The following is a 141,902-nucleotide window of genomic DNA, read 5'->3' as shown; positions in this document are numbered from 1 at the left end:
ATTTTTTTTTACGTTTTCCCATTTCATTGGAGGACAAGCAGCATAAGAAATTGAAAGATTGCAGTGCTGTCTCTGTCCAACAGAGGGAGCCAGAGGAGCCCAGGGGGTGGCTGAGGTCATTGCAGTGCCCCAATGAATGTGTTGCTCAGACCCAGTGCATTATGGGAAAATTTTTAAAGAGTTGTTTTTTAAACTTGTATTGGTACATGTATGTATATTTGTCAAGTATACCTTTTGACTGTTAAGTTGCTGTGTGATGAGTTTAGTGTTCTTCATAAGATACCACTGTGAGTTAGATTGTGTATTGTTATACTGTTATATATAATGACCTGCTGTAATTGTGTGTAATTACTGCACCCAGTAAGTAAAAACGGAAAAAATATTAAATTTATTGTCAGGCAAAAATTTGCAGAACATTGTGGGTTTCAGCGTTTTGCATTCTTCTGCATTTTTTGCCTTTACAGTATAAGCATACTGAACAGTATCTCATACTGGGTGTGCTGCTGATACTCTAGAGACTTACATGTTGAGTGAAAGTAGCATTGCATTCTTGGTGCTGTGGTCATGACTCATCAGGTAAAAAAACCTTTTAGAGGTGCTGATCAGTTTGTGGCCAACAATGAACACACACAACAATCAGTTTTACTGCAGTTTGGAAACAAAAACTCAAGCTTTCTCAGACTGAATTTAGGGTTTGTGTCCTTGTCTGAAGCTTTAATAAAAATAGGTCATCAGTGCCTTCATCTATGTCTGCCTCCTCCTGCCTCAGTGCAGTCCTAAAAGATGGGATGACTCAGGAGGACTCATTCTCTTGATGCTGGCCTCTGTAGATTTTTCCTGCCTCCCATGTTGCACTCTCCCTTTAATCTGCTTCCATGGAGCTGTCTCATCTCAACACCTCCTTACCTGCCTACTCTTTCTGACTGTAGACATTTGAAAGCCTCACAATGAGCCTTATAGGCAACAATTGAAGCTTTATGCTCCATGGGACTTTTACAGAGCCTGAGTGAAGAATGAATAATGGTTGCTAAGTAGCTTTTAGACATAGCACATATTGTAGCAAGTTGTAAAGGAACAATGACTACACTGATGCTTTAGAGACCCCGGCAGGTCAAACGGGTTCAAAAACATGTTATGATCTCCCAGTGGAGACCAACAAAAGCATGCCAATGGTGTTGTCCTTCAAATGTTCAGTTTTACACACCATAATTGCACCACAATGCCCACACTGAAGGTGTTTCCTGTGCCAGTTACTCTCACGGTGTTCACTTCATTAAAGGTCCCACAAAATCTGGGCATGATAGTGGAATTTTGAAATTTTCAACATGCTTCATCATGCTAGGTTGGCCTATTTGCTGAAGAAAAACATAATTATCACATTTACAGCTCCCATGTCTGCAGCTAATTGACGGATATCTGGCAGAGCTTTATTTTAAGATGTGTAGTGAAGCCTCTTTTTTTAAATTATAAAGTTCTGTGAAATGGTTGGCTGGTCAGAACAATATAATGTCTATATGGAAGGAGGTTTTTCTTCATGGCAAAGCGTGACCTTTGCACTACTTCTTCTCTCGAAAGTTTAGCTAAAAATTGAGGCTCTTTAGGCCACACAGTCAGGAGATCGGGAAGACCTGGGTTCAATTCTCCGTTTGGACATCTCTGTGTGGAGTTTGCATGTTCTTCATGTTTTTCATGTTAGCTTAATTATTGACTCCAAATTGTCCATAGGTATGAATGTGAGTGTGAATGGTTGTTTGTCTATATGTGCCCTGTGATTGGCTGGCCACCAGTCCAGGGTGTACCCTGCCTCTTGCCCGAAGACAGCCAGGATAGGCTCCAGCATACCCCCAACACCCTAGTGAGGATAAGCGGCATAGAAAATGGATGGATGCATGGATGGACCTTTAACCCATGCAGATGGCAAAGCACATGGAAACAATGCTAGAATTCGACTTTTCACATGCCAGTGCAAGTATGTTCCCTGCACGTTCTCACCATTTTAATCTTCCACATTTCCGCCTCATTGCTGGAAGACAGGAATGTCTCACCTCCACCTCTTACAAGGTCAGCGCCTCGTCATCGTTGCACTTCCTTGTCAATGCAAACTCACTGCAAGGAGTCTAAGAAAGCAGTCAAAGCCATACAACACAACTAAATTCATATACCAAAGTACAATATCCCATCATGTGTGCTGCTGTGCTTGTTTAGGTATTATCTGTTGCATGTGTTTGCCCTACAAATGTGGCGCTGTCATGACTCAGAGTCTGGATTCTTCTCCTCTTTTTCACTTCTTCCATTCATGTTTGACCTACTAAAGAAACCACACTCTCATCTACCAACTAAGCACTTGAAGTTTCCCAAAGTAAGAATAGACTCAATTTGTGCCATGGTAGTTTCTGCATCTTTTTACTGAATTGTTAACTGTGAATTACTTGGATGAAGAACAGACACAAAACAACTTGTAAGCAATAATAGAATTAGAATAGAATTGAATAATAATTATAGAATAATCAACCATATTCAGCCATGAAACAGCAATTATTTATTAATTAATATTTGAAAAACTGCGATAGTGTGAGGGCGACGACTGTATTAGGATTCGACAGACAGGAGGCAACCATTTGCGAGGGAGAATAGGTTAATCGTGATTCAAACTGCAGAACAATAAGCAAAAACAATAAAAATAACAATCGCGCAGTGCCATATTTGTTTACATTTTGTGGTTAGCATGCATTCTACATCCTGATTCATGAAAATTAACAGAATAGTTAGTCGTAGAATAATTTTATTTCCATAAGGTTTTGCAGAACGAACAACCCAAATGCTGATCAAAATAATACAGTCCAGTACTTCTTGTCTTCACACTTTGCAACTAATTAAGAACATTTTGAGGCTGTCAAGCAGGACCTCATGCAGGTCAGATACCACAGACTCCAAATAGGGTGGGAGGCACATGTGTTCATGTCCGATGCGAGCGTGTTTATGCATTGCAGGGCTTGATACTGTATGTGTTTCACAGCCAGTATTTTAGCAGGAAACATATGTTTTCAGCTGACAGGGGAGGGACAGAGAGGGGGGACAGCTAATCCCCACAGCTGCACAAAAGGAAAACAAAAAGGACTATACACACGCTCCGTCCGTCCGTGGGGTTCAGTTTGGGGGTTAAAAGTGTTTGGGTTCAATTGGTTTGTTTGACACAACAACTCAGATGTGACCCTCTTTTAATGGTGAGTGTGTGAATGCTTTAATAGCTCTTGAAGTGTTGGTTCCTATGTGTGTTTGTGGATTCAGTGATGTGAAAACACCTCTGTTTTCTGTGGGCTCAGTCAACCAGAATAGGTGAGTCAGTAGACAGCACAGAATGAAAACTTTCCCAAGATTAGAGGATCAGACATGTATGTTTGGGTACTATACACTTTGAAAAAAAGCCGCTTTAAATTTAGTGCTTTCATGCCCATGACACCTTACAAATTGCACCCAAAAAAGGTAAGTTTTGACTGCAGGGACTTTTAGAGGACCTATTTATTGTGTGATGGGCTGCAGGAACTATTGCCTAAATATAATTTCAGGGTGGTTTATTTACTCTTAAAAGAGTCCCTGTTCATAAGTAACCTTGGTCTAAAGTGTGGAAATGTCTAATAGGATGACTACTCATTGCAATTTTGTATTTTTATGACATTCAGGACAAAAAAGTTGACCACACGTGAATAGACAATGAGCCAAATGCTTGGCTAGACAATTTTGACACCAAAAAATGACCCAAAAATGAACAATGACACCCAAAAAAATAATAGTAAACTGCAGTTTGAAATGAAAGTGTTTATTTAAAGACTGTATTATTATTATTATGATTATAATGGAAGCTCCACAGTTTCATGTGACCAATCACAGCGGAGTGGCCATGCCGGGAAAGCGGGGTGTGGGTGGAATTAATTAAAACAGATAGTTTTGGCGAAAATACAGCTGGAATAGGTGCAGATTCTGGAAGATCTAGAAAGTTTTCTGTGCGGGTTATTGTGTGTACCTACTCTATGAGTCCACTTTACTCCCACTTAAAATTAAAAGGACGTGTTTGCATTCTTACAAGTTCATACAGTATATAAATAAGAAGGTTAGTTCTAACTGAATAATGTGTGTCGCATCATTCAGGCTACTTTTGTTTCCTCAGTCTCAGCATGCAACCCTCACTCCTCATGTGACTCACGTTTACTCACACTGAACTTGAGATTTAGCAGCTGCTCTCATCTGCACTCCTTCTCCACATGCAGCTTGACAAAACGTTTACACACACACACACACATAATCAGCAAAACGTGGAACACAAGAGGAAAACCACTCTGTTATCTTTTCATTGAGCAATAAAAAGCAAATAGGAGTTGACATTTTCTTCTTCCAGGTTTCCCTTTCTGCTTTCCTCTTGATGCATTATTGTTAGATTACAGACTGAATTTTGCAGAAATGCTCAACTTGATGGCTGTTTTATACAAAAGGTTTCCTGTTTACTCCCACAGCTCCCATGAATTATGACAAAACATCATTGAATGAGAATGGAAGAAAGTTGGGCAATGAATAAGATAGGGGAGTACATGATTAATTGAAGGATGATAAGCTGGAGCACAAAACTCATCATCTAATTGAGTGTTATCACTTCTTGTGTGACTCAAGCAATTGACAAAACTTCAATAGATGACAATTTCCGCCATGTATGCCCACACTCGTCCCACCCTTTCCTTCCAGCGACCTCGCTTACAGGCGCTGGAGCTATGCAGGAAGGAAGCAACAAAAGAAACATAAAATTGTAGATAGAATTATGCGATGTGACCAGTATGTATTATTTTCCTGCAATTGTTAGGTCACTGATGATGTGAAGTGGTTCAACAAGGACGCTCAGCTCTATTAGTCAGCTTCCTGGTTGATTTGATTGGACTGTACGCTTACAACCTCTTGTGTATTTCCACTGTATGTAAAATAATTGTAAATATTCCTACTTCCATGTGATTTTTTACATTTCTGAAATAATATTAATGTCATTGTGATGAAAAACTTACTCAAATAAGCATCATAGTCAAATGTAAACAATGTTATTTTATTAGTTTATTTATTTTCACTGGAAATGTTCAAAAATAACAGAATGTAAAAAACACAAAACAGTAAACAATTTCGAAGCCTTTTATTTTTAACTGAAACAATTATTTTTTTTCAAAATCTATCTATAATCTATTACAAGAAGTGGATAATTTCCTTTGGCAGTTAAGACTTTATCATTTGAATGTAATAATAATTAAATTTAAAATCTACTTAATGTGATCTAATGTAAATTCATTTTTCCACTTGCAGAAAACTGAATAGCTTCAAACTACATCAGCCATGAGCAGAACACTGCTATTACTCCTGTCTGCTCTCTGCTACACCCTAGCGGACAATGTAAGTATTACACTTCCTGTTTGCCCATTAAACAAGTGAAACGTGATCATGTCCACACTTGTTAAAACTAAAGTGTTGTAAATATCATATACTATATGTAAGGCTTGTGGAAAGTCTTTAGCCTCAGAGCAAACGTTTAGTTAGCTTAGTAAATTATGTAAATGTCAACAAAAGAATAACAAGAAGAAGGTGGTAAGATAGCTTAATGGCAGAGCTTTAACCCCCATTATCCAGAAGGACAACCAACATTTTGGCTGTTTTTGTAGGTGGAGCTGTTCCGTTCCAAGAGAGGAACTCGTTTTTACCGAGGTGAGCCTAAGCGGCAGCCAGCTAGACGGACTCTTTTCATTGTTCATGTCCAGAAGTCTTCACCTTCCTTTGACACATCCTGTGAGCCCCACCACTCTTTTTGTTTGTCTTTCCTTACAATAACACCATCGTAACCAAACATCAAATTCTTTTGTTCCTCTCCATTTTTTTACACGTAACGATCACTACTGTTGACTCTTTGAATCTGTCCTCCATTTTGATTGGTTCATTGTTTGTGTGTGTGTGTGTGTGTGTGTGTGTGTGTGTGTCTTCTCAGCACGTTGTGTGGATAGTCAGACGTCAGCCGTGCGTAGTTTTGGGGACACTTGGCTGCGATGGAGGGGACAGCGTGTGGAGTATTGCCATTGTTCTTTAAGAGGACGAGAACTTTGTCACTTTGTGCCTGTCATCAGTGAGTGAGACATACAGTACAATCACTAGTCTGCTTTCATATCCTATTTAACTCATTCAATCCCGGCCATTTTCCAGAGCAACCAGTCTAGGGCTGAGATTAACAATTATTTTAATAATTAATTAGTCGATTAATTAGTCGATTATTTTTTTTGATTAATCAATGAATCTGAATTTTGTTTTTAAATAGAATAGAAATAGAATATTTGAAGTGACAGAGCACATAAGTGCAAAAACACAGAAATATTATCTTAATATAATGTTAAATAATAACAAATCTTAATGTTTGTCAAGTAGCTTCAGTAAAACAAGAAATGTACACAAATGTCTGTCAATCTTTTCCAAAGTTAAAGCTGATAGTGTGAATATGTTGTTTTGGCTAAGACACAAAAAGTAATAGGTCTGCTTTCATGGATGACTAAGGAAATTCAAAAATATTTAAATTTGAGAGGCTGAAATCTGAGAATATTTACATTTTTAAATCAAAAAGTGATTAATTGATTACCAAAATACTTGTCGATTAATTGGGTATTTCTTTAACCATCGATTAATTTATTAATTGTTGCAGCTCTGAACCAGACCAACGCGACAATTTTGATATTATCAAACATATTAAGTATACAGACAATTCAAAATGAATTCAAACATTCAAATAAATCATAGAGGGCTCAAACTTAACTAGACCTTCAAGCAGATGGTGAGGGTCTGTAAATTTCTGACTGGAAATGTGTCATCGCTGGCATCATAATCTTTGACACTTTCAAAGCATCAAGCTAAAGTTCAAAGGTCAGGGTCACAGCAAGGCCAAACGTATGAATTGTAAAAATCATAAATTTTTCCTCAGCTTGTTCAGGTATGTACTGTATATCCTAACAGACATGGCGTGTCAGCTGGTTGCTTTTTAGCTTGCTTGTTTGCTTGGCCTTTCTATTTCACTGTAATTTCTCCTCCCTTGTCATGGTGATTTTTTTGTTAGCCTGCCTCACCATTAGCGACTGTCGGCTTTCTTCGATGTAGTTTATTGAGCTCTGACCCTCTCCCTCCCAATTGACGAATTTGGTGACTTATGGTCTCCACTCTCTCAGATAAATTATAACCGCATTGCAGTTAGCCAAGTTATGAGCTCAGGCTGCAGGCGCTGAGCCCACCGCTGGTGTTATCCTCAGCTAGACCTCTTAGAATAATAAATCAAATACCTGACTCGTCGCTGCACAAATCCGTTTTTCCTCAACAGTTCTATTAAGTGATGATAGACTAAGCATTGCTGTAGCGCATTACTATAGCACACACACACACACACAAACACACACCAGTGACGGAAAAAAACTTCATTTTGTCTTCTTGTCTTAAATGATTTCCTCAAACAGATCATGAAAAATAAGTGTTGAGCTGTTCTAGGGCATCTTATGTTCATGTCCATGCAGTATATTATATTGCGCCCACAACTCATGGACTGGTAGTGCTCCCTGGATCTCCACCAGTTTTGTTAGAAGCCCTTTTTAACCCTCTTGGGCCAATGCAATATCTTGTTTGAACCAAAACCAGCTAGCAAGGCACATCATTTATTGCATTGTTTATTTATGTAAACATCAATGTGAAATACCTACACTATATATATTAAATGGATTCTTCCTGTCTCCTGCAGATTGCTACACATCTCATTGTTACAATGGAGGGACGTGCAAGGAGGCCGTGTACTCGTCAGACTACATTTGCCAGTGCCCACCAGGCTTCAGTGGCGCTCAGTGTGAGATCAGTAAGTGCACATGTTCAAACATCATGTGTTTTAGTTAATTTTTATCGGGCTCCAAACTCACCCAAGCATGTCTTGCCTTGATGTGGGCACTGGGTCACAGTCATGCTGGAACAGAAAAGGGTCTTCCCCAAACAGTACCCGCAAAATTGGAAGCATACAATTGTCTAAAAGGTGCAAAAACACTCTAATATATGAATGTTTTTATTTCTGAAGAGTGCTTTCTAAGACTATTGGACACCACACCCTCTCTGTGAATAATTGCGCAAACATCAGCCAGCCAGTGATGACCATTATGGAGACCAGACTCAATAAATCTGATTGCTTTTTAAGTGTAGCATTGAAACCAATTGGAAAAAGAAAAAAAATAATTGCAATGAGGACTCCAGTTATGCATTTAACAACCTTAATAACTACAAGAATTAAACTTCCAATTCTGTTTTATACTTGAAATACACACATGCACAATAAAATCTTTGGCATGCACTAAGGAAGCCATTTCAGCGTGATAACATTGTTACAGACTGTGAAGAAGTGTTCTGGAAACAGGAAATTTGGCCAGAATGAATGAATTACTGTGGATAAGTTATTTTTTTTAACACAAAATGAATGAGGTACTATCTCAGCACTGTGTAATTATTTCTCTTATCTTTTCTTTCCAATAGACAACAGAGAGAACTGTGTTGCTGGGCGAGGGGATGCGTACCGTGGCACTTGGAGTATAAGCAAGTCAGGAGCAGAGTGCATCAACTGGAACGCCACATCCCTGAGAGGGAAGAGGTTCACTGCCAAAAAAGTGGACGCCAGCGGTCTTGGACTAGGCAATCACAACTACTGCAGGTCTGTGGCCCATTGGGAGAAAATACAGATTCAAATTGTGTCCAGTTTAAAGTTGCATTCTGTTTCCATGCAATTTCATTTTATTAGTTAACCAATTAAAAAGGGCATAAAACAGTAGGGCTCGCTTCATTTTGTTGTGCTCAGAGCAACCATCTGCTTTTTGCATTAACATTCTGAAATGAAATCATGTTTTGGAGGCAAAACAGGGTCAATATTATCAGATCTGTCACGCTGGAGGTAGCACAGATGAGGATGCTGAGGTTCTCATTGGGAGTGACCAGGATGGATAGGATCAGGAAGGAGTACATCAGAGGGACATTACATGTTAGAGCCCTTGGAGATAAAGTCAGAGAGGCCAGACTGAGATGGTTGGGACATGTCCAGAGGAGAGAGAGTGAATATATTTGTAGAAGGATGCTGCGTTTAGAGTTGCCAGGTAGGAGGTGTAGAGGAAGACCAAAGAGGAGGTTTATGGATGTAGTGAAGGAGGACATAGTTGAGGTGAGAGAGACAGATGCAGAAGACAGGGTTGGATGGAAGCGATTGATTTGCTTTGGCGAACTCTGAAGGGGAAAGCCAAAAGAGAAAGAAGAAGATTATCAGATCTGTCATGCATTGTAATAATTTTGGCCACCACTGTATTTGAAGATATTATTAAAAAAAAGACACAAACAAATAATTTATTTTTTATGTATTGTTTTAATAGAAAACACTAATTTAGCTGGGTTTAATACTCCAGCTGGATCTCTCTATATCATACTAAATCTTTTTCCTTTCACACACTGCCACGTAGCGGTGTCACAAGACACTCAGTTCACAGCCCAAAAAGATACTCTACGTATACGAGATTGGGTCTGTGAGACAAGAAAATACAATAAAAAAAAATATGTCACTATATTGCAAACTACTCATTTAATTTCTACTACGTTACACTCTTCTGCACTCTGTGTGTATGCAACCGGCGGCGCCCCCACCCACCGAGACAAAGAAACTTGGTGACTGACAAAAGGGCATGCTGTTGTTCTATGGAACAAACACACCAATATGCTGAAACCAACGTAATATACTTGGGGAAACGATGCACCGTCTACACCGTATATGTCTGTCATGTCTTTGCTATACCACAAATGTTGGCCACAGAACAAATGAACAGATGATTTTTTTTCTTTCAGGAACCCTGACAATGACAGCGCCCCCTGGTGCTACACATATAAAGGCACTCAAATTGCCTGGGAGTTCTGTTCTGTGCCCAAATGTCCAGAAGGTAAAACGACATATACTTACTTGCTGAAATTGTAATACTTAGACATTTTCAAAGAGGTAAATATAATAATGAATTGATTTTAACATTTGCTGTGTGATCTGTATCAGATAAGTATGAAGAGTGCATGAGGGGCGTCGGTCTGACCTACAGAGGCACGGCATCCGTCACTAAAAGTGGCTCCCGCTGTCTCCCGTGGGACTCTCCATCTGTCATGCACAAGTACAACAATGCTTGGAGGTCCGACGCCCTTGAGGTGGGGCTTGGAAGCCACAGCTACTGCAGGTATGCACCTAATGAAATACAATCACATGAAACACAAGTCACCTCTCTAATGCATTCATCTTTCTCCCAATAGGAATCCTGATGGTGATGAAGGTCCATGGTGTCACACCTACAAGAACATTCAGCTAACCTGGGAGCTCTGTGACATACCCAAATGTTGTGAGTTAACTGTGTTGACCCTTCTCTTATTCTACACTGTGATTCTAGAGTCAATAAGTCAATTTCCAACCATGCTGCTCACCTCTTTCAGCAAGTCGCCCACCCACAATCAACCCTCTGGGACCTCGAGCCCCCACAAGCAACAATGACAACAGAGGTATGACATCATCATGACATCATCACATCTCCAATCAGTTTGTGAGTGTTGTTGAAGCATTATGTCATCTTGTCTCCTAATAGCAACGTGCGGCCAGCGTTTAGACAATAGCCTCACCCAGCCCACCTTCCGTATGTTTGGGGGCCGAGAGAGCGACATCAGAGAGCAGCCCTGGCAGGCTGGCATTAACGTTTACCAGTCTCGCGCACGCCAATACTTCCACCTCTGCGGAGGGGTTCTCATCGAATCCTGCTGGGTCCTGTCGGCTGCACACTGCTTTGAGACAGCGTAAGAATGATCACAGTTGCACGTAGACGCACAAGCCATTTAAAACGTGGCAACCATATGGCACGCATTAAATCACCTGCTGTTTCTGTGTTGTTCAGGCATAAACCATCAAAGTTGGAGGTGATTCTGGGGAGGACATTCCGCAAACAGAATTCAAGCAGTGAGCAGATTTTTAAAGTTGAAAAGTACTGGGTCCATGAGAAATTTGACAGTGAGACGTTGGATAATGACATAGGTGGGTGCATTTTGCCTTATTCTATTTCAGTTTGCCTTCTTCACTCTGACCTCTTTCAACATTGGGCCTGTTGATGATGATTTAACCTTATTAAATTTGTACAAACGGGTCACCATTGTGTTAAAATGGTAATGTCACCTCTAGATGGCGGTATTATAGTAAACTTATATACAGCCAGGCTGCATGGCAACCGAGTGGTTAGCATGCAGGCCTCACAGCTTGGAGACCCGAGTTCAATTCCACCCTCGGCCATCTCTGTGTGGAGTTTGCATGTTCTCTCCGTGCATGCGTGGGTTTTCTCCTCCCACATTCCAAAAACATGCTAGGTTAATTGGCGACTCCAAATTGTCCACAGGTATGAATGTGAGTATGAATGGTTGTTTGGCTGGCTGGCGACCAGTCCATGGTGTACCCCGCCTCTCGCCCGAAGACAGCTGGGATAGGCTCCAGCACCCCCCACGACCCCCGTGAGGATAAGCAAATGCAATAATGAACATTGACAATTGCCGCAGTGTAAAACATGCCACTTGTATGAACTGTAACTTTTTAAAGACAATCCCAAACAGTGGACCACCACCCCTGACTTTCTTTCTTACAATCTCTTCCAGTTCTGTTGAAGCTGAAATCAGACATTGGCGTTTGTGCCGTAAACTCTCCAGAGGTTCTTCCTGCGTGTCTTCCTGATGCTGGCTTGGTGCTTCCTGATTGGACCGAGTGTGAAATCTCAGGCTATGGAAAAGACACAGAGTGTATGCAACACCTCTCTCCCTGTATATTGTGACTTGATGTACAGGAACCTATTATGCTTTTTCTACTTTCCTGACCTATAAATGCTACCTATTGTGTTCTCGTGTTAAACGATGCCACAGCATCAGATAATGAGGTTTTTGCATTTGAAAGTGAGCCCTGAAATAAGTTTTCGATGGCTCCACACACCCGGTTTTACACTGAGTTCCAATGACATCAATGTGATCTGGACTTCCTTATATGGACAGCAGATTGCCTGCACTCAAGAAATGCTGACCTATGTTTCCGGAAGTCCTCAGGAGTGCTTGGGAGTGAGACCAATCACATCAGAGTAGGCGTACCTAGAGGACGGCCAGGGGTGGAGTAAATTAAACAGACCGTTTGGGTCAGAAACAGGAAGTCCATGGAATCACTGCAGCAAAAGGTTATTGTGTGTTAGCTTCCCTATAGGAGTCCAAAACTCAGTACAAAACGCTGAAAATGAACATACTAGGTCCCTTTTACATAGCATAGTTCTCAAATGATAGAGATGATGATAATAATAATCAACTTGCCCTGTCTTCTTCACAGTTTCTCCTTATTACTCTGAGCGTGTCAAGAGAGGTTTTGTTCGCCTGTGGCCCAGAGAACGCTGCATCCCTGATGTGCTGTCAGGACGTACGGTGACTGCTAACATGCTTTGTGCGGGCGACACCAGAGGACTGGATGATGCCTGCAAGGTGAGACTCCCTTGTAATACTTAGAGCGGTACTTAAAGTAATCCAAAGTGTATCTCAGTATGATGTAGTACACCGCTGCAAACACCATGATAAACACTGTTACAAGCAAGTTGATGTACTGTATATACAGTCGTCCCTCATTTATTGTGGTTAATTGGTTTCAGACCTGACTGAAAAATGAATTTAAAAAGAAGTAGGGGACCTTATTCATATATGGAATTGATACATTTTCATGGTTAGTGCATAGAAAACTTCTAAATATGTTTTTTAACACTATTAGTATATACCCAATATAGTAGACATGTTAGCATTGGGAGAGTTCCTTGTCTTGTTTGTTTTTTTACAAGACTTCTTGGAGTGGCTAATGTAGCATTACTGACACCTAGTGACCAGTGTATAATACATATCAACGTGTCTTTCAATGCATTTTCTGAATGTCTTCTTATTGTATTGTAATTCATTTAGTATGCTTTTAGTATTTGCATGCATATTGTTTGATAAATAATAAAAAACCGTGATGGAGTGAAGCCATAAAACTGGAAGCGCGAGGCAGTGATGGACGACAGTAACAGAAACAACTTTGTAACCAACTGTACGGTCACCTGCAAGACTGGACGAAAGCTCTCATTACCTTGTGCGGAACTACCTAATGTTGTTAATGTGCAAGTCATGCATGCATTAGTTCAGCTGTGCTCATTCACAACTACTTTTGCGTAACTCTCACCCTCCCCAGGGAGACTCTGGTGGTCCACTCGTCTGCCGCAACAACAACAAGATGACTCTCATGGGTGTAATCAGCTGGGGTGACGGCTGCGGACAGAGAGATAAACCTGGCGTCTACACCCGCGTCACCCGCTACATCGACTGGATTCAAAATAAAATCAAGGCCAACGCGGTCTGATAAACAGATGTACGTTTATGATGCATCTAAATCAAACTGGTGGATGTTTGACAACAGCAATACCACTTTTTTTAGAGGGCTGACGGGACCAAGATTTGTGAGGTTAGAACAGAAAGCTTCATTGTGAATGGACAGAATACTGTATGTCCTAACTCTGACATGTTCAGTTGTCTTTTGTCACCCTCCTGCCTTACCTCTGTGGGGGAGTTTCTGACATTAGGCTGACGGCACTTACAGTACAGACTTATACGGAAATAATCCAAATCACAAAACTACTCTGCTGGTTCAGATGTTGCTAGTTTTTAGTTGAGGGTTGACAATTTTGTCCTCTCTTTTTCTCCAAAACACTCCTCCAGACCCCTGGGTTGAACCCAGAATGTACAACAGGCGCCATGTATTATGTCTGTAAATTGCCTTTTATATTTGAATTATCTGCTTTTTGTTTTTGCTGCACAGCTTATCTCTTAAATATAAATAATTTGTATTTAGAACTTTTTGTACTAATTTAATATTTATGTGTATTTTATAGAGACTTACATGTATTGTAAATAGTTTGTCACATAATCTCATCTGGTAAAATACAATAAATAATATTTGGAGTAAAATTTTGTTTTCAATTTATTTATGTGTTTATGCTCACACACACACACGCTTAGACTATAATATATCCATCCATTTTCTATATAGCTTATCCTCATTAGGGTCCTGTGGGTGTGCTGGAGCTTATCCCAGCTGACTTCAGGCGAGAAGTGGGGTACACCCTGGACTGGTCGCCAGCCAATCACAGGGCCCACATTCATACCTATGGACAATTTGGAGTCGCCAATTAACCGAGCATGTTTTTGGAATGTGGGAGGAAACCGGAGTATCCGGAGAACATACAAACTCCACACAGACATGCCCAAGCAGAGATTCGAACCCAGGTCCCCCCGATCTCCTGCCTGTGGGGCCTACATGCTAACCACTCAAGCACCATGCGGGCAACTATAATATAATCAAATTAAATTAATCTGAAATCAAAGCTTCATTAATGTATAACTTCTTGCTGTATTAGAGGCTGCTGATAAAGAGACTGCAGGTAGAGGAAATGCAAATGGGACCGCAGTCCTGAACTGTGTCATGTTTCTCTCTCTATATAGCGTGTGCACTTAATCCTTAAACCATTTGCAGCCTGGACACCAAACAAAGACACTTGATTCCTCATCACTTGAGAGACCCAAATTGAAGCCAAATCATGAAAACGGTAATGTATATTTTTGGTCTGGATTTATAACTCTTTAGCTGAAAGTGAACAGGAGTCATGTAGTCACAGTGGGATTAAATCCATTTTAGTGTACCTCATCCAATATTGCTTCACGTACAGTCATCACAAAGTGTTTCCTTTTCAGCAGTTTATTTTTCTGCTTGTCGAGTTTACCTATTTGCTTCTCAACATATGTGAAATTGGGAATAAAATCTGAATTATGCTCCCTAATTTATGAAAAAAGGTGCAGGGCAATCATTTTCTTGAATACAGAGTTTACAACCAACATTTCTAAATAATGTTTTAACATCCTTAACTGTAAACACTACAATAGTCACTATAAAGCATACCGTTCTTGTATGCAAAGACAATCATTTGAATAAAGCAGATTTTCCCTTAATTTCCTTTTCCTCCTTTCATAGTAGAGACAATGTTGTGTGTGTCGTTGTGTTTCAGTGAACCTCATGAATATTCCAAAATTAAACCAGACATTTCATTTTATGTGCAAAACAAAGAACAATAATGAGTATAATCCACAAGATGTGAAAAAGTGAGTTGACCTTTCCTCCATTAAAAAAAAAAGTTTCTTCCTGGTGTTGTCGTCACTTACAGGAGACACAAAGAGCAGCATTGTCAATGCAACCTTGACAAAAAAGTACTTCTGCCTACTTTTACCTCTCTTTGCCTATCATTTATCAACAGCGTGTGACATGGTGTTTGTGTGTGTGTGTGTGTGTTTCACATTCTCTCATCTTCTATAATCATTTACTCTAGCTTCAGAACAAGACACACCTCAGGAGTTGTGTGGGAAAACTAATACTGGACTGCTATTCAGCTGCCTACTATATCATTATGACACAATGTAATAAAAAACATACTATAACAATATCATGTTATGATGGAGCCTATCCCAGCTGACTTCGAGCCATATAATATTTTACAATGAAAAGGGTGCTCATCGTAATGCAAAATGTCGACAACAATACATCAATTGTCTGTCCATATAGCCTCACCATTTTTTTTATAGGGAACTAATTGAAATGCTTGTTATAATAATATTTGTTTATCAAATTTGAGACTGCTATGAAGTGTCACACAACCGGAGTGAAAAGAGTGGTAAGAGTGTTCAAAATTGGGTGCACTGGGAGGTGAATCATGCAGGCACTATTTTACCTAGGAAGTTCGGCGGTAGCAATTGTTTGATGTCATGCAGACAGCTGAGGGGATCATATGTTCTTGTCACTCAACATGACTGGTAGATAGAGCTGTGCATCATCAACATAAAAATGGAAATGGAGATTGTGCCTGGAGGTAACTGGTTCTAATGGGAACATGTTGAGTGAAAATTGGATAGGGCCAAGGATTGAATCCTGCAGCATGCCAGAGGAGAGGGGAGCGACTGAAGAAAAATTATGGATCATTCCTGAGATATGCTATGACCTCCATAAACTCCATAACCTCCTTCATTATCCTTGCAGGGTCAGTGTCTAAGTGGCGGTGGTGGGATTTTAAGTTTAACTGTTGGGTTGATTTGTTAAGAAATTAGCTCAAAGTTCTCGAAAGTGTGTTTTATGGGGGATGCACTGCCTGACGGTCGAGACTTTATCCATAAAAACACTGTTGAAATGTATTACGTGTGTTCGAATACATCTTTAAAAGCAGAATTGATAGTGTTAACAGAATAACATACTAAAACCTTCTTTTTTTCTTTACTAAACAGAGCTTCTTTGGCAAACTGAAGAAGATGTAAGTCTACAAACTTGAAACAAAACACAATACAATACTTTTCTTGTGTGATGATGCTTTCAGATCCTCTTGCTTTCTTTTCCCACAGCGGCTCTCCTCCAGCGCCACCTAGAAGGACAGGTGATGTTATTATTGTTCATATTATAGTTCAAAAATATACTGCTTTATTTACAGCAGTATACTTATTTATGTAAGTGCATCTTTGCGTCTCTACCAGGCCACAGCAACGACTTTGGTTGGAAACCACATGCGTTTGTAAGTTTGTACATGCAATTAATTACATAATACATAATTCATGTGTTTGATGCAAGATTTTTAAGGGAGCAGGTCAAAGTTCAATGGAACAACACCAAAAATGAGTTTTTAACAAACAAACCGCATCGAGTGATACCTCAAATTAAAGCTCCTAATGAGGGATTCCTTGATACGTGGTTATTTTAGGCTTTAGAATATTTTTACATATTGAAGCAATCACCAAAAACAGTCCAGGGTGTACCCCGCCTCTTGTCCGAAGACAGCTGGGATAGGCTCCAGCACACCCAACGACCCTTGTGAGGATAAGCGGTAGAAAATGAATGAATGAATGTTAGTTGGCTTGAAGTTTTCTAAGTGGTGGTTCTGACAAAGCGTGTGCGACAATGAGTGCTCCTCCGCAGGCAGGTGAGGTTGGAGGAACACTTTTCAATTAGCTCTCCAAAGACTTTATTTATTATCAACTCCTATATCCACTATAGTTAGGAAGCACTTTGGGCGTGTGACCAATCACAGTGGAGTGGGCATGCCCAGAGGCAGGCTGTGGGTGGAATAAATTAAAACAGGCCATTTTGGCAAGAAGCACAAATCCAAGGAAATACAGCTGGAATAGGTGCAGATTCTGGAAGATCTAGAAACTTTTCAGTGCTGGTTATTGTGTGTAGCTGCTCTATAGGACTCCACAAATCAATACAAAGGGTAAAAAAATGAGCATCCCCTTCCCCGTTCCCCTTTAAGAAAAGACGACATGCATCAAAGACATTGCATTCACACTATGATGTATGATGAATTTAATGTGTACACATTTACGAGCCATATTATGTGTTCAATAGCAGGAGGAGGAAGAGGAGGGGGACATGTATGAAGCCCCTCCTTGCGAGCGTCCAGCTGTCAACGTCCCGCAGAGACACGTGGAAGAAAATGTTTACATGGGTACGAAGGATCCTACGCACGCTCACAGATATCGACATGAACTGTTGATGCGTTTGATTTTGCAGAGAGAGCAACCAGAGTTTCCGTTCCTCAAAGAACGGCTGTACCACCATCAAGGCTTGGTGTCAAACCTCAGGTAAATACAACACATCGTCCTGGATGTCTGTTGGGAACTCAATTTGCAATGCCTTTTGTATCCTAGAAGCCTCAGCAACATCCCAAAGAGTCCTGGTTTGATTCCAACACCAAGAAACGTGAGTTAGTACGCAGTCTGCATGGAAGCAATTTATGTTATAAATGCATGAATTTGTTGCATCATCTCGCTCCTTCTTATCTTGCTGATCAGCACCTGAGGTAGACAGGAATGAGAAGCCTGGCAGGAAAAAGCTGATGCCTCCTCCAGCAGTGCGACATGCTCCAACTCCCTTTCTTACATCTAACATGGAGGAAGGTGCACTTGTTTATTACATCATACACATACACAGGAGTGTCCAAAGTATTGGTCAAAGACATTCATTCATTTTCTACTGTTTATCCTCACGAGTCAAGGGGGGTGCTGGAACCTATCCAAGCTGACTTCGGGCGAGAGCAGGGGGACACCCTGGACTGGTCGCCAGCCAATCACAGGGCACATACAGACAAACAACCATTCACACTCACATTCATACCTATGGATAATTTGGAGTTGCCAATTAACATAGTATGTTTTTGGAATGTGGGAACATGGGGAGAACATGCAAACTCCACACAGAGATGGCCAAGGGGGAATTGAACTCGGGTCTCCTAGCTGCGAGGCCTGCAAGCTAACCACTCATCCAATGTGAAGCCACTGGTCAAATACACATTCTAAAAATACAATTTAACAACAAAATCGAGTTGTGGTGGTATCCCACCATGGGACCCTTTGTCCCATCTGAGACTATGGCTCCAAGAAGCACTCTGTCTCTGCACTTGTCCAATGTTATAGATGCCATACATCACATACAACAACATAACATTAAGGAGTGGACCAGGAGGACACAAAAAAGTCAATTTAGCATAACTCTACTCATTTAAGAGGTCTGTCCCAATACCTATATCTATATAATGCCCTCATAAAGACATTTTTCATACACTCCATGAAGGAGTTAGAGTAGCAGACATTATTACTGAACCATGCAATGATGGCGCCACCTTGTGTCACTGTGCAGCACCCGGCCTTGACTATAAAGCTACAGTGCCCCATAATTGCATAAATAATAATAACAAAATATCACTGTCTGCAAAGGGTGATGGATGTTTTTCTGTATTTCAGATGTTTATCTAGATCCAAACGAAGAACAGGTAATTTCAATTCATTTTATAGTTATTGTTAGTTCTTGATTTCACACCCAGGAAGAACATATAACAATTATAAGTACGTTTAACTCTTCTACATCTACTGTTTACTATCGTGCCATTCCCTGTCCTCACACTGTGTTCTCATGTTCCAGGGGGATAATGACGACCTCCATTTAGAACCAGCAGCTGGTGGGGGTGCATACTGTAAATGTGGACATGATTATGCTGATGCAATGTTTGCATAGTTAACATGAACAGTGCTCCAGATAAAATATCTTTTTATTTTATTCCTTCCTCATGTCCTCTTCAGCTTGCCCTCCAGTTCTCCAAGGCCCGATAAGAATGTCTTCATCTACCAAGACACCACTCACACCTTCACCCATGTATGTACCCCCCTACCAGGTACACTCACTGGCCACAACATTAGGTATGCCTGTAAAATCCAATACAGGAATTTTGCCTTTATAAGCAAAAGCAGCTTCAGTTCAACAGTATCCTTCATTCAATCATTTTCTACTGCTTATACTCATGAGGGTAGCAGGGGTGCTGGAGCCTATCCCAGCTGTCTTCGGGCTAAAGGTGGGATACACCCTGGACTGGTCTCCAGCCAATCACAGGGCACATATAGACAAACAACCATTCACACTCACATTCATACCTATGGACAATTTGGAGCCGCCAATTTACTTAGCATTTTTTTAGAATGTGGGAGGAAACCGTCGAAAACCCATGCAGAGATGGCCGAGGGTGCAATTGAACTTGAGTCTCCTAGCTGCGTGGCTTGGATACTAACCACTCGGCCTTCAACAGTATCTTTATTATCAAATGTTGTGACTGTTGCATGTTTTCAGATGAAGTATTTTACATCCCCTGTACATGTAACTTTAACATACTGTGACTTTGCAGAATGAAGCCTCCGGTTCCAAGAGCAAAGTCAGTAAGTGTTTACGTCCATGTTCTCTCTCTTTCAACGTGAGGACTTCATTTATTCATTCCCATTCATTGGTTAAAGTCTACACAATATTACATTAATTAGATCTTTTTCAGAATTCCTTCCTGCCCTCCTTGATAGAGGCGAAGACAGGTAGAAGCAACGTTCCTCATGATAACACATTTATACCATTTACATACTGTTAATTAATATCATATTTGCACATTTCAGCTCCCATCTTTGAAGCAAGACCTGCCGCCTTTTCCTCCAAACCACCCCCATCTAAACCAGCTTTTAAGCCCCCTTTGCCAGCAATGCTCAGGTAGGAGACTCGTTAAAGAGTTGATACATTTCTGTTTTATTGGCTTCCTTTTGCATGCTTCATAAGAGTATTCATGCTACATATGGTGTTTGATTATTAACATTCCTGTCCGCATTTCAGCCCTGCAAATCCTTATGTGACGAATATAAAGCATGCAAGTAAGTACATTTATTGTATTGTATTTGTAACTTTGATTGTAATTTGCTGTTTTCAAGAACAAATTCCACCTTTTTAATAATAAGGGGAGAATTGCCCACATGGAGTTCCCCGATGCTGGTTGACTAGTTGCTAGTTGACAACCAAAGATATAAGAACACCACCATTGTATGTCACCAAAGATGGCTTAAAGAACAGACTGAAAATTTAAAAAATATATATTTTTCACAATTAAACTGCATCAAAATTGTCGGGGTGAATCAGACGACTGCCACGCATGGCTTTCACTCTTAGACACGTACATGTCCGTCGTATGTGCTCACATACAAACACAGTCTCAGAGAAGGGACCAACAGTCATTCTGTTCTATACATTCAATGATGGCTAATGTTAGGAGTTAAACTTTGCCAAATCACTGTCATAGCTGACAACAAACATAAGTAATGTGTGTGTGCACGTTCAGAAGTTAGTGCCCTTTCGGTTTTCGATTGCAAACAGTCTTTTTAATAATGAATATTTTCCATAAAAAACATATAAATAATAATACACATATTTTTTACTCTCTCTATTGAGACTCTGGTGGAGGCAGAATAACCAAAGAGTCAGAGAGTCAGGTAAAAAAGAGTAAAGAAAATAATAATTGATGTTTCCAATCGGAGACATTGATAATTATGTTTATATTACACAATAGGACCCAGAATGGTTTGCTGGAGAATGTAACAGGAAGACAGCAGAAGATCTCCTACTGAGAGTCAATACGGTAAGACCTTCTATGACAAGTTTAAAGAGCTGGCAACACAAGTGAGTACACCTCACAGTGATCATGCCCACATTGTGACCAAAGTCCATTTTGTGTGAGTGTTACTGTCATTTTTTTTTTTTTAGCACTGCCTTAAAGGGGATCTATTATGCTCATTTTTATTGCCCTTTGTATTGAATTGTGGACTCCTATAGAGCAGCTACACACAATAACCAGCACAGAAAAGTTTCTAGATCTTCCAGAATCTGCACCTATTCCAGCTGTATTTCCTTGGATTTGAGCTTCCTGCCAAAACGGTCTGTTATAATTTGTTCCACCCACTGCCCAACTCAGGGCACGCCCAAAGTGCTTCCCAACTACAAACAAACCCCACTTTCTAATATAGTGGGTATAGGAATTGATAATAAATGAATAAAGTCCTCGCCTGCCTGAGGAGGAGCACTCATTGTAGCACACACTTTGTCAGAAGCAGCGCTGTTTTGGTGGAGCTCAGGAGAACCGGGATGTGTGAAATGGCGTTGATAACAAAAACAATAACACCAATAACTAACGTCTGCCTGAGTTTGCCCCGTAAACAGAGAAGCAGAACTAGAGGTAGGGCAGAGAGTGTATCACACCTTCAGCCAAGCCTAAAAGGAAGCCTGCCCCTCTGTGACATCACAAAGAAACAGTTTTACAAAGCCCTCTGAAATTGAGTGTTTTGAGCCATCCCAAACTTCTTTCAGGGCTCACTTTCAAATGCAAAAACCTCTTTATCTGAAACTTTGGCATTGTTTAACATGAGCATACAACATTCTAGCTACATTTATAGGTCAGAAAAGTAGAAAAAGCATAATAGGTCCCCTTTAATCCTCTTGGACATTCACCAGAGCTGCACAAGTTGTTAATGGAATCCACAGAATGTCACAGTACATGTTGACATTCTCTCAATGAACTGCAGCTCCCAGTGCTGATGACATGCATCCTCGGACAGTGATGGTATGACACCATCATGCTTGACTGTTGGCGGGACATTTATCTCAGTAGTCCCTTGTGTTATTTAGACAATAAAGGCTGTTTGTTGAGTCGTTTTCAGTGGATAGTAAATCTATACCACTATACAAGCTGTACACTGACTGTATTCATATTTAATACCTTGAGAGTATGAGAGGGGTGATCTTGTGATTAGTCGTCCTATACTCAATGTCCATGTTGTAGGACGGTACTTTTCTCATCCGACACAGCTCGGCCCAGAACGCCCGCCAACCTTTCACCCTGGCTGTGCTCTACCAGCAGAAGGTCTATAATATTCCCATCCGTTTCCTGGAGGACATGCAAGGTTTTGCCCTGGGAAAAGAGGGCAAGAAAAGCGAAGAGGTACGCTCGCTTGAACAGAAATAAGTTACGGAGAGCCTGTGGAATAATTCTGCCTAAAGAAAGCACTCTAGCAGAGATGAAATCAGCTTCTTCCCTCTTACAGGTTTTCAACAGCCTGGCTGAGATGGTGATGCACCACAAGACGTGCCAGCTTTATCTCATAGACAGCAAGAGCCAAGCCAAGCACACTGTCTATTTAACTCAACCGGCACACCCTTAGAGCATCTCAGTGGGGTGACCTGATATCAGATCAGAGACATAAGCCTGCACTCACAGGCCATATCATTAGGTACACGTGCACAATACAATCAAATTGAATATATAGTGTATTTTGACTTTGGTACTGTTGCATCTCTTGCATTATGAATCTTATGAATAACGGTAATTGCACATATTGTGTAACTAACTTGTGACAAACTATCATGCAGTGAATTTCTTCACCGTTGCAAACAATAAAAATAGTAATTTAATAAAAAATAATAAAAATTGTTATTCTACTGTACATGTTTCTGCAGAAACAATCCTTTCGTTGACCCTTTGTATCCAACAATACAATTTTTCTTCAGTAAAGACATCCTGGTCTTCATTACATTTAATCCTGAGTGAGATGAGTCACTTTGGGTAAATAAATAGTTGGCAAATCCTGATGTAAAAACAGATGTAAATCAAAGAGGGAAAGTTTAGACAGCCAGGAGGTCAGGAAGTGAGGTTGTAAATAAACACACAAGCAGATAAGTCAGCTTTGTTAGATCCAGTCACACACTGAAGGAGCTACTGGCGCGTTATGTTCCACTCTGTTTAGTGGAATAGCACAGCTCAATGTCTCTTCAAGAGTGTGTTGTGTACCTACTGCAAAAGCTGGTATAAATGACCACTTAAATGACTTCCTGGAAACACTGCTATTTGGCAGGCTGGTGTGAGGAATTCTGCTGAGATGACGCACTGTACTGTATATTCCCCGGAACGAAGCACAATAACATCCTGCATATCACCATTGATAAAATATACACTGTACATAGCAGGTAAGTCAACATAGAAAAATGATTGTTTGTTGCAGTTTGAGTTTTTAAACCTAGTAAACACATCTACTTCCACACTTAATTAATTCCTGTCTCACACACAGCGTAGTTTCCAGTAGAAGAACTTGAAACTTCATTATGCTGCTCTGGTGCCTCACACACAGTGGCCTCTTTGATCAAATCTGCTCTGTTTACATCCTGTGGGCCATTCTGACTCCATTTCAGCCTCCTGTGTTAACATGTTGCTCAGACCAGACAGCTAATTGCAGCTAAATTGTGTTGATTTTCATTCCTTTTTTTAACCTGCCGGAGCCTATCACAGGTCTATCTCGAACTGATCACTTGTCAATCGCAGGCTCTTTCTTTATGAACCCCCCCCCCCCCCCCCAACTCTAAAGTATCAAACATAGCATGCAACTACAATACTGTTAAACCATTTTAAATACGTTTGAGAGGTTCCAATGTGTCGGCTGGGATAGGCTCCAGCTACCCTTATCGGAACAAATGACTTAAAAACAAATGGATGGATGTCATTTATTACAAAACCACCAAATATAAATAACATTTACATTGCATTTAATCACAAATTGCAAATTAGAGCAACAAAATTGCTCAATGTTATTATTCAGTGGATTCTTGTTGCTAGGCAGAAATCACAGGTCACAGTCATTTGTGCCCCATAGGCCAATTAAAAATGATAAGTAGCCTACAAACCACGCCCAGACAGTGAAAGGAACAGGAAGTGTTTTAACTGACAAGCTTTACAAGAATTAATCTAAAAACGTCACTATAAAGCTTATAAACCAATAATACTATCGACTTTGAGACAGGTCTATTTTATATATTAAAAAATCGATAGATATGCCATATTGTCATACAACTGTCTTTAGTCTTTAGTGTGTGTAATGCTCACAGTTAGTAAGAAGGAGGGGGCATTGTGGCGGAGGGGTACACACCGCGCATCTGACCTTCTTGCGTTGACAGCCGTGTGAAAACCCCCAACCCCAAAACTTTTGACACTGTCTCTTTGTGAGTTTCATTTTAGGACAGTATCCAACTGTATATTTTATTCCAATGTAACACAACAGCAAGCTGTTCACACACGCACAAGCACGACTGCCGGGTGCGCTTATGTGGACTAGTTTTCTCAGCGGAGGTGCTTATTGTGCCTCCTGACTGACGTAGGGGTCTGTGAATGGGATCAGCAGTAGCGGTGTTAGAGAGTGTGTGACTCCTACCACTCCTCTCTCTTACTTCCTCCAACATCATCTTATTCCGCTTTTGGGGACGTTTTCTTAGCGGCCACTAACAAGTGCACCTCCAATTTCTCCTTGTTGCCCCCCCTTTCCCCTTTCCTTCCTAGTAGAGGACCCTTGTAGCAGAGAAACGTCCAGAATGGCTCAGATACTGCCCATACGATTCCAGGAACATCTGCAGGTAAGGAGAAAAGCTTCATGAAATGTGTCTCTCACTCATTTTTTGCTGCAGTTCTTCGCCCTTGTGTCCGCACACAGACGGCACATGGCGCATTTAAATGGGAATGTGAAAAGAGAGCTGCGGGCTGTTGCTCAATATAGCCACAGGCCTGCTTTAGCCAAGGATGACTTGGAGAAATTGAACACTATGCAGATCCACATCGTCTTTTTTTTTTACCTGCTTCAGGTGGTGGTAATGGTAGAAATACACCACTGCCATTTGCACTGCAGGCGTCACTGCAGTCACTTGCTGTGTTTTGACACTTGCCGGTCCTGGCTCAGCTGTTCGTCTTCTCGTTGAGACATGAAGGGTCCTCAACGGCTTCCATGTTGTTGCCATGTCCTGTAGCATGCTTATGAGCTTGCAACCGCTGCTACCCACATATGGATTTTGGAATAAACAATGTTTTGTATCTCAAGGAGATGTGTTATGTCCATCCATCCTCTTGTCCTAATAAGATGACCTGCAGCCAATCTCAGCTGACTTTGGGTGAGAGGCGGGATACCCTGGATTGGTCACCCAGAGAAACCTATGCACACTTACATTTATCAGTGAAATCAGTTCCTTCTCCCCACTTAGCGCCACCATATTTAAATAGTTGTGCCTGAGTTGGGATATAGAAAAAGAAAAGAATATGCAGCCCCCTGAATTGCAAGGCATATTTTATTTAATATCCTTGTCCTTTCGAAGATAATCCCTATGCCCCATGTTGCCAGGGAAAGAGCACAGTGAAAGTGGCTGTTGCATTAGAATACATAAAATAAACAAATTCCCCCCTGGCTGTAATGAGGAAGAAAGCTGCATTTATTGCAGTTAATTGGTTCCAGAGCCACCTGTGATAAGTGAATTTCTGCAAAATAGCATCCAATTTTAATAAATGGAATGTTTTCATAGTTAGAGCATAGAAACTTTGTTTCTCTCTGACCTTCTGAAAACTGTTTTTAACATTATTAGAGCCCTGTAGACATGAAATAACATCACTATAGTCACCTTTACACTCGTGTTACCCAATATAGTAGATATAATAATAGAAAATAAGCCAACTTAAATCATATAAGGTAGACTCACATGTTAGCATCAACAGCGTCATCTTTTATCTTTTATAGTCTCGTCAGAGCAATGTTACTGATACCTAGAGACCAGTGTAGAATACTACTCTATTTCTTAACCACTGTTCGTGGTTATGAAGAGACTAACGGTGCGCTTCAATGGCTTTATTAACAAGCAGCATGTGTCAAACATACATTTGGCTTGCACTATATTGCTGTCTTGGGTGTATGTCCCACATACACTCACTCCCCCGCAGTCTAGAATATGGTGAATAATGACTCATCCTGCTCGTTCACTTTTTTCCCTGCACACGTCTGCAGAATTGCGCTCGTGGTTTTCTTGCAACTTTGTACTCTGGATCATTTAGCGCTGCAACCTGAAGATATAACATAACTGCATAACTGTTCGTCTAGTTAGTGATGTCTACTCAGTTTACTTGTGGTACAACGTAATCATAGGTGGTACCAACCAGTTCTTGGATAATAGAGTGGTCTCCTTTGATAAACAGATAAAAAGACAAAGATCTTTTATCATGAAAGGACGTTTAAAGAACTTAGAGAGAATACGTTTTTTTTCGGTTGAGCACGTTACACGTGTTACACGTTCAAATCTGTCAGTAATGCCACAGCAGTGAAGTTTCAAGGTTATGTGCTTCTTTTTTTATCATCATAGGACTGGGAGTGTTTAGCATTTTCATTCTTCACAAATTGTGATTGGTTAATGAATTGCCATCTGTCGCTTTAATACAGGAACTAGAATGAGCACAGATCATAGTAAGGCCGAAGAATCCTTGAATCAGTTCCAAATCGTACATTCATTCATTCATTCATTTTATACCGCTTATCCTCACAAGGGTCGCGGGGGTGCTGGAGCCTATCCCAGCTGTCTTCGGCCGAGAGGCGGGGTACACCCTGGACTGGTCGCCATCCAATCACAGGGCACATATAGACAAACAACCATTCACACTCACATTCATACTTATAGAGTCGCCAATTAACCTAGCATGTTTTTGGAATGTGGGAGGAAGCCGGAGTACCCGGACAAAACCCATGCATGCACAGGGAGAACATGCAAACTCCACACAGAGATGGCCGAGGGTGGAACTGAACTCGGGTCTCCTAGCTGTGAGGCCTGCACACTAACCAAAAAAGTGTAATTTCGAGCCACCCAGGGATAGCACCTTTCCATAATGCCACAACAGTCAAAAAAAGACATGGTGTTCTCCGCTTGGACCTCTTATGAAACAAAGTGCCACTTGAACAGTGTGGGATTTAAAAGAAGAAAGAGATAGTTATTTAGCTGCCCTCTGTGGAGGAACTATTTCCACCATGACGTCCCATAGCAAGTCCCCCTCTGCTTGGTGTTTTGTTGCCAAAAACTTGGTGACGTATCCCCCTACCACCTCCCCTCGTCTCTTGCTCGTTGTTATGGTAACAGCAGGCAGTGAAATGGCCTTTCACAAGAAGAAGCACAGAGCCCCTCTCACTCCCGCCCCCTTCCTCTGGCCAGCAGCCCCACTTTTGCCAGCCAAAGATCCTTTATCCACCAAAGTATGACTACTTGCAGGCTAGTAGGCTCCTTCCGCAGTGATGCTTGTTGATGGAGGCTGTGTGCTGGTCTGGGTTATGAGTTCAAAAGTGCACAGTGTTGGGCTTGGGAGGGTAAATCAGCTCCAAGAAATCCCTCTGTGGCACAGTCATGCACCCCTGTGAACAAAGTTGGCTCCAGCAGAGTAAAAAATGCTTGGAATCTCAAAATGGGGGACTTTGGGCCTCAAGTTGTTTAGCATTTTTTGTGGTCTGGTATTTACAGCCGTCTGGGTCGTAGTGCTGAGGTGAAACGTGGACCCTGACTTCTTTCCACCAAAAAGACCCTAATGCTAGTGTCGTGTGACTAATGTGCATATTGTTTTTTTTTGCATATTCTTGCATATTGGGTTAGGGATGAGTGAAGTTAACATCACCTCTTGGCTAAAGATCAGTAGTGAGTTGGTGCTGTCCTGGGAACCACTTACGTATGAGAGCCAGGAGGTGGAGCTTGGTGAACTAAAAGCAAAGAACTGGTGCTGGCTTCAAACTAGCCAGCTTCGTGGACAACTGGTGAGTGAGGTACTCACTGGTGCCTTTTAGACTGTCTTGGAAGTGAAATGTGACTAGACATGTTCTTCAAGTACACAAAGTTGTGAGGTGTGAAGTTCCTCTCCAGCATCACCCTTTAGTTTCGCAGTAGCTTGCAGCTGAATGTATGTGACATCACTTTCCCCCATCAAACACCAGATAGCATCAGTGGACAGTCTTGTAAAATTCCCTCCAGCTCCAAACCATCAGTGTCAAGTTGAGCGCCAAGTTAACCTGCAGCTTTTGCGGCGGCATTAGCACAGATGAAACAGTGCCACTGTGTCAAACCAGCGGATGTGCTGTACAAGACAAGGTCAGCAAATTGCATCAGGGTTCTCCTCCTCAGGATGTTGAGGAAATGTTGATTTCATCACGTTCGTGACTAACAGGATACTCTGGGATGTTTAGGGAGCATCTGTGCTCAGTCACCTAACTCAATCACAAATGCCCAGAAAGTCATTCATAAATTTTGATTCATTAGGACTCCCGGTGTTGTCAGTGCCCCTTTCAGACACAGATTTATAACATATTATTTAGAGAATATTTTCATACACACCCGATCTTGCAGGAAACATCTGATTCAAAATCAATTGTACTGCAGGGTGACCACTGCAATGCAAATCTAATTGGAGTTTGGTAATGGTATAGTAAATTTCACACATGTTTCACAAGTTGCATTCAGGAACATCATTTGGTTACTACACTTGTACAATTCAACATACCTGGAAATTAGTAGAGAGAAGCCTATCTTATTTAATCCTACCCCTTCTCCATGTCTCAGGGATTACTGTTCCCTTTTTGGGTTTAACATGTACACATACTACATTTATATTATAGTCTTTTACCTCATAAATGCTTGTTCCGGTACTTCAACTGACTCATATCGGTGCATTGTTCGAGTGCCGTACTCAATTGGTTCCATAATTTTGCTAATATAGAGTCAATGTTTTTAGAGCTCTCACAGTTGAATTTCAGCTGTGTTCAATCTGCCTGTGCTCCAAAGCTTCCACAGAGCATCCACCCAGTCTGTGACTCACCAGATCCCATCAACGTTGTATCATGCCTTTTTGTGATTCTCGTTTAATGTGTTTGGGATCGTTTAACAGCAGCTGCTAGAAAAGGGAAGGTCCAACATGTGTGTGCATGTGTGAGGGTGTATCACTCTACGTGGTTTCTGGGTCACGTGCCACTGGAGGTTATAGCTGAGGTGTGATTTTTGGTTTGGAATGGTCTGTTCAAAGAGGATGTGGAGGATTGTGGGGGGTGTTTCTTGTGGTGAGTCACTCACTCCACCCGAAACCATTGGTTACCAAAGACCCGTTCTTACTGGAATTTAGCACACCAGCTTCCTTTTCTTCTCTTCGGTGCCCTCTCGGTAGGATACTGTGCTGTATCTTGAGGCTCCTCATACTCTTCTTGTCATCCGTTATCTTTATTGCCTCTCTCCACCACCCACAAATCGTTCTGGCACTCCAAAAGCGATGCAGCATATGGCTGTAATCCTCCCTCAGGTCTTGTCCTTGGCTTTTGAAGGAGCCTATTGCTTGTACTCCCCATGTTGCACAATGAACTAGGCCTCAGTACTATGATGGGTATTTGTCTTATTGTATGTTAAAGGTGCTATCCTGCTTTGTCTTCAAACTACACTTTTTTTTTCCAACAACAAAAAAAATCTAAGAACCCACCACCGGATAGCAGAAGTGATTTCACTTACTACTGTCTGGTATTCATATAGTAAATGTCCATGGTACTTTCACATACATACTGTACAACAGCAATCCTTTTACACATTGTATAGCTTCAGAATTATGGAAAGTCTCTGTGACAGCAGCCTTTTTTCAAAGAAAGAAAGGCTTTCAGAAGGTTTGAAATTAATTTATGTATTTCTACGTGAATCAGCTATTTTCCATTGTTTTCAAAATACTTCCAGAGATTTACAACTGTATGGAAAGAAACATACTATTGTAAACTGTGTGCCTATTTTCCCCTGGCTTTCATGTTTGTCTGAACACCAATACATCTTTTAGGAACATAAGGCCCTATGAAACGCGTTTAATTGTTTTCAAAATTAGTTTTTTTTCTGCAGCTGAAGGTGGCGTTACTTGGTGTAGTAGTCAGCGTATGCTAGCATGAACAACAGTTTCTAAGGCGAACGCCTCAGCCACATTGTGGGAATATTTCTGTTTTAAACACAATGAACAAGTTGAGCACAGATGAACACAGACGACTAACACAGTTAAAAAATACAGATGGAGGTGACTCTGTCTCCGGCGCTTTCGTTCTGACAGTCAACTATCGAAGTGCAAAATTTCATGCCAGGCCTAATTGAAGGTGTATGCTGTCTTTGCTATTTTGGAAAAATCGGTCCAAAAATGGAATTGGCAGGTCAGTCTTTTTGGGGTTGTTGCCATTTGTTGGTTTGCTACAAGGCCTTAGTGGTCTCTGGCTAGTATTACTTTGATTAATGTTCGTTTTGATATCCATTCATCCATCCATCTATTTTCTATGCCGCTTATCCTCATTGGGGTTGCTAATGAGTTCTTGTATTATCTAATATTAAAATTATTCATTCATTAATAAACAAAGTGTGCAAATTACACAAAGAATGTGTGACAACATGGTCATCACCCCATCAAGACTAAGCACAATGATGAGTTCAGGTACCAGAATGACGAAATTATGTTTTCCAACTCTAGCTGCAGAACCTGGGCGTGAACCCAGCCAACATCGGGTTCAGCTATCTGACCATGGAGTCGGACAAGTTCATCTGCATCAGAGAGAAAGTGGGTGAGCAGAACCAGGTGGTGATTGTGGACATGTCCGACCCCACAAACCCCATCAGGAGACCCATCTCTGCTGACAGCGCCATCATGAACCCCACTAGCAAGGTCATTGCCTTGAAAGGTGAGCGTCATATTTAGTCTGCTGCACTGCTGCGATGGAAGTTGTGGCTTTATACCAAGAACAATATTTATGTTTTTATATTCAGAATCACGGTGTCTGCATGTTATTCATGTAGCTTTAGCCTGAATAGATGAATCCACTGGGAATGTTGTGGGAATATCACGTTCAAGTAGTGACTAATGTTCTAATGTCATTAGTGTCAAAAACTAAATCAAGATTGACGCTGAGTGCACTCAGTTCGACTGCCTGAATGTACAAAAGTATTCGTGCAAATTGATTTTGTGCCACACAGAGCGAAAACACACGCATTAATCAGGAAGATTCGCCAATAATGCTCCTTTTCTTATTTACCCTCTCCCTCTCATCTGTTTTGGTCTGGTCTATCTCATCTTGACTGACTTTTTTTCTGCTTTCTCTCCCCGGCTTTCTGTCATTTCCCAGACGGTGAGTTGCTATCTCTATGTCTATGTCTGCCCGCCTGACGCTCTGTTGTGATGATACAGTAAACTTAACGCTCACATAAAAGCTTCCAAAATACCTTTCTCAAGTTCACAGAGCTATTTTGGCGTCCAATCAATCAAAAGGCAGACAACTGTTTAGGAAAAACACACACACGCAAACACACTGGATGCACTCTGCCTCAACATAACCTGTTGGCACTAGAGAACTAACGTGTGTTAGCATGACCTGATGTGTGCTGCTAGAGTGAATGTCTGGTATGCGTTATCAGAGATTATACACCCAGAAGAATGAGCACACTGTCACACTGTTCTCCAGCAATCACCTGAGTCATAACCTGACCTCACCTGCATGGTGGGTAATGCTAGTTGATGCTAGTAATGCTCGAAACATCACTTTGAAAACCCTGTTTACACCAATGTCCAGCGGTTGGAGTTAAATGTATGAATTGTATATATTGTGTAATGTAACCGTTGATTTTTTTTGAAAATTAAAGGCTTTTAAGTCCGCCTTATGGTGTGGAAAATTCGGTAAATTATTATTTATTGATGAGTGAATTTATTAATCGTTCCTTTTGAAATGATTAATTTCAAATTAATTATTAATTAATTATTATTAATTATATTAATAATGAGATGAATTTTTTAACCCCTGACCACTACCATTGTTGTATTGGTCATTTGAGACTGAATCAACAGTGCCGTTGCAGCCAAAATCCACAAAATCCTACCTAAAATGTTCCCTACTTGCAAAAGAGTCAGCTCATCAAGCTCTGAGAGACAAAGAAAAAGGACCATTTCATTTCACAATGAATTGAATAGCTGTCTGCTTTGCCTGCTTATTGACCGGATCTCTTACTGCGCCACCCCACAGCCGCTAAGACTCTGCAGATCTTTAACATCGAGATGAAGAGCAAGATGAAGGCTCATGCGATGACAGAGGAGGTCACGTTCTGGAAGTGGATATCGGTAAACACCGTCGCCTTGGTGACGGATGCAGCTGTTTATCATTGGAGCATGGAGGGAGATTCCCAGCCGAGCAAAGTATTCGATCGGCACGCCAGTCTGGCAGGATGTCAGATCATTAACTACAGAACTGACGAACAACAGAAGTGGCTGCTGCTGATAGGGATTTCTGCACAGGTAACCGTGCACTTATTCACAAAAATGTCCTGTAGAACAAGTGGAATGTTTGCCCAATCCGGGATTCCTTATCTGCATTCTGATAGTGTCCATTCTTCGTTATTTGGGTAGATATTCATTCAGGAAGTCTCAAGGGATGTAAATACTGAATAAACAATGAAACTGGATGTCTAGCAGATGATATTTTATTGGTTACTGTTTCAAAGAGCAGGAAGAGGAGATTCTGCAATTTACTGTAGATTATCTGATGTTTCTGTCTGCTTGTCCTTGCAGCAAAATCGCGTGGTCGGGGCAATGCAGCTGTATTCTGTTGAGAGAAAAGTGTCTCAGCCAATAGAAGGTCACGCTGCTGCATTTGGGGAGTTCAAAGTGGAGGGCAACGGCAAACCCTCCACCCTTTTCTGTTTTGCTGTGCGCTCCCAAGCTGGGGGGAAGGTTAGGCTCTTTGAATATTGCAATAAGTCCATAACAAACAATTGTTTTATTATTAACATTTCTACCACTATTTGTATGACTGTGCATTTTCTTTACTGTGGTTTTAATGTGTTGAAAATTCATCCAGCTGCACATCATTGAAGTGGGTCAACCAGCTGCAGGAAACCAGCCATTTGCTAAGAAAGCAGTGGATGTGTTTTTCCCCCCTGAGGCCCAGACAGACTTTCCTGTAGCTATGCAGGTACATAGTCAAAGTCTACGCTAATGCAGCTTTTCCACTGCATAGTGCCACTGCGGCTTAGCTCTACTGTTGTTTATTTGAGAGGACACTGTGGGCAGCAAGAAAATGGAGAGCTGCAGCAAAGTGGAGACAATGGAATCTAATATTACCAGCAGTTTTCCATGCTTAAAACTACTACTTGCGACTAGACAAAGTACCTGGTAGTACTGGCATCAATCTTGAGTAGAGCTGTACCATGTACCATGCAGTGGAAAAGGGAGTTTGGGTCACTTTCAGTATTGAGTGGTTTACCTGTTTCCTCTCAGATTGGAAGTAAACACGGTGTGATATATCTAATCACCAAGTATGGGTACATTCACCTGTACGACCTGGAGTCAGGAGTATGCATCTACATGAATAGAATCAGCGCTGAGACAATCTTTGTCACATCCCCTCATGAAGCCAACTCTGGAATTATTGGTGTCAACAAGAAGGGACAAGTGAGGGACTATATCATTGTCATGATGCAATTTATTATCTCAAAAACACATTTAATTATCCTTCTTAGACCTATAGTATTTATCCTATGCCTGTATAGGTCTTGTCGGTATGTGTTGAAGAAGAAAACATCGTCAACTATGCCACCAACGTCCTCCAGAATCCTGACCTGGCGTTACGGATGGCCGTGAGATCCAACCTTGCTGGCGCTGAGGAGCTATTCGCCAGGAAGTTCAACACAATGTTTGCCCAAGGAAGTTATTCAGAGGCAGCAAAGGTGGCTGCATCGGCACCCAAGGTTGGTCTAAGTGCGCCTCCAAATTAATCTTTATCGAGATTATTTCCTCGATTTTAGGATTTTTTTTATGATGCAAACACAGAAAAGTACTACTGATGGAAAAGGGGAAACGTGTCATGATGACCATAGAGTTGTAAATGGAACTTGTAGTAGTGTTAGTGTAGTGAAGAGACTTGCTTTCCAATCACACGTCGGCTCCGTGGGGTAGTTAGTCCCTCATTTTCATTGTGAGTATGAAAGTTATTTTTTTCCGGTTTTAATATATTTAAATTACTTTTAAATGATTGGTCTTTGGACTTGATCAACTGTTTTTTCTTTCTTCCATCTTTTCACAATGTTTCTTATTCGAGTCCAATTCTTCTACGCCTCACTCAGGGTGTTTTGCGGACAGCAGAGACCATCCGTAAATTCCAGAGTGTGCCAGCCCAACCAGGTCAGGCATCTCCACTGTTGCAGTACTTTGGCATATTGTTAGACCAGGGTCAGTTAAACAAATTCGAGTCCTTGGAGCTTTGCAGGCCTGTCCTGCAGCAAGGACGCAAGCAACTCCTGGAGAAGTGGCTGAAAGAGGACAAGGTAAGACTGGACGTACAGGTCCTTATTAGGGGTGTCACGAGACACACAAGATTGTTTTTACAAGACAAGATTTTTCTTAAAGTACAATGAAAAAAATCTAACAAATATATAACAATATAATGCAATTTACTCATGTAATTTTTATTACGGTGTCTGTATGCTACCGGCCCTGCCTCCACCCACAGCGACAAAATGACACAAAAAGGGCTCACTCTATTCAATCTAGGGTGCTGAAACCATTGCCTTCCTGTTTGGACACGAGGAAATGACATGCATGCACATGGCAATATATTGAGGGCGGCAAAATTTTCAGTTATTGTGTAAATCTATAATGAATGAATAATAATTATTAATAGTTTATTATCGTCCCAGGCCGAGTGACCTCAAAACATTTATTTATATATATATATTACAAGAAATCTTGTCACGCAAGATATTGTGACATCCCTAGTCCTCATTTTTCAACATTACGTATATTCATCTTATAACATTTTTCTTTTTAAGCAACATTTTTTGTTAATTGTGTGTTGCAGTTGGAGTGTTCAGAGGAGTTGGGAGATCTGGTGAAAGCGTCTGACCCCACCCTTGCTCTTAGTGTGTACCTCAGAGCCAACGTCCCCAACAAGGTCATTCAATGCTTTGCTGAGACCGGCCAGTTCCAGAAGATAGTACTGTATGCCAAAAAGGTAACTGCCTCACTGCTACCAATGCATGCTGAGTGTACACTCAGTCACAATGTAATGTAATACAAGTGGGCATATCTGCATGTTATGACTTGTAAAATTCCCTCAACCCAACCTGCTTCACTTCCATAGGTTGGCTACACTCCTGATTGGGTGTTTTTGCTGAGGAATGTGATGCGTGTCAATTCAGACCAGGGACTGCAATTTGCCCAGATGCTGGTCCAGGATGAAGAGCCACTGGCCAATATCAACCAGGTAAAGCTGTCATCTCCTCACTCATACAAATACCCCTTCGCACTGAGCACATCTGCACGTTGCGCGCAAACAAATAACACAGCCAATATGGGAACCTCTATCTGTTGTTATTCCAGATGTGGCAGCAATGCCAGGAATTCACTGAGTCCTCCTTTTTCAAGCCACACCACATCTTTGCTTAGTTCCAGATACTCTCAGTTAATTGGTTTCTTGTGCGAAGCAAGTCCCCAACCCAATTTCATGTCGGTAGACTTACTTTGGTATCTGGAAAGTTTTCAAGACGTTAAAGTTTAACAGGGCAAGTGGTTAGCACGCAGGCTTCACAGCTAGGAGACCCGACTTCAATTCCGCCCTCTGTGTGGCGTTTGCATGTTCTCCCTGTGCATGTGTGGGTTTTCTCCGGGTACTCCGGTTTCCTCCCACATTCCAAAAACATGCTAGGTTAATTGGCGACTCCAAATTGTCCATAGGTATGAATGTGAGTGTGAATGGTTGTTTGTCTATATGTGCTCTATGATTGGCTGGCGACCAGTCCAGGGTATACCCCACCTCTCGCCCGAAGACAGCTGGGATAGGCTGCAGTATCCCCTGTGACCCTCGTGAGGATAAGCGGTAGAAAATGAATGAATGAAATTTCACACTCAAGATCAATTTCTCCTGCCTTGCACACACAATTGGGCTAATATTTCACTTTGCTGGGCTCTGCAGATGCCAATGTTACGACTCTGATGCAGACATTTTTGGTCACAATGTAATTATATTTGGAGGTATTATTTATATTTTTTAGTTTGGATCTCATTTGTTTCTGTAGGTGAATTACTGCCACCTATTGGACTTTAGTGGAATATCTCCATGTACAGTGTGAGCACATATCAAATGTATGCTTTGACTAACTTGTTCAGTGTGTTGACTACTTCTCAGTAGGTCATTCTCATAGATAGTAACTAACTGTGCCTTTTCTGTACTGTTGCTTGTAGATTGTGGATGTGTTCATGGAAGGAAACCTGGTCCAGCAGTGCACCTCTTTCCTGTTGGATGCTTTAAAGAACAACCGTCCAACCGAAGGCCACTTGCAGACACGCCTGCTTGAGATGAATCTCATACATGCGCCACAGGTCAACATCCTGATGCAGCTATTGTTAGCATTAGCCACGATTTGCTTTAACCATGTCTGCAACAATCTTTACAGGTGGCAGACGCCATCCTGGGGAACCAAATGTTCACACACTATGACCGCGGACATGTTGCTCAGCTATGTGAAAAGGCGGGCCTTCTGCAGAGAGCTCTCGAGCACTACACTGACCTTTATGATATCAAACGAGCTGTGGTGCACACTCATCTTCTGAACCCTGAGGTACTCCTAATGTTTAACTACTTCTTTTTAGATGTGTAACACCTAAACCTTTTACATGTTTTTCCAATTCTTCTTACAGTGGCTGGTGAACTTCTATGGCTCCCTGTCAGTGGATGACTCCTTGGAATGTTTGAGAGCCATGCTGTCGGCGAATATCCGACAGAACCTACAGCTTTGTGTACAGGTGGCGTCCAAGTATCACGAGCAGCTGGGGACTCAGGCTCTCGTGGAGCTCTTTGAGTCCTTCAAGAGTTACGAGGGTGGGTTCACAGTTCATACTATGTGTCTAGGACTTGTTGGTAATTGTCAGAGCTAGCTTATGTAATTCCTCCCTCTCTTCTGTTTCTATCCAAGGCTTGTTTTACTTCCTTGGCTCGATTGTGAATTTCAGCCAGGAGCCCGACGTTCACTTCAAGTACATCCAGGCAGCCTGCAAGACTGGACAAATCAAAGAAGTGGAAAGGATCTGCAGAGAGAGCAACTGTTACGACCCAGAGAGGGTGAAGAATTTCCTCAAGGTGAAACATTTCTCAATTTATTCAATTATCATTCAACAATACACTGGTTTAAATCTATCATGTCGGACTTGCCATGCACTCTTGTACAGTATCTAAGGCAGTGTAATACAGTATAATCAGTATAACATTAGTGACGCCTAGTGACAAGAATACTACATATGACTTATCTTTTAATATTTTTTCACTATTATTAGGCCATAGTCAACCCTGAAACAACAATTCTTCATTTAAAAAAAAAAAAAACAAGGTGGAGTGATGTTCGAACCGCAGTGTAATGAGGCATGACTGTAAAAGTTTTGCACTGAAACTAACACAATGTTTCTCCCCTGACTAGGAAGCCAAGCTGACAGACCAGCTTCCTCTTATTATTGTCTGTGACCGCTTTGACTTTGTCCACGATCTGGTACTCTACCTCTACCGCAACAGTCTGCAAAAATACATTGAAATTTACGTACAGAAAGTAAGTGACAGTCATCTACTTCACTATTTTTTGCGCGTTTGTGGTCATCAAATATTGTTGAATGTCATCAACTACTCTCTTCTCAAAGGCTTTATACATTTGGAGTAAACACAGAAAGTATTGCATTTGTTCAAAACAAACCTTATTACAAGAACCTGATTCTTTTATATTTTTTACTTACATTTTGAGTTCAATTCCACCCTCGGCCATCTCTGTGTGGCGTTTGCATGTTCGCCCTGTGCATGCGTGGGTTTTCTCCGGGTACTCCGGTTTCCTCCCACATTCCAAAAACATGCTAGGTTAATTGGCGACTCCAAATTGTCCATAGGTATGAATGTGAGTGTGAATGGTTGTTTGTCTATATGTGCCCTGTGATTGGCTGGCGACCAGTCCAGGGTGTACCCCGCCTCTCGCCCAAGCTGGGATAGGCTCCAGCACCACCCACGACCCTCCTGAGGATAAGTGGTAGAAAATTAATGAATTTTGAAAAACAATTGTATGATGTCTTGTGAGACACATTGTGGTTGTCCACAACCATGCATTTCTATTTAAATTATACTACATAAAGCAATTTTATGGTCTTTTATATAAACAATAATGAACATTTCCCACATTTCTGTTTTCAGGTTAACCCCAGTCGATTACCAGTAGTAATAGGAGGCCTACTGGATGTGGACTGTGCTGAGGATGTCATTAAGAACTTGATCATGGTGGTCAGAGGACAGTTTTCCACTGATGAGCTTGTAGAAGAGGTGGAGAAGAGAAACAGGTAAGTAAAAGGCATCTGTTTGTCCAACAAATGCCACCTTGACACTTGCATAGATTTTGCCTCGCATTGAAGACAAGTTTGCACACTGTTTATGCATAAGTTACACAGGATGCATGCAATTCGTGAGCAAAAATAGGGCACATTGGCACAAAATGCCACACTTGTCGTCGTACACTAGACATAAACAGTACTTGAATTTGGCAAGTACTTGCCACTTCTTCCTCATAGTTGGCTTGGTGTACAGTGCAGAATATTTAAATGAGCTGGCAGCCATGAACTGGAGGTCTTTTTCCTAAACAGTACTTGCCAAATTCAAGTACTGTTTATGTTTAGTGTACGACGTAGTATGTGTGACTCGCCTCGTGCCGACCGCTCTGGAAGACCAGGAGAGAAATCGGAAGAAGAAGGCATATCCCTAACTAGAAAAAGTAAAGTGAGGGAATGGCTGACACTGATGCTTTGTGTTGGCAGTGACAAATCACAATAGTGTAAAATATCTAATAATATACGATCTCATTAATAATGAATTAATCTTATTTTCAGAAATTGATGAATGCAGTTAAGGGCTGCACTGCGGGCGAGTGGTTAGCGCGCAGACCTCACAGCTGGGAGATCCGAGTTCATCCCACCCTCGGCCATCTCTGTGTGGAGTTTGCATGTTTTCTGGGGACTCCGGTTTCCTCCCACATTCCAAAAACATGCTAGGTTAATTGGCGACTCCAAATTGTCCATAGGTATGAATGTGAGTGTGAATGATTGTTTGTCTATATGTGCCCTGTGATTGGCTGGCGACCAGTCCAGGGGGTACCCTGCCTCTTGCCCGTAGACAGCTGGGATAGGCTCCACTGTAAGAACCCACAACTTTTCACTACCGAAACTGGAGCCATTATATTTTTCATTTGCTATCCAGGTTAAAACTTCTTTTGCCCTGGTTGGAGTCGCGTATCCATGAGGGGTGCGAGGAGCCAGCCACCCACAACGCTCTGGCAAAAATTTACATCGACAGCAATAACACGCCTGAGCGCTTCTTGAAAGAGAACCCGTTCTACGACAGCGCCGTGGTCGGACGCTACTGCGAGAAGAGGGACCCCCACCTGGCTTGCGTGGCTTATGAGAGAGGCCAGTGTGACATGGACCTCATCAAGGTGAGTACTTGTAATAACACTGTAGTCCATGTATAAAACTGTGTATAGCCCTCACATTCGGCAACCATAATATTATATCTTCTCTGGAGACATACTTGGCCACTCCATCACCTTCACCTTCAGCTTGCTCAGCAAGGCACTTGTCATCTTGGATGTGTGTTTTGGCTCGTTGTCATGTTGGAAAATTGCCATACAGTAAGGGATTATGCTCTGCTTCAAAATGTCACAGCCCACAGTGGAATTCATTCCCTCAATGAACCACAGTTCCTTATCCAGGCAGCATTCATGCATGGTATTTTCACTGGAATCGTAAACCTATACAGTTAGCCCTCGTTTATTGCGGTGGTTCCAAACCCGACCGCGATAAGTGTATTTCTGCAAAGTAAGATTCTATATTAATACAATTAATATTTTTTGAAAGAAAATTATTTTTTTAACCATTATTATAGCCCTGTAGACATAACATAACACCCCATAGTCATTGATAATGCGCACGCTATAGGATCCAGTTAAAGGATTGTCCCTTGATGATATACTCTACTATATTAAAAATGCTTGCTGAAATGTGAGGGGTATACTCACTTTTGTGATACTGCAAATAAGAAATTGTGTACAAATGTTTTTTTAGGTGTGCAACGAGAACTCGTTATTCAAGAGCGAGGCTCGGTATTTAGTACGGCGGAAGGACCCAGAACTGTGGGCCAATGTGTTGGAAGAAAACAACCCCTATAAGAGGCAGCTCATCGATCAGGTCAGTTTTCCTCTGACTTGCCTGAAGTGGTTGATGGTTTTTAATTCATCAAACTTAACTACATAGTTTGCTTCTTGCTTTTGGTCATTTCAGGTGGTACAAACTGCATTGTCTGAGACCCAGGACCCCGAGGAGGTATCGGTCACCGTCAAGGCATTCATGACTGCTGACCTGCCCAATGAGTTGATTGAACTGCTGGAGAAGATCGTTCTCGATAACTCTGTTTTCAGTGAACACAGGTGCAAATTACTTACTTCCACATTTGAATAATTTACCGTAATTTTGAAGATGTTCAGTAATCTTATTTGTTGTGTTCTCATTCTCCAGAAACCTTCAAAATCTGTTGATTTTGACTGCCATCAAGGCGGACCGTACTCGCGTGATGGAGTATGTCAATAGGCTTGACAACTACGACGCCCCAGACATTGCTAATATTGCCATCAGCAATGAACTCTTTGAGGAGGCTTTTGCCATTTTTAAAAAGTTTGATGTCAACACGTCAGCCATACAGGTAGTTGGATAATTTTTTAAGCAAAATTCTCTACTTCAGAGTCCTTATATTGCATCCCAAATTGGAACAAAACACAGTACTGGTACCATGGTGTGTTGAGTACTTGCTTATGCATTACATGATTAAACCGGTGACATGTATAATAAAGGAAGCAGTTTGACTCCGGGGGCGGATTTCAGCAAAGATTCATTATGGCGACCTTTACCGCAAATTAGTTTGAGCATCTGTCTTCTCACAACAATGATGCCGAAGACACTTAGGCTGCATTCCAGACTACAGAATTACAGAATATCCAAGGTGCAACCTTTTAAGCGTTCCAGTGGAAAGTAAACAAAAAGCTTGGGTGACAACCGCAATAAGTGTCTTTAACACTGGGTTGTGAATATAAGAATATAATATACCTACAGTACGTTTTCAGCAACCTTTCCCTTCTTTAACGTTTCACCAGATAACTTAGTTTACAGTGGAAACAGCTACAGTATCTATTTTCATCAGTTTAAATTAATCTTTCCTTGGTAGGAAGGTCTTGACTTCCCGGTTGTCTTTAATGCAGCATTACTTGTGTGGACCACTCACGGTTTTAAATTGTGTGACACTGATGCAACAATGCATCTCATCTCATTGACTACTAGGCTATACTATAAATATGTAATTGTATAATTATCTTTATTCTCACCTGCTTGGTCTTAGGTTTTGATAGAACACATAAGCAACCTGGATCGGGCCTATGAGTTTGCAGAGCGTTGCAATGAGCCTGCAGTGTGGAGCCAGTTAGCCCGGGCCCAGCTGCAAAGAAACCTGGTTAAAGAGGCCATCGACTCCTACATTAAAGCAGTGGACCCCTCAGCCTATATGGAGGTTGTCAATGCTGCCAGCAAAAACGGTAAGCCTTTTGATTTTTTTTTTTTTTTTTGGCATGACTCTCCAGCTTTTTACCACACTCACCTTTGAGGTGCTGTTTTGCAGACAACTGGGAAGATTTGGTTAAATTCCTGCAGATGGCTCGGAAGAAAGCAAGGGAATCTTATGTGGAGACAGAGTTGATCTTTGCTTTGGCTAAAACAAACCGACTGGCTGAGTTGGAAGAGTTTGTCAGCGGGCCCAACAACGCTCACATCCAGCAGGTAAGATAAAGAACATATACATGTAGAGTGCCTGCAGTGATTTGAGTAAACAGAGTCTAGGGTGAGCAGAAAAACTCCACAAAATTTGCTACAGGAAATTAGTTTTTCAGGGAGTGGGGGAGGCCCCAACTGTATTGTATTCCCTGAGGGGGGAGATTTCCCGATTACACATAAATCCTTGCATAATAATCCTTACATTAGTGACATGAACAATGTGCATTTAATATGATAATGACGTGCACTGTTCCTCTGCAGGTGGGTGATAGATGTTACGAGGAGGGAATGTACGAGGCCGCTAAGCTCTTGTACAACAACGTGTCAAACTTTGCTCGGCTGGCATCCACATTAGTGCACCTGGGAGAATACCAGGCCGCTGTGGACAGTGCCAGGAAAGCCAACAGCACACGCACTTGGAAGGAGGTACCTGGCATGCCAAGAAACTCTTCAAGTTGTCCATGTCCTGTATGACACAACTTCTTTCTATCCTCCCTCTGTCCCCTAGGTTTGTTTTGCCTGTGTGGATGGTGAGGAATTCCGGCTGGCGCAAATCTGTGGACTCCACATCGTGATCCACGCCGACGAACTGGAGGACCTGATCAGCTACTATCAGGACCGTGGCTACTTTGAGGAGCTGATTGCTCTGCTGGAGGCGGCGCTGGGCCTGGAGCGGGCACACATGGGCATGTTCACTGAGCTTGCCATCCTCTACTCCAAATTTAAGACTCAGAAGATGAGAGAGCACCTAGAGCTATTCTGGTCCAGAGTCAACATTCCGAAGGTGAGAACGTCACCACTCCCAAGAATGCTGATGCTGAATATGCATATATGTATACACTATGTATAATATTATTGTAGCTGTTGTGGCGTAGCACTGCACTGCGTTGTACTGAGTCAGGAGCATCACTCAGTATGATGTAGGGCTGTTCTACACTAATAAAACTGCTGGTAAGCACAATAATCAACAAGTAACAAATCTGACTGAATGGTAGGCAGACTTATTGATCTAACTTTAGTAGAAGATGCTTTTAAATTGTATTAAACACAAAACATCTCATGATAATTGTCTGCTTGCTTACTAGGTCCTGCGTGCAGCTGAACAGTCCCACTTGTGGGCCGAGCTGGTTTTCCTTTACGATAAATACGAGGAGTACGACAATGCTGCCATCACTATGATGTCTCATCCGACTGAAGCTTGGAAGGAAGGCCTATTCAAAGACATCATCGCAAAAGTAAAACTGCAGTGTCTGGCTGAGCTTCTTCTTCTTCTTGACATTTTATATTTTTTTTCTTTTGAACATGCCTGCTATGTCTTTTTAGGTGGCCAATGTGGAGCTGTACTATAAATCACTTTCCTTCTACTTGGACTACAAGCCTCTCCTGCTCAATGACCTGCTGACCATTCTGTCTCCACGACTGGATCACAATCGAGCCGTCAACTTTTTTACCAAGGTAATATAATATCACAAAATATTTATACTGTAATACACACATTCTAATAACTTTTTTTTTTTTACAAAAAGCAAAGACTTACCACCAATAGTATAACTCGTTACTTTGTTTTAATCAAGTCAAGCGTTGACAATGGAAATCAAAATCAGTCAAATAAATTCACTATTAAACTACACAACAACAGTGACTCGGAGGGAGCGAGAATCAAATTGCCCACCTTTCAGTTTCTCGACGAGCCGCTCTACCTCCTGCCCCCATGTAAAATATAGGCGCTATGGTCTGATAGCATGATGGGCTCAAACACATCCATCAATTCATTTTCTACTGCTGATCCTCACGAGGGTCACAGGCATGCTGGAGCCTATCCCAGCTGTCTTCGGGCGAGAGGTAGGGTACACCCTGGACTGGTCGCCAGCCAATCACAGGGCACATGGAGAACATATGGACAACTGGAGTACAACTGGAGTACCCAGAGAAAACCCACGCATGCACGGGGAAAACATGCAAACTCCACACAGAGATTACCGAGAGTGGAATCGAACTCCGGTCTCCTAGCTGTGTGGCCTGCATGCTAACCACTCGTCCGCTGTGTAGCGTATAGAAATGTTATAATTGTTTATTTTAATGTACACTCTGTGCAAAAAGATTGTTTCCTTTCACCAGTTACATAAATATTGTGATGTATTGTACATGTTCTTATACTATAACATGTAAATTATTGTATAATTTCTGTATCTTTTATATTGTAGTCATTGGCCGATTTGTTGGTTTTTCCTCTATATGAAATATAATTTTGTTATTATATTTTTCTCCTTACCAGGTTAACCAACTGAAGCTGGTAAAGCCTTACTTGAGGTCTGTGCAAAATCACAACAACAAATCCATTAATGAAGCACTCAACAACCTGCTGACGGAGGAGGAGGACTACCAGGTCTGTCAGTCATTCTCTTACGTCATTGCTTTGCCTTTTATCCCCTTAAATTGGGACACACTATCATCTGTTCTGGCATCCCGATAGAGTCCATTAGATGGCGCTGCCGAGGTTCAGTTACAATAGTTACAATGGTGATCCGGTTTCTATTTGCAGCCATTCAGCTCTGAATTTTGTGTTCTTTTTGTCCTCTGTATTCCTGACCCTGTTTCCCACAGGGTCTGAGAGTATCCATCGACGCCTATGACAACTTTGACACCATCAGCCTTGCCCAAAGGTTAGAAAAACATCAACTGATTGAGTTTCGACGCATTGCTGCTTATCTGTACAAGGGCAACAACCGATGGAGACAGAGTGTGGAGCTCTGCAAGAAGGACAAGCTCTACAAGGTGAGAGGATAACGGAGGGGTAGTGAATGCCGTGTATATACTGGCTTGATGATTGAATTAATCACACTTGTTCTGTCTTTCCCAGGATGCAATGCTGTACGCTGCAGAGTCCAAGGATGCTGAGCTGGCAGAGACTTTGTTGCAGTGGTTCCTGGAGGAGGGCAAGAAGGAGTGCTTTGCCGCCTGCCTCTTCGCCTCTTATGACCTGCTGCACCCAGACGTGGTGCTGGAGCTTGCCTGGCGTCATAACATAGTGGACTTTGCCATGCCCTATTTCATCCAGGTCATGAGAGAGTACCTCACAAAGGTGAGACCTCAATTCAAGTGTGCATTTTTAAACAGTGTCTATATACTTATTGCGTTAAATACTATATTTTTCTCAGAAGCATTTCTTGTAGAACCTGTTGCTTCAAGTGAGAAGCAGAATGTACGTATTGAACACATTTGTGTTACAGACATATGAAAATGAGACAATGGCTTTCGTTTTGTAGTAAATTCAACTAAGTCTGATAAAGTTCCAAAATGCAGACCCACGAGGTCACTTGAGGTCATCTCTTTGGTTTTTTTTTTTTCCAGGTTGATCAGTTTTCGGCGAAGGTGACGGTCTCTGGCCCCCTCTTTTATATTTCTCTTATGTGTTCTGTCTTCTGCTGTTGTAACTGCTCTCTGATCTTTTTGGTCTCTGATGTAGTCGTAACATAGCATGGGCTGTAGACTGATTATGTTCTAACTAGTTGTGATAATAGTGTGTGTTGGCTTTTGTTTTGCTTCAGCACGAAAACAACAAGTTTTACAATTACAGCCAGTAATTACAGTTTTTACTGTTTTTGCAATTACAATTAGCAAACAACAGTAGTCCGTTTAACCTATACTGTAGCATTCTGCAAAATCAAGTGCCCACACATTGCTGACTCAGTGTCTGTGATTTTTGAGTGTGACGAGTAAATAACGTGTTATGGGGCCAAGGAAAGTTGCAAGTGCGAGAGAAACACTACACAGGATGTACAGGAAGTCTGCATCAACACTAAGTTCCCTCAATTTATAATTTTGCATTGTTTTCTGCATATAAATCTATAGTTATTTTGTATAAAATTATTTTTTTAAATATTTTGGGGTGTCTGGAAATTGGATTTAATTAGATTTACATTATTTACTATGGGAATAATTGTCGTCTGACTTTTTGGAATGAGCAAATGACGAAAACTGAGGTTTCACGGTGCAGCAGTGTCTCATAATTGGAATTATAGAATTAGAGGAAGAATATGCTTTAAAACAATTGCACCCAGCTGTCATCAAAGGACATGTTTCAAGCAGTTAAGTTCTCATAAGCGGAATCAACTGCTAATGTTATCCACTAGCTAGCCATTAACAAGGGTGTAGTGTTTTTGTTGACCATCGATTTTCTATGTCGCTATTCCAGTTGTCTTTGGGCGAGAGTGACTGGTTGCTGACTGGTCAGCAGCCAGTCACAGGGGACATATAGATAAACATTAAATTTTGGGATGCAAACATGCAAACTCCACTCAAATATGCCCAAGCGGAGAATGATGGTGATGGTGACAGTTTAACCCTGCTTTTCTGTTATCTTCTGTGGCCAAAATTGGTTTTGAAAGTCTCAGCACCAGTATCCCAAAACAGGTTTCACTGTGAATATTCAGCAGAGATGTATATTCATTCAAGTATTGCAAGTTCATAAACTTTTGCAAGTGAGTAGAATTTACAATGGGGTTGAATAATTTTTAGTGCAACTGTTACAACCGCCTCTTGATGCTAGGAACTAAAGCCGTCACACCATCTTTCTCAGGCACAGGATTAGTCTCTTCTGGCCTAACAGTTACCTCTCACCTTTCTAACTCCTCTCTGGTGATGCTGCATATAGTGTTATTTGTGTGTGTATCTGTGTGTTTAATAGTAATAATAATTCAGACTCACTGGGAATACTAGCATTGATGGTATTATGAGAGACCCACTGATCTGCCTCATGTCAGACTTGTTACTAAGAATCATGAACTGTCTCCCCTGTGCAGAGTAAAACACTAACTCCACATGCTTTGTGGCCAAACGTTGATGCTGTATGAAATATTGTACAAAGATGATAATGTTTGCGTGTGATTGACACTGTCTGAGAGTTAGTAAGTCTGCAATATATTGTTCTTAGATTTGTATCACTGTCAATATTTTTTGCAGTGTTTTAGTACTGCATCATTTTGTAACAAATGTAATATTTGCATGACTTTTTTTAAAGTGAATACTGCTCTGTGGTGCCCTTAGGTCGACAAACTGGAGGTGGCTGAATGTGAACGGAAGACGGAAGAGGAGGTGACAGAGCCTCAGCCCATGGTGTTTGGTAAGTGCACAACGCTCTCATTACTCACTTTTTTCCCCACTTATTTTTTTTTTTTGTGAGAGCTATAGGGTCAAAATAGGTATTTCCCAGGACGTCCGTAGTTAGCGAGCTCATCAATTGTTTTATTGTGCTAGAATGCACAGAAAAGGGAAATAAATATGTGCTCATGTTTCATAAGGATTGTGAAAGGAAACGTACACAAAACTGTGGTGAGACCAGCCATGTTATTTGGTCTAGAGACTGAGCAAAAGACAGGACGCAGAACTTGAGGTAGCAAAGATGAGGATGCTGAGGTTCTCATTGGGAGTGACCAGGATGGATAGGATCAGGAACGAGTACATGAGAGGGACATTAATATATTGCTTTTTAACCAAGTAAAAATATATTGAAAAAAATGTCAGAATAATATGACCTCACTGTGTTTGTGTGTGTGTATGTTCAGGCCAGCAGTTGATGTTGACCAACTCTCCTGCTCCAGTGACCCCCCAGGCGCCGTACGCAGGCTACAGCTACCCGGCCAACGCGGCGGGCTACCCTGCTCAACCCGCCTACGGCTTCCCCATGTAGACGGATCGGGGACGTCCACTTCCTCCTGTTGCGTGTGCACACACTTTAGGGGGTCAGCTGAAGCGAGCTGCTCTGGGTGTCTTGAACTTTTAAACCTCACATGCAAATCAGGCGCCACACCACTTCAGTGAAACTGCAATAAGCCCCTCCCTCCTCCTTTCTCCACACCCTGTTTCAGCCTTCTTCAATGTTGAGGGATGGTATCAACCCTGCCCTTCTCCTATTTGGAACATAATAGTGCACTGAAATGCAGAGCATGACGTCACCACCGCCCTTTTGCTCTTACATGTTGACTTTCACCATCACAAGTCCTGCAACATCAGCCTTACATTTGTACAACATGGGCTTAGTTTGTTCTCATTGTATTCCACGCAAGTCACGCTCTGCATAGAGAGACTGTTACCGTGCAATAGCTTTCTTTTCTCCTTTCACACAGATTGTTTCCAAGCAAGCCCATGTTGTTTATGTGCTGTGTGTTTGTTTGTGTGTTTGTGTGTGTGTTCAGCCTCTCGAGCCTCAGAGCGACTCGTCACAAAGCCATGAGACACTCAACAGTTCCACTCCCTCCAGCTGCAAAGCCTTTTCACAACAGTCTGAATCCTGATCCGTTGCAAAGTTTCAAACAGTTGAAAGGGTTAATCATAAACGCTATGTGCTGCAGTCTGTGCATGCGCTGCCAAACTAAAATGCTGCAAGCAGGAGCACAATTTCAGTTTCACTCAGAAGTATATTAAGTATTAATAATGGAACTTTGTCATCTGACTAACAAAACATTTGCGGATGGATGTATGGAGGAGGAGACAATTTGCTCCTGTCCTGGTGCCAGTCGAATCAACAGTAATTGTACTGAAAGCAGTGTGTAATTTAAGATATATATTGAAATATCTAACTAATCAAAAGAATTATTATGGAACACCGTATGTATTGTCTATATTGTGTTGTTGTAGTCTTAAAAGCATAATGACATTTTTGTAAGAAAATGGGACAAAATGCAAAAAACAGGTTATTAAATGCTTTTTAAAGCATGCGTTGCTTCTTTATTTCCTTCCTGAAACATAAAAGCTCTCATTTTATCTACAAAATCAAGAACACATTTTTAACACAATTTGGGAGATTTTGTTATCAGTGCATGTTACAAGTCAGGTCACAATATTAGAAACACACACAAGACAAATACAAGAGCTACAGATATGTCAGGGAGGGATGTAGAACAACTGTAATACTGAGAGCTGTTTCTAATATTTTGATTATCATCATGATTGATAATACAGTATTTAAACATGAATGTTATTAATTACAGTTGCTATGTTATTGTATTTAGCCAGGATCATGATGAACTTCTAACATATACATTGGTTTTACATGCTAAAAGTATAGGCCAGTACAATTCAATAATAACAATCTGCTCAAGTGAAAATAAAAGTAACTGGATTAAAATGTAAATGTGCTCAATTAAAATAAACCACATTTCTTCAAAACTTTACTACCAAAGAGTGTTTAATTATCTTAATTGTCGTAAAGCGAATGAAAATATTCTATGTCGATATTTTCTGAAACGTAAACAGGAAGTTGAACACCGGAAATTGTAGTCATATAAATATACAAAAATAAAGCCATAACCTCCGTGGTGGCAGTAATCAACATCGCTCTTTTATGGCATTTTTTAAATTAGTTGAGCCTGAATAATTTAGTAGAACCAGAAAGTTGTTTTGCATTTTTGGTGGTGGTTTCACGTTTCAAAAGTGGGGCTTCTGAGTGGTGGTTTCAGTGCTCGTGCGAAGTGAGGTTTTATTGTGAAGGGCGGGGTCGCGCCGTGGAGAAACAGTTATTAACTCTTTTAAGCAACTCTAATGGGATGAAAACAAACTTTAACAGCGGAATGGTTGTTTTTGTCCAAACAGCAATCCAAACAGAAGAGACTCGGAAGTCTTGGGCCCCGCCCTCCTCCGTCTCCTACATAAAAGCGCCCTTCCCTTCTTCTTAGGTGACAACTACCATCCTTCAAGACCCTTTCCCTTACTTCCGTACTTCAGGGTTGCTTCCACCACATCTCTTTAAAAGCCGAGATTCGCTCGTCGCCATGGTGACACATGGCAGTTATGGGCTGTAGACTAGAAGGACCACAAGTTATTTGCACGGCAGTCCACGCGTGTATACTGTCCACACAGAGACGCAACGCAAGTCCGTGTAGGTCCACCTGAGAGTCGGGGAGGGTGTGTAAGACAGCCGTGCGCGTACGTGTTAGAACGGTTAAAAGGAAATACATTTTCTCCTCTTTGATTGCCTTTTTTGTGGCACAAATGGAAAGAAAAGAAACATTTCGAAGCCCATTCCCCACACCGAGATGTCTGGCGGCGGCGGCGCCCGCAGGGAAGCCGAAGTTAACCCATCCGGGAAAAGCCATTCTTGCAGGTACGTGAAGTGACACAAAATGTATGACAGTTTGATAACTTTTCTTTTACTTACTTTGCGTGTTTGTTAGGGTGAAACCAATATTAGTCAAGTATTCTTAGTAGTCAATTAAATCACAAAAGTGTGTCACATTTCAGCAACCGTTTTTATTACAGTATATCTTCTCCAAAGGACAATGCTATAGAAGTGAAACGTAGATATTACAGCCTGTATAGATTCCTTCCCACTTTTATAGTCTAAATGGCTCACACAAATGAGTAGACCAGTGAACATAAACAGCCAATATATAGTGTGAGGTCATTGTTATCTTGCACTGTCAGTGTTATTCACCAAAGCTGCACAGGTTGTTACTAGCATCCTCTTCCACTCTTCCATGATGACATCACTGGTGGAGTGTCACGTTGAGTTCTTTGAGGAGCTCAGTTGGGTTCAGTTCTGGGGTCTGGAGACATACTTGGCCACTCTATCATCATCATCATCACAAGGAGGTTCGGTGTCATTACCAGTGTCACTGCACGTTGGATTTGCCTCAATGAGCCTCAGCACTCATGCAGCCCCAGACCATGACACTACCACCACCATGGTTGACTGTAGGCAAGATACAATTATGTTGCCAGATGTTTAGACAATGGTGGGTGTGTGTTCAGTCTTTTTCAGTGGATAATAAATCTATACTGCTATACAAGCTGTATCCTTGAGTAAAATGTACTGCAATAAAAATGGTTGCTGGACTGTGAGGGGAGTATTTACTTTTGTGAAAGGTTGGGTTTTGTTTGTGATACTAAGTATTCATATCAAGATGAATTTACATTGAAGTGCTACTCAAATACTGGGGCGGGTCTGCCTGAAGGGAGGGAGCGTAAGAGGCAGGGAGGACGTTTGGATATAAGACCTATATGTATGAATTTGTCACATGAATATGCTTGTATGCTTCACTGCTCTCCGTTTGGTTGCATTTCGCTGGTTTCGGTTTCGAGTTCAGTCTGTACAGTACAGATAATGATCAGTTTGCCAATAGTATTTCAAATCATGCAGGCGCAAAAACATGTTTGTCCCGCAGTGGAAAGATTTGTCAATGCAGCAGCCCTTCCTGTAGGTGTGCATTTGGGTGTGCAGCTTCCCGACCTATAGGATTGTTTTTCCCTTGTAAGGTCATCACATGTGCCATTGTATCATGGTTGTGTGTTTTGTATTTATGCAAAGAACAAAAAATGTAATGTGTCCTGTAAAGATATTGTGTTTATTAGTCATGACCGTGACCTTTTGACTCTGTGCTGAAGCTGGACAAGCAGGCTTTTCAGGCTTGCAGACATCTTGTCTGAACCTCAATTACCTGCTGAGGTGATGTAATTTATATAAAATATCAATTGTGGTGCACTGTGCTATTTAATGCTGTTATCGTGATGCATTGGAGCAATACCTCTCTGCTGAGAAATTTAGAAACACTCTAAAAGGAACTTGTTGGGATTTACTGTGTGTGTGAGAGCAAGAGACTGACTGCTAAAACTAATGATTGTTTTAACATAAACAGTAAAGCCTTGTTTATTTTATTATCTGTTTTCCTGGATGCACTGTTCTTTCTCCATCGTGTTGTCATTCCTGTGACCTCCTGCTGTTATGTTGTTGATCAGCACTTCCAGATGATTGGAGTGGCGCCTTCAGCGGGGTTTCTAATGCAGTCGGAACAGGCTGTCACTTGATTTTCGCAGAGTGTGTGTGCATACAGCAGTTACACTGTTTACCGATCATTGAAAATATAATGGGAATTGTGGGCAAGACAACACATCTTTCTATCATACAGTAACTTGTGTATTTAATATTTTGTTTAACAACTCAGTATGGGGCTTTAGCACGCAGGCCTCACAGCTAGGAGACCCAAGTTCGATTCCACCCTTGGGCATTTCTGTGCGGAGTTTGCATGTTCTCCCCGTGCATGGGTGGGTTTCCTCCCACATTCCAAAAACATGCTAGGTTAATTGGTGACTCCAAATTGTCCATAGGTATGAATGTGAGTGTGAATGGTTGTTTGTCTATATGTGCCCTGTGATTGGCTGGCGACCAGTCCAGGGTGGACAACGCCTCCCGCCCGAAGACCGCTGGGATAGGCTCCAGCAGGCCTTCGACCCTCGTGAGGATAAGCAGTAAAAAATGAATGAATGAATGCAGTATGGTGCAAATTGCAACCACAATAATACGCTTAGTGTTAAACAATTATAAATAAGTGAGTTGTCCAAAATCTAGCCTTGATAGGGGAATTTAGACACTTAAAAGTTGTCTTAGAAAGCCCTACTTGGCATGGCATTTTGTGTTTCTGTAGCTTTAATGCGAATCTCCTGCTGCCTGGCTCCAAGAAGTGCTATTATGCACTCTATCCACTTCTTACGCAGAGCATACATGGTAACTCTGCACTTGTGTAACAGTGGTTACCCATGCAATCAGCGCTAGCCATCGAGCTAAAAGCTAGAGCTGTTAAACGAAAAACGAAATTATCAAACTTACATTTCTGGAGCTGACTGGCTGATAGTTGGCAGAGTTTCAGGCTATTCGGGCTATATTTTAAGATGTGTAGTGAAGTAGTTTTTTTTTTCAACCACACTGTTTGCCCTGAAGTGTTGGGCATATGCAGGACAGGCTTATCTAGCTCGTATCTAGTATCATGTTCATGTCCTTCATATTGGCATAGAAACACATAGCTCCAAATGTGACAGTTTTTAAGCACCTTTTTTCAGTCAAACGTGGAGCAACCGTGTGATGGGGATGATAGTTTCCTCACGTTTTGGGCTAAACAGACTGTAGGGACATGTTTTTTCTTTCGGCTTTTTCCTGATTACAGAGTTGCCACAGCGGATCTTTTTGATCCGCATACTGATTTTGGCTCGAGTCCTTTAAATTCCAGATGCCCTTCCTGACGAATACCGATGATGCTTACAAGTGGAGATTCAAACCTGAGGCTTCGGCTCATTAACATCATTTAAAAGTATATTTTGCATAAAATGCCTCCAAAAACAAAAGCATTGTGCAAGTGTACCTAATGTCTGGTGAGGTGGAAACCAACAAGAGTCCACATATTTTTTTCTATGGAATTCACTCCTATTGTTTGATGCTATTCTCTCTGTCACTATGTTGGGAATCCGTCCCCTCCCGTCCCTTCCCCCTCACCCCGTCAGTCCTCAGCAGCCTGAATGACTGGCTGGAGGCCCCATGTCGCACCCTCTTCCCTACCCTCGTTGAAGCTCTTTTCCAGCCTGTCCGTCCAGTTTTGCAATGACAGCAGCATTGCACTGTGGCTGTCGCAAGTCCTCCGGCCTCCCTGCCAAAGATATTGAGTGGAGAAAAAAAACAACACAATTTAGGTTAAGAAGAATGAGTGCATCACCTCTCGCTGTATGATGCTTAGCGTTCTCTGTATGAAAGGAAGGACCCTGTGCATGGGTGCATGCTAGAGGGCTCTAAGTAGACAAAGCAAAGAAGTAGAAGGTCAAATCTTAATGCACTGCAGCCCACATACAGTACATAGACAGTTTCCAAAGCTCTCTCCAATCCCATTGGCTAGTCCAGCTCCTCTCACACTGCTGATGGCTGAAGTTGGGAAACGGAACGAGGGCGGGTTTTATCCATGCGAGGCCTGAGGGAGAGAAATGGACTTTGCATTTGTTGTTCCATTTAGAACCTTTTTCATCTTGCTTGTTTTTTTTTAAATAGATTTATATGTCAACCATAACAGTATTTTTGAAATGCCGTTTTTTTTTGCCATTCTTTTGCTTTCTCCACCCTCAGGCAAAACAGAGAGTCTTTCTGAGTGGTTGTCTCCTCTCGGGCTCAGAGGGCTTGTCAAAGTGTGCGCTTATTTCCTCAGTTCCTTTCGTCACTCGGTGCATTCACCTCAAGCTCAACCGCCTAACAGCTCGTCACAATAGTAAAATGGGAGCCTAGCTTGCTAGTTTTTATTTATTTCATTTATTTAGTTCATTTGTCAACAGCAATTTGTAGAAACCAAACCAAATAATACCCTGCAAAAATGGCACAAGTACAGCAAAAAGGCGCAATGTAAAAATTAATCCTCGCTAGATCATGGTTCATGATGTAGCATGCCCTCACACTATCGGGATTTTTTTTGGGGGGTGTCGGTGTTCGGTGAGACAAGGGCCGGAAGCGAATTATATCACAATAGGCACAATAATGACAACATAATAATCATAACAATAGCAAGGGCTACTGTTGGGGCCATAACACATGACAAGCTCAAACTCAGCTTTGAACCTATGATGTCACTTCCTGGCCTCTACCACTAAGGTCCACTAGGGAACGCATTTACTGTGACACACATAAACAGGAGTTAAATGGCTTTACTTTTATTATGTCCACTTTATTGGCTGTTAAGCCATTTGAAGCCTCCATTACAATACATTGATGAGACAATAGCCACCACAGGAAGTAGTCTGTGTGAGTCTATGTTATCATATTTATGTCTCGGATTATATCTACTAGATTGGGGAATACAAATGTAAAGGTGACTATATGGATGGTATTTAATCATAAAGCTAGAAGATTGTAAACAGGTTTTCTATGCCATAACTCCAAAAATTAATAATATGGAATCCTATTGAAATCACACATTTTTCACAATATATATATTTTCTGGGGTTAACATGACTTCAATGAGTGGCCTAAGGGTTAAAATTATCCCTGATTAAATGTTTAATTCATAGCAGCTAAATCGTGAATGATATATGCATGCATAAAATCACTTCCTTGTCATGACACTCCATAACAGCTGTGTCCACAGTGTTGGATGCTCGCCGAAGTGATAAATAAAGCTTTTAGTATCATAACGCGTCACTTCTCGTCGACCAAACCAGCTAAAATGAATAGTACCCGTCATGTGAAATGCAACATGTATGCTGCAACCTGTCGTTTGTTGAAACAGTTGTCATGTAAAATGAATCATCTGTGTGGGACTCCTCATTAAGAAGAATCAGTGAGCCATCAGGGAGTGTTGGCTAGCAGGACAGAGGCAGCCGTAAAGGCCACACCGAAATGAATAATTCTTTTCATCATCTTCATGACCGTAAATACTGTATTGTACAGGTCTATTTATAGGAAGCTTCCTGTTTGAAGCATACATGACTCCTCTGGCTTTATTCTTCAGCAGGAAATATGGACATAATCACATTTTCTTTTATCACCCCCCCGAGAGTTTAAAATGAACATCATTTGGATAAATAATTAATTAATTGTGCGACTTATTAATTGGCTGGCACAAACACACAAGCATACATGATGATGATGGCTGTGCATTATTCATTGTTTGTATTTTAATTGTATTGCCTGCTGGCTAATAGAGCTGCCATACTTAGATTCGATAGAATGTCACATGGATTTTCCAACAGGACGTTATTAGACCAGCCGTGTCGAATGCTCATTAGAACCATAGACACAGGTAAAAGGGATGCTAAGGAACTGTTCCTCCCCATCAGCTGTTTGTTTGTGTGCTCACCTGGCCTCTCTGGAGCATCCATGTAGTAAACATGCACAAAATATTCCAGTTAATTGTATACAACATGTGTGATACTGTATAGGTGAAAAAGCCTGTTGTTAATATCAACTTCAGTCTTTGCTCTAGTTTTGACCACATTACCGATGTTGTAGAAAATGCTAAAATGCTAAAGCTGCTTACCATTTATAGACGTCTTGAAGTAACCACTTTTCTTGAGAAACTTTGGACTGACCCGTCTCTACTTCCGGATCGGATTCGGGATCCAACACATATGTGCTGTATGTTAAATGCGGACATTTTAAAAAGATAAACCACCATTTATTATCAACTCCTATTCCTATCAATTCGGTAGCTATCCGGAAGTCCTCCTGAGCACTTGGGAGTGTGACCAACCACAGCGTAGTGGGTGTGCATGTAAACGTTCTGTGGGTGGAATACTTTAAATTAAAACAGACTGTTTTTATGGAAAGCGCGAAATCCAAGATATACAGCTGGAATAGGTGCAGATTCTGGAAGATCTACGTAATAGGTCTCCTTTAAAGGGGACCTACCTGAGGAGAGATATGCTGCTTGGTGGAAGCTGAGTTTTTGGACAAGAATTGGAAGTTTTTCATTGGACTTTAAAAAGCTAAGCTCATAGAGCATTTGAAACAGGTGTTCAGGCCAAGTCCGACTGGTAGGAGGCCTCAGAAGACCCTAGACACCTTGGAGAGACTGTGTCTCTCAATTGGCCCGGATTGATTCATGAATGGATGGATGGAAACACAATAAAATGCGTACCAAATGGAACCAAATAATACCTGTTGGAAATTGAGTTTTGGTTCAACAAAACAAATACTTTTTTTAACTTTGGAAAGTTGGGATAGAAAACAATTGGGACAGTTCTTATAATTTGAGATTCTCTACCTTTTTAGAAATACAATACAAAACCTGACCGAACCATATTTGCTCAGTAAAAATGGGGTTTTGGTTCAACAAGGCTAAAAACTTTGTTATTTTGACATTGATCAAGATGGCTTGGATGTTGTGTCTACGGAGATGGCAAGCGTGTTTTTCCATTTTCCATCTTAAGAGCCTCCCCAGCAAATTTCCAGTGAGTCTGACAAGCCACTGCCTCTTTGCTCCGAATATCAATCCAATGCCATTTCCATTTCTTTCCTGTGTAATAGCAAGTGTCAAGGATCTATGTTGATGCATTGATTTTATGACCGTGTGAGACGAGTCGCTAGGGGAATGAGGATGGAGGATGGGATTGGTGCGGCACGATAAAGATTAATGGCCATTTGGCACAACATGTAACCCACGTTTGGCCATTCCACTGGAGTCATCTCTAATATGTGGTTAAGTGTGTGAGACGGTGGGAATGGCTGCAAAAATGGACCAGACAAAGCAAAGATGTATTGTCCTTGTGATCCTCATAGGCTGTTTTAGAGTCTGAAGATTTATCATCATGTGGTTCTGATTGGCTGCTAGTCGGTTCTCTTGTACTGTAGACTCATGAATGAGGTTGATTGTTTCCTGTTCCTCGAGGCGCAGCGACCCGATTAGCACAGATCATCACGACTGGTATGGCGTGTTGTGAAGCTCATGTGACTTCAGTTAACCCTTGATGGGCTGACCTGCTGTGTGACGCACGGTAGCAGAAGTGGTTGCATTACTTAAAGCTGCTGTATGTCACCAGATCAAAATTACACTTTATTTTTTTCAAGGAAAAAATATAAGAACACCACCAACAGCTAGTATATGTTACCAACATAACATTGGTAACGACTACCGTTCAGGCTGTCAATCATGACAAAAGAGCTCTTAGAAACACATGATATATTCCTGTTGAACCAGTGAGTGATGGATGCTTTTCCAACAATGACTTTCTAACATAATATTATTCTTTTGTTGCATGTGTGTTTATTAATGAGCTGTAGTTAGACCGGGAGGAGGGCAGGATATAATGCTTGCAGCTCCTCTACACCGCTGCAAACAGCAGCTTTGGATGGCAGTTGCTGAGGGTTTTGTACATTGTGGTTTCACTTGAGTTTTTGTGTTGATGTCTGTTAAGAAAAGTGGCTGTTACACTGGGAACTGCCAACAATTGAGATTATGTTGTCTTATTTACTATGTCTAATACAGTCATGGGAAAAAATGATGAGACCACCGTTGTTTCTTCAATTTATTGAATTTATTGAATTAAAGGTTTGGACAGATGATAACAAAATAGCTCATTAGAGTTTAATTTAAGTGCTGATATCTAGCAACTTGCATGGTTTTCTTGATAATAACCAAAATCAAGTTCTTACATCAATAGCTATAGCATTATAGCATTAGCTATAGCATATAGCATAGCTGTAGCATTGTAGAAAATGAAACTCATATGAGATATTTTTGTTGTCATCATTACATTTGTCCAAATAAAGGTACCTTTAGTTGTGTCAGGCGTTAAAATGAACAAGAAACTGAAATTTTTCTATGACTGTATGTCTTATTTTCATTGATTATATCCACTATTTTTGGTAATACAAATGTAAAGGGCACTATAGGGGTGTTATGTCATGTCTAGAGGGCTCCAATAATGTTAACATTTTTATTTAGGAGATTGTAAACAGGTTTTCTATGGCACAACTATGAAAATATTCAATTTATTAATTTTGTACTGAATTCTACTTGTCAGAAATTCACTTGATGCCCAGTCCAGGGTGTCAGCTGGGATAGGCTCCAGCATACCCGCGACCCGAGTCAGGATCAGCAGCATAGAAATTTGATGTATGGATGGATGGATGGCCCAGTCAATGGTCTCTTCACAATTGCTCTGTGCTTGACTGGCTATCAGTCCAGTGTGCCATAGATCAGATAGGGTAGGCTCCTTCTCCTGTATAGAAAAAAGGCGAAACTGCAAAAAAAGAAAAGACCGGAACCATGTTTTTTTTTTAAAGGCATTTTTTTACAGCTCTTTATTAGATTGAAGTAAAAGCTTTATTGATTTCCCATCAATTACATTTGCCCCCACCCCCTGACAGATGGCCAGATAGAAGTAACAGCATGCTGAGTAAATGTGATCAGGTATGTTTGGCTGTGGATAAAAAGAAGGTAGTGCTCATTTTCCTATCGTATTTCTTTTCAGATTATTATACTCCAGGATTTGAAGGGGCGTTAATTCCAGCAAACATTTCCCACTTGGAATCCACTTCTGTGTTGGCATTTATGGCATTTAAGCATTTTTATTTTCTTGTTTCCCCCGTTGGATGTTGTGTCTGCTTGTGTGTTTGTAGCCAGATAATGTGTGAGTGTTACAGTGTGCTTTTGTGTGTGTGTGTCATTGAGTTAATGGAGGGTCTTGGCCTGTGTAATGGAGCCCCTCCCAGCAGGCTACATGATTTAATTAATGTCAGCCTTCTCTGTATCCTCCTTACTGCCCCTGTGACTCATCGGTATTGTGCATTAGGCAGTACAATTTCGGGCAGCCTCCCTGAATCTATGCCAAAGTGTCTGGCTTCAGTTTAAACTCCTTTGCTTCATTTTCGTATTTTCACAAGCTTCAGCTTTGCTATTTTTCCAGACAGTGAACATGAGAATTCCTGATTCGACCTGTAATTTTTTTCGACTCCTCTGACAACATGGCCGCTGTGGTTTGGTTTTGAGTTTGATTCACCTTCTCCCAGCTTGTTCCTGTCCCTCACTCGCCAGCGCAGCTTTCAATGTTTATGGAGGGAAAGTAATTTTCAGAGTGGCTGTAATGATCCATGACGTAATGGCACCTTGTTGTCATTCAGGGACGGGCCACTGAAGCATGCAGACTGTAGCTAAGATAGGCTACAGGCTGAATGACCGATGTTTCCGATAGTATTGATACATTTCATTAAAATAGTTTCCTTTGTTTCTTGTATTTGCAGGTGGCATTGCAGGCGGAATTGAGATTTGCATCACCTTCCCCACCGAGTATGTGAAGACCCAACTACAGCTGGACGAGAAGGCCAACCCTCCTAAATACAGAGGAATAGGTGGGTGTATTATATGGGATTGACTTGTTAATGTTATTTGTAGGTTTTTATACTAAACATGTTCACATTTTGTGTGATTAAAACAGTGCTTGAGCATGGGATACCTCAGTCTTTTACGATGCAACTTGAATTAAAAATAATAGGAAACTACCTAATTTGACATCAGGTAGTGCAAGAAGAGTCCAACATTTATTTACAAGTGTGTTGGAAAACCTTAAAGGGGACCTATTATTATGCTTTTTTCCACTTTTCGGACCTATTAATGTTGATAGAATGTTGTATTCTTATGTTAAACGATGCCAAAGTTTCAAATAATGAGGTTTTGAATTTGAAAGTTAGACCTGAAAGAAGTTTGGGGTGGCTCTGAATGCTGTGTTTCAGAGTGACGTCACAGTGAAGTCACTGGCTGAATGGGCGTACTCTGGTAGCTGTAGGCCTGCCATGGCACCTCCTCCCATTCTGTGTGGAAGTGGTCATATTTGGTCTTCTTACTTTGTCCTTCTTTCCCACTCCTTTTTCGCCACTTATGTTTATAATAAACTAGAGGCTAACTAGTTGGCTTGCTAGCATCTTATGCTTACATCCATGGCCTGCAGTGATCCCGTATCCAATAATAGGAGTGTCAAGGTGACTATAGGGGTATTGTTTCATGTCTACAGGACTCTAATATAGTAAGTAAAAAAAAACTCATAAGCAGATGTGCTATGTAGTGACAACAAATATATTCAGTTTTTATTTCATGGAAATTCACTAATAACGGTCGGGTCTGGAACCAATTAACTGCGATCTCTAGGTACTTACGGTAATACATGGGGCTCGGTCTCGGACCATGCTCCTCACCAACTGAACCCCACATGAGCAAGCACTTGGTGACAGAGGCAAGGAAAAACTCAAGCAGAACCAAGGCTCTGTGGGGTGGCTGTCTGTCTCTTTGTTGTTGTTTGAGTGTCTCTTTAAGCCTTCTAGTTGTGGTCAAAATAAGTCCGATTTTTTACAATTTAATCCTCGCACAAAAATAACCACAATACTCATCAAAATGTGTAAGTTGTGATTCACATAATGAACAAATAACTGTTTTTATTTTTTAACTTGAATTTAGAAGTCTTTTGGCATTTATTGTTATTGCTGTTTAAATTAAAACTTTTCATTCATTCATTAATTTTCTACCACTTATCCTCACGAAGGTTGCGGGGGTGCTGGAGCCTATCCCAGCTGTCTTCGGGCGGGAGGCTGGGTACACCCTGGACTGGTCGCTAGCCAACACACATATAGACAAACAACCATTCACACTCTCATTCATACCTATGGACAATTTGGAGTCGCCAATTAACCTAGCATGGTTTTGGAATGTGGGAGGAAACCGGAGTACCCGGAGAAAACCCACACATGCACGGGGAGAACATGCAAACTGGCCGAGGGTGGAATCGAACTCGGGTCTCCTAGCTGTGAGGCCTGCGTGCTAACCACATGTCCACCGTGAAGTCCTAAATTCAAACTTGAAACACTAATATAAAATGTTGTCATCACTACTCGCCCTGCCTTGTAGGAACTCATTATCTAATTACCCATCATCCTCTGGTGTATTAGGTATACTGGGCAGACTGTGAATGTTTTTGTCACCTGAAAAACATACACACACCCAGGATCTGTTGATGTTGGCTGAGTCTCGGGGAGCATGCTAATGAGCGCTCCTGACAGCTGCTGCTTTTTCTGCTCTCTCGTATGAGAGTTTTTCATGTCGAGACGGATAAACAATTTAATCGCCACTAGTGTAAATAGGCTACTTCTCTTTACTAACGCACTCATCGATAAAGTAATTATGAAGTAACGAGTCTCCTCCACTGCAGAAATGTCGTCCTATTTCACATGACACTGTTCGGTTGCACTAAAACGGTGACTTGTGTGTTGCAGGTGATTGCGTGAGGCAGACTGTACAGGGTCATGGCGTCAAAGGACTCTACCGAGGCCTCAGCTCGTTGCTCTATGGATCCATTCCTAAATCAGCAGTGAGGTATGTAAAAGGAGGCGGTCACTGAAAACAGGATTTCATTAGCTAGATCTATATGAGGAGTAACAGCTGGCGGATGTTAGCTAACCACTGGGTAAATGGATGGTGCAGTTTATTACATTCACTTCCTCTTATCGTAAAAGTGATATTTATTAACACAAAGGCCACACAATAGCACCTGTTTGCGTATGTTGGGTCTTTATTAGTGTGTGAGTGAGAATAGTGAGTAGAAAGTTAAATATTTCAGGCTTTTTAACACATAAAGAACACAGAGACTCTGCCTTGCTGACGTCTACCTGGAACCACTAACTCACGCACTCCAATTATTCTAGTCCATTACCCACAATGCAAAGCAGAAATGCCATGCCACTGTTGAGAGTGATGATGTTGTTGTTCTCTCACAGCAGTGACATTTACAACCTGTCAAATGTAAGCACACACATGCACACAAGACAGGGTTTTATTCTCATTCTGGTTTAATTTCGTGTCATTTTCTCTAGTCTGTAGGCATATCTGTATGTGTGTGTGTGTGTGTGTGTGTGTGTGGTGGCTCAACAACATATGTGTGTATATGCTTGCCTGTGTGATGGAAAGACAGGTCCAGTCAGGCGGAGCAAAGATGCCACTCAAATCCAGGCAGGGTCTCTCAGTGGGCCACGGTCTTGGAGGATTTGTCAGTGTGTGTGTATGAGTGTGCTTGTCTATGTACGTAGAAACCAAGATGAGTTTTACACCGCGGTGGCGATATTTTGTTTTATTGTTGCTATATACATATAATGTTTAAAAGGTATTAAACTGCGTTCTGTACTTATTAAAAAAAGGAAGGAGACACGTTCATCGTCTGTGCCTGTGTTCTATGAACCAATAAACCGCCTACACACATAATAAAAATCATTAAAGGATTTCAAGGCTGGAATCTGACTATAGTGTACCAACTCTAAAAGAACCACTATCCATTCTTTACAGAGACTCAGTCACTAACATTTGGATGTAATCATTTTCATCGAAAAACTGGGGTGTTAACTGTAGGAGGGATTTCCTGTATATTAGGGGTCTCAAACTTGCAGCCCGCGGGCCAAATGCGGCCCGTGAGACGCTAGTTTGAGGCCCCCACCTTGATACCAAAGTTTAATGTTGAAATGACAGCTTAAAGCTGTGTGCACACCGGACACAATTAACATGATTTTGCCCCACCCATACTGTTACCCTACCCTGTTACCCCGCCCTGTTTTGCTTTGGATTAGCAATGAAGCTAAAGGCTTATGACGCTGGGTACAAATAAATGCAGGAAATTATTTGGAATAAAACGGAAAATACACGTCAAGATAAAGCATCTCATGAAACATGTTGTTAAAGTTACGACGCTGCTCCCAGATGGAACTGAGTACGATGCTAACTTGCTAATTGGGTAAAATTATTACGTTTCATTAATGTTCATGTTAAAGGTTAAATAACTGTTAATACTGTACATTTGAATCTGAAAAAAATAATTTCTCTACCAACTGTATGTGGTTTCTTACGTTTTTCTTATTGGCTGTTATTATTTTACTTATTTATTACTGATTGATTTATTGTCTTTATTCTTAATTTGTTTATTTTTTTATCTTATTTTGTGTATAGAAAAATAAAAATTAAGATATTTGAGAAAGGTGGAATGTTTTATCAGATATTTTGGTGTGGAAAACCGTAACCAAAGTACTGAAAAAGTGTAGGATATAGCAGAAGCAAAAGCATTGAAGATAGTTTTTTTTAATTGATTTTTTTTAATAAATGCATTTGGGTTTTTTTTTTTTTTTTAAATCCTGATGCGGCCCGGCTTCACCCAGAACCTACCAGGCACTTGACAAATGTGTATGGTTTAAGTGCCTCAAGAAAAATACACTGCTTTAATTCCCAAGTAATGTTAATTTAACTTAAAGGAACCTTTTACATCAGTATTGTTAACACATAGAATTATGATTAATAGTAAACTTATACTGCAAAATGACTACATCCATAAGAATACATAGAAAAATGTTTTCTACTGTTTTATCTGAGTTCTCTTCCAAAGGAATAAAATATTGGTGATTTTCCATTAAGTCGTCTTTTTATAATGACTTTTTGCCTTCCATCCATGTCCCCATCACTTTACTCTGCTCGCCTCCTCGCCTCTCACCACCCCCTTTCTTTCTCCCCCATCCCATTAGCTGATTGCTTGCACGCCATCATGTGCTGCACAGTGTCCTACTGGGTCATCATAAAGACAGGCAAAGGGCTGCTGACCCCTTCTTCCCCTCAACATTTCATTCACGTCGCTATTGCTCTCCCCGGCCTCCTTTACTTAAATTAGGTACAACTGTGTGTGTGTGACCCCTGCCTGGCTAAATCAAGCAGCCCAATGTAATATGTGGCCGCCCATTACTTCATTTGAATAGAAAAGGCCTTGCTCAGGGCTGGATGATATATTGATATTTTTTAAAATGCTAATAATTATTTCAAGCATGATATATATATATAAAAAAAGCTTATCGTTCATACTGATATAGGCTGGATTGGATGCAGAGGTCTCATGTTTGAAGATGGCACCGGCCAATTGCAAGCTAATTACAGCAGCTCCGTATATCTTCTGTGGCGTTTTTAGTGTCTAATAGTGCTTTATTTATTACTTTCTTGTTGTTTTTGTGCCATACCGACTCCTTAAGTAAGTGTGCAGCTATGGGTGTTCATCTTGTAATGTTTGGAGCTTGCCGCTTTTTCTATTGTTTATGCTTGGTAGTAGCAGCTGTTAGCTTTGAGCACCCCTTCGCTACGGCGAAAGATCAGATATCCCAGTGGAGATATGGAGGCGATATAAAGGTTGCTGAATAAAGACGCTATCAACCATATTTACTGCCTGTCATAATGGGGAATGTGAAATGGAAGCGCTAACGGCGCTAACCCAGCTACAGAGTGAGTGTGGCTAATTGCACCGAAGATTGAATATTGTATTTAACTTAATTAATTCATTCATTTTCTACCGCTTTTCCTCACGAGGGTCGCATCATGGGTTTGCTGGAGCTTATCCCAGCCTTCTTTGGGCGAGAGGTGGGGTACAGTGTACGACCAGTCCAGGGTGTACTACACCCTGGACTGGTCGCCAGCCAATCACAGGGCACATATAGACAAACAACCATTCATACCTATGGACAAATTGGAGTGGCCAATTAACCTAGCATGTTTTTGGAATGTGGGAGGAAACCGGAGTACCCGGAGAAAACCCACGCATGCACGGGGAGAACATGCAAATTCCACACAGAGATGGCCGAGGGTCTCCTAGCTGTGAGGTCTGCGCGCTAACCACTTGACCTTATCTATATTTATTTTTAAAAAGATCATTTATTTCAATGGCTATTTTTCTAGAAGATTCTTTAAATTTTAATAAAACTTTGCGTGATATTTGGCTTAGACTTTTGTTGAAACTCAGTTTGTGGAAAAATATCAACATACTAAATATGTCTGGGATATGAGTTTTGGTCCATATCACCCAGCCTTAGCTTTGCTACACGTCTTAAAATCCATCATCTGACAGCTTCAGTGGAAACTATATGTTTGAAAATGTTGTTTTTCTTCCGTGAAGCGAATAGGCTAACCTGTGAACAATGAAGCCCACTAGCATAGCTTTTATTGCGATGTTTGAAGTGAGTTATTATTAACAGTCAGAAAAATCCCCCTAAAAACAGAGGCGATTGTTGCGGCCGTAACCCACAGCAAGATGAAACTCAACTCTGAACCCCCAATGCCACTTCCTATCTGAATTCCAGCATCAAAGACAGATTTTGGTCAACACACTAACAATACAGTATTATGGCACCCCCTGAAACTATATAATAGAATATGTAACCTTTTAACATTGTGACTATATTTCCTTCACATCCTTTCATCCAGCAGCCGACCTTTAATGAAGATTGCTCAGTGCTCTGCTGTTCAGACTGTCAGCCAGGACATGGGGTCATGTTCTAAACCAGGAAGTTTGGTCCATTTCCATCGGTGGTGGACATCGGGAAGTCAAACTGGCAGCTTTAGAGCAACTTGGCTGTCCAAACTAATGAGTAGTGTCGTTTCCAGAGATGCAGTGTAATTTTGAGTGTGCGGAAAGATGTACCTTTTGGGATCCAAACGTGGTCGTGTGTGACAGCGGAACAGATGTGGCGAGTTAATGAGCAGAGGAAAATCTTGCAATATAGAAGCAGATGGAGTTAAAAACGAAAGATTTCAAGTTATTCGTGTGGCACGTAAACATGTTTAGTAGACTGGTAGAAAGCATTCGTCTGTCCTCCCTCGTATCTTTTTGATAGATTTACTGGGCAGCATCACATCTATAAATAACTTTCTGAAGGACACGCTGGCAAAACAATGTTTGATTGCACTGACTTGTCTATCCTTCCGTGGAAGCCTTCGCTTATTCCTCACCAGTTATTCATTTGTAGCGTCTTTTATGACGTCCGTGCAGAGCTTCCAGCACTTTCTCTTTTGAAAGCATTTGCATTGTTCCTTGCTGCTTTTGTTTTATTCTGTGTAACAGAAGTTTTATCATTCATGCCATGAAGTGTTTTCTATATCCTAAAGCACTACTTTTTGGATGTCCCGGTAATAAATAAAGTAAAAAAAAAATAAAAAAAAATCTCGTCACACTGCAATTATTGTGTATTTATAAATTCTTTAATTCTGGCAAATGAGGCCGAGCAGGCCACACAGCTAGGAGACTCGAGTTTGATTCCATCCTCGGCCGCATGCATGTGTGGGTTTTCTCCAGGTACTCCGGTTTCCTCCCACATTCTTCCCAACATGCTAGGTTAATTGGTGACTCCAAATTGTCCATAGGTATGAATGTGAGTGTGAATGGTTGTTTGTCTATATGTGCCCTGTGATTGGCTGGCGACCAGTCCAGGGTGTACCCCGCCTCTCGCCCGAAGACAGCTGGGATAGGCTCCAGCATGCCCGTGACCCTCGTGAGGATAAGTGGCATAAAAAATGGATGGATGGATTTGAGTGTTAAGTTCCTGTGTGATGACTTTAGCATCCTTTGTAGGCTCCAAAACCCTCATGAGGATGAGCGGTAGAAAATGAAATCAAAATTCAAAAACATGCATAACCATGAATGCTTCATCATAAATGACTGGGGATCCAGCTATTTCAGAAATACATACACTTATATATAAAAAATGTTTCTGCTCAGGTTTGGAGTGTTTGAGTTCCTCAGTAACCATGCCAAGGATGAGTCAGGCCGACTGGACAGCACCCGGGGTCTCCTGTGCGGTCTTGGAGCTGGGGTGATGGAGGCCGTGCTGGTAGTTTGTCCCATGGAAACTGTTAAGGTGTGTGACAAGTCAACCTTATTAACACCTGAACTAGCATTTGGACTATTTCATATTTAACATTTTTTTAAAATCATCTCCTAAGGTTAAATTCATCCATGACCAGACTTCAGCAAACCCCAAATACAGAGGATTCTATCACGGAGTCAGAGAGATAGTTAGAGCTCAAGGTATATTCAGGAACATTGAGGCTGACCTCTACTGGGCAAGCACGGTACTGCAGCTTTTAAATAGTGCTACATTTACCTCTTCTTTTCTGCCAGAACAGGTTTGAGAGGTACATACCAAGGTCTCACGGCCACTGTGCTCAAACAAGGGTCAAACCAGGCCATTCGCTTCTTTGTGATGACCTCGCTGAAGAACTGGTACAAAGGTGAGCACACAAGTCTTCCAGATTGTGTTTATGCTGTCACTGTAGGAACCAATTATTAATGTTAGCTTACAAGATTTGAAAAATATGTCGTTAAATTGATGGCACCACCCAGGGGACAAATGATGATCCTATGTTATTTGGAGACCTCATATTTTACAGCGTTCTAATTGCTTATTCCATGTTTTTGTTGGGGATGCTTCAGGCTTTCAGATTAGTGTCATCTCACCATTTCGCTGCATTTCTCAATAATGTATTGTTGTATTATACTTGAAAATTTTACTGCGTCCTCATACCTGTTTAGCTCCTATGAGAGTTAGTGTTGACATACTTATAAGTTATTATGACTTCATAGTGTGTTTTGTCCCTCTCTCACTAGGCGATAACCCCAACAAATATATCAATCCTTTGGTGACCGGAGTGTTTGGAGCCGTAGCTGGAGCAGCTAGTGTGTTTGGTAACACCCCTCTAGACGTCATCAAGACCAGGATGCAGGTACAGCTTTGCCTGTCATATTGATGTTGATTGTGTTCATTGATTACCCTCGACAGGGTCATGCAATAAAAATAGTTTTTTGTCCTCCTTAGGGTCTGGAAGCGCATAAGTATAAGAGCACACTGGACTGTGCTGTGAAGATCTTGCGTTATGAGGGCTTGGCAGCGTGAGTGATGTCTTGTTTATTTATTTGTCTTGTTTATCTAGCTAAATAAAGCAACCAAAACACCAGAAACGGGTCTTTTACACCAGTGGTTCTCAACTGGTTTGGCTGCAATACCCACCATCACCCTTCAATGACAAGCGGTGACCCATATTGACATATTTTTTTTACGTAAAGTTCTCAAAAATCATATTCATGTCACAAATCACATGTATTTATTTACATTATAAATGTAAAACAACTGTTTGCAACATCTTTGAAGCTGCCTAGAGGCTGCTAACATTCCGAGCTGCTACAAGCAAGTATTATATCCCGAACTCTTTCTTCTTTGAGCATGTACGCCGTGCCCAGGAGTCTTTCCTAAGCGTTGGCGCTGTCATTTTGAGCCAGTTGCAAACAGGCCCTTTGATGTAAAGACATTAAAGTGCAGTTTGAATTTGATGTAGGGCAAAATAACACAGTGTGCCAGAACAAAACAAGTTTTATGATCACTTTGATCCACATACTCAAAAATTATTTGAAAAAAAAATGTGTGTAAATATTTTCAGTACATTTTAAATGTGGGGAGTTGAATCAGAGCATTTGCACATGGACTTGGACGAGAAGTGGAAAAATGGCTGATTCAACGCTCATTTGGAGGCCCATTTCTTCTGTTTACCAGCCCTCTGCCCAGGTTGGGTCCAGAGGTCAAACTAAATTAAACAAAATTAAAATTAAACAATGCCTCCATTCTGTGTGTCGGACGGACTACACATTAAATCCACACTCGATGTCCTTCCCTCCCTCTCAAGCTTGACCAAGTCGCCCATAAACTTGGCATGCAAGTGAATAGTGAGATACGTTCACGGACATTGGGTCATTACAGTCTCTGTCAGTGTAAGTCAACAGTGAGCATTATTAACTATGAACTTCTTCTTCCCTCTATGTCCATCTCTAGTTTCTATAAGGGGACCATTCCTCGCCTGGGTCGTGTATGCCTGGATGTGGCCATAGTATTCATCATCTATGAGGAGGTGGTTAAAGTCCTCAACCGAGTCTGGAAGACGGAGTGAGCTGCTGGATGGCTGCTTCCTGCTTCTTTTGCTTGAGTGTAGTAGACTTATTCTATTTTATTGTCATAAAGCAAGGTGCTGAGGCTGAGAGAGAGAGAGAATGTTCAACATGTAGTAACAAAAATGGCAATCTGTCGCCCTCATGCGGCCAGTTGACGTATGTGCAACGTTAGGCAGCTTACACGGGCAATTTAATTAGTTACATAACTTGATTTATGTACTGAAATCACCTGGAATCTTCAAATTGATTACATTTTACACGATAAAGAATATTTAGCTCTACTCAGTTCATAGCCTGATAAGTTCAAATTGTGATTTACTATGTCAGTCGTTCCTTTTTGCAATGAATATTCATTCCTTTAATTATACAAACTACAGTCGCATCCATAAACAAAGCCTTTAACAGAACGATTTAAGATTTTTTTTTTCATACAGTGCAGATTTGATTTCCCAGCATGATACTTTTATAGTAAAGTATTTTATTCTTGTGCCAAATGTCAAACCTGTAGTTTATGGAGTATTTATTGACAGGCGAATGTTGTGTATCCATAGGTTTTTAAGAAAAAAATTATTGCTGTTGTGTCACCTTAATTCAGTCTGGATGGTGTTAAAATATGTTTAAAAAAATAATATATATAGAATATATCCAATTGCTGTATTTGAAGTGACTGTGGGAGCCAACGCAGACCTCAAAGTGCTTTTCAACTTTGGCTTGTTTTATCTGTCTTTTGTTTACATTAATTTTTGAAATTATTGCTTGTGTTTATAATCTTTTTTTTTTTAAGAAATCATGACAATTTAGGATGAAAAAAAATGCTACATTATGGCTGAAATTCCAATAATGTATTAATTTAAAACGTTTACTCATTCTCATGTGAACAGGCTCTTTTAGTGCCATGCTTCATTGACAGCTTACTTAAAATATTTCACTTGTGCCTTTTTACTGATGATTTGAGTAACATGGCTTATTTAACATTCCTGATGACCATACTTAAAAAAAAATCTTCTTTTACCAACACTGTGAAACATGACTGCAAGTATGCAATACATAGTATGCATTTTATGTTTTTCCATTTGGCCAGAGAAAATATGTATAAACGTCAGGTTAATGTGCGTCCTTGAAGCCTGTGGGGCTCGTCTTTGTCTTTGGTGCACTGTGTAATGGTACAAAGAGGAGTTGTAACTCATTAAAAATGAGCGTTTGACAAATTAAAAGTATAATGATTTGTTATTTTGCACCTAGTGAACTTCTAGGTTTGGTTTGTGAAGAAAGAAATTGAGTTATGTCCAATAGAATAACAAAAGACTGATTACTTTGACAAACCTTTGACAAGCTGTTACCAGAGGCCTCATCCTTAGCGGCATCAAACAGTGGCACGATTATCTGACGCTGGCACACACCCAGTGATGAGAGAGCGCTCGTCTCCATGCACAATGAGACTTTATGAGGTGGTCCACCAGCCTCCATTCATCCTATCATCATTATTATCATCATCATCATTTGTTTTTGGCTCTCAGATGTTTGGTCCAATTTCTGCTTCACTTTTCATGTTGGTGACTCACTTTGCTTTTATATTGTTTTCATAAGCAGTTAAAGCCCTTTTTTTTTTTTACATTATTAGAGACATCTGGACATGAAATAACACCCCTATAGTCACATTTACGCATGCAATGCCCAATATAGTATACAAAATAAGAGTAAGCCATTTAAGACATAAATAAGACTTGTGCTCATGTGTGTTACTATAGATGTGTTCCCTGCGGGACCTGAAAGACTGGTCAGGAATGGACTTTTGGGGCTTCAGAGTAGCTTAGTGTGGGCTACAGATGCAAAAGTAGCCTGTGTTTTTATTTGGGAAACACAGTTGTGCTTCATTTATAGCGGTTAATTGGTTCCAGACCTGAATGTTATAAATGAATTTCCACAATATAGGATTCAATTTTAAGAAATGTAATATTTTTGAGCATACAGCATAGAAAATAACCTTCAAAATTCAGTTTTTAATATTATTAGAGCCCTGTAGACATGATATTCTTTGTTTACAATACCTTGCTCAACTCGAGATGGCGCTAGTTAATGATCTAGCGAGCTAACCAGTGAGCCTCACAATTATTTCTTCTAAATGTAAGAATACAAAAACTTACCACTTCCACACGGAATGGGAGGAGACCTGTTTTTTTCCCCACTTTATCATGACAGGCATGCCATGGCTGACTTCATACAGTGTTAAGGTAATGTCTCTGTGTTTTTTGTCATTACTGCCACCTAGTAAACAGAATACTACATATACATAGCACTTGTATTTCAATATTTTTGACTGATAATATGCCATAGTTTACCACCAAACAGCGACCATTTATGTAAATTTAAGTAAATGAGAGGGAGTGATAATGAACCATGATATTTCTGTACTGTATGCAGGACCATTACAGTAACATTACTATTAGTATTTTAGTTTATGCAGCTTGATGCTTGAAAAGGCTTAATTTATCCCCCCCCCCCATTTATATTGCTACAGTTAATACAAGTTTAACCTATTGCTGAATGAAAAGTGAGCTATGACGTGTGTAAAGGCAGATTCATGCATTGGAGCGCATTAGAGTGTGTACCTAATGTTGTGTCCACTTTGTGTATGCAGTATCAGTGGTTTACTGCAAGGTCTTTTATCAGGTGTGGTGGTGGAAGGGGAGAAAGGGGGGAGGTTGGTACAGTGAAAAGTGTTTGTGAAGACGCAACAGTAGCTCCAAGGGGCGTGACCCTGCACTGGTTCATAGGGAAGAGTGGTGCGCACTCAGGCTCACTTTTACGCATCACTGCCTCGTTATTGTCATCCATCCCAGAGCAGGACCATGCTGTGTGCGGCTTTATTGTAGATTAGAATAAAGGTTAAATTACTTTGAAACTTAAAAAATAGATAACTAGATTGAAGATACAGCAGGTTTGTCATGGACGCGCACGGATGGAGCCCTTCCGCGCGTCTGGACTTTGTCCTGCTGTGCGGATATTTGTCCATCCTGTGCGGCGTGATGGTGGTCCCCCAAGCCGAGGCTGGCTGCAGGGAGAGGGAGAGCCCCAATTGCTGCACCGGGAGAAACAACGACTGCTTTGAGTTCACCAGGAGGAAGACCGTGTGCTACTGTGACACGTACTGTCAGAAGACTGGAGACTGCTGCGAGGATTACCAGAGCGTCTGCCAAATATCTGGTGAGTCCAGAACACCTTAGGTTCTCAAACTGTGGTACATATGCCACTGGTGGTACACTGCAACAGTTGGAACGCTACAGTTAAAAAAAATATTCACAAATTAAAATGTGCTTTATGTGCAAAAATGCACTCTAAAAAGTAAAGTCAGAGTATCTGTTGACACCACTTGATGCAATGTAAAAAATGTAATTAATTGATTTAGATAAACTTTCTAAGTTGCTAACTTTATTTTTTAAGTTATGTTCAAATAATAATGTTGGCTATTACATGAACTTAATTTAGCATGTCATATACACTCAAATTTTATTGTTGGTAAGCTTAAAACTAAATTCAAGTTGCCATGAATTAATAAAATTAGCTTGGTAGCATAATACACACACACCAACACATATATATATATATATATATATATATATATATATATATATATATATATATATATATATATATATATATATATATAGTTACTGCTACTTAAATGCTGTGTGCATTATTATAATTAAGTAGACAACAAATTAAACTACTTTGAATAAACTGATTAAGTCAGTTGACTTAACATATTTTTTTGAGTTACGAACTTGAAAACTTGTCCCTATGAAAACAATTATTCAGTAAGCATTACTTAAAATAAGCTTTGAGTGAAGAGGAAAAGCTAATTTGTGCAATACAATATTGTTTGTTGATTCAAAGCAATTTCAAATTAAGTTGTCATAACTAAGAAAGACTAATGGAAACTGTTGCGTTGATTTTTTTTGTTGAGGCTAAACGTTTATTTTTTGAGTGTGGTATCACTTGGTGTAAAAGGTTTAAGAATCATTGCTTTAGACAACTTATATTGTTCATTATTGCTGGTCTATGAGATGAAGTACACATCACTCGTTAATGATGTTTGTTTTAGGTCCCTCCTAAATAAGTTTTCCTTAATGGTCAGCTGACTCTTCAGAGTGTATTTACCAACTTTCATTAACTGGTTTGACCCATGACCTTCACAATGAAGCTTTAAAATACACAGACTAGACCTGACAACTGGACTAAACCTTACATAAGTTTTAGGGGCTCTCAACACAGAAAACGCCGGCTTGTCGTTTCCGTGTAGACGAGCAAATCTGCTGCTTTTTGAAAGCAAAGACATGAGTGTGACCAGAAGTGAGCTAGCAACAAGCCAACATAATATTTGTATATTTGGACTGGCATGGCTCCCAGCAGTCAGCATTCTCCTTATATTTAGTTGTATTATACTCCAAAATGACTTGCAGGAGTATCATAATTACCGGTGTATAAGCCGTTACTTTTTTCTTAAACTTTGAACCCTGCATCTTATACAATGGTGTAGCTCAATTTATGGCTACATTCTAATCTTGTGAAATCACCTTACCTTAGAACTACTAATCGTTTAAATACTGTGCTGCTTGTGAGTCAGTGAGGAAACGGTACCTCTTTCTTTGGCAGGAGCCAATCACGAACACTCGCAATGAGCTTGTCAACCCACTGGGAATCGCTGGACCATCAATATAATAGTCTGACTCACGGTGCCATCCTACAAAGGATGCTAAAGTCACCACACAGCAACTTAACACTCAAATCCATCCATCCATTTTTTATGCCAATTATCCTCACGAGGGTCGCGGGCATGCTGGAGCCTATCCCAGCTGTCTTCGGGCGAGAGTACTGGTCACCAGCCAATCACAGGGCACATATAGACAAACAACCATTCACACTCACATTCATACCTATGGACAATTTGGAGTCACCAATTAACCTAGCATGTTTTTGGAATGTGGGAGGAAACCGGAGTACCCGGAGAAAACCCACGCAAACGCCACACAGAGATGCCCAAGTGGCAAATCAAACCCAGAATCTCCTGGCTGTGTGGCCTACATGCTAACCACTCATCAACTGTTCCACTCCACTCGAAAGACCCAACAATTTTTTAAAGTTTTCCCATAATGCATTGTGTCCAAGCAAAGCATTAATTGAAGGACAAGCAGCTGACATCATTGCAGCACCATGGCAGGTACCAATGAATGCTTTGCTTGGATGCAATGCATTATGAGAAAATGTTTAAAAAATAGTTTTTTTTTTCATTTTAAACTCGTATTGATACTTGCATTGCATATTTCCTAGGTACATGTTGATTGTTAAGTTGCTGTATGATGAATTTAGTGTTCTTTTTAAGGTCAAACTGTTATATTGAGTAATGAAATAAAGAAAACCTAAGCTGATTTATTGCAAAAATAATATAAGAAATTAATACATCTTGCCTTTTATTACAAACAATTGCATGATTTTATGACAATAAAGATGTAATCTGGGAAAGGAGTACATATAGTTAATTATGACAAAAAATTGTCTTTATTACATTATGTAACCAGATATAACCAAATATTGCATGCCATGATGTTCTAATGATGATGATCTAATATAATCTAGATTAATTCTGGGTTTTATGGGGAATTTTTTCATCCAGTTGTTACAATTACAAATGTATTCTTAGTATATTACGACTTATTTAAAAAAATAAAAATAAAAAACTGAACACCAACTCTACTTGCATAACATTCTGACTTTTCTCTGATAATATTCTGTCTTGTTTTATTTTATGACTTTATATTGGGGCACTGCCCTCCCTTGCCATACATAGTGCCAGTACATAATGCCACTGCACACAATGAGCTGCAGCCGTCCAGTAGTGGAAAGTCCCAAACTGGTCCAAATACACGTTTGGGGTAGTAAGGCTGAACTCATTGTGCTGTCTGATGCTATATAAGGACAAAGGAGGACACGGGCGCCATGGAAACACACAACCAAAGATGGATAGGATAACTAACTGGAGCAGGAAACACTCTGAACTTGTGCAGTGTGTGTGGAAACGTCTCAAGTTGACTCGTGTTTTTGTTCACGGTGTCTTAAGTGCTCACTAACAAGCACCTGCAGGGAACAATAGTTGATGGAAAGAGCTCTTAAAACATTGGAGAGTCACTTCATGCATGCATACCTGAGCCATGTTTACAATGTCAGAGAGGGGTTTGTGTAACTGTGTGTGTATTCTTGTGGTTTAAGGTGGTGCAGAACTACACAGAGCTCTTCCTCATTTTTTGGTAACTATTTAGCGACATGACCGAAGAGCTCATCCATTGCCTATTTTATGTCACAGCTAGCCAGAGGGAGGGAACTTCCTGCTATCACTTGATCTGTTTACGTGTGTGTGCATGAGGCTGAAAGCTAACATAATAAGCTCACCTCAGGTCAGTATTAAGTTATCATCATCAGTGTGGCGTACAGCTAAAAACAGTATGTATAGCAGCTGCTTCCTCAGGTCAACTGACGTCTGTGCATGCACTCAGTCACGTGTCACTGCTCCACTGGGCTTGTCATGATGACATGCATGCACACGGATACACAAATACCATATTGTGAGCCAAAACAATACAGTCGTAAAATATACCATATAGACCAGGGGTGGGCAAACGGCAAAAGTGTCTAGTCCACATTTGTCAATGTGGGTCCAATGTTCAGTTCGGCCCACAACCTAAAGTAGGCTTTGAGTTATGGCCCCTTATCAAATCAAATCAAATCAACTTTATTTGTATAGCACTTTTCCTGCAAAGAAATGCAACACAAAGTGCTTTACAGAATTAAAACAATTTCCACAATTAAAAGGAAAAAACAATGAAACAAAAGAAAGCCCCTCCTTCCCACCCTCCATACTAGACCCACACACACACACACACACACAATCACACAATCACACACAGTAGGGAGACATGGCATGGCACTGAGGAACAAGGAAACGCCACCTTTGGGGCCGTCCACACTGGGAGGAGCTGCAGGCCGTGCCATCGGAGGACCAACACCTGGGCCCCCCGACTCCGATAGACGGGCGGACCCCCACATTAAAGGGAGGAACCCCCAGCCGGCCGTGTCGAAGGGACCCAAGGATGGCACCCCCTCAGCAGACCCGAACAGCCCCCAGTGTGGAGGACCCCCCTGACTGAGTTTGACACCCCTGGTCTATTCAGATGCTTTCATTTATTTCCAGTACATTTAGTATATTTTGAACGGGTGCCCTTGCCAAAACATGCAGTAGTATTATGACAGAAGGCGAGACAGGACAAATATCAATAGAAGATAGCCTTGAAGGAGGTCTGCGCTTGGGTGTGTGTTTTGCTGTGTGTGGACTTCCTGTGTGTGCAACCTGAGCACATGTTGACTTAAAAGCATACTGTACATGCAACTTGTGGCTTGGCTCCGTTCCAAGCTAGATTTGACCTGGACTTATCTGATTCTGATCCTGCTGGTCTGCTTCGCATCAACATGTATCTGCCACGCTGCGTGATTAACCTCCATATAAATGCGTTCCAGAATAGGACATGGCATGCATTTTTGCAAGAAATCAGCTTAAAACTGTCTTCTGGTTAACAAGGAGGATGTTGGAAAAAAAAAGAGTACTTCAGTTGGACGTGCAGCTGCTTGGTCCAGCTGGCCTGTTTTAAGCCGTCTAGGTAAAAACATCCACTCCACACCCGAGTCTAAGACAGAACATGTGGAATGGAAGACTAGGAGAGAGCATCCGGGTCAGGACATGACAACATACAGTTCCCCTGAGGGGGGCTTTAAGGCAGCAGCAGGCATGCTGGAGGAGTGATGAGCAAACTTTGAAATTATCAGGCGGCACATTTTTGCAGAGGAAATGAGCTGTGGGCCAATTTCATCACTTGATGGTGCAAAAAAATCACAAGTTTGAAAATTAATTTATTGCTCTCATATCTTATCTTATAGTGAGAAACAACCGGATTCAAATTCAACTAGTGGTATCAAAGGAGTAAGGAGGAACATAGCTCAGTGTGCCTTTTACTGTTTTTTCACCGTTGCATTGACACATATGTGAGAGAATGACATTAAATTATTATTACTTATTCTGTTATTAATAATATTGGCTTACCCCACATTACGCAAATATAAGGCTATGGGATCACTGCAGGGACATAAAAGATGACTGCCACTCATAGTACTGTACATAGCAAGCTAAGTAGTAGCTAGTAGAAGTCCAAAACATACCACTTCCACACGGAAAGGGAGTCATTTTTTACTCTATCATGTTCAGGTAATGTAATGTACATCTCATCAGTGTAACATTATTGACCCGCTTATCCAAGTCCCACAAGCCCACGGGTCCCACGCTGGAGGGATTATGTCTCACAGCTGGCCTAGGAACGCCTTAGTGTTCTCCCAGTGGAGCTGGAGGAGGTGGCCGGGGACCGGGAAGTCTGGGCTTCAGGAAGTCTGGGCTTCCCTACTGAGACTGCTGCCCCCGGGACCCGGATAAGCGGAGGAAAATGGATGGGTGGATGGATCCGGGTTCTGGTCGCAGGGGGTAGCAGTCCCCGGTCACCTCCTCCTGCTTGACCAAGGCGGTCCCAGGCCAGCTGTGAGACATAATCCTTCCAGTATGTCCTAGGTCTGGGCCGGGGACTTCTCCCGGCTGGGCATGACCGGAACACCTCACCAGGGACGCATCCAGGAGTAGACGCATCTGGAGTAGATGCCTGATGCACCTCAACTGGCTCAACTCTGAGACCCCCCCCCCCCATGACAATAGGTGAAGATGGGATCCACCGGTAAATTGAGACCTCTCCCTTCTGGCTCACTTGACGGTCACCACATTACTGCAGATGTTGCGGCCATCCGCCTATCGACCTTTGTCACCAGAATCGGTGACAAAGGTCAGCCTTGGCGGAGGCCAACGTTCACCGGACACAGGCTTGAATGCGAACCAAGCTCCTACTCCGGTTGTACAAGAATCGAATGGCAGGTAGTAGCGTGCCATCAATCCCGTTCTCCCGGAGCACCCCCTAAAGGACGCAACAAGGGACATGTTTGAATGCCTTTTCCAAGTCCACAAAGCACATCTAGACTGGTTAGGCCAACTCCCATGTACCCCCAGAACCCTCGCGAGGGTGTAGAGTTGATCCAGTGTCAGGTGACCGGGACAAAAACCACATTGCACCTCTTGCAGCAGAGGTTTGACTAAGGGTCGTACCCTTCTCTACAGCACCTTGGAACAGACTTTCCCATGGAGTCTAGGGAGTGTCATCATCCTATAGTTGGAATACTTAATGTAAAAGTCCCCTAATAGTGTGCCCCCTAGAGGCTGTTAGCTGCATAGGGATGACATCACAAGCAGTCTGATGGGACATTTAATGAATTTAGTGCTGGGAGGTATATGCCATGACATCACTGACACGTTATGGACACATGTTATTCTCTCTATGAGCTCATCGTTTTGCATTCAGATATTTTATTTTTATTAAATGCCTGTTGGTGGTTCTTGAATGCACCTTACGTGCACTACAGTCAGCTGTGTTTGTTATGACTATTTGTTTTGCCTGTCAGGAAACATTTACAGGCTAAGCTGTTATTAGTCCTATTAACAAGCTAACACCATGAGACCTGTCTGATGGGACCACGTCCCTGATCTCTACATGAATGTGAGAGGGGGTCTGGTCTGTTGTCCCCAAACCAGTGAAGCTGGACATCTGGGTCCTATCAGCCAGGAGGAGATGCAAGCCTGAGGAGAAGGGGGGTGGAAGTGTGCTGAAAAGAGACAGATGGAGGGAAAGTGCAAGGTGATTGGGGAGAAGGAGGAAATGCAAATTGTTGCGATAACTCCTTTGTCACGACACCCCAAAATGGAAGTAGAATTCAGGCAAGGGATAGCAACTAAGTGCGACTGGAGATTGCGCCACAAGCCAGAGGACAAACTTGGGGTCCACATTTCAGTACTTTTTGCTCCATTTCATGCTGTTTGTGTGAAGTTCTGCCAACAAGCAGAATTACTGGAACTGCCTCCAAGCTAGACTGTTTTTACCCTCTATTACAGTGTTTGTAGCAAAAACATTGTTACCTTGTAAAGTTGGTTTCAACTTTGTTTTGGTTCCTATAAAGTGGAAGAAGAATAGAACTCATGGTTGAACTGTTAAAAGAAGTGTAAAGAAGAAGTGAAAAATATGCAGAGCGACCTTGTCCTATTGGTCACTACGCAACGCTCATGACTGTAGGTGACTGTAGGACCGCAGACCAACTGGTGGGAGCTTTGCCTTTTGGCTCAGCTCCCTCTTCACAGCAATGGACCGATGCAGAGTCGCCATCACTGCAGACACCATACCAATTCGTCTGTCGATCTGGTGATCCATCCATATTGGATAAGCATTGCTGATACTAGCCTGAATTTTAACCAGTATTGTATTGGAAAGGAAATCAGTGGTATCGCACATCATTACTGAAATGACTATTTTTAATTTGGGGAAACTTGAATGCTGCACGGAGGATGTGTGGTTGGCACGCAGGCCTCACAGCTAGGAGACCCGAGTTCAATTCCACCCTCGGCCATCTCTGTGTGGAGTGTGCATGTTCTCCCCGTGCACCAAAATTTAATAAAACTACTCACCCTTTGATGAACAAGGTGCTTGACTTCACTTACCGTTGTAATTCTTATATTATTACTGTTGACTTATTATTGCTTCTGCTATGGGCGTAGGCCACATAGTCAGGAGATCCGGAGGACCTGGGTTCGATTCTCTTGCATGTTCTCCCCGTGCATGGGTTTTCTCCGGGTACTCCGGTTTCCTCCCACATTCCAAAAACATGCTAGGTTAATTGGCGACTCCAAATTGTCCATAGGTATGAATGTGAGTGTGAATGGTTGTTTGTCTATATGTGCCCTGTGATTGGCTGGCGACCAGTCCAGGGTGTACCCCGCCTCTCGCTCGAAGACAGCTGGGATAGGCTCCAGCACCCCCTGCAACCATTGTGAGGATACGCAGTAGAAAATGAATGAATGCTTCAGTTGTGACTCAAACAGCACAAAGATAACAAAATTCCTCAAAAGTGAAAAAAAGTCAGCAAATTGTGCTTTACCACATTTGTTATGTTTGCTAGCAAGCTACTTCCTGGTTCATAGAGGGTGATAAACCGACTGGACTGTACTATTTTTGATTTGGGACAGAATGAATGCCTCAAATGGTACAACTACAACAAATTCCAACCGTGTTTTTTTAATTTGTCCATCTGTTTGTTAGCTAGCGGCCTAGTTCCTGGTTCATGGAGATGACATAAGATGAAATTACCGTACTACTATTGATTTTAAGACAGGGGGAAGATTACATCATGATTCAAATGGAAAAAAGGTAAACTCAAATTGAAAGAAATTATGGAGAAGTGCATTTTATATTACAGTGTGTTTGTATTAGTTACAGTAGGAGGCTACTTCCTGGTTTATGGAGATATAAAATGTTAGCATTAGATGGGCAGGATGCTACCAAGTGTATTCCGGAATGAGGGGGGGCTCAAATGGCATGAAGATAACTCAATTCCAAATTCAAGTGTTGCAGCATATTTTGACTTTTGCGAAGTACTTCCTGATGTGATGTTTTTGTATGATACTGCAAACGTAGCATTTGCTAATCGACTCTTTTTAAATCAGTTGAGTGCACATGCTCCACATGCTGACAAATACCATTTGTTTCCTCCCCGGGGGTCAGAGGTCAGAGGTGGCGGCAGGATTTTTTTTTTTGCAACAGCGTCTGCGAGCTCAGCGGCGGGTCAGACAGCCAGCAGGCTTATCGTGTGGGTGGCAGGTCTTGTCGCACTGCTGGTACCAGAAACAGAGAGCAGGACCAATTACCTTCTGACCCCTGGCGACTTGAGGCCCTTAAAGGACACGCTGTTGCTGGTGGTGGTGGTGCTCTCTGTGTGGGGAGGGTGCGAGAACTTGCCGACCCTATCCATTTCATTGTGCACCCTTTTCACCAAAAACCCTAATTGGCCGTGTGGCAGAGAGCGAAAAGAAACAATGTGTGTGTGTGGAGGATAAGAAGAAGAAGAAGAAAGCAGGAAGTTGGCTTCAGATGAATCAAAATAAAAAGTCACAGTGATGACTGGAAATGGAAGGAGCCCAAATGGGTCACTTTATCTGACTTTATCTGACAAATGTGTATGTGTGTGTGGGTATGTGTGCCGATCTGGGAAAGGCGGGTGTCAGGTGGGCAGCACTAATGTGCAGGAATGCAGAGATTCCATAGTGGCTTTGTGGACTGGCTGTGTCACTGAGACAGCCCCCCCCCCCAACCCAGCCTGACAAGACCATGGGAATGAACAGAGCGGGCGGTACCTTGAAAGCACCCTCGCTCTCTTGTCTCTCTCTCAAACACACACACACACAGGGCTTTGTGCATGACTGCAATGATGAGGATGGGGTGAGAGAGTAGATGGCCATGCAAGCAGGATATGAATCACTTATTAGTTATTAAGTGCAATTCAACAAGCGTATTATGCTGAAAAAAAGTAGTTACCAGATGGCTGTTCCAGAACGGGACGGCACGGCGGTCTAGTGGTTAGCGCGCAGACCTCACAGCTAGGAGACCAGGGTTCAATTCCACGCTCGGCCATCTCTGTGTGGAGTTTGCATGTTCTCCCCGTGCATGCGTGGGTTTTCTCCGGGTACTCCGGTTTCCTCCCACATTCCAAAAACATGCTAGGTTAATTGGCCACTCCAAATTGTCCATAGGTATGAATGTGAGTGTGAATGGTTGTTTGTCTATATGTGCCTGTGATTGGCTGGCGACCAGTCCAGGGTGTACCCGGAAGACAGCTGGGATAGGCTCCAGCACCCCCCGCGACTCTTGTGAAGAAAAAGCGGTAGAAAATTAATGAATGAATGTTCCAGAACTTTTCTGGCGCCCCCTATGGGTTGTGTTCAAAATGCTTTGGAACACATGCTGGCATACTTATATAATAATAATACAGAAATAATAATTCATTCATTCATTCTTTTCTAGCGCTTATCTTCACAAGGGTCACAGGGGTGCTGGAGCCTATCCCGGCTGTCTTCGGGCGAGAGGCGGGGTAAACCCCGGACTGGTCGCCAGCCAATCACAGGGCACATATCGACAAACAACCATTCACACTCACATTCATACCTATGGACAATTTGGAGTCGCCAATTAACCTAGCATGTTTTTGGAATGTGGGAGGAAACCCACGCATGCACGGGGAGAACATGCAAACTCCACACAGAGATGACCGAGGGTGGAATTGAATCCTAGTCTCCTAGCTGTGAGGTCTGCGTGCTAACCACACGACCGCCGTGCAGCCCAGAAATAATAATAATACAGAATAATATAATACAGAAACTCAACGTTTTATAATTATGGGACAAATGCTCAGTGACTTATGGGCCTGTGTTTCCTTGATGGAGGTCCTGTTTTTCAACTAATTTTCCTCAAATTTTCCAGACATAATTCATGGAAACACCCTAAACTGTGAACCATCCAGGGCAGACCTTGGAGATGAATTGAACTAATTTGATTTTGGACGTCTTTGTCCTGCTTAAGGTGTTAAATCCTAGTTAATCTTCATAAATGTTTGTATATTTGTACTTCTATACGTGTACCTCCTCTCACCTTCTTTGATTACGTTTATGAAGTGTGTAGTACTTCCTGTCTCTAAAGGATGTCTGCTGCTTTTAAATTTTAACGTCTGATTCCCGCAAGGATCAGCTTAGCTTTGATCAGAGCCGTCATCTAACTAATAGAACTTCCTCTTGAGTTAGATTGATGTAATTAGCTACTACATCAGCCGTCTCAATTGGAAGACTGATTGCTGCTGCTGATTGTGTATGTGTGTGTGTGTGTGTGTGTCGAAGTGCGACACTGAGTGAAACCAGAGTCTTTGCACGTTTTTCTTTAAGTGGGGGCCACTTGTGTGACCAGGCTTGCAGACTTCCGGAGTCTGATCTTGACATTAGTGGATGCTAATGAGCCATTTGTTCTCTCCATCGCCACCTTCTTACCTGAGGCGATGCTTTCATTGTCAACATGACCTCTTGGAATCAGCAGTTGTATGTTAGACTTTTTTTGTGTAAAACCTCCAATTGGAGCTTCACTATCTTCTTTGGACTTCACTATCTTCCATTCACTGAGAGCAGAAACTGAAAATGTACAACATAAACATCAACTTATAAAGACAACAGAGAAGGACGGAACACAAATTCCCCTCCAAAAATGTGACTTATATATGTTTTCTTATTCTTCAATGTGCATTTTTTGCTGGTGCGACTTACAGTCCAGAAAATACAGACATTTTTCTGCAGTAGGCATTGCTTATTTTGAATTTGCACACCTTTTCTAGTCTTTATGGTGAGAAATGTACACAAAAATTCACAGACCAATCATGTGCATTTTAATCTGTCCATGTTTTCCTTTTAAGCTATACCTTTATTCGTCAGTGGGGAAATTTGTATTGCACAGCAGCAAGAGTACAGAGTCAGTTAAGCAGTACAAAATGCACAATATAGAAAAATAAACAATATAAACAACCCAAGTATTAACAAAAAATCAACAGTTTTTCCCAGAGTTATATACAATACAGTATGTAGATAATATGAAACGAGATGAGATATATGACCAGTCTATACACTGAGATCTTGTTAGAGAGTTAATATGAGGCATTATGGAAATGGAAATTAATTAATTAATAGAATTAATGGAATTAATTAATGGAAACTACTTTTAAATTCTGCTGTAGTTGAGTGTAAAAATAACAATTTACGTATATTGTTGGCATCCTTTGGCCATCCTTCTTCATGCTATTGAATGAGAGAAGTGTGTCCAAACTTTTAACTGGTAATTTATAGTACATAGTAAAATACTAAATATACTAAGTATACTTTACTTAGTATTAGTAAAGTGCAAATAAAAGCATTGTGCCAATGTAGATATGTGTGACAGTATGATTCAAAGTACTACAACACTACTACAGTAAACAAGATGTACCTAATATAACACTAAATTGTTTGAGTTACCTTCTCCCTGATCTCTACATGTGCTTCTCTAGTAGCCATCGACTGTGTGGTGGGCTCATGGGGTCCGTGGTCCTCATGCACGTCTCCATGTGGAGTGGGCAGCACGGAAAGAAGCCGCCAAGTGTCCGTCCCTCCTCGAAACGGGGGGACCCCCTGCCCGGACCTCAAACAGCGCAGAGGGTGCTTTGGAAACAATGAAATATGCAGCACGGCAAAAGGTGAGAATAAGCGTGACCTTTTTTCCTCCCCTGCCAGGAGATCTGTTACATATTAATGCCCTCTTTCGCTGTCTTCCTCCGGGCCACTGTGAGATCCGTTACAGATTATATATTGTATAATGGGCAACACATCTGCTCCTGAGGCCTTGTCTGCAGCTGTGTTGCATCACTTTTCCAGGAATTAAAACACCACCATGCAGATAAACACTCTCAGGGCAAATCCATAGGAAAACTTCCTCTTTTGAGTCACATGATCAAGGATTTGTTTACTGCCCTAATCTCTCATCATGCTGTTTGAACTCAGAGTCAAGCCATCTTTTTTCCTTTGACCTTCAGAGGTGGCAAAGATCCTTCCAGATTCCTTCAAGAGGAACTTTAAGGACCCTTGGAGGAGGCCTCACATGTTGATGAAGGACGAGAAGGCCAGGTAAGGTCAACAATGGTACTTCACATGGTACTTCACTCTACATACAGTGTAACTTTAAAGGAGAAACCCAACACATGTCAGGATGCTGATGAAATGATTTGTTCAGATTGTGAAAAACATTTATTTATATGCATTCTTATTTTTAGATTAAAAAAAACTCACTTTCAAAGTCCTGATGACAAAAAATGCCAGCTTCGTACAAACCATTCATTCATTTTCTACCACTTTTCCTCACGAGGGTCGCGGGGGTGCTGGAGCCTATCCCAGCTGTCTTCGGGCGAGAGGCGGGGTACACCCTGGACTCGTCACCAGCCAATCACAGGGCACATATAGACAAACAACCATTCACACTCACATTCATACCTATGGACAATTTGGAGTCACCAATTAACCTAGCATGTTTTTTGAATGTGGGAGGAAACCGGATTACCCGGAGAAAACCCACGCATGCACAGGGAGAACATGCAAACTCCACACAGAGATGGCCGAGGGTGGAATTGAACCCTGGTCTCCGAGCTGTGAGGTCTGCGCGCTAACCACTCGTCCGCCGTGCAGCCCTCCTACAAACCACTGTAATTGTATTATAAAAAAATTTGGTAATATATAATATAAAATAATGCTAACATATATGTATATAACTTAATTAAGATGAGATAAAATATGCCTTAATTAGTCCCAAAAGGGTGAATTTTAGGTTTACACAAGAATATAGTACAAAAATCAGGGTAATATACAGAAGTGATATACACTATATTCAGCTGTATACATGTTGATCAAGTCACAGGTTGATTGCATGGTTTATTGCACAGTTATTGCACAGGATTTTTTTTTATTATAGAGTCAGAGTGTGTGTTTTGGAGTGGGTGGGGGTCTTTGTCCATGATGGAGGACAGCTCCTGTTCCAGAAGACATCCCAGGACAGAGCTGACCTTCTTTATGAGTTTGTCCAGTCTCGTCCTATCAGCTGCTGTGATGCTGCTCCCCCAGCAGACCATGCCATAGAAGATGGCAGAGGCCATCACAGAGTCATAGAAGGTCTTCAGAAGTGTCCCACTGCACCCCAAAAGACCTCAGCCTACTGAGCAATTATCGAATAATTGATTATTATTATTAATGTTTACCTGATTGAATGTCAATAGATGCATTCCGGGAGACAAATTCATAGGGCAAATTTGCTGTTTTGCTGGAAATGACATAATAATGATGGAATCTTACTGCTTTGAATGTCAGCCCACTACACAAAAAGTCCTTTCTTCATCATCTTGTAACACCTGTTGCTACAAAAAGCCTGCAACATTCATGTTTGAACACTCATGCATAATAGTGGCTCAAACTTCTCAATTGTCAGCATAATTATAACATGCACAATGTTCTATTTGGTTGCCAACAAGAATATGTTCTTCTTCCATTAGTTAAAAACAATCAGCAGTCAGATCGATTCAACTTTGTCATCCAAAAAGCTTCACTGAGACATGCAAGGCCAAGGTTACCATAACAATCAGAGCCTTGAGATTTGCTTTGGCTGCAATATGAACCTGAGTGTCCATGAGCAGTGTGCACACTTGACCTTTGCTGATAAAGCCGCTTTAATCCAAGTAAAAAAAAAAAAAGTACCGTAGGCGTCCTTCTTGGAAGTGGTCCTTGTGGTCTGATTGCTGATGTTCTCAGAGCTGGAAAGACTAGGGTATAAAGTCATGGCTGCTTTCCAAGACGACCCTTCCAGCCTTTCTCACTGATTAAAAGTGACATTGTACGCCTGTGTTTTGACCGAGTATCAGTGGTTTGGACACACATTACTCAAGAAAATAAGACACGAACGAATGAAGATGAGGAAGGCCCCGATGTCGTCATGAAAATGGACACTGATAATAGCTCAGTGAAAACAATCTAGAGAACTGAGCTTGTGGGAAGATGGGGTTTAGCCTGCAAGTAAACTCCCCAAAAGTGCGACACTTGCTCATGGTAATGGATGATAAGATCTCTCTGGTCATTTAACTCATTCTATCCCAGCCGTCCCTCTTGGTACCGGCCATTTTTGATGATTTTGACAGATTTTTCAAGGCACACAGATTATGTTCTTGGGCTATATAGACCTGGTTTATACCAAAATTCTGTACAACTACTTGCCCACAATAGGGTCAGAGGTATGCTGGAACACCAGCTGTCTTCAGTGAAAGGCAGGGTACACCCTGGACTGGTCGCCAGCCAATCACAGGGCACATATAGACAAACAACCATTCACACTCACATTCATACCTATGGACAATATTCCACATAGGAATCAAATGAGTCAGTTCTGCACCCTATTTGTGTAAGATTTGAAATAAATGTATTTTTAGCATCATAATCAGCAAAATAATTGTCATAGTCTTTGATGAAGTCATTTTTAACAACATAGGGCTCTAATTTTCTGCGCTGGGTGGCAGAGTGTGGCGCACCCACGCAGTAGTAATTTCATCCAGCGCACCGCGGTGCGCAGCCAATTTGGTAGACTGGGTGAGGCGTTCATTTGATTGGTTAAGATTACACTCGGCTGTGTTAAACCTTCTCTCCTCTCTCTTTGCCGCTTGCACCGTTGGGAGGGATGGAGGCGTGGGTGCGCCCGTCTACAAAAATAGAGCCCATAGTCTCAAATAAGACAAATTCAACAGGGCAATGATGCTTAATCAAGGATTCAAAATGAGTCACATCTTTTGACAATTGTGTGCCAAAAAATATACTTTTTTATTTTAACAAAGGTCTATGATGACCGCACTGTAAAGAAATTATTGTAATACAAATCAAACAGGGAAAAAATTGTGAACAAGAAACACAATTGTCCGACTGAGGTTAGGATTTTACGAGTGAAGTGAAAATATTCTGACAAAAAAAACATTATTCATGACAATAAAGTTTAAATCTTACCAGAAATAAAATAATTGTAAAAGAATACTTTTGTGATATGATGAGGGAAAAAAAGGAAGATTTTTTTTCCCTGAGATTTAAAAAAGCATTTATGTTCCACAAGTAAAGTTTACCTGTCTTAAGATAAGACTTTTTCACAATAATTTTCTAGCTTGTAGTTGAAATATTCTACAAATAAAGTAATAATATTACTAATGTAGTGTCCATTATGTGTATTATGTCAACAGTTGAGTTGTGAGTGGTAAATAGCTTAAAATGTCCCTCAGAATAATAGCTGACTATTCATATTGTGTCCTTGTGAAAGAAAAAAAAATCAGATGTTTCAGCAATGAGGACAAAAAACATGCCGTGTTTTCTCAGATCAAACACCCAATGGGGATGGTGTTTTTTTCACAGATGGCTGAAGGAGCGACAAAACAAATAGTGTGGGAGTACAAAGCATCTGCCAGAGAAGACGTTAGTATTGTCTCCGGAGCACACAGGCGGAGCTGTGTTGATATTAGGGTATGCTGCAGGTGACATGACACTGCTGGATCACCTTCAAATGAGGCTGCTGTTGTTATCTGAGCCTTGATTGGTCTTTTGTCTGGCTCGAGGCGCCATTAAACACAGCTTGCTTCCTCTATCTGGTCGGTGATATTAAAAGTTTGGTTTCTCCAAATCTGACTGATACACTTTCTTTTTTTCTTTGTTTCTTTTGCAGCTACTGCATATATTTTAGGGTGAAACAAGCGAGCATGGCGTGCAAATTCAAACTATGGAGTGCTCAGCTGGTGAGAGAGAGGCTTGTGTGTGCAGAGTGCCAGAGTGACGCCATGTCCAAGTCAGACCGATGCGGAGGAGATGGCCTGGAGGGCACCAGGTAATATAAAACATTGACATATTAGTACATATTCGATGTAGCATTATAGGGCATGAGCAGTGGCATGTTTTCCACCGGTGGCACCCACCACTATTGAGCATCATACGTATTTCCTTTCCCCACCGGAGCGAGCACACAATGGAATAAGCAATAAAAGCATGTTGGATATGAATAATAATGGATTAGATTTTATAGCGCTTTTCAAGGCACCCAAAGTGTATTTTTCATTCAGTCCCCAGACACACACTGGTGGGTATTTTCACCAAAGTATGTCATCGCCTCATGAGAATTGTATTATATACCTACATTAAATCTGCGTACATGTTTTGTTTTTTCTAACAAAAGGCAAAAAGAACCCAATTAATAGGGCCAATTAATATTAAGATCTTGTCTTGTAATAAAATACACTTAAAACATGAATGAATTCAACTTCAATAACGTGGTATCTTTGAACGCAACCCCTTTGAACGCAATCCAAATGTTCTACTATGAAAGAGACTTGTATCATGTGTGGTATCTTTTTGATTGATTGAATGTTTGGTTCATTTGGAGATGGTAATATATACAAATATATGTGTACTATATGTAATCCTATCCAGTCGTTATCTTATCTGCTTAAAACAGTCAAAATAGGCATATTTCAGACATAGTTGAAAATGGTGATTAATCATGATTAATTCATTTGAAACCAGATTAATATTCTTCTTCTTTTTCTTTGGGATTTTCTCATCAGGGGTCGCCACAGCAAATCAATCTCCTCCATCCAACCCTGTCTTCTGCATCTGTCTCTCTCATACCAACTACCCTCATGTCCTCCTTCACTCCATCCTAGCAGCTCTATACACAGCATCCTTCTACCAAAATATTCATATTATATATGATATATTATATTATTATTATTATATAATATATCTCTCCTCTGGACATGTCCGAACCATCTCAGTCTGGTCTCTGCAAGGCCTCTAACATGTAATGTGCCTCTGATGTACTCGTTTCTGATCCTATCCATCCTGGTCACTCCCAATGAGAACCCCAGCATCCTCATCTCTGCTACCTCCAGTTCTGTTTCCTTGAAACCAGGTTAATCAGATGAAACATTTTAATCATTTGACAGCCATACCAATTCATTCATTCATTTTCTACCGCTTATCCTCACGAGGGTCACAGGGGTGCTGGAGCCTTCTTCTCTTCTTCGGGTGAGAGGCAGGGTACACCCTGGACTGGTTGCCAGCCAATCACAGGGCACATATAGACAAACAGTCGCCAATTAACCTAGCATGTTTTTGGAATGTGGGAGGAAACCGGAGTACCTGGAGAACATGTAAACTCCACACAGAGATGGCCGAGGGTGGAATTGAACGCGGGTCTCCTAGCTGTGAGGCCTAACCACTCGTCCGCCGTGCAGCCCCCATACCAATTCATAAAAATAATTTAGCTGTGCAGCATGTGCAAAGCCGAACAGAGTACAGCTCACATCTTAATTAGTGCCTCATTTGTGGACAACTAACTTCCAAAAACGGTTGGAAACTGCTCATGTGAGGCGGTTACACGTTCAACTTCATTGTTTCAGTGAGATGCCTTATGATATTAAAACACCTGGTACTCTCTGCAGCTGAGTAAATGACTCAAAAGTGGGTGTCTTTTGTGCTTGACTTCTATTTTGTTCCACTTTCTAGAACCTTCTGGGCAGCAGCTTCCGTCGTAGGTTGTCACGGCTCGTGGATGCGAGAGTCGTCGTCTGAAGGCTGCCGGTGTCCACCTTATTCTGTCCTCTTTGTGTGACCGGCCGCAGGCCCCAGCACACGTCCACGTAGAGGGACCCGTTTGTCCTCAAACAGCTCATGCAAAACTCTTGCAGAGCCTTGCCGGTCAAGCCCACGGATCCAGAATCTCTGGAACGGATGGGTTTACTCAAGGAGCTCAGCAGCATCCTGCCACTCGTTTTTGTATCTTCCACCTCATACTCAACCGTACTGTATTACTTTCTACGCACGCAGCTGTCCTTGCTTCATATTTTACTGCCACATTGTTGTACTTTCTCTCCTCCAAAGCACACCAACCTCCATTGTGCATTTTTTTTACCTCTTCTGCTATCTACCTCCATAAATGACAACGCGTAATATGCAAAAAATATGATTTAGCTTTATGCATGTAATACTCTTGTCATGTGTAATGTAATATAGCTTCATGTATACACGCCTTTTCACAGTTTCACAGTTTAAGGCCCGATTCTTTTTTCTTTTTCTTCATAGTAAAACAGTGGAACCTCTAAAGTTGAATGAAGTCGTACAAATTCTGATAAAGTTATATCTCTAAAGCTGCACCAAAATCCAGAGGTTGAACTGTACTGGCTGTTTTTGTGTTTTTGTTGTTGATGATGATGATGATGACCATAGAGAAGGAAAGGGAAAGCAGTATATATTTGTCCTGGCTGCTCAGTACAAAATGGCTAAGTTGACACTAATAATAATAATAAAAGAAGAAGAATGGAATGTACGTACATCGCAAAGTGAGATCTTCCTGGGCATGTCTGTCATCCACAGTCATCACGGGTGAGTACATATTTTATTGTTAATGACTTTAACTGTTATTGTAGTGATTAACTTCTTTTTACACTTGCATGATGGTAAAATGTGTGACATTTTTATACTGCATCCACATACATGACTTTTCCCCACCAAATTAGTCATAATATTCCAATATTTTTTAGCAAAATGTCCACCTTATAGCAAAATTGGAATGTCCCCTATACTCTATTAATCTGAATATACGACAATCACTCTTTTAATATGATATATGATATGATTATATATTTCTAATAACTCCGCCCGTCAACCTTTGAACCTTTGAGACACTTTTTAAGCAGGTCTCTTTTCGCAGCTGCATCTCCAGGTCATTGATGTGCGAGTGAGTGACAGGAAGAAAAGCTCTGACTCACTAAGGGAGATGTGGTTTGTATGTACTGTATAAATATGTATAAGGTGTTTTTTTTAGACTTTTTTAATAATAAAAATAATATGGTACTTTGGTAACAAAGTACACAAAATGACAGTAGTTAATGAGGAACGAACCTCCCTAAACCTAACCGGTACTCATTAGTTCCTCATTGGTTCTTCATTAGTTCCTCAGTAACTACTGTATTTTTTGTGTACTGTATTGTATAGCCTTCATATCATCCTTTGTTGTTTTTACATTATCAACAGTTAACTCCGGGACTCACACTGAATCCGTCGCTGCGCTGTTGCAGCCACCGGGAGCGTTCCGCAACATCTCATATCATATCTATCATATCATCAGCATATCAGTACAAGTAATTGATAATACAGTGACGATTTGGATGATATCTATCAACATCGTACCGTCAAAGAACAAACAAGAAGTAATTCAACGCTATTTAATAATAATCAACGTACTCATCGAATGAAGTCAGAAGGCAACAAAACACCCACAAAATTCTACAACCCCACGGCTGTGCAGGCAAATACTGCTATTGTTTACAAGAACTTCCTATATACAAAGCTAGTTATTGCATGATCATCAGCCGGAGCGGACACTCGCCGTAGTTTTTACCAGAGTCAATGTGAGTGGCGCTCTGTGGCAAGCTGGACTGGCTCAGGACCAGAGCCACAACTGATTCAGTGTCAGCCTGCAGTAACTTCTTTTTACATGTGTTGAATGTTAAAACTTTCTTTTAAACGGTTTATCCAATTTGTATGGTAGCGGCACTTCGACCCTGGAAGAGGTTTTTTCTATTAACATTTCTATTTGCTGTGGGGAAAATTCAAATTCATTGAAAATATCAATAAATCATTTCATCTTAGGGGTTCCATCGCTGTTTTGCCCATTTAATTCAATACCGATATCACACTCTTAAAAATGCTGGGTTGTTTTTTTGACCCAACCGCTGGGTTGAGCCTGTTGGGTCATTTAATTGGGTAATTTTTATTGAATTGGGTATTCTGAGAACCCAATTCGCTGGGTTATCTCTGTTGGGTGCTACGTTATTTGCTGCTGGGTTGGGATTTCCATTATGTTATAATAAAAATAAAAATAAAAATAAAAATAAAAATAAAAATAAAAATAAAAATAAAAATAAAAATAAAAATAAAAATAAAAATAAAAATAAAAATAAAAATAAAAATAAAAATAAAAATAAAAATAAAAATAAAAATAAAAATAAAAATAAAAATAAAAATAAAAATAAAAATAAAAATAAAAATATATGGCATATTGGCAACCCAATTTGCTGGGTTGAAATAACCCAGCAGTGTAGTAAATATGAACAACCCAATTGTTGGGTTAAGATAACCAACCCAACTTGTTGGGTTAAAATAACCCAACGCTAGGTTGGTCCAATATTTAACCATTGCTGGGTTGGGAAAACCCATATTGGGTTGTTTTTAACCCAGCATTTTTAAGAGTGCAGGTATGATCCATACTCAGGTACGTAGATGTATTAGTATTGTGGCTAAAACCAATCCAACATTTTTTTGATAGAATATCGTTGGAGTGGAAATAGAGTCGGGCTGCGGGCTAGGAGACCGGAGTTCAATTGCACTCTCGCCCATCTCTGTGTGGAGTTTGCATGTTCTCCCCGTGCATGCGTGGGTTTTCTCCGGGTACTCCGGTTTCCTCCCACATTCCAAAAACATGCTAGGTTAATTGGTGACTCCAAATTGTCCATAGGTATGAATGTGAGTGTGAATGGTTGTTTGTCTATATGTGCCCTGTGATTGGCTGGCGACCAGTCCAGGGTGTCCTTTCACCCGACGATAGCTGGGATAGGCTCCAGCACCCCCGCAACCCTCGTGAGGATAAGCGGTAGAAAATGAATGAATGAATGGAAAAAGAGCCATTCAACAGAATTTCAGTGTCTTCAAGGAATTTTCACTCCCTTCCTCCTTCGACATGCAATTACCTTCACGTGGGAGTTTTATCAGCAACCATCCTGGCCTTGCCGCCTCTTTACTCCCACTTTGTATTCATTAATAGCCCCGAAAGGTCAGACACGGCACTTCTAGTCCTGTCTGCTTGCATGTGTGTGTTTCTTCCTGCCAAGAAACAGCAGATTAACGTAACATTCTTGACTTCAACAACACAGCTCATTCAAGCGCATGAATTCCAAATACCACACACCCATACTAGAACGTTCCTTAAAGTTGGAAAGCTGTGACTTATTTCTCTCTCCACGTGTCTCTTTTTGTGTTTATTTATTATGAAACGATGAATTTATCAGTGCAGCGCATCATCCTGGTGTACACTGTCTGTTAGTAGAAATAAACAACTATACAGTCAATCCTCCTCTTCCTCTCATATATTCTAATGTGAACGCCAATGACTTTAAATTGAGGGTTAAAATCCTTCTTTATCCTTCTTTATTAGTCACACACCACTATTAGTTTTCGGCCTCTCTGCAATTACGGCCAAGGGTGGTGTTGATTATATCTCTCACAGCAGTTAAGAAAAGAATGCAGGTGATGTAAATGCATGCAAACATGGAGCCGTCAATATAATTTTACTGCATTCTCTGCATTCTGGCTGGTACCGTAAATGGGATGACGACAGGTCAAATGACTAACTTGTGCGTATAATCATGTTTTCGCAACTTAGGGGGAGTCGTTGTGTTGTGTGTGTGATGTAAGCGGCAAAGACTAGGTGTGGAAAGCACATAAGCTAACTTCAAACAGATTAAAAATGGTTTACGTGACAGGAAACGGGTCCCCCTAATGCAAATGCAGTCCCGTTCATGCAAGCCCAACGTCTAAACTAACATTGAAGTTTGTTTACTTGTTTTTGTCATTAGAGTCGAATATGGATGCGTTCATTTGCGTCAAGGTGGAAATTTTTCCCCTATACCAAAATAAAAAAAATGGTATGGTCCATTCATTTGACATCATCCACCAGGAAGTACATAGCCTGCAGGCTTACTAATGGATGAACAAACACAAATATGATACTGAACATGCCATTTTCAGCCATCAGAGAATGAAAAACTTCTAATACCAAAGCCTTTAGAAGTCAAGACCGATATACAAATGTTTCAGATATGATCTCTTGATGTCAAAGGCGGAAAAGCTTTCCCTCTTCGAATATGATTGGATTGTTGAGCTGCATTTTAAACTTCTTTAAAGATCCTGTGGATTACGGAACATAATTGTTTTGGGTAGACCCCAAAAAAGAATCCGGTTGGCTGTCCATCAAGACAGGGGACCATCCTCCACCCAAACGTAGGTTGTTACTGGTGCTGAGTGCAGCCCAATAACCATCACACAGCTGATTTATCTGATGAGAAGAAATGTAACGTTGATGGTCCTGATGGCTTGACAAGGAGATCCCAACTGAGATGTTGTCCACTCGGCACGGTGGAAGGGGCACCATCATGATCTGGGGTTCTTTTTCCTAAAAATTTAACAATTAAGCTTCAGGTTGTGCAGGGGCGTCAAGCGGCAGTTGGCTATGTGGGGATGTTCACCATGATAGAAAGCACTCAAACATTTTTTGTCTCACTTTCATTTCTTCTTTTTGCATTTTGAAGCTCTACTTAGAAGTTAGAAGTTCCAACAGTGCAAAATGGCATTGATCTGTGTATGTTTATTGTATTTTGCCCGTTTTACCTAAGAATCAACAATGGTATGATCCTGGCCCCTTACAATTGTTGTGCTAGTCGACTCCAGCATAAGTCATCACACATCTGTTCAGTGGTCACATAGTAACATACATGGATCCGTTCAATTTTCTGCTATAAGAGGGTGTGTTGCAGCAAAAATATCAATATCATCAATACTTTCAATCACCATCAAGACTTTATGAGAGCAACCGATGCATATTTGATATTAGTGTGAGTATCGATATATCGACATTGTGACTATGTTCCCAAAAATGCAATTTTACAGGTTTATTTTCTTGCTGTTGTTGTTTTGTCGTTCTTCATCTTGAACTTCACCTCCTCCATCAATCCCTTCAGCTGTCCTCCCCTCTTTCCCTCACATCCTCCCTCCTCCCGCCCAACTCCCCTCAGTCAGCACAACTTTTTCCTTTTTTCTTCTCTTACTATACGTTGTCATTCCTGATGGGGCCTGACAACAGTGTGTTTTAGGATTAGACCCAGTGAAATAGGGGGGCATTCCATTATCGGCAGCCTTTGTCACAGGCAGGCCACTGTTTGCTTTTGACAAGACAGCTGTTCAAAGCCCTCCCGCCAGCCCCCGTGAAGGGAAAGGACCCAAGGGTGACTTCCGTTTTTTGCTTTCGTTGTTGGTGGATGAACGAGGGAGCTTCTATACCCGATGTCTCATTTGTTTCATGTTTATTGTTGATTCTTAGCAATAGCACTTTTTGTTTTGATGCCCTCCCCCAATACAGGATGCACTCTGAAGAAAATATAAAAAAATATATAGTGTCAGATTTAAAGGGGACCTATTATGCTTTGTATTGAGTTGTATTGAGTTGTGCACTCCTACTCCACAATAACCAGCGCAGCAAGCTTTCCAGACCTTCCAGAATCTGCACCTATTCCAGCTGTACTTCTTTGGATTTCATGCTTCTCGCGAAAATGGTCTGTTTTAATTGTTTTAATTTATTCCGCCCATGGCCCGCCTCCAGGCACGCCCATTCCGCTGTGGTTGGTCACACTCCCGAGTGCTTAGGAGGATATCCGGTGTTGTGCCGCAAGCTGTGAAGCCAACTTTATAGGAGTTGATAAACAATATAGGAGTTAATAATAAACGGTGATTTTTCTTTTTAAAATGTAAAATTTTCTCAAGTCATATACAGTTACATAATTAATAAGGCACCCTTATTAAGAATGAGTGTGGATTTCATGTGCAATGCAATATTGTTTACCCTTTTAAATGTTAACCCTGGAGGAGTAGTTTAAACCTGAGAAATGGCTTTAAGATCTTAGTTTAATAAGCTCAGCAAGGTGGGTCAACTCAATGCTCTAACAATGCCTAAGGTTACATCACGTCAGCCTTTCATCTTGTTGCCCCTCATGTTGGGTGAGACCCCCATGTTACACTCGCTGTTAGCTAGGTCTATATGTGTGTTTAGGGAACACACAGCTGTAATTAAACAGTCATTCTAATAAAGGCTTGCAACCTCTTGTTGCCAGCTGCTTCTAACACACAAGAATGATAATGAATAGACGTCTGCATGGGGCTTGAACATAACATAACACAGCTGGTATACATTCACTCATTTTGGGGGGTGGGCGGAGGTGTGCTGTGGGTCGTATTTTGAAATAATTGTTTTTCTGCCAATACGCCTGTAAATAAACCACCATAATTTGCGACATCGTAAACAAAGTAAGATGACGCTGGTTTAAAACGAATCGGGAGACGAGGGTAATTTGCATCATAAACTCATGTAAATTCAGTTCATCACAATGGCGCCATCTTGTGGTATGTAACTGCTCCAACCGCCATATTGGATGGGTCAAGGCTGCGCTTGAATACAAGTGAATACAAGTAAATGTACTTACTTTCATAAACAGCATTTCTACAAATGAATTTGTTAATTCCTCTCATTTGAACATTCACACAGGCACTAGTATACTTTGGAAATAGTTAGGCACCTGTCTTTGTCTGCTCCAATGGCGATTTGCCTGAAGATGTGCTGCTTTGACTAGCATAACTCATTTAAATTACGTGTCAATGAAGATACAAGAGGAAGTCTTACACTGTTTATTTTAGAACTAGATCACATCCTATATGTCATCATTCACACTCAAATAATTGACATTCAAATTTATCAAAGCAATAAAAGACTCAAAAGGGAGCAGAACTCAGGCATAGCAGCTCAATAGAGATGCTTGAATGCTTTATAAAACACTATGTTAAAAAACAGTAAGGCAATGTTATTTTGTACATATAGACTGGAACAATGCATCATATTGAATCCAAATATGGAGTCTTCCATGTATACTACACAAGTCAAATACACATGTTCCAGATGCAACACATTTAAAAGGGGCATACTAGATAAAAATAAAAATAAAAAAACACACAGTTGAGTTTATTCATGAATGGGCTTGGATGGAAGCTTAGTGAGATGATGACCCATTAGGATCTCCATGAGGGCGCCCAGGTCCAAAGAGTTTGTTCTATTTGAGCTTCTTAATTTGCTGGTTTGTGTTGTCGATCTTCATGCCCATCTTGTCCGTTTTGTTCAGCAGAGAATCAATGGAGTCTTCCTGGCTGTCAATCTCAGACTGGAGACCCAATCCTAGATTCCTCAGCCTACTCAGACCATCGGACATTTCATCTGGACAAGACAAAAACAGCATCTGATGGTTATATGGACTGGACTATGTAAACCTGTAGACAATAAACTATCCTCCTGACTTGGAATAGACTTACAGTGAAACCTCTTAAGTCAAACATAATCTGTTCTGTGATGCTATCCAATTGCCTGCTTGTTGTGATTCGTGATTTTCTTATATGATTATAAGTGTAAATGTAAGTGAACCATGTCACGTTACAAGACACAATAGCAGATTACGTGTGACTTGAGAAGCCACTGTATTATACCAACATTATACCTAAGTTTCTGTCCAGGGTCTGGTGTGCTTCCCGAAGGTGTCTGTTTTGAGGATGTCCATTCTGTCTGGATAAGCCGCCATCAACTGATGCCATGGCTCCAAACCCTAAAAACCAGATGGCCAAGTACACTTTGTGCATTTCAGCCATAAATCACATGTACTCTGAGGTAATTTACTTTTTTTTTTGTTTTACCTCCTGTCTCCAACTTTCTGAGGTTGGGATGACTTGCTTGGTATTTGTCTTCCTGGTCTCTACTGGTAGCTAAGGCGCTCTGTAATCTGAAAGAAGGCAATATATATATACACATATAAATATATATTTTCTTAAGTAATGACGCAAAATCACTGGCTGTCAAGTGCATGCCAAAGCAACAGGTGGTGCTATCCCTCTGAACTGTTCCGAAACCACCAAGAAAGTTAGGCACAATAACGGTAAAAGGAGGAAAAAATGGGGCATATATACAAGACTAACAATAAATACATACCATAAAAAGACCTCCAGGCAATGCAAAATGTAGAGTTATTTAGAAGGAAAAGGGCAAAAAAGACAACATCAACCTGGCTGTTATTTTACGGATTTTAAGGATCCCTTTAAATACCCTCCAGGCAGACTTGCAGAAAACAGTAACAAGTGTGAAATGTTACTCAATGTTTTGAATGGGAAACAGTAGCACCATCTGGTGGACAAATATATAATTACTATTTACTGCCAGGAGTTCAAATGGAAGTTTTCACATTTGTGCTAAGATAAACATGGGATTTAAAAAACTGCATTTTCATCGTTTTCAAGACGACTTTTTTGCAGTTTGCAACAAATGTGTGGATGAACTAAAGGCCAGTGCATATTCTTTTGGTATGCGCCGATCAATCGGCCACCAATCAGTATCAGTTATTTCTGTTAATGTATATGTTTTTGTCTAAGTTAAGATGATTTTGTGGTTCCTTTTTTCCTGTCATGTAGCCAGTGGACAGGGTGCAGCCAGGAATTCTGAGTCCTGGCAGTCATGGGACCTTAAGAGTTTTCCTGACTTTTCCCCTTTATACAGCAAGTTGAAAAATGTATAATAAATCCATGTGATTGGTATTGGTATCAGTACAGGCCAATTTTGACCCTGACCGGAGCATCCCTAATATTTTATATATGCATAATTAATGATGTCCTCAGATTTTCACCTGTCATTGGCCTCATAGGCCTTGGGCTGCTCTGGTGGTGGTGGTTGTTTTGTCTCAGGTTTGCCTTTGAAGTAACTGACCAGTCCTCCCCAAACACTCTTGATGCTGTTGATGTGCTTTTGGCTGGTTTTTAGGTCCTCCTCCATGTTATCCAACATTTTGTCGGTTCTTTTCAGAACTTCCCCCTGACGCATGAGTTCCTAAACAAACAACAATGAAGAACATGAGTCGTTGATGACAATACAACTTTGTGCATGCTTGGATAAATCCAATTACCATGACATTACCTCTGCTGTTTCCACACCCATCTTCTCAGATTCCCGAATGAGACCAATGGAGCGGTAGCTGCTGTCGACAGCAGACTGAGCTGTACGCATCACTTCCTGTTGGAGGTACCGTTGTCGCCTCTCTGCATCGCTCATCCCGCTATCTTCAGGATCTCCATCGAAGCCATTGTTTGTAGACCGGAAGTCCTCTTCGTCGTCATCGTCTGCAAACGGGTTGTGGGACTTTGGGTAGGCCATCTGAGGGCCACACAAGCACAAGCTCTGTTTGAAAAGCTCTCCCTTTTCTTTATCTTTCGCTCCTCATATCATCTATTCCATTTCTAATTAAAAATGCAAAAATGTTACCCCTTTTATATTCAAATGGCGATCCAATTCTATTTGTGATGCAGTTGATCATCATCGGCATGTAATTAACGTACGTTAAATAACACCACTCTTTGATAGAAAGGTTACTTTGTATGCCAGCCAGACAATTAACAACAGTTGATGCAAATTATGTAAAAACGTCTGCTTTCCCGCTTAACATACCATGTAAATAATTGATTAACAAAAATGACTACTAATGCTACTCTGTTGCTCTGCGGAAACTACAAAAGTGTGACCATTAGCTTGCTCGTAAAACCCATTAACGAAAACGAACGCACCCTCGGCAAAGTGGCCTAATTGTCCCCGAAATCTATTACAACAAATTATACTTAACACAAAACATTGACGAATAAAGGTCATTTAAAAAATACAAACCTTTGACCGACGTGAGAAGCTAGCGACTCTCGCTCTGTCAGCTGACTTGTCGGACTTCCTGACTAGCCTGGTGACGTCAGTACACAACGATCGGCGTTGCGCAACTAAAACGCATCAAACTATTTGAATACCAGGAGAATGTGGCATTTCAAATAAAATAAAAAAAAATGAAAAAAGTGATATTCTTGGAGCCTTTTAAAAAATTCATTATAATCCTACATCAACTTCATTATAATCCTACATCTGTTATGGAGCGGGTTCCATAGAATTAGTCCCTCCTCGCTTTCCGTACAAGCTCGAGTGAGGCTGTTGCTTGCTCTCTCTTGGTTTCCCTCCGCTGAGCGTCGCCTGATGTGGAAGTAAACATGTCGGTGACAGGAGGTGGCCAGAGAGGCTTTTATTTCAACACAGTCCTGTCACTGGCACGATCTTTGGCCGCCCACCAACCTACACCGGTGGAAAAGGTGAGCCAATACGCCATGTTTCGCTACAATTGGCTTTGTAAACATGAGCAACAGGGCATTTTTGGTCCGCTTCCGCGCAGGCGGCAGTGGCTTTATGAGATGACTGGCATGACAGCAAGACTACTGTTCTACAATGACGAATCGGTTGAGCTTTAGCACCACAAATAGTGAAAAGAGAGGATAATTACAGTTAACTACGACATTTCTGCTTGTTACTGCACCATGCAGACTGAATAAATAGTCCACTGCAGTCAAACTGGTTTACTTGAGTGAAGCTATCCTTGGAACTGCTATAGCCGCATTTAATTATCTTCTAAAGGAAAGGTTAGCTTGTGATGAAATATTTAAGGTTATGAATGATATACAGTTGCAATCAAACATAAACATATCTATATGTGTACAGGAATCCACACATGTTTTATTCATACACTGTAAATCAGGGGTGTCCAACAGGTAGTTCGCAAGCTACAAGTAGCTCACACTCTGAGTAGCAAGGCAAAGAGTCAAATAATTACTTTGGTGTTTCTGTTTTGAAAGATGCAAATTTAAGATCATGTGTCAATGAGGGATATGATCGGAAGAACTTTAGTATGGCGGGAAGCTGGAGCCTATCCCAGCGAATTTTGGGCAAAAAGTGGGCTATACCTTGTACTGGTCGCCAGTCAATAGTATAATGACAGTATAGGTTAAGATTATGATGGACAATAAGGTGGTATTCAGGAACATTAGAGATGTTTGAAATTGTCATTAAGATGAAATAATCAGTGGTACCTGCAAAGCAAAATATTTTTGAGGTGGTACTAGGTGTAAAATGTTGGGCAATCATTGTTAAAAAGGTTCAAAATAACATCTCTGTCAAGATGATTAAATGTTTAAGACTTTACTGTCTCCATACAGTACATTACTCTTGTTGTTCGTAATTAATTTGAATTGTTTTAGGTCCAGAAGCTCCAATGTATGTGTCCAGTGGAAGTGCGCGGTGTGTTCACACTGGATGTGCGTCGCAGAGATGCTGTCATAGCGCTGGCTGTTTTTCTAGTAGAGTCTGGCTTACAGGTGGGTTCGTTACTTGTACCCAGCCAGTCTCTCACGAGGCTCCACATGCTGAATATCACCATGATAATCTCATACCTTTAAGCAAATTAAACTGGTGATTAGTCATGCATCTGACACTGTAAGCCTCTTCACCATTGCATTAAGTCTGGCTGCATGAGTCTTCCCTAACATCCAATTACATAGAGCTGTTTTAGTAGATGTTATTTAATCTGAATTGTGTCACAGCATTTTATTTATAACAAAGTGCATTTGTTTGTGTTGTGTAATTATTTGTTTTGCACCAGCAGCACAAAGACATAGTTGTTTCCTACTTGCTGAGCCTACTGAGAGGCCTCCCGCGTGTCCAGTGGATTGAAGAGAGCTTGGGGAAGAAAGGAAAGGGTAAGGACAATCCTCTTACAGTTAGGAAACTTAGGAAACTCATTGTGTTGCGGCAGTGTGAGGTCATTTCTACATACAGAGGTGCAGCAGGTTATTATCACAGAACTTTTGTCTAAGTGGCATGCGCGAGCACGTGGCCTAGCCTGGTCTAGCGTCTAGAAATCTGCTCAGATGCCCAGTCTTATGTTCTGTTCATTACTGCTTAATAATGGCATTCACTTATTTGAATTTATGTTTGCAATCCTCTCTTCAGATATACTCCCAGTTGCTGAAAATTTCAGCTTCTGTTTAGTGACTCTTTTAGCAGATGTGGCTCAGAGGGACCAGGACTCCAGGCAAGAGGTCAGTCTAATGGGCCAGATACACTACACAGTTGTGGTTGTTGCAACAGAAGAACACTGATAAACTGGGGGAACAAAAATTAGAATACATTTGTAAAATGGATGCCCCGATCAATCGGCCAAGTTCTGTGAAAAATGCCTTTCAAAGAGGTTATTGTGAATGCTGAATAATTTAACTTCTTTAGCTAAGTTGTCCTGCTCTTATTCAGATCCTGGACACCATTATGGAAGTCATGCAGACATTGCTGGAAATGTGCCAAACACCCGATAACCACGACAAAGGTAATGTCACACTCAAGAGTCCACCACAATGGAAAATCACAATCCATCAGAAGCCCTGACTCTTTCTCTCTATGTACAGTCTACCTATGCAGACACATTGTGCCCAGCCTGTTTGGCATGACACGAGCTTTCGGCCGCTACAGCATCACTGACGAAGCCCTTTTGTCCAAGTTGTTCCCCAAAGACACGCCTCAGACGCATTACGTCACAGAGGAAACAGAGGGTGTTCGGCGCCGATCCTTCAATGATTTCCGCTCTATCATTCCATCCTCCCTGCTGACGGTTTACCAAAGTGACACGCTGCGTCGGCACACTGCAGTTAATCCCGACTCCTCTGCACAGGTGTGTGTATATAAATGGCATTTTTACCCCCGGTTTTAAGATTTTATGTTGGATTTTGTTGTCTTGAGGTTAAGCGATGTTCTTCATAGGTTTGTGCAGACACAGGAGGAAACTCACCTTGTTCTCCCACAACACTTAGCCCACATTATTTTGAAGGTAAGATACATATTCATGTTTTGGCCAGCCCTATAAAATAGTAGTTTATTACACTTTTGTTAACTTTAGGGTCAACTGCTGAACTCCTCTATGTCCTTTCAGGTGCCTATCTCCCCAACAGCATGGTACTGGATCCCGACTACTATTTTTCCACCATCAGCTCCAGTTTTTCAGTGTCGCCTCTCTTCCTGATAACAGAAGAAAATGAGGTTGAGGTACCTGTTGATCTTCTCCGGCACTTCCTCAGCATGGTAGGTGTCTGCTGTAATGCTGACCTCATACAACCGCAGCATGCTTTTTTTGTATCAGCTTATGTTTTTTGTCCTCATCAGGTGAAGATTTTTGTTTCGGAATCTTTTTTGAAAACCCTTGACACCACCATGGCTGAAGCGACAGAGGTGAGTATCATATGCAGCAGTCAAATAAGTCAAAAGAGTGTGTTTTTATCATCTAACTTGTCTTCGTCCTTCCTGTTTGTGTTCTTGTAAAGTCTAACCCTGGAATCAACCTCTATTACAAAACCTTCAGTGACCCTCTCTATGTATGTGTCTTCAAAATGCTGCGGGACACACTATACAACATGAATGGTAAATCCACATTGATCCAAAAGAAAGATGAATCTGTAAATTGAAATGAGCCTACAGACTATTTTTCTTCCTCGTTCGTGCATCTCAGCCTTGCAACCGGCGTTTGTGCGGGAAGTCCATGACTTTGTTCTGGAACAATTTAGCAGCAGTCAATCGGAGCTGCAACGGGTGCTTCATGATGCGGGGGGGTTGCCAGGGGAACAGAGCCCCCTCAAGCTTCGTTGCCAAGCCAACGCTGCGTGCGTGGACCTTATGGTGTGGGCCGTCAAAGATGAGCAAGGTTATCACTAGTCTGGAGGGTAGCCATACATTCTGTTTAGCTATATCACTGATCAGCAATATGTGTGTGTGTGTACGTGTGGCTCAGGAGCTGAGAACTTGTGCAGCAAACTGACGGAGAAGCTGCAGTCAAAAACCTCAAGTAAAGTCCTCATTGCTCACATGCCGCTTCTCATCTGTTGCTTGCAGGTAAAGTAGTACAATCACTGGCCACAGTAGTAGGAAAAAGGAAAACATGCACGTCTATCTTTAAAAAAAAATGCCATTACAAAGATAATAGTGCTTGGTGTTGTACATGTTTTACAGCTTCGAGGCAAAATAATATGAACACCACTTAGTATGATGCATTGCAATTTTTACGTCATTAAAATCTACTTCCACAATAAATTGTGAATACTTCTGACTCACACGATTAAAACTCAACATTGTTATTTCTGTTTTGCAGTGAGAACGTTTCTGTTTGGTTTTGAGGAAAAATAAATTCTGCATGTTAACGTTGTCCATGTCTTTATCAGGGCCTTGGGCGTCTGTGTGAGAGGTTTCCTGTGGTGGCTCATTCTGCTACAACATCTCTCAGGGACTTCCTAGTGGTACCATCCCCTGTTCTCGTAAAGCTCTACAAGTACCATAGCCAGTACAATACAGGTACCAGCACACAAGTAAACATAGTACCTTAATAGTAAATAGTGCAGAGAGTAATCATAAAAATAGTAATACATTTTATTTGTATAACGCTTTTCAAGATATTCAAAGATGCTTTACAGTAAGATAAAAAACAAAAGCACATTAAAATACAACATTAAGAGCTAAAAGCAAAGCATTCTTTCCAACATGTCTGGATGTGCACCCACCCCCACGTACGAGCTAGCAGAGCAGAACAACACTAGTGATTATGTAACACTGTCATTATCCCGTCTGTTTCTCATCCAGTATTGATCAACACACAGTGTTCCTTGGTGAATAGCCACACAATCAGTCAGTCAGCTCCTACCGCTCTGTAGTGGAACCTGTGAGATTGAAAACGATCCCTTCCTGCACACAAGCTACACAAATTGAGGGACCTTGCCTCCGCCCACTGAGACAAAGTATGATGTATGACTGACAAAAGGGTTTATTCCGTTCATGCCTTTGTTAAATGGAACAAACGCACCAAGGTGCAAAACACAGGGTGAAACCTCTTCCTGCTTTTTTATGAAACAGACATGCATGCCCATGGCAATATATTGAAGCTGGCAAAATTATCAAATTAATTTTCATTTATTCATTCATTCATTCATTTTCTACCGCTTTTCCTCACGAGGGTCGCAGGGGGTGCTGGAGCCTATCCCAGCTGTCTTCGGGCAAGAGGCGGGTTACACCCTGGACTGGTTGCCAGCCAATTAAATTTAATTTATTGTGTGATTAATTAATGCATATATTTATTATCGTCCCAGGCTTAGTGCCCACAAGACATTTTTTTCTTAATGACAAATTTTGTCATGTTTTAATCTCACAAGATCTCATGATACTCCTACTTACTGCTTAAGACAATTTATACTGAGCAGCCAGGACTCCTACTCACAGAAAATGATAATATCATGCTCTATGGACATTATAACACTTTTCCTCACCATCACTGGTATTCTGTGGTGACATAAAAAAAAACAAGACAAATTAAACTTTAGATCCTCACTGAGTCTTGCATGGGAGCGGCACGGCGGTCGTGTGGTTAGCGCGCAGACCTCACAGCTAGGAGACCAGGGTTCAATTCCACCCTTGGCCATCTCTGTGTGGAGTTTGCATGTTCTCCCCATGCATGCGTGGGTTTTCTCCGGGTACTCTGGTTTCCTCCCATATTCCAAAAACATGCTAGGTGAATTGGCCACTCCAAATTGTCCATAGGTATGAATGTGAGTGTGAATGGTTGTTTGTCTATATGTGCCCTGTGATTGGCTGGTGACCAGTCCAGGGTGTACCCCGCCTCTCGCCCGAAGACAGCTGGGATAGGCTCCAGCACCCCCGCGACCCTCGTGAGGAAAAGCGGTAGAAAATGAATGAATGAATGAGTCTTGCATGATGTCATCCACAGCGGAAGTTTTGATCAACTTTACTGATATAATTTTCCAGAAATTAATAATTTCCAAAATTCTGGATTGCACAACTTCAGGGACAGTTAACTTGTATTTAACCCCTTTATTTTTTTATTAATAAGGCACAGGAGAAATCAGGATCAACGTCACCAATGAGCATTCTCAGTCCACACTGAACGTTCTGTCCAACAAGAAAGACCAGCCGTCCATGTATGAGCAGCTCCGAGATATTTCCATCGACAACATCTGCAGGTCGGACGTAAAAGGCTGGCGGATGTCTGACAAGAGAAATGTATATATAGCATTAAAAATATCTAACTTTGATCCCTTTTTGTCTGCACAGATGTCTAAAAGCTGGCTTGACCATGGACAATGTCATTGTGGAGGCCTTTCTCGCTAGTCTGTCCAACCGTCTTTACATTTCACAGGAAAATGACAAGTGAGCAACAGCTCTGCATTATTATCAACTCTCTGAAAGCTCTTTTAACACCACTGTCTTCTTTACCAGGGATGCTCATCTCATTCCGGATCACACCATTCGGTCTCTGGGTCACATCGCCGTGGCCCTGAGAGAGACGCCTAAAGTGATGGAGCACATCCTGCAGATCTTACAGCAAAAGTTCTGTCAGCCGCCGTCCCAGCTGGACGTGCTCATCATAGACCAGCTGGGTTGCATGGTCATTACAGGGAACGTGAGTCTGAATGAGGCTGCTATTTGGTATCTGCCGCTTTTTGTCACAATTGGTAAACATTGCATCTATTCTGTCATGTAGCAATATATCTACCAGGAAGTGTGGAACCTGTTTCAGCAAATCAGTGTGAAGGCCAGTTCAGTTGTCTACTCTGCTACCAAGGACTCCAGAGACCATGGCTATAGGTGAGTGACAAGGCTACTCACATCAAATGGAAACAACCATGCATCCATTTTTACACACAATGGCAATTGTGTGATTTTTTTATCAAATGTGTTGCCACTTTCAGATAAGTCGGTGAGCAGCAGTAGAAACACCTCTCATTATTTGTATTTTTAACAATAATTAGTGAATTAATTCATTTAAGGGTTAGATTTTTCATTGATTGTGGATTTTATTGTGTTGTTAACACCTCTCATTCTGATGTTGTGCAATTTTCTATTAATACAATCACAAAAATGAACATATGGATAGAGTTGTGTGTACTGTATGTGTTGTAAATACATTTGGTAGTGCTATGCATGTATAACTCCAAATACACATGCAAACTAATTCTAACGAGGGGAATGCAATAACACCTCTCCACCTCCATTTCCACCCAAGGCACTGCTCTCTGGCAGTGATAAACGCTTTGGCCAACATTGCTGCCAACCTGCAGGGGGAGCAGCTTGTGGATGAACTCATGGTGAACCTCCTAGAACTTTTTGTCCAACTGGGCTTGGAAGGGAAGCGAGCCAGTGAGCGGGCGTCAGATAAAGGGCCAGCGCTCAAAGTACGTGTTTGGATAAATCTCTATCCATGTACTTTTTTTGGAATTGGCATATAAAAGAAAAATAATCTTCTCATTCTCTACAGGCATCGAGTAGTGCTGGGAATCTTGGTGTTCTCATCCCAGTGATTGCTGTGGTGAGTTGGTACTTTTAAAACAAGCTACAAGCCTTAACATACCAGAGTTCAGTTAAATGATCTACATGACTGGTGAATCCAAGCTTTTAGCTAGCATGCAAGGCAGTGGGCAAATATTTACCTAGTTAGCTGCAGTACGGACAGCTCAACTCTATTGTAATCAAAAAATATATTTACCAAGAAGAGGGTGGGCTGCATGGCAGCCAAGTGGTTAGCGGGTACTCCGGTTTCCTCCCACATTCCAAAAACATGCTAGGTTAATTGGCCACTCCAAATTGTCCATAGGTATGAATGTGACTGTGAATGGTTGTTTGTCTATATGTGCTCTGTGATTGGCTGGCGACCTGTCCAGGGTGTACCCCGCCTCTCGCCTGAAGACAGCTGGGATAGGCTCCAGCACCCCCGCGACCCTTGTGAGGATAAGTGGTAGAAAATGAACGAATGAATGAAGAAGAGGGTGATGCATGATGCATAGTACGGCTCTTATACTGGATTATTAGTTTGTAGTGGAGAGTCATAAAATATTTTATTATTTGTTTTTGTAGTCAGTTCTTATTAGTTTCATGACAGCAGGCCATGGAGGTCACCCAAAGGTGTTTCTCCAAAATACATTGCAAAAAAAATGAACATTAACAGACACAGGATAGCATCCATTGCACAGCACACACATAAGGGCTCATTGCTCCCCATTACATTCTCAATTTACAGTAAAGAAAATGTATTAAACACAGCCCCCCCCACAACATTGAGCTAGTATAGAAGACTGGCACTGCATTTTTCAAATTTTAGTTCTGTGAAGGATTGACCACTCGACCCATGAACACAAAGCACTGCGTGCGGCGCTCATAAATGAGGAAGAGGAAGGGATGATCTACAACGAAGCGGATCTGGGAGGAGAGCGGCATGAAGCCCACCTGGGTCAGAGCAGCCGCCTCAGTGCCTTCCTCGTTGACTGTGATCGTCCCCTGGTGCTTAAGCTTTGTGAAGATTTCAAAATAAGAGTCAGACCAAGCTGCTTCACCCCCTTTGAATTCTAAGGACTCACCCAGTTCATGGAAACCTTATCTGAGGTCATTCCAGAGAAGTCTGCACCGTTCTGGAACAAGTCAGTGAGCCCCATCTCCTTCAAATTGTCTACCAAGTCATAGTTCTGCTCCAGTTTGAAGCGAGGTATCACCACCTCACGAGTCCTGCAGGAAGTCCCTAAATTAGCATCACTGAGTAGCGCTTTTAAATGTGTCCAATATCTAACCAGCCTTACAAAACTTTGCTTGACTTATAGACCATACTTTGAAATGTTTTATACAAATTTGACAGCTGAGCCATTCAATTCAAGCTCTGAGGGTTCACTGTATTGCCCAGATCCTCTTAACTGCAGTCCCCAAGTCCTTACAGACTGCACTACTGCCACTCATATCAGAATTTGTCAGCTTGTGGTTTGTTGGACGGAAGAAACTGACCTGTTAGTCATGTTTTGGAGCCACTTGTTGACCACTGTGGGTGAGATCTCCTGCTCCAAAGTCCTCATGCCGGTTATCTTCCTCGGCAAAGCAATGAGCATGCTGATGTCTCCTGAGTACGGGAGCTGAAAACAGCAGCATGACATTCTTCAGTTGCATTTTTACTGGTCCGGGATCTTGTAACACACCTGGAGGACGTCACAGTCAAGTTCATGGTCAGCAGCGGCCAGGTAGTTCCCCTTGTTGGTCATCATCGGCACTCGCACATTTGTCTTTTCATTCACTCTGAAGTTTCGATAGTGGGTCATCTCTTTGGGAAATTTCTGCTCCCATGTGCCTGGAGATACAAGACATTGGTGAGACACCTAACCCTTACACAAGACTCTGTTCATGCCAAAGGTGTTTGATGGAGTTGAAAGTGTATACCTACCTTTAAAGTACAGGTAGTTGAGCAACATCAGGACCATATTTGGGTCAACACTCTTAAGTGGATCTTGGATTAACCCCTTTGTGATCTTTAGGATGCGTCTGTTAGCCTTGGTCAAAAAGGAAGGGTCCCTAAAGTCCACAGACTGCGGCTCTGCAAAATAATAAGCTTTTGTCTCTGCACGGAAAGCATCTTTGACTGAGACGTCCTTCTTTACGTAGACATCGTTCACGGAGCGCAGCGTGTAGCCAAAGTTTCTCCGGAACAGCCTGTGGGTCAACTTCCTGAAGAGCTTATGCACTGTTGTGTTGTCGTAGTGGCTGCTCGCATTGACAAAATCTGCAAATCCCAGAACCTTGTAGAGCTGTTCGTGGGTTGTGGGACCACCTCCCAACGACATCATCCCCATAGCAATGGAGATCCCAGCAGGTGCAAGCAGGATGTTGTCAGTCTGGTTGACGTCATTGCGGAGACTTCGATAGAGGTTAAAGCCGAAGCGGGCGTTGATGATGTTGAGGCGTTGGAGGCGGGAACGGCCGTGGAAGAGCCGCAGGAGTCTGGCACGGCGAATCTTTGGGTCGGAGGGTTCTGCGAATATGTCGATGTCCGGTGCAGGAGTGGCTATCTCATCAATTTCATCCCCCTCACTGAAAAACTGTGTTAACTCATCATCTAGCATTCACATTGTATTGCCTCAAATCATCCAAACGATACTCACACGTAGTCGTCACTGCCTGCTGACAAAATCTTATCAAAATCAATGTAATCTTCGTCCTCAAAGCCATCGAAAACCAGGTCGTTGGTGATTGTGTTTTCTTTGTGGAAGTCCAAGGGGATGGCTTCCATATCCTCTGCCACCTGAGCTTGCAAGCCCCGGGGGTCCGGATTAGGGTTACTAAAATGCGAACTGAGGTCTTTGATTGCAGCCAGTGTTGGACTGACCAGCAGGCAGGCCACAGATACCACTGTCACTATCACCTGCATCCTGAAGGCTTCACTGGAGAAGGGACATTCAATAGTGAATTAAAAAATCAAATCAAAATATCCCAATAACAAACACAAATAATTTGCGCTCTGTGCGTCTTACCTTCGCTGTGTGCTGCCGTGTCTTTTTTTGTGGGGCCAAGAGCAGAGAATTGAATACAAAACTGAACTTTGACGTTGTCTCCTCCTGAACAAATAGACCAGATCAAATAGACTCTGTGACTGAATAACATCCTCAGTTTGGCTTCACCGTTAACAATAGTGGTCACTGCTCTTAACAACCATAATCAAACAAAGTTGCTAATGCTGATGCAATTCAGTTCACAATATAAATCAGGTTGTTATTCAGGTTGAGTGTGTTTTCCACTGTCTTATGTCTTCTTTAATTCACAGTTGACCAGACGGCTTCCACCCATTAAAGAGGCTAAGCCCCGCCTCCAGAAGCTGTTTCGAGACTTCTGGTTATACTCAGTGGTCATGGGTTTTGCTGTGGAAGGATCAGGTTGGATGACGTTGATTATGTAAAATATTGTATTTATCATACAAGAAAGATCACTGTCACCTATTATTATCTGTGCAGAATTGTCACCGATTAGCTATGCATGTATACTGTATGCAATGCTCAGATAACTAAAGTAACCATCAATTTGAGACTCAGTGTGGAGCAGACATGAATCAACATCAATATTATTAAAATTATTATTATTACTGAATAATTGTCCACATACACCGTTTTTTACAACAGGGTATAAGGGTTACACTTTAATATAGGTGATGTCTTTGCAGGACTGTGGCCCAAAGAATGGTATGAGGGTGTTTGTGAGATTGCCACCAAATCTCCACTCCTGACCTTCCCCAGTGGAGAGCCCCTTCGCTCCGAACTGCAGTACAACTCCGCCCTAAAAAACGACACAGTCACACAGGTAGTGCTGAAAAAGCAGAAAATTGAAATATGAGATAATGTCGGTGTATGTTGGTTATAGAACCTTTTTCATTCTACAGGCAGAGTTGAGCGAGTTACGAGCGACCATCAACAACCTCCTGGACCCTTCTCCTGAAGCATCTGCCCTCATTAACAAGCTGGACTTCGCCATGTCCACATACCTGCTCTCGGTGTACAGATTAGAGTACATGAGGTTTGCGCCATGACTCTTCTCCCCTTTGTCGTGTGCTAAAGCTCACAAAAGTGGCCAAAAAATAAATTTTATAATTGCATTCTTATAGGATGCTTCGGTCCAATGATGCAGACCGCTTTCAGGTCATGTTTTGCTACTTTGAAGACAAAGCGATCCAGAAAGACAAATCTGGTGAGAGTCTTTTGATCTGTATATTGTTTACTTCATGCATGGTCCTCAACTGTCTCTTTTCATCATCTCAGGAATGATGCAGTGTATCATTTGTGTCGGTGACAAGGTGTTTGAAGTATTCCTCCAAATGATGGCTGAGAAGGTGGGTGTGACTGAAGGAGAACATTTACATTCCTAACATGTGCTCATACTTCTGGTGTATTATAGCCAAAGACCAAAGAACATGAGGAGGAACTGGAGCGTCATGCCCAATTCTTGCTAATCAACTTCAACCACACCCACAAGAGAATCCGCAGAGTGGCAGATAAATATCTCTCCGGTTTGGCAGAGACGTGAGTTGACCTCTTTGTTGAGCTGGTCATTTTCAAGATAATGAATGTTTTCGTGAGTAGTGTCACATTTTTACCAGATTCCCACATCTTCTGTGGAATGGCCGTGTGTTGAAGACCATGTTGGACATTTTGCAAACACTCTCATTGTCTCTAAGTGCAGTACGTATCAGGAAAGAGATGCCTTACATGAAGCAAAATAGCTTATTTGTTGTTATCTGAAGGAGCAATAGTCTGTGATTTATTGTCTACTTTTTTGTCCTGCACTTGTTAAGGACATCCATAAGGACCAACCATACTATGACATTCCAGATACCCCATACAGAATCACTGTTCCAGACACATATGAGGCCAGAGAGGTAAATACCACCAGAGGGCAGCACAATATTAGTTTTTAAAATGATTACCTTCTTTCTGACTCCTTCTCCTTTCATTAACATACTGTATCATGTATGTATTCTCAGAGTATAGTGAAGGACTTTGCCGCACGCTGTGGTGAGATCTTGAAGGAAGCAATGAAATGGGCTCCTTCAGTCACAAAGTCCCACCTACAGGTCAGTTTTTTTTGCCTTCAGGAAGACTCAAAAGATGGACAAATAATAATTTGAAAGTACGTTGGCAATTTCACTGCTGTGTTATTGTGCAATGGCAATAAAGAAAGTCTATCTGTCTATCTAAAGCTACTGTAAACGATCAACTGTTTCCATGAAAAGACCTTCGGGTTGTAACGTGTGTCGTTTGCAGGAGTACTTGAACAAGCATCAGAACTGGGTGTCGGGTCTGTCCCAGCACACGGGCCTGGCCATGGCCACAGAGAGCATTCTGCACTTTGCAGGCTATAACAGGCAGAGTACCACATTGGGCGTGAGTGAGACACACACACACACACAGGGCCCATGGCCCCCTTTCTGATCACCACACTCAGTATTGCATCCAGGTAGCTTTAGATTATCTTAAATGAACGTCTTAAGTGAAAGTGATGCATAAATCCAGCTTTCAATAAAGGGTGTAAGTTTGTAAGAATGATTCCACCTCCACCTACATGGCTTTTTAACCTTGCAGCAAACATGTCATCTATGTAGCTGCTTGCATAGACTATTTGTAAGCTGCATCAACACCTTGCTTCTATAATTTGTGCATGTTAATGTGTTTTATTAGGTTTTGTGCGTCACCCTTGTTTACAGCATCTTACATCCATTTGTGCTAACTTACTTGCAGGGATGGAACATATTGATTTGTTGTATTATCTGGTGATAATATGTGATGACGTGATTCCTACCCCTACTTACTTAACAGTGCGTGTGTACACTATTGTGGTGCGTGCGCTATGTGTTTGTCAGCTTGCTTTCTGCTATTCCATGTCTTTCATTTGCTTCATTTGTTTTATTTGTCTCTATTAAACCTCATCGAACTACCTGCCTGGTTGGTCGGCTGCTTTACGGATTTGGCTGGCTACCTGATTACTTGCCTGCAATGGACTGTTGGGTTATTTTGGCTGGATGGTTGCCCATTTGGCTAACTGGCTATGCTTGTGACCTCCTCTTCAACGTGGCCAACTATAGGCTGCTTTTCCACAGGTTGGTCAGAACAGTGAATACAAAGAAGCAGGGCGCCGGCACATATGTTGCATGCTGAGCCACAAATGACATTGGGTTTTCCTTTCCAGACCACCCAGCTGACAGAGAGACCAGAATGCGTGAAAAAAGATTACTCCAACTTCATGGCATCACTCAACTTACGCAACCGCTACACTGGAGAGGTACACATTTTTGTAAACAGTGCAAAAAGAGTACACCCCGCCACACAAGGGTCAATACTATACAAATTAAAGTTGAATATACTTTCGAGCAGTCACTATTGCACTATAGTATCTATTTACTATCTGCTGAAAATGAATCAACACACAGCCATTATTGTCTACATACCTGGCAACACAAGTGAGTAGCAAGATAATTGTGTCCTGCTTACAGTCAAGCATGGTGGTAGTATCATGGTCTGGGGCTGCATGAGTGTTGTCGGCAATGGGGAACAGAGGTTCTGTGAGGGAAATAGAAATTCTAATATGTACTTGGACATTGTGAAGCAAAATATGATCTGGGTTGCATAGTTTCCAACATGATCCCAAAACAACATTGACAATTTGAGGTAAGGTACATTTACTTGTGTTGCCGGGCTATTCAGACAGTAAAGGCTGCGTGTTGAGCCATTTTCAGTGGATTTTTAATCTGTAATACTTTTCAAGATGTACACTGACTGACTACTCTTAAGTTATGGCCAAATGTAATTTCTATATAACTGTACTTTGAAAAAATATATTAAAATGGTATCTAAAGTACTTGTCTATTAGGTGGCTGGTATGATCCAGTTTTCTGAAGCGACACACAGTCAGTCAGACCTGAACAAGCTGATGATCGAGCAGATGACGAGTGCTCTGGACAGCCAAGATCCAGAGGCCTTCACCCAGGCCATGTTCAAGATGGCTGCCTTGCTTATAATCACCAGAAGTGAGTCCCTTTACCGGAAGGCGGTGCTGTAAAACTTTTTAAATTTGTCTTTGTTTAACACACCTCTCTTTTCAGAGTGTAACCCTCAGCTGCTGCACCATCTGTGTTGGTCGCCCCTGAAGATGTTTACAGAACATTGCATGGAAACAGCCATTGCGTGCTGGGAGTGGCTGCTGGCTGCACACAATGGTGTTGAAGTGCCGGTGTGTATTACTCTTCATGGATATGTTTGCTTTTGAGACTTTCATAGAGCGTGAATCAAACTTTGTGCACGGTGTGTGTGTCCAGTTCATGCGTGAGATGGCAGGTGCTTGGCAGATGACGGTGGAACTGAAGATGGGTTTGTTCTCCGTCACCAAAGAAGGGGCGGGACCTTTGGCTGTATCAGAGGAGAGCCAGCCTGCACCCTGTGCCCCTGATGTCATCCCTCACTTTCTGTGGATAGAGGTCAGTGCTTTTTTATACTTAGGGTATATTCATATGCATTCATATCATGTACAGTTGTCAATATACAGTGAAGAAAATAAGTATTTGAACACCCTGCTATTTTGCTATTTCTCCCACTTAGAAATCATGGAGGGGTCTGAAATTTTCATCGTAGGTGCATGTCCACTGTGAGAGAGATAAACTAAAAAGAAAAATCCAGAAATCACAATGCATGATTTTTTAACAATTTATTTGTGTGATACAGCTGCAAATAAGTATTTGAACACCTGAGAAAATGAATGTTAATATTTGGTACAGTAGCCTTTGTTTGCTATTACAGAGGTCAAACGTTTCCTGTAGTTTTTCACCAGGTTTGCACACACTGCAGGAGGGATCTTGGCCCACTCCTCCACACAGATCTTCTCTAGATCAGTCAGGTTTCTGGGCTGTCGCTGAGAAACACGGAGTTTGAGCTCCCTCCAAAGATTTTCGATTGGGTTCAGGTCTGGAGACTGGCTGGGCCATGCTAGAACCTTGATATGCTTCTTACGGAGCCACTCCTTGGTTTTCCTGGCTGTGTGCTTCGGGTCGTTGTCGTGTTGGAAGACCCAGCCACGACCCATCTTCAATGCTCTGACAGAGGGAAGGAGGTTGTTCCCCAAAATCTCACAATACACGGCCCCAGTCATCCTCTCTTTAATGCAGTGCACTCGTCCTGTCCCATGTGCAGAAAAACACCCCCAAAGCATGATGCTACCACCCCCATGCTTCACAGTAGGGATGGTGTTCTTCGGATTGTACTCTTCATTCTTCTTCCTCCAAACACGCTTATTGGAATTATGACCAAAAAGTTCTATTTTGGTCTCATCTGACCATAAAACTTTCTCCCATGACTCCTCTGTATCATCCAAATGGTCATATGCAAACTTAAGACGGGCCTTGACATGTGCTGGTTTAAGCAGGGGAACCTTTCGTGCCATGCATGATTTCACATCATGACGTCTTAGTGTATTACCTACAGTAACCTTGGAAACGGTGGTCCCAGCTCTTTTCAGGTCATTGACCAAGTCCTGTCGTGTAGTTCTGGGCTGATTCCTCACCTTTCTTAGAATCATTGAGACCCCACGAGGTGATATCTTGCATGGGGCTCCACTCCGATTGAGATTGACCGTCATGTTTAGCTTCTTCCATTTTCTAATGATAGCTCCAACAGTGGACCTTTTTTCACCAAGCTGCTTGGTAATTGCTCCGTAGCCCTTTCCAGCCTTGTGGAGGTGTACAATTTTGTCTCTGGTGTCTTTGGACAGCTCTTTGGTCTTCGCCATGTTACAAGTTAAAGTCTTACTGATTGTATGGGGTGGACAGGTGTCTTTATGCAGCTAACGACCTCAAACAGGTGCATCTGATTCAGGATGATACATGGAGTGCAGGTGGACTTCTAATGGGCAGACTAACAGGTCTTTCAGGGTCAGAATTCTAGATGATACACAGGTGTTCAAATACTTATTTGCAGCTGTATCACACAAATAAATTGTTAAAAAATCATGCATTGTGATTTCTGGATTTTTCTTTTTAGTTTATCTCTCTCACAGTGGACATGCACCTACGATGAAAATTTCAGACCCCTCCATGATTTCTAAGTGGGAGAAATAGCAAAATAGCAGGGTGTTCAAATACTTATTTTCTTCACTGTATATGCCAATATATTTTTTGGATGACAATGCCCTATTAGTCCGTGTGGAAGTGGCACATTGCTGGCGCTTGCTGCTTTTGTCCTTTTTCCTCACACAGTTTCAAATTCTTACGTTTACGGTAAATAAATAGGAGGCTAACTAATTAGTTTGGTATACAGTATTGCTATCTTTAAAACGGCGGTTGTCTCTCGTGTCACTTCAGTGATGCCGTAGCCAATGGGATTTAACCAAAGTTAGCAGTACTGTCGGAGTGTTATTTTGTGTTCTAATAATTTAGATTTCCATTAATTAATACTGAAACCTATTTAGCGGAAGTTGACTTTTCACGGTCGGATCTGGAACCAATTAACTGTGATGAACAAGGCATGACGGTACTTCCACATGATCAACTCAACAACTTTGAAGTTTAATCCATTGAGTTTTATAGCTGTCACATGCCTTTATACAGTAATAAAATGTCAATTATTCTTATTATTGTTTTCTTTTAACTCTCTTAATCTTCTTCTGTAGTTTTTAGTGCAGAGGTTTGAAATAGCCAAGTACAGCAGCTCGGACCAAGTGGAGATCTTCACCACCATTCTACAGAGGTCGCTGTCTCTGAGTGTAGGAGGAGCGAAAAACAACTTGAACACGCATGTCGCTGCCATTGGACCAAGATTTAGGTGCCTGACTACCATCATGATCTGTGACGTGACGCCAAAACACATATAAGACCACAAATGTAACTTTATTGCATCATTACAGACTCCTCGCTCTGGGTTTAACTCTTCTCCATGCTGACGTGGTGACAAACACCACCATCAAAAATGTACTGCGAGAGAAGATATATTCCACAGCTTTTGACTACTTCAGGTAGAAAGAATGAGAGTTGCAGTAAAGGATACATGAATGAAAACTCATCCTTTAATCTTTCTCATTGTAGCGTCAATCCAAAATTTCCCACGCAGACCGACAAGAGGCTGAGAGAGGACATCAGCATTATGATCAAGTTCTACGCCAGCTTGCAGTCAGACAAGAAGTATCTTGCTGCCACCCAGCTGGTTCCCCCAGGTTCAGCGTTAACCTTTTTTAAAATATGCACTTACAAGTCACATCATTAGGTACAGTTCTTGTGTTAGTGTACCTAATGTTGTGGCAGGTAGGTGGACTTTCAGATGTCAGTGGTTGAAGACTTGACACCAATGTATTTCAACCGTGTATAGATCCACAAGACATGTCTGTCAACAGCCTGTCTGTGATGGCAGTGACAGACAGCCGCAGTAACCTGGATGCAGCGATGGGTCAGAGGCAGCAGGTGGCTCAGGGATGGATTAACACCTACCCTCTGTCCTCAGGGATGTCCACCATATCCAAGAAATCAGGTATAAAGCACACACACAGAGCTTTATTTAAGAAAACTGTTATAATTACATTTTTCTCCTGTCTCATTTTAAGGACTCTCCAAAAAAAGCAACCGAGGCATTCAGCTGCATAAGTACTACATGAAACGTCGGACCCTTTTACTGGCCTTACTGGTAATATTTTATCAAGCGTGACTACATTAACAAATAACTCATTGTCTACTTCTAGCTCAGTGCCAATGTCGCTTTCTTGTATTGTAGGCCAGTGAGATAGAGCGCCTTACAACCTGGTACAACCCCTTGTCAACTCAAGAACTCGCTATCGCCACAGAACAGTCAGTGGAAACCAGCATTGCTAACTGGAGGTCCAAATACATAAGCTTGACGGAAAAACAGTGGAAGGACAATGTCAACCTGGCGTGGAGCATTGCTCCTTACCTGGCGCTGCAGCTGCCCGCCAGGTAGGCCAAGGCCTTGCAATGCAATCCTGCCGTTAAGATAAGATTCCGAGGTGATGCATCTGTAGTATGCAACATAAAAAGCACTATGAGACAAATATAATACTGATCCAATTACAGCTCTAAAATGCGTATAACAATGAAAACTTTTAACTGGGGTAAATGTTCTATATGTGAATCCCTTTTGAAGTGCAATGTTTTCACTTTAGTGGATATCAATACGTGTTTACACCACAGGTTTAAACACACTGAAGCAATCGTGTCTGAGGTGACTCGGCTGGTGCGTTTGGATCCAGCTGCAGTGTGTGATGTTCCCGAGGCGGTTAAGGTGAGATCCTTTCGAAGACTTTCTACAAGAATTTGTGTCCATTAATCCAGAAGAGTGGCATGCAGGCCTCAAAGCTAGGAGACCGAAGTTCAATTCCACCCTCGGCCATCAGTTTTTTCCGGGGACTCCGGTTTCCTCCCACATTCCAAAAACATGCTAGGTTAATTGGCGACTCCAAATTGTCCATAGGTATGAATGTGAGTGTGAATGGTTGTTTGTCTATATGTGCCCTGTGATGACCTGGCGATCAGTCCAGGGTGTACCCCGCCTCTCGCCTGAAGACAGCTTGCATAGGCTCCAGCACCCGCCCACGACCCTCGTGAGGATAAGCGGTAGAAAATGAATGAATGAATAATCCAGAAGAACATTCATCCTGAATGAGGACCTGCTGGCTCAGAATTTCTATTCTGTCCATTACCCTGACAAAAGTTTGTGGGTGTAAATGCTTTGCTGTGGCCACATATGTCCCTTTGGAATAGATGTTTTTAATGAGTTGACTTGTCCTAATGAGGCTCTCACCTGGGTAATGACGAACCTGAGCACATGACATCTCCCTCATGGCCCTCATCCGTTCAGTGGATGATCTTTCTTGACATCCTGTTGTTGTTTACTGCAGTCATATTATTTAATGACTTGGTCAAATCTGTGTTGTGTTCTCTCCAGTTCCTGGTGACATGGCACACGATCGACGCAGACTCTCCCGAGCTGAGTCACATACTATGTTGGGCGCCTGCAGATCCACCAACCGGACTCTCCTACTTTTCCTCCATGTACCCCCCTCACCCACTCACAGCACAGTACGGGGTCAAAGTGCTCCGCTCTTTTCCTCCCGTACGTCCACACTTCATCTTTTTTGTGTTTTTAAAGTGGCTGGTTATCATTTCTAACAACTTTTATATTTTACTTTTGCTAGGACGCCATCTTGTTTTACATTCCTCAAATTGTTCAAGCACTTCGTTATGACAAGGTGATTATACAACTTTTGCTTAATACACATATGAGGACAATAGTTTTTTTTTTCATGGGGTCCAAAATCCTGGACGGTTCTCCTGATAATACATACACTGCAGATCCAAAATTTAACACAAGTTGAAAAATTCTAATAATTTGCATTTTCATCGTTAAATCTAAAGATGTTCTAAGAAAAGCTTCAAAATGCAAATGTAGAAATGGTAGTGAGACAAAAAATGTTTTGAGTAAACAATTTATCTGTAATATATTTACAATTTTCACCGCTTTTAGTCAGGGGTGTAAAGTATATGTAGACTATCTGCTTTTGACTTGAATGTCTGTCCAGATGGGTTACGTGAGGGAGTACATCATGTGGGCTGCTCAGAAGTCGCAGCTACTCGCCCACCAGTTCATCTGGAACATGAAGACCAATATCTACCTGGATGAGGAGGCCCACCAGAAAGACCGTAAGATAGATCTTTCTAATACACCCAACTTTTGCACATAAGCATGAAGAAAAAAAAAACTCATCATGTTTTCTCTGCAGCCGACATTGGCGAATTGTTGGAGCAGATGGTGGAAGAGATCACCAGCTCCTTGTCTGGACCAGCCAAGGACTTCCACCAACGAGAGTTTGATTTCTTCAACGAGATCACCAACGTGTCTGCGACTATCAAGTATGAACAAGAGTTTAAAAGCTTTGTTTGTGAGCATAACCATAAAATTTAGTCGATAACATAACATTATTCAGTGGGCATTAAAGTTGAAATTAATATTTATAAGGCAATGTGCACCATGCAGTCAGCTGCACTTTGAAGCAATGGTGGTAAAATTGAGTGTATTATTTGATGGAAACCAACAGAAGGCAATTTCTGCAGATACAGTCGTCCCTCGCTCCATTGTAGTTTCAACATTGCTCCCTCATTGTCACTCTGATTGCATGACCTCTGCTTTCTTGTTGACTAAGGCCAGTTATTAGTAAAAAAAAAAAAAAAAAAAGATATTTAAGCAAATACATATTCATTTCCAAGCAAGAAAATGTTCTAAATAAACAAAAATACAAATACAGTTTAAGGCAATACAAGACGTTTATGAACTGTAGTCTACACTGGCCACTGTGTGATCACCAACAACAGGCTGTTATTATTATTATCTAATTATATATTTGTCTCACAACAGGCACAATAATGACATAATAATAATAATAATAGTCATGATCGTTATCATCATAATAACACGGACTACTGTTTTTTGCTGTACTCCAGCTAAAATTCAACTCTTAATCTCTGACATCACTACCTGTCCAGGCATATGGAAACATTTATGGAAAGACACACAAGCATGAGTCTTTATGTTTTATGTTTTAAATGGTTTAGTTTCTCTGATTATAGTTACCATATTGGGTAATATGAGTGTTAGGGATACTATAAGGGTGTTATTTATGTCTCATGGCTCTAATAATGCTAAAAATCCTACTTTGCTGAAATCCATCTGGTATAGATTAACCGCAATAAGAGGGGTATTACTACAGACCTAATATTTCTGGTATATTTGAAAAAGTAGTTTGAATAGATTAACAAATAGTGAATAGAATACAGTGAATAGAAAAAACAGAGGACAAAATCATATAAAATATGTGAAAAAACTATAAAAAAACAACTTTTCTGCAGCTAAACTAGAAGAACAAACACAGCAAAAAAAAACAAACTACTACATAAAAAGCCAACCAACACCATCCTGATAACAATTGCTTTGTTTACAACATCGTGATTCCCCATGTGTTCCAATGTTTTGCTCATCTCCCCCCCTGAGCTCCACTCCTGAAAGACTTAGGTTGATCATTTCTGAAATGTTGTGTTTGCTCTCACGTCGCTCTGATTACGTATTGGTCTGGTAGCTACTCAATTAAACGTATTGTTTTTTTCCTTTTGGCACATCCCATTCGGGGCTGATAAAACTCCCATCAGTCCTCATTAGGAAAGTAATGGCAACTATCCAGGGGTGAATCTTCCTCCCCTGTAGAGGTTAGCTGTCACCTGGAGTGTCAAGTCATTCCATGAGATACCCATGCATGCATGTGTGCTCACGTCACTTTGTCTGTTTGTCTCCATCAGACCTTTCCCCAAGGGGGAGGAGCGGAAAAAGGCGTGCTTGGAAGCCCTGTCCCAAATCAAAGTCCAGCCTGGCTGCTATCTACCCAGTAACCCGGAGGCCATTGTCATAGATATAGACTACAAATCAGGGACCCCAATGCAAAGGTGGGGCTTGTGTATGCAATATGTCACAGTCACTACTTTGATCCCTGAAGAAAGTAACACAGAACACTGTTAAAACATGTTTTTAGTGCTGCCAAAGCTCCCTACCTCGCCAAATTCAAAGTAAAGAGATGTGGAGTCAGCGAGCTGGAAAAAGAAGGTATCTAAAGATGAATCTATTTAGTGCAAGTGAAATTAGCTTTGTTTTTTATATCTTTGGAGCCCACCCACACACTGGAAAATGCTTCTATATAGTATAATACTGTGATAATTCTACTTTAAAGATAGCTTTAAAGTGACTGCATCTTTGAAGTACTTGACTTTGACCTGAAATAAAGTGTATTGACACCGCTCTTCTTCTCCCCCTCAGGTCTGCGATCTTGCTCCAACTCTGTGGATGAAGAGAAAAGTGAAGAGGAGGTCAAGAAAATCTACTGGCAGGCGGCCATCTTTAAAGTGGGAGACGATTGCAGACAAGTATTCACTTTTCTGTGACCTTACTGGAACATTCTGAACCATTCATCTCATGGAAGCCTCACCACTCCGCATTGTACAGCAATTTGTTGTGTCATTTATTTACTAGTTTGCGCACTGTTTGCATAAATTAGGCATGAAATTAGGCATGCAAATGGTGTGCACTGGCACAAAATGACCACGCTCCCGCACAACTTGTTTACACTTGGTCAAATACCGCCACTTCTTGCATCCATGAAGTAGTCGTGGCATTATTTGGATTATCATGTCCTGCGTGACGCCACCCAACAAGCTTAGGTTGCGGTGCATTTACAAGTAGTTCACAGAAATTATGCCCATATTTTGATCATTTCCAAATTGTCTTTGCGAACTGGCATGCAGCTCCATAAAATGTACGCATATCACACATATCTTTACGAGCCACTGCAGCGACAAAATGCGAGGGTATATTTGACTTGCTGTTTGTTTAGGACATGCTGGCTCTTCAGATCATCAGCCTTTTTAAGAACATCTTCCAGCTGGTTGGCTTGGACCTCTACGTGTTCCCTTACAGGGTGGTAGCCACCGCTCCAGGAGTAAGACTTCTCACTTTAAAAGTGTTTCTATGGTATCACACAGCTGAGGATGCGCCATCTCTTTGCTTGAAAACAGTGCGGCGTGATCGAGTGCATCCCGGACTGCAAGTCTCGGGATCAGCTTGGCCGCCAGACGGACTTCGGCATGTATGATTATTTCCGCAACCAGTACGGTGATGAGTCCACACTTGCATTCCAGAAGGTAAGCGATGCGGTTTGTTGGAAAAATGTGCAGCAACGTTCCTGCTTCTTAGTGTGGATGTGACTGGCTTCCGTGTCTCCTTGTAGGCGCGCTACAACTTCATTCGCAGCATGGCGGCATACAGCCTGCTGCTCTTCCTGCTGCAGATTAAAGACAGACACAACGGCAACATCATGCTGGACAGCAAGGGACACCTCATCCACATTGGTGTGTTTTGTAGCTAATAGTGTTTCATTTGAATTCAAATGAGTCTCCAATAGAAAAGCACTACTTTGTACAGTGAATGTAAGCAGGCGTATGACTACTCCATGACAGACCGTATACAAACAAGCGTGTTTGATTTCCAGACTTCGGCTTCATGTTCGAAAGCTCTCCTGGCGGCAACCTAGGCTGGGAGCCGGATATCAAGCTGACGGACGAAATGGTGATGATCATGGGTGGCAAGATGGAGGCCACGCCCTTCAAGTGGTTTATGGAGATGTGCGTCAGGGGTTACCTGGCAGTCAGGTGAGTAGTGCTCTAAAAGTCATGCTAACGTGGCCGACTAAATAAGACTCCTGTTCCTGTGGTAAAATAGACCCTACATGGACGGTGTGGTCTCTTTGGTGAACCTCATGTTGGACACTGGCCTGCCTTGCTTCAGAGGACAAACCATCAAGTTGCTCAAGTACGTGTGCAAGTGTCTGGAGTGTGTTCTACTTTAGATGCTAATTGAGTGCTACGAATTTGGTCAATTGATTGTTGATGAATGGTGTCTTGACTTAACAAACCCCCACTCCATTATTCTGCTAAATGCAAAACCGAATGTTCTATGCTCCAGAGAGAGATTTTTCCATTCTGCAAAAAAACATTTTAAATAACAATTAATTTGCAAATTTACGCAAAAATAGGCCGTAGACGGGTCATCTTGTAATCAAATATATATATATATACAGTGAAGAAAATAAGTATTTGAACACCCTGCTATTTTGCTATTTCTCCCACTTAGAAATCATGGAGGGGTCTGAAATTTTCATCGTAGGTGCATGTCCACTGTGAGAGAGATAAACTAAAAAGAAAAATCCAGAAATCACAATGCATGATTTTTTAACAATTTATTTGTGTGATACAGCTGCAAATAAGTATTTGAACACCTGTGTATCATCTAGAATTCTGACCCTGAAAGACCTGTTAGTCTGCCCATTAGAAGTCCACCTGCACTCCATGTATCATCCTGAATCAGATGCACCTGTTTGAGGTCGTTAGCTGCATAAAGACACCTGTCCACCCCATACAATCAGTAAGACTTTAACTTGTAACATGGCGAAGACCAAAGAGCTGTCCAAAGACACCAGAGACAAAATTGTACACCTCCACAAGGCTGGAAAGGGCTACGGAGCAATTACCAAGCAGCTTGGTGAAAAAAGGTCCACTGTTGGAGCTATCATTAGAAAATGGAAGAAGCTAAACATGACGGTCAATCTCAATCGGAGTGGAGCCCCATGCAAGATATCACCTCGTGGGGTCTCAATGATTCTAAGAAAGGTGAGGAATCAGCCCAGAACTACACGACAGGACTTGGTCAATGACCTGAAAAGAGCTGGGACCACCGTTTCCAAGGTTACTGTAGGTAATACACTAAGACGTCATGATGTGAAATCATGCATGGCACGAAAGGTTCCCCTGCTTAAACCAGCACATGTCAAGGCCCGTCTTAAGTTTGCATATGACCATTTGGATGATACAGAGGAGTCATGGGAGAAAGTTTTATGGTCAGATGAGACCAAAATAGAACTTTTTGGTCATAATTCCAATAAGCGTGTTTGGAGGAAGAAGAATGAAGAGTACAATCCGAAGAACACCATCCCTACTGTGAAGCATGGGGGTGGTAGCATCATGCTTTGGGGGTGTTTTTCTGCACATGGGACAGGACGAGTGCACTGCATTAAAGAGAGGATGACTGGGGCCGTGTATTGTGAGATTTTGGGGAACAACCTCCTTCCCTCTGTCAGAGCATTGAAGATGGGTCGTGGCTGGGTCTTCCAACACGACAACGACCCGAAGCACACAGCCAGGAAAACCAAGGAGTGGCTCCGTAAGAAGCATATCAAGGTTCTAGCATGGCCCAGCCAGTCTCCAGACCTGAACCCAATCGAAAATCTTTGGAGGGAGCTCAAACTCCGTGTTTCTCAGCGACAGCCCAGAAACCTGACTGATCTAGAGAAGATCTGTGTGGAGGAGTGGGCCAAGATCCCTCCTGCAGTGTGTGCAAACCTGGTGAAAAACTACAGGAAACGTTTGACCTCTGTAATAGCAAACAAAGGCTACTGTACCAAATATTAACATTCATTTTCTCAGGTGTTCAAATACTTATTAGCAGCTGTATCACACAAATAAATTGTTAAAAAATCATGCATTGTGATTTCTGGATTTTTCTTTTTAGTTTATCTCTCTCACAGTGGACATGCACCTACGATTTTTACCCATATTAATTTTTCCAAAATTACAACTTTATTGAGTTTTGTTTATCATAATATTAGGATTTTTAAACAACTATTTTTCATTAATATTTCAACTCTATGCTACTAAAATAGAATAATTTCTTTTTTATTCAAATTTTGACTTTACGGTTGTTGTTTTTTCCATTTCTGCTTTTTTCCCCATAATATTTAAAACTTTTCTTTCAACCAAATTTTCAAAAAATTGCAAAATTTGCAATTGCAAACCCATCTTATAAATTATTTTATACTTTATGCTGCAAAAACGGTTATTTTCCCTCATATTACAATTTTATTCTTGTAAAATCAATACTTTTTCCCTAATATTTACAGATTTTGCAACTTTTGCTGTTGCTGTATTTTGGTTGTTTTTATTGTTTTTCTTAGAAATTAGATATTTTTAGAATGTGTTGCAAGCCAATAAAAAAAACAAAACCCAAAAAACAGCCATGGCCCCCGGACAGCACTTTGAGCACCTCTGCTTTACTCAGTTTTCCATGTCCTGTGTCCTTTAGGCAGCGTTTCAACCCGGGTTTGAGTGAGAAAGAGGCAGCCTCCTTCATTATCAAAGTCATCCAGAACTGCTTCCTCAGCAGCAGGTTGCTACCAAACCCTACGACTCAACACGATAGCCATGCTGTGCTTCCAAATCCATGCCTAATCCCTCTCTTTTGCAGGAGTCGAACCTACGACATGATCCAGTATTACCAAAACCAGATCCCGTACTAAATGTTTGTGCCTGAGCATGTGCACCGACCGATAGATGGCATGTGTAAGTACATTTATGTGTATATGTGCCTTTTATGTTCAACATTGATTGCAGATTGTTCTTCCAGTGAATTTTGGGACGAATTTCTCATTTGAGTCACTATATTTTTGAATGTAATTTATTGTTGGTATTGACACTGGCATCTTGACTTGTGTGCACTTAAATCTGATGTTAGTTTGCACGTTCACTTAATATTCGGTAGCCATTTGAAATGATTTGTAACATCTGTTGATTCTTTTAGAGTATAAATGTACTGATATACTTAAGTAGCAGACCGGTGTGGCCTATTCTGGCATGTCGTACTTGATCGTTCTACTGTGCTTGTTTTTAATGAACCAATTCTCTTTTTTTTTCCTTTTTAACACTGGACTTGCTTGTATTGACGTTGTCACAGTTGCCATGGTGATGATGCACTAAATTGTTGTTTTCTGTATTTTTCAATGCGTAATGAGAGGGCGGTACATTAATACACTTCAATTATTTGGTTTATTTTGGATGAAGGTGACAATTGAATGTTGTTGCATGAATTTCGCCACTGTCATGAAGCTTTTTGGGGTTTTTTGGGGTGAATTTTGTTCTTTTTTTTTGTTGATTTGTCTAACTTGGAGTGCCCTCCGTGTTCATATGGTTCTTCATTGGAATGTCACAGATTGTAAAGATTCCGCCTATCTTTGTATATTTATAGCCACGACCCATTTTCTCTCTCTTTTTCTATATATTTATGAATCACAATGCACAAGATGTGAACTCAAATAAAGATATATTCATTTACTAAAAAAAGCAATTTTGCATCATTTTCAGCTGTTTTTATTGTTTCACGTGTCCCTTTGAAATGAAAATAACGATTTTTTTTCCTTTGACAAATCTTGCAAATAATCTTTTACCTAAACATTGATCTAAATATATATATATATATATATATATATATATATATATATATATATATATATATATATATATATATATATATATATATATATATATATATATATATATATATATATATATATATATATATATATATTTATTTATTTTTTCCCAATGACAATGCCAAAAATGAGGTGAGGCAATGACGCAATTTTATCAGGTGATCCTTTTAAGATAAGAATTCAGAAATTTTCACCCATTCCCTTTACCCCCAGGGGTATGTCATAGGGGTACGTGAATAAAAACAACAGAAAAACAATAAAAAAAAGTTGAAGTTACCAGTGTGCCTGAACGACTCACGGAATGAGGGGAAGGAGCAGGAAGGACACCGCGTCATGTTCATTGCTTTGTTTGCATCATATGAAGAATTAAAGTTTGAATTATTATTTTTGTGCACTATTTTGTTTTAATCCTGAAGATTATATTGATCGGTAGTCCAATTAATCTCCGCACGACTGCAGTGAAAACCTGCCAGTGCGAGTAGAGATTCACCCGAAAATGAGGCTCTATTGTCGGTTGTATGTATTTTTATATTTCCGATTCTATTAAGAAGGGAGCAGTGGTTATTTTATAACTGGGACATCATGGACAGATTCCAATCATTTAATGGAAGCTTAATACTCAACAAGCAGGATCAAAACTAGCCAATTGCTATCAGTGTTGGACTAGCTTGTATTAAGAATGATGCATTCACGTGCATCACACAATTAATCGAAATCACCGTTAACACCCACAAATGCACCCGCAGCCCAAATCACGTGATATTTACAAACCCAACCACTCGTTACCAGCTGAATCAATGTGAAACCAATAGACTTCCGGACAGTTTCTACTTTATTATGATTTCATGAAACTTTCCTCTTGAATTTGTTATGAAGCGAACATGAAGACTTAAACCATCGTGGGTGGACAAAAAAGTTTCAATTCAGTCAATCCAAAGGAAAGGCTGCCAACGTCAAAGTGGGACAAAGCTGGGTAGGATGATTACTTGTATCTATTTATCAGTGCTTTAATTAGCATAAAATGTTTCAGGCTTCAGGTCAAATATATGTCTGAAGGGGCTACGTGACAATAATAAGTTTGGGAACCACAGCTATATCTTTTTATTTCAATAATATCCACTAGATGGCATCATACGACATACTCTGTACAGCATTTTTTTTAAAAAAGGTTATACTTCTGAGACATTATGAAATCTTGCTTTGTAGTGCTCCCTTTCTGATGTGAATTATTCGACTATTCATAAAGAACACAGCAGCCAATGAGAAAGCAGCACAAAGCAAGATGAGATGTGATACAGTGGTCTAAGTAGGCAGTGGGCATGTGTTCATATGAAATGATGGAGTGCTGCTTGGTTGACCGTGTCACGTTTGATGAATATTTCATGGTATACAAATGTCCACTTTGATGTCTTTTGGTTGAAATCAGATAACAGAGTGTCACTGTGCTTTATAATCTTATATCTGCAGCCTCACACACTTCAACACCACTCACCTTTACAACTTGAAAACTAACTATGCTCATGTAATTATGTCTTCCTCTATCATTACTTTATTGACAAGTTATGTGACAATACAGCAAACACTAATAATTATTATTATAGTATAACAATAGGCTATAATCATAATAATGAAATACATTTTATGCAACATGATTTAGTACAATGTGTAATAATAATTTTACAAATATGATTTTTTTCCCAAATATATTATATAAATTTATATAATACAATACAATACAATACAATACAATACAATACTATACTATACTATACTATACTATACTATACTATACTATACTATACTATACTATACTATACTATACTATACTATACTATACTATACTATACTATACTATACTATACTATACTATACTATATAAAATCCATTCATTCATTCATTCATTCATTTTCTTCCGCTTATCCTCATGAGGGTCGTGGGGGGGTGCTGCAGCCTATCCCAGCTGTCTTTGGGCGAGAGGCGGGGTACACCCTGGACTAGTCGCCAGCCAATCACAGGTTTTTATAATATTATATGTTATTTATTATTATGTTTTTATTTTTTTTTTGAGGGGGGGTACTCAGAGATGCAATATGGCTCTGGCTTGTCAAATCCTGATTTATCGTTATAATTGTTTTGTTTTTTTAAAGAGATTAAAATTGTAATTTAAAATACAATGAAATGCCTTAAACATTCATTCATTCATTCATTCATTTTCTACCGCTTTTTCTTCACGAGGGTCGCGGGGGTGCTGGAGCCTATCCCAGCTGGGCTCGCCTCGGGCGAGAGGCGGGGTACACCCTGGACTGGTCGCCAGCCAATCACAGGTTTTTATAATATTATATGTTATTTATTATATATATATTTATATTTTTTTGGGAGGGGAGTACTCAGAGATGCAATATGGCTCTGGCTTGTCAAATCCTGATATATTGTTTTGTTTTTTTAAAGAGATTAAAATTGTAATTTAAAATACAATGACATGCCTTAAAATTCATTTTTTATTCTACTGTAATGAATTAAACATATTAATTCCTATTCCACGTTTCGTTTTCCTCCACTTCAACACTTTCAAACAAAACAAACATGAAGTAACAGAGTAGTGGTAAGTAAGACACAATATAAGAAGAAAAGAATTATTCAAACACAGAATCCAAATTTCCATGCAGTTGTCAGCCATGTAAACATGATGTCTGTAGCACTACATCACGGTACAGTCTTCAAAAGAGACCATAAAATGGGTTTAAGCAGCTATAGTAAACATGTTTACTATACATATTGTCACATGTGTGCAGCCGTCTTGTGACATATTCATGCATGATGCTCTCTGCCGTAATGAACTTTCCTGACTGTTAATCTGTGCGGCCCTCAAAGCTGCAGACAGACACTGTATGGAGGAGAAAAGACCATTTGTTCAACGGCTGCATGCAAACAGTCAGGCCCATTGATGACACGCTGCAGCTGATCACTCAAAGTGATCGCTGCCACAGCCCCAGTAGCAGCGTTTATTTACTGTATCTATATATGTTTGTGTGTGTGCACATCACAGGGTCATGCTCTTCCCTTGAAATAGTCCTCACATTGTACAGCTGATTTTAATAAGGAAAAGGGGATGTTTCCCGGAGAGATAACCATTACACTAGGTTTGAACTGAAAGTTAACTGGAGATTGTATGAAGGTATAATTTTACTGTTGACCTAACAATAGTGTGTTGTGCATCATGAAAATTATTAATAATTATTTGTGATTATAATATCTCCAGTCCAGGGTGTACCCCGCCTCTCGTCCGAAGACAGCTGGGATCGCCCGAAGAACCCCAATGAATGAATGAATGACTATACTAGATAGTCATTAATTCATTTATTTTCTACCTTATCCTCACAAGGGTCGCGGGGGTGCTGGAGCCTATCCCAGGGTACACCCTGGACTGGTCGCCAGCCAATCACAGGGCACATCTAGACAAACAACCATTCACACTCACATTCATACCTATGGACAATTTGGAGTCACCAATTAACCTAGCATGTTTTTGGAATGTGGGAGGAAACCGGAGTACCCGGAGAAAACCCACACATGCACGAAAGGAGAACGGAGAACATGCAAACTCCACACAGAGATGGCCGAGGGTGGAATTGAACCCTGGTCTCCTAGCTGTGAGGTCTGCGTGCTAACCGCTAGACCGCCGTGCCGCCTATCTAGTATATTGTATAGTTTTTGTGAGTAATATTCTTACTGAGCATGGTATAGCATTCATACATCTGTTTTCTCTGCTACTTATCCTCATTAAGGCTGGAGCCTATCCTAGCTGATTTCGGGCAAGAGGTGGGGTGGCAGCCAATGGCAGGACACATATAAACAAACAACCATTCATACTTATGGACAATTTAGAGTCACCAATTCACCTAACATGCATGTTTTTGGGGGAATGTGGGAGGAAACCGGAGTACCTGGAGAAAACCCACGCATGCACAGGGAGAACATGCAAACCACTTGCACACCGTGCGGCCCGCATGGATAGCATATGGTATTTTTTTCCTTATTATTATGTACAGTTTTGTACACCATTACAGTATTGGCATTTGAACTGTACATGTATATACTGTAGGATATCATCACCCCTAACCATCATCACTGTTGTTGATGTGTAGGCTTTCCTAAGGCTGTGATGACTTAAAGGACGAGTTGGGGCTTAATGACAGAAACCGTTCAGGTAAAGACACAACCACATATAACACCTACGTCTCCTTCCTACAATAAAACTACATCTAAGCGTTAGGGCATCTCTTTGAACAGCCATTGAAGTATACGGATGAAGGGCTAACAGGGGCCCTTAGGAAGAGTTCTGTCTCATCTTTGTCTGTGTGTTTGTGTGTGTGTGTGTGTGTGTGTTGGTGCCCACAATCTATTGAAGAGGACCCTGTGTTGGCCCTGTCCTTATCATGTGACCTTTGATCTGTTTGGACAGGGTGACCAGCAGATGCTGTGACAGACAGCCAAATGCAAAGCACAAGTCTTTGTCATACATCTGTGTAATATCTGTCATCTATATAATGATCAATATGGATGAGTGGTTAGCATGTTGGCCACACAGTCAGGTTCGAATCTCTGCGTGGAGTTTGTCCGCGTGGGTTTTCTCCATGTATTCCGGTTTCCTCCCACATTCCAAAAACATGCAATGTTAGGAGATATGTTTGTCTGTATGTTCCCTGTGATTGGCTGGCGACCAGTCTAGGGTGTACCCCGCCTCTCACCCGAAGTCAGACGGGATAAGCTTATCCCAGTGAGGATATACAGTAAGCGCCATAGAAAATGGATGGATGGATGGACTGTGTTTATTCCAACACTAAACTTGCATACAGAGCATTGGACCAGTAAGACCACCCATCCCTGGCAATGACTCCCACATACACCCACCCTCAGAATTCCTCAAAACCCTGCGTGAAAGTGTAAAATATTCAATAAATAAACGTCAAACTAAATAATACAAGGTTGGTACTAAATGGGCCTTGTACTTTTCAACACAAACATGCTGCAGAAGATTAAAACAAAACAGGAAACACTTACTTCATCCTACCCTCTACACCTTGTGTTTACATGCATTTAAACACCATCAACTAAAATGGTTTAGTGGCAGATAAAAGGTAATGATTCTTCCCGAATGACACTTGAGCTCCACCGATGGCTGTCCATGGCAACAAGGCAGCAACAAAAAGCCTCTGCCACTCTCCCTAAACCCGCCCAGTTGCCACGGAGACCCATTTGAGGTGCCCGGTGGTGACCCCCTGACCCAAGGGGAGGCTGGTGAATGTAGCTGAAAGAAGGTGGGGGGGCGACCAGTTCGGGGCATCTGGGGTATCATCTGGCGCCTAACAAAGACCCCTCGCCAGCTGGGGAGGAGGGCAGGAGAGGGAGCTGTTGGACGGGGGCACCAAACAGCGAAAAAGAAGCCTTTTTTTTCTTGTGCTCTTCAGAGAGAGTGGCCATTGACACTGTGCATCTCATTAAGATGTGTGCACCCCCCCTCTTTGGTCCCAACATGGGTCTGGAGCGCAGGGTCCTGGCAGCTGCTTGGACCATTCAAGCTCAAGTGCAGTCCACTGCAGGATGGGGAGGGAAAGGGTTGGATAGAGGGGGAAAGGGTGGGGGGTTGGACATATGCCACCACCGCTGGGACTATTTGTGATGGTTACGGTTTACTTTATCTCAAACATGCTGAGCGTTGAAGTACATCACTGTACAATTCAACAAGTTCATTTTCTACTAGGAAACACAAGCATACGAATGTGTGACGGTGGCGTTAATATTTCATATTCAGCCATAAAATAATAAATAAGTAAATACACAAAACAAAATTGCTAAAAACATTGTGTTGCCTAGATCAGTTTTCAAAAATGAATTCATAAATGACCGCAGTTTCATATTGAAACTTGACATTGCATCACATAACCGTCACAGTGCATGTAGTTAGCCATGACATATCTGAAAAAAGTTCTCCCATTCCTTGTGGAAGTGGTACGTTTTTGGCTTCTTACTTTGTCCCACTCCATTTGAAACCCTTTTGTAAGTTTACAATAAAGACATTGGAGCCTAACTACTTAGCTCGGTGTCATTTATGTTCAAAGCGGCATCTGTCTAGTGTGTCCCTGCAGTGATACCGTAGCCTGCACATTACAGTTGAGCAATGTCTTGTAAACAAAGAATAATAGGAATATGAAAGTGATGGGTGTTATTTCATGTATGCAGGTCTCTAAAATGATTCGGTCTAACTACAAAATATTGAATCCTATTCACATATATGTATAACTTTGATAAACCTGGGATGACTATATATCAATTCCTTAATAAAATCAATAATTAATACGTATCATAAACACTGTGTAATGAATAAATAAACAAATACACAAACTATTATAATTATTATAATTGATAACAGCATACTCAACAACAACAATAATAATAAATGATGAATTATTTGTCTCACATTGTTTCACTATTTTTACTTAAGTGATGCAAGGATGATATTACGTCATTGGTCGGCAGATGAAGGCTCTGTCCAGCTGCCGGGTGGCAACATGCGTAATCACAGATTGCAAACAATGACACCCACACCCCATTCTCGACCCCCAGGACCCCCTTTGGTGCCCCAGCCAAAAAAATAATAATAAGTGGGTATACATAAGGCATGTGTGTGTGTGCGTGTGTGTGTGTAGACAAGGCAGCACAGCAGGATTGTTGTCAAAACATAAAATGTACCATAGGGTGCAAAATGTTGGGGGTCTGTTATGAAGGGGAGGGGACAAATAGGTCATTTGAGGGGTGGGGTCTATGCTAATGAGATGTTGCAGGTATCTTAGAATGTAGCATCTATAAAGCAAGTGAGGGAATGAGAACAAAACCAAAAATGTCTGCGGAAATCAGCCTCAACTCTCGTCTTAGCCCCCCCCCCCAGCCCCCTGTTCCTGTCATCTGGGCTGATGAATGGGGCTTTGCGTGTGGATTTTAATTACTGCTCCGTGGAGGTGGGAATTGGCCATGCATTAAATTGGAATGAGACGCATTTTTCCCCTCAGCAGGGGAGGAGGGAGCACGGGAAGGGGAAAACTGGTTACTGTATATTAATTGAACCCGTCCGCTGGTACAAAGTTGTCGCTGTAAGCTCACACAAGTGTATGTTTATACCAACGCGGCAAAGGCAGAATGATTACAAGGGGTTGTGTAACATGAAAAGATCCATTTTAAGCTGGAAGAACATTATTTCCACCCCGGTGGAAATCATAAAAGTGAGTTACTCAGAGAATTCAAGGCCACGCTCAGGCGTCTACTCTGTTTATTGTTGTACCTTGACAAGAATGTGTCCTCACAAGATGTATAGACACCATCAGCAGCAGCAACAAGATGCAATAAGCATGCCAGACCAGTAGCTGGTGAAGTCACTTTAGTCAGTAATGTGACTCAGCTGGTTCACAGTAATGATGCAGTAAATATACACTTTGCTTAACTAATGCGACCACAGTGCCATGACTGAACAGAACACACCCTCCGTGTTCTTAGAAGTATCCTTCTGGTGTCTTTTATGTTTAATACAGAGAAGTATAGTCTTTCCTCACTACATCGCATTCATCACGCCATCACTCTATCATGATTTTTCCAAAATTTATTAAAATTATCGCTTCAAACCTATAAATGCAATGCAAAACAATGCACAACGATGAGCCAATTCAAGAAACAATACAAGCAGTTGATGTTTGCTAAATACAAGAATGAAGAGTCTTGAACCAGTCATGATGTGCTATACATATCACTATATTGATAGTTACTATGGTACCCATTATGTCATTGGATGGTCATATCACCTCCTACTTCGGTACGTGATAAAAAAAAAAACTTTAACTATATTAGGAAAGCAGGAAGTGAACAAATGTAACAGTTACTGACTGTAAAAGTACCAGATGGAGGGGTAGGATTTATTAAGCTTTGCTTCTTCGTACTCCTTTTGGACATGTGGAACTATGAACTGATTATGTGATGCATTCAATTGTAATCTGATGCATGTTCAAATGAAATAAAACTATTACCATTACCATATATGTAGTTAGAATGTTGTATTCTCGTGCCAAAGTTTCAGATAATGAGGAAGTGAGCCCTGAAAGACGTTTGGGATGACTCAGAACACTCGTTTTGTGAGGGCACAAACATTAATTTTAACTGCACAAAACAGCACTAACCTACCACAAAAAAAAATGTGATTATTTTGCTTTCATTCCGAGTATGTGTGGGGGGGCAGGCTGGGTGACCTTTGCTTGACCTATATAATAAACTGTAATAGCTCAAAAATGAAAGCAGATTATTTGACCAGAGTTGTGAGTGGGTTCCTACATCGGCCACTAGGTGTCAGTAATTGTTTGGTGAAACAAGCACCAGACGTGATCGCCAGAACAGGCATTTATTTCAGGTTTAAATGTTCCCAAATTAAATCATGATAATGAGGCCATAACCCACACAAGTGAAAACTCAACTCGGAACTGGCGTCATTTCCTGTCCTCCACACATCTGTCTTCCCACCACTTAGGTTCCCTAGGAAGTACATTTACTGTGCCACACAAAAGTCTTATTTACTGTTATTATGATTGAAACCAGTGTAAAGCCGCCATGACAATACATTCATGCAACAAAACCACCATAGTAAGTACGCTGTGAAAAAAACAAGCATCTGTTAATGTGGGAGTCTGTGTTATCGTATTTATGTTTAATATGTCATCCTTTCCCTGATTATATCTACTACTATATTTAGTAATACAAACATAAAGGTACCAATATGGGTGTCATATGTCCATCTAATTTTCTAATCCTAATCCTCTTAAAAACCATATTTAGAAGATTGTTAACAGGTTTTCTACACCAGAACTACGAAAATATTCAATTTCTGGTTCCCAGAAATTCCCTCATGGTTTAGAACCAATTAACTGCAATGAATGACAGATTGCTGTGATTAATTTTGGAATCTTTTGTCTATGGCTAATTGATAACATTTTCAAAAGTGTCCTCGTTTCTTTATCAGCCCCTGACCAGAAGTGACTCTCCTGATCACACTTCCACCGTGAGTCTCAATGCTCGTGGCCTGAAGGAAAGGAATATCTTGGCCAAAATACATTATCACATGATGTTAGCGGAGGTCGCCCGGGTCAACACATGGTCATCTGTAGTCAGTCAGCTGAGAGGCTGAGCCCGCTCTTCTTTGTTGATAAGAGGCCAGACGAGCAAAGGACAGCACAGGCATGAACTGGCAAACAACATGTGACCTGCCGCAAAGATCTTTACATGTTTGTCCATGTTGGGGCACTTCTGTTCTCCCGGTACTTGGATTAGTCAGGCAATTGACAAAAGAGTTCATTTTGATACAGTGTCAAAGCGGCTCGCTCTTCCCACTTATAACCTTGCATCAAAAATATGGTGACAATATTTTAATGACCAAAAAGCTGGACACTCAGTCCAGCAATGGGATACTCCAATGGTACTCAAAGTTTATTCAGAAATGCCTTATAATTTCAATACATTGAAAGTACTCAACCTATGTATGGATATAAAATTATGAATACTATGTAAATACTATGTATAACCAAACACACAAATTCCAAAGGAAATTTTGTAATATTTGGAATGTAATATTTTCAGGAAAATGTGTCCTCTAAAATGGGAATTCAAACTTGTGCATGATGTCCCAAATTTGATGAATTGATGAATGAATTGATGATGAAAGAGTGTCTTTGCACTTCTTTCCTTGCACGTTGATTTCAAATCGAGCATTTACAATAACAGCAGTTATTAACAGCAATAACAGCAATACAGTGAAAACACTTACAATGTCCGCTCTCCTTGGGATGGCTGTGTCTTCCAGCACAAAATGTGCGCTCCAGTCCTCAGGTTAAAAATGCTGACAGCAAACGAGCATCTTGTTGATTCTTGTTGATTCGAAATTAAGAGCTAGGTATCCACTCTTCCATCTGTGACTGAAGCTGACACAAACCGCTAGCGACGCGTCGTGTTAGGCCGCTAGATAAATATCGTTTTTCATGTTAGCCGCTACAATAACAATATAGAAGTAAATGGAACATTGTTGCCGTTTTTTGTGCGGGCTGTAGCATCAGAATACGTATTTCCCATGACGTCCATTGTAAGCTAGCTCATATTAACTTGTTTTGTCGTGCTAGAATGCACAGAAAAGGGAAAGAAATATGTGTTCATGTTTCACATAGGAATTGTGAACGATGGACAAAATTCCACAAAAAAGTGCACTTCCCCTTGAGAGCACCAAAATAACTTTTTCTTTGGCTTTTTCACAACACTAATTGAGAAAACCGCCCACACAGCAGTTCCAAGGCAGTAAGTCGCATGCAAAGATTATTTGTATGTTCGTGTTTTTTCCCCCTTTTCTTGATAAATTATATTGTCAGAATATGTCACGGCCCAATAAAAAAAAAAAAGAAAAGAAAAAAACAGCCACAGGCTCCAAATGTTCCCCGGGCTGCAGTTTATGTATCGCGATAAACGAATAGATGTCTAATCCTTTTCTGTGACTCTCTCTTAGAGCGTTGGCAACAAGCCATAGTCGGGCAAGGCCTTCTTCCTCCTATGGGCTTCCCTTCTTGGCAGAGTTCCCAGTTCTGTGTGTGCCTGTGGTGGGGGGGGGGCAACTCTCTCATAATTGTTGCCATTCAGCACCTCGGCGGAGTGTGTCCGTGTTTACACGAGAGGGGTCATGGAGCAGGCAACAACTCTCCTGCTTTCTTTTTCACCGCTGTCGTCATTGCACACACACAGACACGGAGTTGCATTAGCATCAGTAAAGAGGACATTAAAATCATCTCATGGAGAGTATATTTAAAAAATATGCTGTTCTTGCCAGGATAATGTGAAAATTGTCAATAATACAAAAAACAGACTTTCCAGATGAACAAAATACAAACAAAGCGTATAGAATCAATAAAAAACCAAAATGCTACGAAACCGGTGCCATTTGTGAGATTTGTACGCATTCTTTCAACCTAATACCCAATAATCACAGCATAACAATCTTGTTTGATGGCTTGATTACCTTGAACGCTACCTTTCTGATACTAAAGCAAGACAGCTCAGTTGTAAGAAGAGCTGTAAATCAAGGAAGGCACCGTCAATGGCAGGTAACCATGGCAACTGTGCAGCAACTTCAATTGCTCACAGGTAGAAGAGTCCAAAGTAGACTAAAAAGGTAGTTTAAAACCATCCATTAAAACAGATGTTTTTTTACTTGCATCCATATGGTCAGTTATAATGACAGCTATTTTCTTACTGTGTTATGTTGTTAGTGTCAGACAACTTCAATAACGCAATTGTTTGTTATTCTATTATCATTATATTTAAACTTTTTGTCATTATAATATCACATAAACCATATTATAGTTAATGGGCTGCACGGTGTTGGAGTGGTTAACGTGCAAGCCTCACAGCTAGGAGACCCGAGTTCAATTCCACCCTCGGCCATCTCTGTGTGGAGTTTGCATGTTCTCCCCGTGCATGTGTGAGTTTTCTCCGGGTACTCCGGTTTCCTCCAAAAACATGCTAGGTTAATTGGTGACTCCAAATTGTCCATAGGTATGAATGTGAGTGTGAATGGTTGTTTGTCTATATGTGCCCTGTGATTGGCTGGCCACCAGTCCAGGGTGTACCCCGCCTCTCGCCCGAAGACAGCTGGGATAGGCTCCAGCACCCCCTGCGACTCTCGAAAATGGAAGAATGAATATTATAGTTAATATATATACATAATATGCATGGTAACATACAACATTATCATACTGTATTATATTGAAATATTTTTATTCATTTCACTTCCTCCTATGTGTTTTAATGTGAAAGATTGTAGTTTTACTACCTCAGTGTGAAATATGGTTAGTCCGTTGACTTTTCTTGAGCAACCATACAATTCTACAATGTAGTTGATGTTTTTCTGATCAAATTTGTTATCTTAAAGCTCCAAAAAGTATACAGATGTATAAAGTTGATAAGATCTACTCAGCCCAGACTTACTGTTCTGCAACTTTGACCTTTGAAAAAAATGTTGACAATACATGCAAATGTGTTGTCTTTATTGCAGCAAGAAGTGGGAGAGTGAGCTCTGAGGGCAACCTGTACCACAGGTTTGAGGCTTGCAAAGAAGTAATTATGGAGGCAGCAAAGATTCCCCTGGCATGGAGGAATGCGGCTTGTTCTTTGACTCATCCCCTCTCTCTCTGTAATCTGTTATTCTTTTTTTTCTCCCTCTTTCTCTCTAATAGCTACCCTCTGCACTCCCCGCCCCAAGGGCCTGTGGGCCATTTGCTTTATATTTGCATGCTTGGTGTAGGTGTGTGAGCGGTTCAACTGTCTGTTTGAATCTCAAATAGCCCAGAGAGCCACACGTCATTGCTGGGTGGCAATTCTACTTGTGTGAGGAAATGATGAAAGCCCTTCAACTGTGCCCCTGACTACCTTTGGGGCTGTCCAAACACTATTACTATTTGAGCGTGTTGCAGAGTTAATATTCATGATCCTGCTAACTGACTTTTGCGTTCATATTGATGACTCCATACCTCCTCAACTGGCTCCTGCCAGTACGTGTATGTGTATGCGTGTGCAAAGTGTTGGGTATGTATGTGCATGTGAGTGAAATGTGCCTGAAGTGAGAGCTGAGGAGTGCACTTTCATCAGGAATGTGACTTGGACTCACAGACAGAGACACCAAGATGGCTACCTACAAGTATAGACATATACATGCAGAGGCAGCAACATTCGCTACACCCGCATCAGTCAATGATATCCGATAGAAGAGTTGAACAGCAGAACCAGTGATGTAAATATTATATTTGTCCATCAAACTGTATTAGAAATCTATCTTCTTTGTGATTCGCACCATTTTTAACATTTTCTTAAAAGGATAGGTTGGATTTTTTGACATGAAGTTGTATGTGCATCAACACTCCCGACTCTGATCGCCTCCTGGTGAGAGTTTGACAGTCAAAATCATTCATTTATTCAGCAGAGGAAAGAAAAAATATTCAATGCATGTGATTTTCTGCTCGCTAGCGCTATGAGAAAGAAGAAAATAACACAAAAAGCTGTCTTTTTTTTCTGTGGAAGGATGTCAGTGACAAGAACATTCCAGCTCATGCACACCCTCAACCCTTCATCTTGTAAGATTAATGTCTCCATCAGCTGTCAAATAATTGTATTTTAACCTGAATTGTTTACCACAAATATCCCTACTTATTATAGATAGCTTTTATCTATTTGTGATTATTAACTCACTCTAACTCAAAATATCAGTGTATAGACTGGTCATATATCTCATCTCGTTTCATATTATCTGCATACTGTATTTGTATATAACTCTGGGAAAAACTGTTGATTTTGTTAATACTTGGGGTGTTTATATTGTTTATTTTTCTATATTGTGTATTTTGTACTGCTTAACTGATTCTGTACTCTTGCTGCTGTGCAATGCAAATTTCCCCACTGAGGGACGAATAAAGGCATATCTTAATCTTAATTAATTGTGATTAATCACGAGTTAACTATGGACAACAGGTAATGATACATTTTTATTGATTGAGAGCTCTTGTTGTTACAGGCTGTTGTCGCCTGTCACTGAGTTGCATTGCAAAATGGTACAGAATGTTATCGTTCAGGGTGGTTTTTATTTTGTGTGCTGTATGATTGGCGGTGCACTGAGAACACGGGAAGAGGGAAAATTGGTCCACATCTCCGGTAAATCCTAATGCTTTTTCCATTCAGTGAATTACCATAACTTACAACTGTAGCCTTCTCTCGTATGTAGGTATTCAGCACTAAAAAGGTCCACTCATTAGATGTTTCTGGGTCATATACACCAAATGATATGACACATGTTCCTAATAATACCATATTTTAGTCAAACATCTGATAAAAGTGTACATGTGAAATA

The 141,902-nt window shown here is 41.2% G+C and overlaps 8 protein-coding genes and 1 long non-coding RNA gene across 20 annotated transcripts in view; 7 read left to right on the top strand and 2 right to left on the bottom strand.

Moving 5' to 3' along the window:
* plat (plasminogen activator, tissue) overlaps positions 1–14,078 on the top strand; it is a 15,033-nt gene extending 955 nt beyond the window's left edge. Inside the window, exons 1-15 of one of the 5 annotated variants that reach the window (XM_058071745.1) lie at positions 2,772–3,224; positions 5,335–5,421; positions 5,688–5,811; positions 6,008–6,142; positions 7,787–7,897; positions 8,560–8,734; positions 9,907–9,998; positions 10,106–10,280; positions 10,354–10,439; positions 10,531–10,596; positions 10,680–10,884; positions 10,983–11,119; positions 11,728–11,868; positions 12,437–12,585; positions 13,319–14,078. In XM_058071745.1, coding sequence (XP_057927728.1) covers positions 5,365–5,421; positions 5,688–5,811; positions 6,008–6,142; positions 7,787–7,897; positions 8,560–8,734; positions 9,907–9,998; positions 10,106–10,280; positions 10,354–10,439; positions 10,531–10,596; positions 10,680–10,884; positions 10,983–11,119; positions 11,728–11,868; positions 12,437–12,585; positions 13,319–13,486 — 1,821 coding nt within the window. In that variant the 5' untranslated portion in view covers positions 2,772–3,224; positions 5,335–5,364 and the 3' untranslated portion in view covers positions 13,487–14,078. Of the gene's footprint in view, positions 1–2,771; positions 3,225–5,334; positions 5,422–5,687; positions 5,812–6,007; positions 6,143–7,786; positions 7,898–8,559; positions 8,735–9,906; positions 9,999–10,105; positions 10,281–10,353; positions 10,440–10,530; positions 10,597–10,679; positions 10,885–10,982; positions 11,120–11,727; positions 11,869–12,436; positions 12,586–13,318 lie in introns of those variants that run through there. The other 4 variants (XM_058071748.1, XM_058071746.1, XM_058071744.1 and 1 more) reach the window with 4 other exon arrangements.
* A 467-nt stretch (positions 14,079–14,545) lies between these two features.
* si:dkeyp-117b11.1 (B-cell linker protein) lies at positions 14,546–22,982 on the top strand. Of its 4 annotated transcripts, none has more exons than XR_009129701.1 (20): positions 14,546–14,564; positions 14,657–14,729; positions 16,450–16,475; positions 16,564–16,595; positions 16,693–16,730; positions 17,561–17,660; positions 17,726–17,796; positions 17,863–17,914; positions 18,007–18,111; positions 18,955–18,983; positions 19,133–19,184; positions 19,291–19,363; positions 19,887–19,917; positions 20,028–20,064; positions 20,143–20,233; positions 20,354–20,391; positions 20,963–21,003; positions 21,081–21,149; positions 22,373–22,505; positions 22,609–22,982. XR_009129701.1 is itself a non-coding variant. In XM_058072026.1 (20 exons), exons 2-20 carry the CDS (start codon positions 14,721–14,723, stop codon positions 22,723–22,725), a joined length of 1,167 nt encoding a protein of 388 aa, XP_057928009.1. In that variant the 5' UTR covers positions 14,546–14,564; positions 14,657–14,720; the 3' UTR covers positions 22,726–22,982. The 4 variants fall into 4 exon arrangements, 3 of the variants coding, with proteins under 3 accessions (XP_057928009.1, XP_057928010.1, XP_057928007.1); XM_058072026.1 differs by having other exon boundaries at positions 17,564–17,660; positions 22,347–22,505; XM_058072027.1 differs by having other exon boundaries at positions 19,133–19,169; positions 22,347–22,505; positions 22,609–22,981.
* Positions 22,983–24,698: 1,716 nt separating this feature from the next.
* On the top strand, positions 24,699–48,956 carry cltcl1 (clathrin, heavy chain-like 1). Of its 2 annotated transcripts, XM_058070943.1 has the most exons (32): positions 24,699–24,961; positions 30,864–31,071; positions 32,404–32,672; positions 32,946–33,107; positions 33,235–33,348; positions 33,654–33,827; positions 33,926–34,123; positions 34,499–34,699; positions 35,233–35,385; positions 35,515–35,637; positions 36,615–36,752; positions 36,827–36,991; positions 37,071–37,251; positions 37,346–37,509; positions 37,844–37,969; positions 38,596–38,738; positions 39,649–39,883; positions 40,512–40,634; positions 40,728–40,873; positions 40,962–41,145; positions 41,836–42,028; positions 42,112–42,269; positions 42,525–42,689; positions 42,772–43,047; positions 43,349–43,498; positions 43,587–43,718; positions 44,539–44,649; positions 44,868–45,038; positions 45,124–45,345; positions 45,615–45,641; positions 47,310–47,385; positions 47,828–48,956. In XM_058070943.1, the coding sequence occupies exons 1-32, from the start codon at positions 24,920–24,922 to the stop codon at positions 47,950–47,952; spliced, it is 5,055 nt and encodes a 1,684-aa protein (XP_057926926.1). In that variant the 5' UTR covers positions 24,699–24,919; the 3' UTR covers positions 47,953–48,956. The 2 variants fall into 2 exon arrangements, with proteins under 2 accessions (XP_057926926.1, XP_057926927.1); XM_058070944.1 differs by lacking the exon at positions 45,615–45,641 and having other exon boundaries at positions 24,700–24,961.
* An 842-nt stretch (positions 48,957–49,798) lies between these two features.
* On the top strand, positions 49,799–70,475 carry si:dkey-178e17.1 (tricarboxylate transport protein B, mitochondrial). The gene is made up of 9 exons (XM_058071764.1): positions 49,799–50,364; positions 59,746–59,853; positions 61,765–61,864; positions 67,056–67,194; positions 67,280–67,364; positions 67,463–67,567; positions 67,944–68,059; positions 68,152–68,225; positions 69,160–70,475. The coding sequence occupies exons 1-9, from the start codon at positions 50,253–50,255 to the stop codon at positions 69,272–69,274; spliced, it is 954 nt and encodes a 317-aa protein (XP_057927747.1). The 5' UTR covers positions 49,799–50,252; the 3' UTR covers positions 69,275–70,475.
* Positions 70,476–72,056: 1,581 nt separating this feature from the next.
* si:dkey-178e17.3 (somatomedin-B and thrombospondin type-1 domain-containing protein) lies at positions 72,057–92,758 on the top strand. 2 transcript variants are annotated; one of them, XM_058070763.1, is made up of 5 exons: positions 72,057–72,479; positions 84,375–84,557; positions 84,894–84,984; positions 88,592–88,750; positions 90,427–92,758. In XM_058070763.1, the coding sequence occupies exons 1-5, from the start codon at positions 72,221–72,223 to the stop codon at positions 90,530–90,532; spliced, it is 798 nt and encodes a 265-aa protein (XP_057926746.1). In that variant the 5' UTR covers positions 72,057–72,220; the 3' UTR covers positions 90,533–92,758. The 2 variants fall into 2 exon arrangements, with proteins under 2 accessions (XP_057926746.1, XP_057926745.1); XM_058070762.1 differs by having other exon boundaries at positions 84,372–84,557.
* A 4,658-nt stretch (positions 92,759–97,416) lies between these two features.
* Positions 97,417–100,646, bottom strand: snap29 (synaptosome associated protein 29). The gene is made up of 6 exons (XM_058070183.1): positions 100,490–100,646; positions 99,749–99,985; positions 99,462–99,661; positions 98,482–98,567; positions 98,289–98,393; positions 97,417–98,011 (listed from the first exon to the last, which is right to left on the bottom strand). Exons 2-6 carry the CDS (start codon positions 99,983–99,985, stop codon positions 97,851–97,853), a joined length of 789 nt encoding a protein of 262 aa, XP_057926166.1. The 5' UTR covers positions 100,490–100,646; the 3' UTR covers positions 97,417–97,850.
* Positions 100,647–100,790: 144 nt separating this feature from the next.
* On the top strand, positions 100,791–127,797 carry pi4kab (phosphatidylinositol 4-kinase, catalytic, alpha b). 3 transcript variants are annotated; one of them, XM_058070179.1, is made up of 55 exons: positions 100,791–100,953; positions 101,893–102,009; positions 102,297–102,390; positions 102,644–102,732; positions 102,941–103,013; positions 103,093–103,355; positions 103,445–103,511; positions 103,614–103,762; positions 103,844–103,909; positions 104,002–104,098; positions 104,187–104,378; positions 104,466–104,566; positions 104,893–105,022; positions 106,569–106,698; positions 106,790–106,885; positions 106,955–107,138; positions 107,220–107,323; positions 107,742–107,910; positions 107,994–108,044; positions 111,309–111,417; positions 111,702–111,838; positions 111,918–112,051; positions 112,140–112,222; positions 112,294–112,364; positions 112,430–112,554; positions 112,632–112,713; positions 112,827–112,910; positions 113,016–113,105; positions 113,296–113,415; positions 114,114–114,128; positions 114,218–114,310; positions 114,899–115,055; positions 115,131–115,258; positions 115,344–115,502; positions 117,686–117,837; positions 117,920–118,027; positions 118,098–118,225; positions 118,378–118,536; positions 118,610–118,689; positions 118,777–118,976; positions 119,211–119,301; positions 119,965–120,132; positions 120,215–120,268; positions 120,599–120,719; positions 120,800–120,929; positions 122,367–122,510; positions 122,597–122,667; positions 122,878–122,984; positions 123,452–123,556; positions 123,633–123,758; positions 123,845–123,965; positions 124,106–124,265; positions 124,336–124,425; positions 126,751–126,834; positions 126,913–127,797. In XM_058070179.1, exons 1-55 carry the CDS (start codon positions 100,855–100,857, stop codon positions 126,962–126,964), a joined length of 6,309 nt encoding a protein of 2,102 aa, XP_057926162.1. In that variant the 5' UTR covers positions 100,791–100,854; the 3' UTR covers positions 126,965–127,797. The 3 variants fall into 3 exon arrangements, with proteins under 3 accessions (XP_057926162.1, XP_057926163.1, XP_057926164.1); XM_058070180.1 differs by lacking the exon at positions 114,114–114,128; XM_058070181.1 differs by lacking the exons at positions 100,791–100,953; positions 101,893–102,009; positions 102,297–102,390; ... (4 more) ...; positions 103,614–103,762; positions 104,002–104,098 and having other exon boundaries at positions 103,865–103,909; positions 104,122–104,378.
* On the bottom strand, positions 108,538–111,196 carry serpind1 (serpin peptidase inhibitor, clade D (heparin cofactor), member 1). Its single transcript, XM_058070182.1, has 7 exons — positions 111,019–111,196; positions 110,650–110,928; positions 109,935–110,578; positions 109,693–109,841; positions 109,505–109,629; positions 109,090–109,234; positions 108,538–109,021 (listed from the first exon to the last, which is right to left on the bottom strand). Exons 2-7 carry the CDS (start codon positions 110,913–110,915, stop codon positions 108,830–108,832), a joined length of 1,521 nt encoding a protein of 506 aa, XP_057926165.1. The 5' UTR covers positions 110,916–110,928; positions 111,019–111,196; the 3' UTR covers positions 108,538–108,829.
* Positions 127,798–128,668: 871 nt separating the features above from the next.
* On the top strand, positions 128,669–141,677 carry LOC131128231 (uncharacterized). Its single transcript, XR_009129607.1, has 3 exons — positions 128,669–128,906; positions 132,079–132,140; positions 140,058–141,677. It is a non-coding gene; the product is annotated as an uncharacterized LOC131128231 (long non-coding RNA).
* Positions 141,678–141,902: the final 225 nt, after the last annotated feature.

The sequence above is a fragment of the Doryrhamphus excisus genome, chromosome 4, assembly GCF_030265055.1.
Source record: "Doryrhamphus excisus isolate RoL2022-K1 chromosome 4, RoL_Dexc_1.0, whole genome shotgun sequence".
NCBI lineage: Eukaryota > Metazoa > Chordata > Actinopteri > Syngnathiformes > Syngnathidae > Doryrhamphus > Doryrhamphus excisus.
Note: the sequence above shows the minus strand (reverse complement) of the source record. Positions and strands in the feature narration are given on the sequence as shown.

Bases quoted from the DNA above. Each gene is read 5' to 3' on its own strand.
- serpind1 (XM_058070182.1), bottom strand. From the start codon at position 110,915: ATGCAGGTGATAGTGACAGTGGTATCTGTGGCCTGCCTGCTGGTCAGT. The intron at 110,579-110,649 runs GTGAGTATCGTT...ACAGTTTTTCAG, and splicing joins GCAGGCAGTGACGACTACGT to TGAGGGGGATGAAATTGATG. The intron at 109,842-109,934 runs GTAGGTATACAC...TTGTATCTCCAG, and splicing joins CAACTACCTGTACTTTAAAG to GCACATGGGAGCAGAAATTT.
- cltcl1 (XM_058070943.1), top strand. From the start codon at position 24,920: ATGGCTCAGATACTGCCCATACGATTCCAGGAACATCTGCAG. The intron at 24,962-30,863 runs GTAAGGAGAAAA...TTCCAACTCTAG, and splicing joins GATTCCAGGAACATCTGCAG to CTGCAGAACCTGGGCGTGAA. The intron at 31,072-32,403 runs GTGAGCGTCATA...GCCACCCCACAG, and splicing joins CAAGGTCATTGCCTTGAAAG to CCGCTAAGACTCTGCAGATC.
- si:dkey-178e17.1 (XM_058071764.1), top strand. From the start codon at position 50,253: ATGGAAAGAAAAGAAACATTTCGAAGCCCATTCCCCACACCGAGATGT. The intron at 67,195-67,279 runs GTGTGTGACAAG...TCATCTCCTAAG, and splicing joins GTCCCATGGAAACTGTTAAG to GTTAAATTCATCCATGACCA. The intron at 68,060-68,151 runs GTACAGCTTTGC...TGTCCTCCTTAG, and splicing joins TCATCAAGACCAGGATGCAG to GGTCTGGAAGCGCATAAGTA.
- si:dkeyp-117b11.1 (XM_058072024.1), top strand. The intron at 17,797-17,862 runs GTAAATACAACA...TTTGTATCCTAG, and splicing joins GGCTTGGTGTCAAACCTCAG to AAGCCTCAGCAACATCCCAA. The intron at 22,506-22,608 runs GTACGCTCGCTT...TCCCTCTTACAG, and splicing joins AGGGCAAGAAAAGCGAAGAG to GTTTTCAACAGCCTGGCTGA.
- snap29 (XM_058070183.1), bottom strand. From the start codon at position 99,985: ATGGCCTACCCAAAGTCCCACAACCCGTTTGCAGACGATGACGACGAA. The intron at 98,394-98,481 runs GTAAAACAAAAA...TCTGGTTTTTAG, and splicing joins CAGAAAGTTGGAGACAGGAG to GGTTTGGAGCCATGGCATCA. The intron at 98,012-98,288 runs GTATAATGTTGG...TGTCTTGTCCAG, and splicing joins GACCCTGGACAGAAACTTAG to ATGAAATGTCCGATGGTCTG.
- pi4kab (XM_058070179.1), top strand. From the start codon at position 100,855: ATGTCGGTGACAGGAGGTGGCCAGAGAGGCTTTTATTTCAACACAGTC. The intron at 102,733-102,940 runs GTCAGTCTAATG...GCTCTTATTCAG, and splicing joins ACCAGGACTCCAGGCAAGAG to ATCCTGGACACCATTATGGA. The intron at 106,886-106,954 runs GTGAGCAACAGC...CTTCTTTACCAG, and splicing joins ATTTCACAGGAAAATGACAA to GGATGCTCATCTCATTCCGG.
- si:dkey-178e17.3 (XM_058070762.1), top strand. From the start codon at position 72,221: ATGGACGCGCACGGATGGAGCCCTTCCGCGCGTCTGGACTTTGTCCTG. The intron at 72,480-84,371 runs GTGAGTCCAGAA...GTGCTTCTCTAG, and splicing joins GAGCGTCTGCCAAATATCTG to TAGCCATCGACTGTGTGGTG. The intron at 84,985-88,591 runs GTAAGGTCAACA...TTTCTTTTGCAG, and splicing joins ATGAAGGACGAGAAGGCCAG to CTACTGCATATATTTTAGGG.